The following is a 144,179-nucleotide window of genomic DNA, read 5'->3' on the forward strand; positions in this document are numbered from 1 at the left end:
CGTGATCCTCTCTTCATCCTCTACATTTTGATACAAACTTCATCTCGTTTGGGTAACATTTCTAAAACTCTAGATTTCTTTAAATTCGTGTTTTTGACTTGAAATTGTGTTAGTTAGTGTCTATGGCTCGTGTATAACATGAATATATGTTTGGTTTGCTCGATTTGTTGTTTTTGGAGTAACTAGCATGAACTTGAAATGGGTGTGCTTAATCCTTGATTTTGGATGAGTTAATGTTGTTAGATTGTTAAAGTGCATGTTTTAATTGTGTTACTAGTATCATTAGCCACATTTGGATGTGTAGGTTGATTAAGAAAACTTCAAAAACCCGATTAATGATTTTGTGATGTTTGACTAGGGTTTGATAGTTCTTGACATGAACTTTTGGATGCTTAAATGCCATGGAATGTTAATTGTTAGTGTTTAGTAGTAATGTATGCTTCATTACCTTCAAAACGGCATATCATATGTGTAAATTGGATTCCCGGAACTTAAAATGCATATTGATGAACTTGAGGCTTTGAAATGAGCGTTTATTGATCACATGACGAGAATTCGATTGTTGTAAATGATGTTTTTGTTTGAGGATTTGTGTTTAGTTGTGTTCCTTGTCAAAAGAGCTTTCCAACGGTATAAGATACGTCTTCTAATTGTTTGCGGTTTGCGTTTTGCGTTTGTTTGAAGTTTTGACCAAGACTTGAACCTTGAAAACGACCTGACACCAGACCATGTGTTATGTCGCGGCGCGACACCCCTTGCTGCGGCGCGACATTTGCCTTGTCCAGATTCTGTCCAACTTTTCCATTTTATCAAAAATGTTTGCCATGTTCTAGACCTCCAATTCACATGCAACTTGTTTTAACATGCTTATATATGAATAACTAGCATAGAAAATTTGTCCGAGACCCGACCCGAACGTGTTGACTTTTTCGTTGACTTTGACCAAGTTTGACTTTTAGTCAAACTTAACCAAACTTCTATACAATCATTCTAACATGCTTTTATACTTGTTTCTTGTATGAAACTTGACAACGTGATTCACATGCTATACTTAATCGAGTCGTAACGAGCCATAGGACTAATTGAACACATTTCGCCCGACCTTGTGTCGTAACCGGTTAATTGATACAACTTACTTGTTTAGGTCAAGGCTAAGCAACTTTCATGCACACGTTTACTTGTTGAAGTACCTTTATACTCGTGCACTCGAGGTGAGATCATAGTCCCACTTTTCACTCTTTTGAACTTACTTTTGGGATGAGAAAACATAAACGATTCTTTTGAACTAAGTGAACACAAGAACAGGAAAACAAACATTCTACATACGAGTTTAGAACGAAAATCCTCAATCCGATTATCATTAGTTACATCAGATGGTGTAAGCGAGAACTTATGTTATATGGCCATATGGGTTTGACAAACCCTCATTCAAACGGTTCGCTACCGTTTACGAATGAAATATATTTTCGGGAACAGTGTTGTTCTAGCACTAATTGATGGGGTATTCAACGGACGGAACGTTAAGCTTTGATAATTGGGTGCTCGTGAATATTAACTTTTAGAATGTACTACTATTATTTCAACTTTGCAAATCTTGTGGTTCGACTTACTTTACTTTTACTCACTTACTCAAACCTATGATTTCACCAACGTTTTTGCGTTGACAGATTCTTCTATGTTTTCTCAGGTTTTCACATGGCTATTTGTTACACGCTTCCGCACTCTTTGATTACTTGATTGGAGTCTACCATGCATGCATACGCTAGGGATAGCATTTTTGGATTCAAACTTTTGTCTACTTACTTACGCTATTTATAGCAACTGTGGTTTCAAACTAATTATGTCGCAAGTTATTCATTCATACTTTATAACTTTGTAAACTTAAACTCATTGTCGATCCGTTTGTTAAACTAAACTTTGTACGTTTCAAATGAACGCGACATAATTTTGGTCAAACGAGTCTCATATAGGGACTACGACCACGCAACGGGACCTAAGTTAACGACGCCGTCGATAACGGTTTTGGTCGGGTCGTTACAAGTGGTATCAGAGCGTTGGTTGTAGGGAACTAGGACGTGCATTAGTGTGTCTAACAGAGTCGTTAGGACGCATTAGTGAGTCTAGACTACAACCGGATAGTTAGCATTTGCATTCTGACATACATTTGCTATAGATAGCACTTACTTGACTACTTGTGCATTATACTTGAATCATTCTTAGGCAAACTTTTTAATGGTACCCAACCTTCATCATACGAACTCGTATTCCGCCACTTTTTGGTAACACACGTAAATTCATGATTCATACACGTATGGATGACGACGACTTCATTAGTCACACTTGTTCGGGAACTCTGTCTCCCGGATTGTTATTTGCCACCGTTTCAACTTACTATCGGTTTCCCACTGGTGTTTCTTACTATCTACTTTTTGGTGTTACTACCATCACTACTCTAGGTGAGTATCGTCATCAACATTTATCACTACGGTTGCGTGCTACTCGTTATCATGACTCGTTACTCTTTTCATACCTGGATACCTTATTGTCTGACTCGAACCACATTGACGTGAACAATCATTTATACACTTCCCTCGGAGAACGCTTCTTTATAGTTGCACTAATTCTTTCGATTCAATACGAGTCACGTTAGAGACGTCGTTACACTTTGTTTATTTTAAACTTCACGATTACACGAACTTGAATCTATAGAGTGATGTGGGAATGGAGGTATGAGTTAGCGTAATATAACGACACTCGATCAACGTGGTTATATTACGGTAAGACATACCAAAGTTCTAGTGACGCGTGATGGTGGTTAGACTCGATCAACCTAAACACCACCATGTGCCATGTACATGACTTCATCCTTTCAGGTTTGGACATCCGAAAACTCCGAGAATATTTATAACAACCATATCGGGGACACACCTTCAATTATTGTCAAATTATATTTATGCTTCCGAATGAATTACCGATTCCATTCGACTTCAACCGTATGTCACACGGGTATACTAGCTCGTCCTCACGCAGTCTTATTGACTAACTACAATTTACTCGTTATGCTCGCATCGGGGCGGAAACTTCTCTTGCATCACCCTCGTACTTCCGGTTCAGGAGGTCCTTATTCTAAATTCTCAATGGAGAGCGACTCTTCACGTCATACAAGTATTCGTCGCGAGGGTGGATAGTCCTAACAATCGTTTTCAAAACCCGATAAGAACTTGCCCCGACGAACGTTTTTGGAAACCGATAAATCTTCCGCGACGCGAATTTTTCTTGAGAAACTTGTCCTAGCTAACGTTTTCAATTCCTAGCAAACTTGTTCAATATGCCTTAGGGAAATGTACCCCGTTTCGGATCGAGATCCTCGTTTCACTTCTAGATTTTGGAGTACCTTACAAAAAGCCTCGGGACCGCGTTTAGACATGAATACCGCGTACCATCCACAACCCGACGGACCGAACAAACATGCGATATAAACCTTGGAAACCATAATACAAGTTTGTATTACCAACTTCAAATTTACTTGAGAAAAGTACTTGCCTTTAGTCAAACTCTCTTACTACAATAAAATTTCATTCGAGTTTTAACGTCACTCCTTTTGAAACCACATGTGACCAGAAACGTCATTCTCCTTTGTCGAACCAAGTAAACGATGATCAATTCACCAGGGCCGAGGTTATTCATGAGCAACCGAGAAAATTTATTCATATTCAGGTAAAACCCTACGCGACTCGTAATCACCAAGAGCTACGCCGATGTTAGTCGTAAACATTTCAAATAAACCGCGTCACGTTAAGAGTCGCACCTTGGAAAGGTGCAATCCGTTTCGGGAAACGTAGGAAGCTAAATCCGCTATATTTCGATCCTTTAAATTCTTGGGGTGTTTTGGACCCGTCGCTAGCCGTTTAGACTTTTCCGACTCATTTTGGGTCTCCGTTTATCCTACACTCGATGTATCAACTCAAAAACGTGTTTTGCGAAACGAGAACTTGTTATCTCCTTTGATGAACTCACTATCGACGATAAACCTCACTTCCTAGGAGGACCGATTGAAACCATGAATCATGGAAGCCAAACCTTAAAACAACATATAATCCCGACCGTCAAAATTCGTGGAAATACCCTAGGACGTACTTCTCCCTTATTCGTAGAATTTACAACGCAAGATCTCGAGTAAGATTCAACAACTACTACTTCCAACTAAATTTCGGGACGAAATTTCTTTTGAGGTGTGGATAATGTAACATCCCGCGTTTTTCCGTTAAATTTATTTTTAACACCGTCTTTTTTTTTTAAATAATATCTTTCGCTATTTAAATTCCCAATTTCCGTTGACTAACGTTTATAATATTCTCGTTATTTAATTATAACATCACTCGTCTACTCGAGCGTTTTAAAATATTTCGTTTGGTTAATTCCCGCACCCGACTACAAACATGAGGGACTTAAGTTGACAAGTGGGCAAAGTGGTGACTAGGTCAACTAGTCAACCACTTCACCTCCTCCATTCATTTCCACCAACACCTCTCTCTCTTTCTCTCTATCAAGAACACACACACAAACACCCAATTCAATCATTCATCATCTAAATTCAATCTTGGAAGCTCACAACAAATCCGATTACATTTTCGTGATCCTCTCTTCATCCTCTACATTTTGATACAAACTTCATCTCGTTTGGGTAACATTTCTAAAACTCTAGATTTCTTTAAATTCGTGTTTTTGACTTGAAATTGTGTTAGTTAGTGTCTATGGCTCGTGTATAACATGAATATATGTTTGGTTTGCTCGATTTGTTGTTTTTGGAGTAACTAGCATGAACTTGAAATGGGTGTGCTTAATCCTTGATTTTGGATGAGTTAATGTTGTTAGATTGTTAAAGTGCATGTTTTAATTGTGTTACTAGTATCATTAGCCACATTTGGATGTGTAGGTTGATTAAGAAAACTTCAAAAACCCGATTAATGATTTTGTGATGTTTGACTAGGGTTTGATAGTTCTTGACATGAACTTTTGGATGCTTAAATGCCATGGAATGTTAATTGTTAGTGTTTAGTAGTAATGTATGCTTCATTACCTTCAAAACGGCATATCATATGTGTAAATTGGATTCCCGGAACTTAAAATGCATATTGATGAACTTGAGGCTTTGAAATGAGCGTTTATTGATCACATGACGAGAATTCGATTGTTGTAAATGATGTTTTTGTTTGAGGATTTGTGTTTAGTTGTGTTCCTTGTCAAAAGAGCTTTCCAACGGTATAAGATACGTCTTCTAATTGTTTGCGGTTTGCGTTTTGCGTTTGTTTGAAGTTTTGACCAAGACTTGAACCTTGAAAACGACCTGACACCAGACCATGTGTTATGTCGCGGCGCGACACCCCTTGCCGCGGCGCGACATTTGCCTTGTCCAGATTCTGTCCAACTTTTCCATTTTATCAAAAATGTTTGCCATGTTCTAGACCTCCAATTCACATGCAACTTGTTTTAACATGCTTATATATGAATAACTAGCATAGAAAATTTGTCCGAGACCCGACCCGAACGTGTTGACTTTTTCGTTGACTTTGACCAAGTTTGACTTTTAGTCAAACTTAACCAAACTTCTATACAATCATTCTAACATGCTTTTATACTTGTTTCTTGTATGAAACTTGACAACGTGATTCACATGCTATACTTAATCGAGTCGTAACGAGCCATAGGACTAATTGAACACATTTCGCCCGACCTTGTGTCGTAACCGGTTAATTGATACAACTTACTTGTTTAGGTCAAGGCTAAGCAACTTTCATGCACACGTTTACTTGTTGAAGTACCTTTATACTCGTGCACTCGAGGTGAGATCATAGTCCCACTTTTCACTCTTTTGAACTTACTTTTGGGATGAGAAAACATAAACGATTCTTTTGAACTAAGTGAACACAAGAACAGGAAAACAAACATTCTACATACGAGTTTAGAACGAAAATCCTCAATCCGATTATCATTAGTTACATCAGATGGTGTAAGCGAGAACTTATGTTATATGGCCATATGGGTTTGACAAACCCTCATTCAAACGGTTCGCTACCGTTTACGAATGAAATATATTTTCGGGAACAGTGTTGTTCTAGCACTAATTGATGGGGTATTCAACGGACGGAACGTTAAGCTTTGATAATTGGGTGCTCGTGAATATTAACTTTTAGAATGTACTACTATTATTTCAACTTTGCAAATCTTGTGGTTCGACTTACTTTACTTTTACTCACTTACTCAAACCTATGATTTCACCAACGTTTTTGCGTTGACAGATTCTTCTATGTTTTCTCAGGTTTTCACATGGCTATTTGTTACACGCTTCCGCACTCTTTGATTACTTGATTGGAGTCTACCATGCATGCATACGCTAGGGATAGCATTTTTGGATTCAAACTTTTGTCTACTTACTTACGCTATTTATAGCAACTGTGGTTTCAAACTAATTATGTCGCAAGTTATTCATTCATACTTTATAACTTTGTAAACTTAAACTCATTGTCGATCCGTTTGTTAAACTAAACTTTGTACCTTTCAAATGAACGCGACATAATTTTGGTCAAACGAGTCTCATATAGGGACTACGACCACGCAACGGGACCTAAGTTAACGACGCCGTCGATAACGGTTTTGGTCGGGTCGTTACAGTCCAAGGGGCAGAGCCCCTGGCTGGGATCGATTTAAAGCTTTTTTGTTTGGGTTAATATCGCTTTATTAAAAATGTGTTAAAATTTGATTTAAAGCTTTCAACAACATTAAATGAGATCGTTAACTTAAAGCTTTCAAAAATAACACTTACATGTAACGACTAACGATGACTTAACGACTCAGTTAAAATGAATATACATGTAATGTATTAAGATATATTAGTACACTTTTGAAAGACTTCAAGACATATATCAAAGTAATTCTACTTAGAAAAAAATGCTTACAATTACATTTCCATTCATTTTCATCAACAATTCTACTCGTAGTCATTCAGTATTCGTATTCGTATTATACACAGCTTCTAGACGTACTTACTATGAGTATATACCAATAGGAACTAGCATGGGATTCCACTCTTGATTATGTCATGCATGACTAATCAAATTTAACTTCTACCATGAATTAGTCAACTAACTAGAACTCCTTTTAACCCCACTCACCACTCATCATTCACCACTCACCAATCAATCCATTTCACTTCCAATTCTCTTTCTAATTCTCTCTCAACACCTACACACACTTATGAACGAATTTTTCCAGTAAACTAATCATCATCTTCATCAAAAATTACTTCAAGAATCAAGCTATAATCATCATAGGAAGAACACTTCAAAAATCCTTTCAAGTTTACTAGTTTACTTCCAAGCTTTCTAATCCATTCCAAGTAATCATCTAAGATCAAGAAACCTTTGTTTTTTACAGTAGGTTATCTTTCTTATTCAAGGTAATATTCATATTCAAACTTTGATTCGATTTCTATAACTATAAACTATATTAATTCGAGTAAAAATCTTACTTGAACTTGTTTTTGTGTCATGATCCTACTTCAAGAACTTTCAAGCCATCCAAGATTCTTTGAAGCTATATCATTTATTGTCACTTCCAGTAGGTTTACCTACTAAACTTTAGGTAGTAATGATGTTCATAACATCATTCGATTCATATATATATATAACTATCTTATTCGAAGATTTAAACTTGTAATCACTAGAACATAGTTTAGTATATTCTAAACTTGTTCGCAAACAAAGTTAATCCTTCTAACTTAACTTTTAAAATCAAATAAACACATATTCTATATCTATATGATATGCTAACTTAATGATTTAAAACCTGAAAACACGAAGAACACCGTAAAACCGGATATACGCCGTTGTAGTAAAACCGGGGCCTGTTTTGGTTTGGATAATTAAAAACTATGATAAAATTTGATTTAAAAGCTATTCTTCTGGGAAAATGATTTTTATTATGAACATGAAACTATATCCAAAAACATGGTTAAACTCAAAGTGGAAGTATGTTTTCCAAAATGGTCATCTAGACATCGTTCTTTCGACTGAAATGACTACCTTTACAAAAATAACTTGTAACCTATATTTATGACTATAAACTTATACTTTTTCTGTTTATATTCATAAACTTAAGTTCAATATGAAACCATAGCAACTTGAATCACTCAAAACGGATTTAAAACGAAGAAGTTATGGGTAAAACAAGATTGGATAATTTTGCTTGTTGTAGCTACGTGAAATTTGTAACAAATCTATACAAATCATAACTTAACCAACTTATATTGTATTATACATGTATTCTAACATATATTATGTAATCTTGGGATACCATAGACACGTATACAATGTTTTGACATATCATATCGACCCATCTATATATATTATTTGGAACAACCATAGACACTCTATATGCAGTAATGTTTGAGTTAGCTATACAGGGTTGAGGTTGATTCCAAAATAATATATATACTTTGAGTTGTGATCGAGTCTGAGACTTGTAGACACTGGGTCGTGGATTGATTCAAGATAATATATATATTGATTTATTTCTGTACATCTAACTGTGGACAACTAGTTGTAGGTTACTAACGAGGACTGCTGACTTAATAAACTTAAATCGTTAAAACGTAATAAAAATGTTGTGAATGTATTTTGATCATACTTTGATATATATGTACATATTTGTTATAGGTTCGTGAATCGACCCGTGGCCAAGTCTTATTTTCCGACGAAGTGAAAATCTGTGAAAGTGAGTTATAGTCCCATTTTTACTATCTAATATTTTTGGGATGAGAATACATGCAGTTTTGAAAATGATTTACAAAATAGACACAAGTATTGAAACTATATTCTATGTTGAATCGTTATACCGAATATCGCCCTTGTTGAACTTGGTAGCCTAAGAATTGGTGTTTATTATAATTGCCACCAATTGACGCGAATCCTAAAGATAGATCTATGGGCTTTGACACGCCTCAGTCAGAGAATTTGAACTGCTTTAGTACTTCGATATTTATATATGGGGATATTCTAGATGCATTTGTTAATGTAGGTTACCAGGTGTTCAACCATATGAATGATTTTTATGCAGATTGCATGTTATTGAAAGATAAAATCTCGTGGTCTATTATTACAATTTGATATATAGGTTAAACCTATAACTCACCAACATTTTTGTTGACGTTTAAAGCATGTTTATTCTCAGGTGATTATTAAGAGCTTCCGCTGTTGCATGCTAATTTATGGACAAGAGTTGGAGTCAGCATGCTTGTATAATATTGTTTAAAAACTGCATTCGAAGACATATATTGTTGTGTAATATTATTGTAAACCATTATGTAATGGTCGTGTGAAAACGCTATATTTTAGATTATAATTATTTGACAATCGTCATAATATTTTAAAGGTTATAGTTTGTTTTAAAAATCGAATGCAGTCTTTGAAAAACGTCTCATATAGAGGTCAAAACCTCGCAACGAAATCAATTAATATGGAACGTTTATAATCGATATGAACGGGATATTTCAGTTGGTATCCGAGCGTTGGTCTTAGAGAACCATAAATTTGCATTAGTGTGTCTAACCGAGTTTGTTAGGATGCATTAGTGAGTCTGGACTTCGACCGTGTTTACTTTAAAAACGATTGCTTAATATTTTTGTTGGAAACTATATATTTTTACATGTAAATATTATGTGGTATATTACTAATGTGTTAGTTAATGTGTAATAGATGTCTACTTCCAGTACCAATCTCATCGACTCACCTAATAACAATGAAGAGTCGAATATACTTTGGAAAGATTCACAAATTTTCGAAGAGGAACCGGAAGAAGAGGAACCAGAAGAAGAGGAACCAGAACAAGAGGAACCGGAAGAAGAAGATGTTCCGGAGGAAGAAATAATAATAACTATAGAAAAACGATTAAATAAAAGAAAATCATCAACAAATGATCCAAAGTTAAAAATGGTTTGTGGTGTCTCCGCGAAGGAGGAAAAATATTGGGAAAATTATCAATTTTCTGATGAATCGGATCCCGATGAGGATTCTGATGATGTTATAGAAATTACTCCGACCCAATTTGAAAAAGCAAAAGAAAACAATAAGGAAAAAGGTATCAAAATAGAGAAATCTAATTCCAACCCCAATGAACTTTATGTTAACATGAAATATCCCGATGGGAAATACCGTCAACACCCGTATTTCTTAAGTTTTAACTATAACCCGGGGACATCTAAGCCACCAGGTTTTTCTAAACCATTTATGAAAACAACGGCTCGTATTAGAGGAACAACATATATCCCTATGAAATTAGCGAAACGAACCAAGTCTGAAGAGGAAGAAACAAGTGAGTCGGAATGAAGAGGAGTAATCATGTTGTGTAATATATGTATTGTAGTGTGCTTGTACTTTGATGATATATGTAAAAATTACTTGTATTGTTTGTTAACTATTTTTTTTTACAAATCTAATCCTTGTCTATTTTACAGTATAAAAGACACAATGAACGTTAAGGATAGACAACCGAATATTTTAGAATACCTACCCGGGGAAATGATTGATGAAATCTTCATCGGCACAATTATTTACGGCGAAATTAGTATGTCGAACATTTGAAAGACGTTCCAAGCATGCCTTAGTTTATAAAAGGCTTTCTTTTGGAAGATGGGGTATATCACATTGGGAAGACTTTAAGTTACGCCGTATTTTCTTTAAGGCATTAAATGGGGAAACCCAAGTGCAATTTTACGCTACGGGTTAAGAATCTATTTTGACTTAACATATCCCAACATAGGACTTCGTGCTTTAGAAAGAGCTTCTAACATACAACATAAAGAAGCATGTTATGCTTACGGGTTAGTGATGTTCGCTTCTCACCAAAGTGAGAAAAAGAACATCGGATTACAACTTTTAAATAAAACCTTCTCACAAGTGACGGATTCAGTAGTTGGGGTGAGAAACAAGGTTTTTAGATTATTACGGGGCTGTTGGGCATTACGTAACCCCCATCCTTTTGAAAACATTACTACATGATGTCTTGTCAACGGCCACAACGGTTATGTTCCACAAGATCAAGGATGGGAGATTGTATTAATAAAACCAGAATGCATGACTTGTTTCTGGACTTATGAATTACGTATCTTTATTGCTTTTGCTGAACGACTTACGTATTAACTAGAATTGTCTTCACAATTGCCTTGTATCAAAGATATTGTGTGCTATATTTTATGCTATATGTAAAATAGTGGTATTGTAAATTTGTAAAATATTGTATATAAGTTTGAATGCGAAATATTATTGTAATCAGTTTTTCATATAGAATTGTAGTAGTTGAATTGTATATTAGCTACTAAGTATGAACTTAACGGGTAGGTACTACCCGAATGGAAAATTATAAAACGCTAATATGAAGAAAAAGCTTTTATAAATAAGTTCATATTATGCTACGAAATACTATTGACTACTCTTAATATTCTATATGATTAACTTAATTCTTTTGGCTATTTTTGAAGGAAATGGAACCGACTACTCGTCAGAACTTGAACATGAGCGAGGAAGACTTACGTGTTTTCCTTACTGCGAACATAGCCGCAGTGCAGGCTGCAATGCAAAATAACAACAATAACTCTGGTTCTAGCAGTGGAACTAATTCCACAAGAAATCGTGTAGGATGCTCCTACAAAGAATTCACTGCCTGCAAACCTTTGGAATTCGATGGAACCGAGGGTCCAATCAGATTAAAACGGTGGACTGAAAAGGTTGAATCGGTGTTTGCCATAAGTAAATGTACTGAAGAAGACAAAGTAAAGTACGCTACGCATACCTTCACAGGTACTGCGTTAACATGGTGGAACACCTACCTCGAGCAGGTGGGACAAGATGTTGCTTACGCACTACCGTGGTCAGCATTCAAGCATTTGATGAACGAGCAGTACCATCCCAGAAATGAGGTCAATAAGCTCAAGGTAGAGCTTAGAGGGTTACAAACACAAGGATTTGATATTACCACGTACGAACGATGATTCACAGAGTTGTACCTATTGTGTCCAGGAGCGTTCGAAGATGAAGAAGAGAAAATTGACGCATTTGTAAAAGGGTTACCAGAAAGGATTCAAGAAGATGTGAGTTCACACGAGCCCGCCTCTATACAAAAAGCAAGTCGAATGGCTCATAAACTCATAAATCAGATTGAGGGAAGAATTAAAGAGCAGGCGGTCGAAGAAGCCAACACGAAATAAGTCAAGAGGATGTGGGAAGAAAACAGTGACAAGAGTCACCAACAAAACAACAGTAACTATCGCTTCAACAACCAACACAGCAATCACAACTACAATCGCCCCATTTTTCGCAAAAACAAACGCAACAACAACTATCCTAACAACAACAACCACAATAACCGTCCTAACAACAATAACAATCGCAACAACAACCAAATCAATAACAACAATGCCAACAACAATCAGAACAATAAATGTCTAAGGTGTGGAGGGTATCATCCAGATAAGTTCTGTGTAGTAGTGTGTACCAAGTGTAACAGAACCGGACATAGTGTAATGAAGTGTGATGTCTATGGACCAAAGGCATATAAAAATAACAGAATAAATAATTCCATTATTTGTTACGGATGCGAAAAGCCGGGCCATTTCAGCAAAGCATGCCCTAATCAAGGGAATAATAATGGGCGAGGTCGTGGACGAGTCTTCAACATTAATTCGGCAGAAGCGCAGGAAGACCCGGAGCTTGTTACGGGTACGTTTCTTATTGACAATAAATCTGCTTATGTTTTATTTGATTCGGGTGCGGATAGAAGCTATATGAGTAGATATTTTTGTGCCAAATTAAATTGTCCATTAATGCCTTTGGATAATAAATTTTTACTCGAATTAGCAAACGGTAAACTAATTACTGCATATAAAGTATGTCGGGATAGAGAAATTAAACTAGTTGACGAAACGTTTAAGATTGACTTAATACCAGTCGAGTTAGGGAGTTTTGACATAATAATTGGCATGGACTAGTTGAAAAAGGTGAGAGCAGAGGTCGTTTGTTACAAAAATGCGATTCGCATTATGTGCGAAAAAGGAAAATCTTTAATGGTGTACGGAGAAAAGAACAACGCGAAGTTAAATCTTATTAGTAGTTTGAAGGCGCAAAAACTAATAAGAAAAGGTTGCTATGTCATTCTTGCACATATCGAAGAATTCAAACCTGAAGAAAAGAACATCAGTAATGTTCCCGTCGCAAAAGAATTTCCCGATGTATTTTTGAAAGAATTACCGGGACTACCTCCACACCGATCTGTTAAATTTCAAATAGATCTCGTACCAGGAGCTGCACCAATAGCTCGTGCTCCATACAGACTCACACCCAGTGAAATGAAGGAACTCCAAAGCCAATTACAAGAACTTTTAGAGCATGGTTTTATACGACCAAGCACATCACCGTGGGGAGCTCCTGTTTTGTTGTCAAAAAGAAGGATGGTACATTCAGATTGTGTATCGACTACCGAGAGTTGAACAAACTTACCATCAAGAACCGTTATCCACTACCGAGAATCGACGATTTATTTGATCAACTACAAGGCTCATCGGTTTATTCGAAGATCGATTTACGTTCCGGGTATCATCAAATGCGGGTGAAGGAGGATGATATTTCAAAGACTGCTTTCAGAACGCGTTACGGTCATTACGAGTTTATGGTTATGCTTTTTGGATTGACTAATGCACCAGCTGTGTTCATGGACCTCATGAACCGAGTGTGTGGGCCATATCTTGACAAATTTGTCATTGTTTTCATCGATGACATACTCATTTATTCAAAGAATGATCAAGAGCACGAAGAACATTTGAGAAAAGTGCTAGAATTATTGAAGTAGGAACAACTGTATGCAAAATTTTCAAAGTGTGCATTTTGGTTGGAAGAAGTTCAATTCCTCGGTCACATAGTGAACAAAAAAGGTATTCAAGTAGATCCGGCAAAGATTGAAACCGTTGAAAAGTGGGAAACCCCGAAAACTCCAAAGCATATACGCCAATTTTTAGGACTGGCTGGTTACTACAGAAGGTTCATCCAAGATTTTTCCAAAATAGCAAAACCTTTGACTGCATTAACGCATAAAGGGTAGAAATTTGAATGGAAGGATGAGCAGGAGAAAGCATTTCAATTGTTGAAGAAAAAGTTAACTACGGCACCTATATTGTCATTGCCTGATGTAAGACCCTAAACAGTTTGTACAGAAGTGTAAATATGTTACATAGAGTGCGGGTGAAGTTGTGCAGTTAAACTAAAGTCTGTGAGCGATCTGAGCCTAGTACGCGCTGCGCACACCAAAGGGAGCACGCCGTACACTCCCTACTGTAGCCGGATTCTGCCTTTTTATATCAGATATTTTGATGGGCAATTCGGTAATTTCACTTGTGGACGGATTTAAGGCAGTTTGGTCAGTTTGTGGAGCACCATTACTCCATTTCCAACAACCTTATCATCTTCACTTTAATTTTAGAGAGAGAGTTTGAATTTTTTAGTGAGAAAGCTTAAATCCAAGAGGAAGGAGCTTGTTTCGGGTTAAAGTTCAAGTATTAAAGTTGTTCATATCCTCTCTAGCTATGTTTTGGTTCTAGTGGTATGTTCTAACTTTGATTTCCTTACTTTGATTTTGTGTAAGGGTTAGGGTTTGAGTAAATGATGAACACAAAACCCATATTTGGTGATTTTGGGTGTTCTTGGGTAAAATTGAGTCATAAAGACTAAATGGTAACTAACCTAGGGTTTCAAAGTATTAATTGATGTTAATAAGTCCTAATTGGGTAGTTAATTTCTAGCACACCTAGTTATTTAGCAAATAGGTGTTGTTTGGATTTGAGGATGACTCAAAATGGGTGTGTTAGTTTAAAAATGGTCAAAGTGTTAATAATTGACCTAGTTGGGAAATGTGGGTATGAATTACCCTAATTATGTTTTAGTAATCATTGTTGGACCTTAATCACTAGCTTTTAGTGGTTTATGATGGTCTTGACCTTAAAGAGGCGGTGTTAGTGAAAATGGGGCATTTAATGCAATTAAGTCACTAAATGCACATAAGTGAAGAGTTGGTATTTAGTCCAACTAGTTTGTGTAATTGATTGAGTACTTATTATATTAGGTACTTTGCATTGAAGCTTGTGGAAGTGTAAGACCGTCATCAAATCGTTAAGGTGAGTGGAATAATTATACGTTCATGTATATGGTGTGTTTATTTGTGAATGTTATGGTATGAACCATGTGCCGGTAGTGCCATAACATGTATGTGACGGATATAGGATGTGAACCACGTGCCGGTAGCATCGAGTGTGAACCACGTGCCGGTAGCACTATAAAATGAGGTGTGAACCACGTGCCAGTAGCGTCAAAGTGTGAACCATGTGCCGGTAGCACTATAAAAGAGTGAGACTCAAATGCGTATGGTGTGAACCACGTGTCGGTAGCACCATAGTGTTATGGTTAACCATATTGTGTTGTGATCGTTTAGCATTATATATATATATATATATATATATATATATATATATATATATATATATATATATATATATATATATATATATTGTGTTGAGTATATGCTAATGAGATTTTGTGTCAATGTACGACTTGTTGGAATTTCGGGTATGATGCTATGTGAGTTACATGTTCGTACGAGGTATTTGGTAATTGTGATTGCAAATAGATGGGTTATATATATGTATGTATAATTATTGCATTCACTAAGCATTGCTTACCCTCTCATTGTTTACCATTTTATAGGTTCCGGCGTGAACAAGGGTAAGGGCATTCGTTTGGATTAGAGATCCCGCCTTATTGTTAGGGGACGCTTTTGGACTTGGTAGCTTTTGGAGTTTGACCGAGATTTGGGTAGTTTAACCCCAAACACCATGCTCGGAGTGTCGTTTGGTATTTAAACTTTTTGTGGTCGAAACTCATGATATGTACGAAACATGTATTTTGGGCATCGTGGGCCCCGCTTTGTAAAACTCGTTTTTATGTTTGATTCGTGTTAGTTTTACATATATGAACACGTTGTGAAAAGCGTTTGGTCTAATTATGTCGGGAAGTGCGAGATCTTTTTACGTGTCTAAAACAGTCCGGACAGAACCTGAACTGAGTTGTGCGCGCCGCGCACTACAAGGGGAGCGCGCCGCGCACTCCCCTGTACTGTAGTTTTAAAAAAAAAATTTGGGGACTGTTTTTGGTTGGACGTTTGGGTTGGGTCGTTACAAGTGGTATCAGAGCATGGTCTAAGGGATTTAGGCGACTTGAGATAGGTACCTAGACTTAGACTTATTTGTGTACGCGCTTTATGTGGGACTTGTAGGAGACGGGTCGGACCGGGAGTTGATTAGTGCTTAGGTTTATGTGAATTAACCTTGCACTAATTGTTTTGTGTTGTTTTAGCGATCATCAAGCGAGATAGGCGTTGTACTAGCAAGTTAATGTGACGTGCTCGCGTAACAATGATTAGCTGCCATTGTTACGGGTTCAAATCGTGTCAAACAAGCGATGTACGACGATTGTTGAGCAAGATGGGGTAATGTGGTGTAGATGTATATACATATGTGTTAAGTCCTTTTGTTTTGTGCTTAATTTACTTCGTTTTATAGAATGAAGATGAGAAATGGACACGACACCAATGACGGAAGTACGAGTGAGGATGTCGAACTCACGGTCAAGGTCGAGGCCATCTTTAAAAGGCTAAAAAAGGACTTTCTTGACGATGTTCGAAAGGTTTTCCAAGAGTCGGTTGATGGACAAGTGACCGAAATGATAAATGAACGAATGAAAGCCATAATAGAGGAGGCTTTGGAAGCTAGAAACATTTATCCTCGAGGCGAAGGGGGTGAAGGTAATGGTGGGGGTGGAAGGCGGGACTTCCACTACAAGAATTTCAAGGATACTCAACCTCCGATGTTTAATGGGGTGAGGGATCCATTGAAAAGCACTTGTTGGATTTCCGATATCGAGGGAGCTTTCTGTACCGCGGAATGTCCTCCCGAGAAGAAGACGAGGTATGGGTCTAGCATGTTACGTGAAGAAGGCAAGTTGTGGTGGGACGATAAAATCAATTTATATGATGAAGAGCAATGTATGAGCTTGACATGGGAGGATTTTAAGAAGGAATTTTTCCAAGAATACCGAACTTCTTCCGACCTTGATAGAATCCGGGACGAGTTGCATCATTTGCAACAAGGTTCAATGGACTTGGTTACTCTCAAGTCTACCTTTTTGGCAAAGACTCGTTTTTGCCAGGAATATGTTGGTGACGATCACAAGCTAATGAAAGATTTCTACCGTACCTTGAACGATGAGTTAAAGGGTAAGATTAGTCGGGGAATGGCTAAGACTTTTGAAGAGCTATTCGAGTTAGCCCGGGGTTTTGAACCGGAGGTTCCGAGGAAGAGTGATTTCACTTTTTCAAAGAGAAAGTTTGAAGGTTCGAGCCATTCGAACTTTTCAAATAAAAAGAACAAGAAAGGCTTCGAAAGCTTAAATAGTGTGAAGAAGGTGCTTCCAGGGGTTTCGGGCCCACGTGTTTTAATTGTAAACAAAGGGGACACATGGCCCGTGATTGTACCAATGGCCCGAACAAATTTACTTGCTATAATTGTGGTAAGGAAGGGCACAAGAAGCCGGAATGTCCCGAGTTGAATAATGATCATGTTAAGAAATTGGAGAGAGCGGTGGGCACGACTAGGGGTCGCAACTATTTGATGACGAATGATGAAGCTAAGCAATCCAACGAAGTTGTCTCAGGTACTTTTATGGTTAACTCTAATCCGGCAAGGATTTTATTTGATAGCGGTGTAAATTTGTCGTTTGTGTCCCCAAAATTTGTGCATAAACTTGATAGACCGTTAGCTAAGTTAAGTCGTCCGGTAGAAGTCGAAATAGCGGACGGCAAGACGGTGCTAGTGGTTGATGTGTGTAAGAATTGTGACGTTGTTTTTGGTGCCGAAAACTTTAAAATTGATCTCATCCCTATGTCTTTGGGCGATTTTGATATCGTTGTTGGTATGGATTGGCTCGATTGAAATAGAGCCGATATTGCATGCCATGAGAAATTTATCCGCGTGAAGACCCCAAGTGGGGGAGAGTTAATTATTCACGGCGATAAATGAAGAAGACTTGTGCCGATATGTTCTTTTGCACGGGCTCGTCGTTTTCTTGTTAGTGGTGGCATGGCTTTTCTTACCCATGTTGTTGATACTCGTGATGAGCCACCACCCATTCGTGAAATTCCGGTGGTTAGTGAATTCGAAGTCATTTTTCCGGACGAGTTACCGGGTGTTCCGGTGGAAAGACAAGTTGAATTTCGCATTGAGTTGGTTCCGAGAGCTACTCCCATTGCTAAAACTCCTTATCGTTTAGCACCGAAGGAAATGCAAGAGTTGTTAAATCAAACCCAAGAGTTGCTTGAGAAGGGTTTTATTCGACCGAGTGCTTCGCCATGGGGCGCTCCGGTTTTATTCGTAAAAAAAGAAGGATGGTAGTATGCGAATGTGCATCGATTACCGGGAGTTGAATAAAGTGACGATCAAGAATCGTTATCCATTGCCTCGGATCGACGATTTGTTTGACCAACTCCAAGGTGCAACGTATTTCTCTAAGATTGACCTACGGTCCGGCTATCTCCAAATGCGGGTTCGTGAGGAAGATATTGAGAAAACGGATTTTCGAACGCGTTATGGGCATTTTGAGTTTGTGGTAATGCCTTTTGGTCTTACGAATGCACCGGCGGCATTCATGGATCTTATGAATCGAGTGTGCCAACCTATGTTGGACAAGTCGGTTATTGTGTTCATTGACGACATACTAGTCTACTCGAAAAGTATGAACGAACACGAACGTCACTTGTGGGAAGTATTGAAGACGTTACGAAAGGAGAAGTTGTATGTTAAGTACTCCAAATGTGAATTTTGGCTAAGGGAGGTTCAATTCCTTGGCCACATTGTGAACAAAGACGGTATTCAAGTAGACCCGGGGAAGATAGAGACGGTGAAGAGTTGGAGACAACCGACTACGCCCACGGAGATCCGAAGTTTTCTCGGATTGGCCGGTTATTATCGTTGGTTTATCCAAGACTTTTCTAAGATCGCTTCTTCGTTGACGAAATTGACGAGGAAGAACGCGAGATTTATGTGGGAAAACGAGCAAGAAATTGCTTTTCAATTGTTAAAAGAGAAGTTGTGTCAAGCTCCTGTGTTAGTTTTGCCGGAAGGGGTGGAAGACATGTCGGTTTATTGTGATGCTTCGTTAAATGGGCTCGGGTGTGTTCTTATGCAAAGTGGTAAAGTCATCGCTTATGCCTCTCGACAATTAAAGGAATACGAGACGAGATATCCGACTCATGATCTTGAGTTGGCGGCGGTTGTGCATGCGTTGAAAATTTGGCGCCATTACTTGTATGGTGTCAAGTGTACGATTCATTCGGATCACAAAAGTTTGAAACATCTCTTTAATCAACGAGATTTGAATTATCGTCAACGTAGGTGGATGGATGTGGTAAAACCGTAAAAGACTATGATTGTGAGATACTTTATCATCCGGGCAAGGGGAATGTGGTCGCGGATGCGTTAAGTCGAAAGAGTCATCACCCGGCGTTACGATTGGGATTGTTACGTATGATTATTACTAACGATTTTCTTGAAAAACTTGGTGTGATTCAAATAGAGGCTTACGTTCACAACAAGCATGCAGAACGAATTGTGGGGCAATCGCAGTTCATTACTATGGGTTCACGTAGTTTGTTGTCCTTTCAAAGAAGAGTGTGGGTGCCTAAGATGGGTGATTATCGACAAGTGTTACTTGATGAAGCACATAAGTCAAAATATTCCATTCATCCGGGCGCGACGAAAATGTATCTTGATTTAAGGAAAGATTATTGGTGGCCGGGCATGAAACGTGATGTTGTAAAGTATGTCGAGCAATGCGTCACGTGTTTGCAAGTTAAGGCCGAGCACCAAAAGCCGTATGGTAAGTTACAACCGTTAGAAATCCCGAAATGGAAATGGGAGCACATTACCATGGATTTCATCACAAAGTTACCTAAAACGGCGAGGACCCAATTTGATTCAATTTGGGTTATAGTTGATCGATTGACGAAAAGTGCTTTGTTTCTTCCCATCAAGGAAGCGATATCGTCGGAGACCTTGGCTAAGTTGTTTATCAAGGAAGTAATCTCTCGACATGGAGTTCCTATATCTATTATTTCGGATCGAGATACTCGTTTTACATCTCGGTTTTGGGAAAAGTTTCATGAAGATATGGGTACGCAATTGAAATTGAGCACGGCGTATCATCCTCAAACGGACGGTCAAACCGAACGTACGAACCAAACTTTGGAGGATATGTTACGAGCGTGTATTATTGATTTTGGTGGTAGTTGGTACGAGCATTTACCTTTGGTGGAATTCTCGTACAATAATAGTTATCATACTAGTATCGGGATGCCACCGTATGAGATGCTTTATGGGCGAAGGTGTCGAACCCCGATTTGTTGGGGTGAAGTGGGTCAAAGGGAAATCGGGAGTACCGATTTGGTTTTGGAAACTAATAGCAAGATTGATGTGATTCGAGATCATTTGAAAAAGGCGCAAGATAGACAAAAGTCGTATGCCGACAAGCGTAGACGAACGATCGAATTTCAAGAAGGAGATATGGTGATGCTTAAGGTTTCGCCATGGAAAGGTATTATTCAATTTAGAAAACGGGGAAAGTTAGCTCCTCGGTTTGTTGGGCCATTTAAGGTTTTAGCTCGTGTTGTTGAAGTCGCATATCATTTGGATTTACCCGAAGAGCTTGCGGGGATCCATAATACATTTCATGTTTCCCATCTCCGTAAGTGTCTTGCGGATGATTCATCATGGGTGCCTTTGGACGAGATCGATCTAAACAATAAGTTAGAGTATATAGAGGAGCCGATTTCCATACTCGATGAGAAGGTCAAAAGGTTGAGACATAAAGAGGTTAGGACTTTTAAAGTTCAATGGCGTCATAGTAAAGGTTCCAAGTTTACTTGGGAGCCCGAAGAGTTTGTGTTAGTTTATCTTCCCTCTTGTCATGCGGCTTGGATCGCGAGGACGCGCTCCGATTCAAGTGGGGGAGAGTTGTAGGACCCTAAACAGTTTGTACAGAAGTGTAAATATGTTACATAGAGTGTGAGTGAAGTTGTGCAGTTAAACTGAAGTCTGTGAGCGATCTGAGCCTAGTGCGCGTCGCGCACACCAAAGGGAGCGCGCCGCGCACTCCCTACTTTAGCCGGATTCTGCCTTTTTATATAAGATATTTTGATGGGCAATTCGATAATTTCACTTGTAGACGGATTTAAGGCAGTTTGGTCAGTTTGTGGAGCACCATTACTCCATTTCCAACAACCTTATCATCTTCACTTTAATTTTAGAGAGAGAGTTTGAATTTTTGAGTGAGAAAGCTTAAATCCAAGAGGAAAGAAAGCTTAAATCCAAGAGGAAGGAGCTTGTTTCGGGTTAAAGTTCAAGTATTAAAGTTGTTCATATCCTCTCTAGCTACGTTTTGGTTCTAGTGGTATGTTCTAACTTTGATTTCCTTACGTTAATTTTGTGTAAGGGTTAGGGTTTGAGTAAATAATGAACACAAAACCCATATTTGGTGATTTTGGGTGTTCTTGGGTAAAATTAAGTCATAAAGACTAAATGGTAACTAACCTAGGGTTTCAAAGTATTAATTGATGTTAATAAGTCCTAATTGGGTAGTTAATTTCTAGCACACCTAGTTATTTAGCAAATGGGTGTTGTTTGGATTTGAGGATGACTCAAAATGGGTGTGTTGGTTTAAAAATGGTCAAAGTATTAATAATTGACCTAGTTGGGAAATGTGGGTATGAATTACCATAATTATGTTTTAGTAATCATTGTTGGACCTTAATCACTAGCTTTTAGTGGTTTATGATGGTCTTGACCTTAAAGAGGCGGTGTTAGTGAAAATGGGGCATTTTATGCAATTAAGTCACTAAATGCACATAAGTGAAAAGTTGGTATTTAGTCCAACTAGTTTGTGTGATTGATTGAGTAGTTATTATATTAGGTACTTTGCATTGAAGCTTGTGGAAGTGTAAGACCGTCATCAAATCGTTAAGGTGAGTGGAATAATTATACGTTCATGTATATGGCGTGTTTATTTGTGAATGTTATGGTATGAACCATGTGCCGGTAGTGCCATAACATGTATGTGACGGATATAGGATGTGAACCACGTGACGGTAGCATCGAGTGTGAACCACGTGCCGGTAGCACTATAAAATGAGTCGTGAACCACGTGCCGGTAGCGTCAAAGTGTGAACCATGTGCCGGTAGCACTATAAAAGAGTGAGACTCAAATGCGTATGGTGTGAACCACGTGCCGGTAGCACCATAGCGTTATGGTTAACCATATTGTGTTGTGATCATTTAGCATTATATATATATATATATATATATATATATATTGTGTTGAGTATATGCTAATGAGATTTTGTGTCAATGTACGACTTGTTGGAATTTCGGGTATGATTGACTTGCTATGTGAGTTACATGTTCGTACGAGGTATTTGGTAATTGTGATTGCAAATAGATGGGTTATATATATGTATGTATAATTATTGCATTCACTAAGCATTGCTTACCCTCTCGTTGTTTACCATTTTATAGGTTCCGGCGTGGACAAGGGTAAGGGCATTCGTTTGGATTAGAGATCCCGCCTTATTGTTAGGGGACGCTTTTGGACTTGGTAGCTTTTGGAGTTTGACCGAGATTTGGGTAGTTTAACCCCAAACACCATGCTCGTAGTGTTGTTTGGTATTTAAACTTTTTGTGGTCGAAACTCATGATACGTACGAAACACGTATTTTGGGCATCGTGGGCCCTGCTTTGTAAAACTCGTTTTTATGTTTGATTCGTGTTAGTTTTACATATATGAACATGTTGTGAAAAGCGTTTGGTCTAATTATGTCGGGAAGTGCGAGATCTTTTTACGTGTCAAAAACAGTCCGGACAGAACCTGAACTGAGTTGTGCGCGCCGCGCACTCCCCTGTACTGCAGTTTTAATTTTTTTTTGGGGACTGTTTTTTGTTGGCCGTTTGGGTTGGGTCGTTACACCTGAAGGGAACGATGATTTTTTGATATAATGTGACGCCTCAAAACAAGGCCTCAGTTGTGTGTTAATGCAACGAACGAAGGTAATTGCTTATGCGTCTAGACAATTGAAGATTCACGAGCAGAATTATACGACACACGATTTGGAATTGGGCGCTGTTGTTTTTGCATTAAAGACTTGGAGGCACTACTTATATGGGGTCAAAAGTATTATATATACCGACCACAAAAGTCTCCAACACATATTTAATCAGAAACAACTGAACATGGGGCAGCGTAGGTGGATTGAGTTATTGAATGATTACGATTCCGAGATTCGTTACCACCCGGGGAAGGCGAATGTGGTAGCCGACGCTTTGAGTAGAAAGGACAGAGAACCTATACGGGTAAAAGCTATGAATATAATTATTCGTACTAACCTTACTACTCAAATAAAGGAGGCGCAACAGGGAGTTTTAAAAGAAGGAAATTTGAAGAATGAAATACCCAAAAGATCGGAGAAACATCTTAATATTCGAGAAGATGGAACCCGGTATAGGGATGAAAGAATTTGGGTACCAAAGTTTGAAGATGTAAGAGAAATGGTACTTAGGGAAGCACATAAAACCAGATACTCAATACATCCCGGAGCGGAAAAGATGTACAAAGATCTCAAGAAACACTTTTGGTGGCCGGGTATGAAAGCCGATATTGCTAGATACGTAGGAGAATGTTTGACGTGTTCTAATGTCAAAGCTGAACATCAGAAACCATCAGGTCTACTTCAACAACCCGAAATCCCGGAATGGAAATGGGAAAACATTACCATGGATTTCATTACTAAATTACCAAGGACTGCAACTGGTTATGATACTATTTGGGTAATAGTCGATCGTCTCACCAAGTCATCACACTTTATGCCAATGAGAGAAGATGATAAAATGGAAAAATTGGCACGTTTATACTTGAAGGAAGTGGTCTCCAGACATGGAATACCAGTCTCTATTATCTCTGATAGGGATGACAGATTTGTTTCAAGATTTTAGCAGACATTACAGCAAACATTGGGAACTCGTTTAGACATGAGTACTACCTATCATCCACAAACTGATGGGCAAAGTGAAAGGACGATACAGACCCTTGAAGACATGCTACGAGCATGTGTTATTGATTTCGGAAACAGTTAGGATCGACATCTACCGTTAGCAGAATTTTCCTACAACAACAGTTACCATTCGAGTATTGAGATGGCACCTTTTGAAGCACTTTATGGTAGAAAGTGCAGGTCTCCGATTTGTTGGAGTGAAGTCGAAGATAGACAAATTACGGGTTCAGAGATAATCCAAGAAACTACCGAGAAAATCATTCAAATTCAACAACGATTGAAAACCACCCAAAGTTAACAAAAGAGCTACGCAGATAGTAAAAGAAAAGATATAGAATTTGAAATTGGTGACATGGTCACGCTTAAGGTTTCACCTTGGAAAGGCGTTGTTCGATTTGGTTAACGGGGGAAACTAAATCCAAGGTACATTGGACCATTCAAGATTATAGATCGTGTCGGACTAGTAGCCTACCGACTTGAATTACCTCAAAAACTCGCCGGTGTACATGATACTTTTCACGTATCGAATCTGAAGAAATGCTTAGCCAAAGAAGATCTCACTATTTCTTTAGACGAAATCCAAATCAATGAAAAACTTTAATTCATTGAAGAACCAGTCGAGATAATGGATCGTGAGGTTAAAGGACTTAAGCAAAACAAAATACCAATCGTTAAGGTTCGATGAAATGCTCGTAGAGGAACCGAGTTCACCTGGGAGCATGAAGATCAAATGAAGCTGAAATACCCGCACCTCTTTCCAGAAGATGCGTCAACACCTCCAACTGCTTAAAAATTTCGGGACGAAATTTATTTAACGGGTAGGTACTGTAGTGACCCGAACTTTTCCATGTATATATATATATTAAATGAAGTTGATATTTACATGATTAAATGTTTCCAACATGTTAAGAAATCAAACTTGTTAAGACTTGATTAATTGAAATAGGTTTCATGTAGATAATTGACCACCCAAGTTGACCGGCGATTCACGAACGTTAAAACTTGTAAAAACTATATGATGATATATATATGGAAATGTATATAGCTAACAAGATATTATGAAAATTAAGTATCTCACTAGGTATATTAACAATGAGTTTTATACATAAAATGAGACTATTGAATTATGAAACTCGAAACGATATATATAACGATTATCGTTATAGCAACGCCTTACTAAATACATATGTATCATATTATGATATATTCATTGTTGGTGATTTGTGTCACCAATATGATTTAAGTGTAATGGGATTAATTTGTTAACCAAAATAACCTTGATAAATATCGAACAAGTTTGGGAAAGTATAGAGTGCACACTTGTTTGAACTTATCTTGATTATGACGGGGGTTCGGGGGCAGCGCCCCTGATAGCGGGGTCCAAGGGGTGGCAACCCCTGGCTGGGTCCAAGGGGCAGAGCCCCTGGCTGGGATCGAGTTGCCAGGTCAGCTCAGAAATTTTTTTGTTTGGGTTAATATCACTTTATTAAAAATATGTTAAAATTTGATTTAAAGCTTTCAACAACATTAATTGAGATCGTTAACTTAAAGCTTTCAAAAACAACACTTACATGTAACGACTAACGATGACTTAACGACTCAGTTAAAATGAATATACATGTAGTGTATTAAGATATATTAGTACACTTTTGAAAGACTTCAAGACACATATCAAAGTAATTCTACTTAGCAAAAATGCTTACAATTACATTTCCATTCATTTTCATCAACAATTCTACTCGTAGTCATTCAGTATTCGTATTCGTATTATACACAGCTTCTAGACGTACTTACTATGAGTATATACCAATAGGAACTAGCATGGAATTCCACTCTTGATTATGTCATGCATGACTAATCAAATTTAACTTCTACCATGAACTAGTCAACTAACTAAAACTCCTTTTAACCCCACTCACCACTCATCATTCACCACTCACCAATCAATCCATTTCACTTCCAATTCTCTTTCTAATTCTCTCTCAACACCTACACACACTTATTAACGAATTTTTCCAGTAAACTAATCATCATCTTCATCAAAAATTACTTCAATAATCAATCTATAATCATCATAGGAAGAACACTTCAAGAACACTTCAAAAATCCTTTCAAGTTTACTAGTTTACTTCCAAGCTTTCTAATCCATTCCAAGTAATCATCTAAGATCAAGAAACCTTTGTTATTAATAGTAGGTTATCATTCTTATTCAAGGTAATATTCATATTCAAACTTTGATTCGACTTCTATAACTATAAACTATCTTAATTCGAGTAAAAATCTTACTTGAACTTGTTTTGTGTCATGATCCTAGTTCAAGAACTTTCAAGCCATCCAAGATCCTTTGAAGCTAGATCATTTCTTGTTACTTATAGTAGGTTTACCTACTAAACTTGAGGTAGTAATGATGTTCATAACATCATTCAATTCATATATATATATAACTATCTTATTCAAAGATTTAAACTTGTAATCACTAGAACATAGTTTAGTATATTCTAAACTTGTTCGCAAACAAAGTTAATCCTTCTAACTTAACTTTTAAAATCAAATAAACACATGTTCTATATCTATATGATATGCTAACTTAATGATTTAAAACATGGAAACACGAAGAACACCGTAAAACCGGATATACGCTATCGTAGTAAAACCGGGGCTGTTTTGGTTTGTATAATTAAAAACTATGATAAACTTTAATTTAAAAGCTATTCAACTGGGAAAATAATTTTTATTATGAACATGAAACTATATCCAAAAATCATGGTTAAACTCAAAGTGGAAGTATGTTTTCCAAAATGGTCATCTAGACGTCGTTCTTTCGACTGAAATGACTACCTTTACAAAAATGACTTGTAACCTGTATTTCCGACTATAAACTTATACTTTTTCTGTTTATATTCATAAACTTAAGTTCAATATGAAACCATAGCAACTTGAATCACTCAAAACGGATTTAAAACGAAGAAGTTATGGGTAAAACAAGATTGGATAATTTTGCTTGTTGTAGCTACGTGAAATTTGTAACAAATCTATACAAATCATAACTTAACCAACTTATATTGTATTATACATGTATTCTAACATATATTATGTAATCTTGGGATACCATAGACATGTATACAATGTTTTGACATATCATATCGACCCATCTATATATATTATTTGGAATAACCATAGACACTCTATATGCACTAATGTTTGAGTTAGCTATTCAGGGTTGAGGTTGATTCCAAAATAATATATATACTTTGAGTTGTGATCGAGTCTGAGACTTGTAGACACTGGGTCGTGGATTGATTCAAGATAATATATATATATATATATATATATATATATATATATATATATATACTGTGGACAACTAGTTGTAGGTTACTAACGAGGACTGCTGACTTAATAAACTTAAATTGTTAAAACGTAATAAAAATGTTGTGAATGCATTTTGATCATACTTTGATATATATGTACAAATTTGTTATAGGTTCGTGAATCGACCCGTGGCCAAGTCTTATTTTCCGACGAAGTGAAAATCTGTGAAAGTGAGTTATAGTCCCATTTTTTATATCTAATATTTTTGGGATGAGAATACATGCAGTTTTGAAAATGATTTACAAAATAGACACAAGTATTGAAACTACATTCTATGTTGAATCGTTATACCGGATATCACCCTTGTTGAACTTGGTAGCCTAAGAATTGATGTTTATTATAATTGCCACCAATTGACGCGAATCCTAAAGATAGATCTATGGGCTTTGACACGCCCCAGTCAGAGAATTTGAACTGCTTTAGTACTTCGATATTTATATATGGGGATATTCTAGATGCATTTGTTAATGTCGGTTACCAGGTGTTCAACCATATGAATGATTTTTATGCAGATTGCATGTTATTGAAAGATAAAATCTTGTGGTCTATTATTACAATTTGATATATAGGTTAAACCTATAACTCACCAACATTTTTGTTGACGTTTAAAGCATGTTTATTCTCAGGTGATTATTAAGAGCTTCCGCTGTTGCATGCAAATTTATGGACAAGAGTTGGAGTCAGCATGCTTGTATAATATTGTTTAAAAACTGCATTCGAAGACATATATATTGTTGTGTAATATTATTGTAAACCATTATGTAATGGTCGTGTGAAAACGCTATATTTTAGATTATCATTATTTGATAATCGTCGTAATATTTTAAAGGTTATGGTTTGTTTTAAAAATCGAATGCAGTCTTTGAAAAGCGTCTCATATAGAGGTCAAAACCTCGTAACGAAATCAATTAATATGGAACGTTTATAATCGATATGAACGGGACATTTCAGACGGGGCTTCACGTGACCTAAAATAAGTGATCACAACGTATGAAGGATAGCACAACCATAGTCAGTTTATACTATATCATTTGTGATTTATTTTTGTTATCTTAATGATTAGCTTTGTGATTTAATTCATCTACATCAGCTACCACAACTTTGTTGCGAAACTAATTTGTAAATGTGTGACGCCCCGTACAAAACCATCATGTATGGATCATCAACAACAGGTCCATTACACGGTATAATACTATATGCTGTTTTAAAACAAGTTTTGCATTCATGAAAAGGTAACATTTTTACCAACGTCAAATGTTTTACAAAAGATAACGTGCTTCTACGAATAGAAAGCATTAACATAAGTACGTGACACAAAGGTCATTACAAAGCCATTGTTCAAATGTAACATAAGTTGTGACTGCAAAATAAAAGTTCCATGATTGAGACATCTTTAAACAATGCAGCGGAAGTCTAACACAGCGAGTCTATAACAGCAAGTCTAACAGCGGAAGCAACAACGTCTAAGCACCTGAGAAATAACATGCTTTAAAATGTCAACATGAATGTTGGTGAGCTATAGTTTTTGTAAACAACGATATAATGTAGACCACGAGATTTCGTATTCAAAACAGTATGAAAAGTATATGCTTGTCCGTGGGCACCCGGTAACTAACTTAACGTAAAATAAATATCACCCACTAAAAGTACGATTGGCGAGTGCATATGTTCTCGAAGTATTAAACACCCGTTAAATGCTAGCGCGACTAGCCCGAGTGGGGATGTCAAACCCTATGGATCCATATCTAAGATTCGCGTTCATCGGTTCAAAAACCAATGACTAAACGTTACCATGCTAAGGGGAATCTTTGTGCCGTTATATCACTCACATATATATAAAGTTTAAGTACTTGTGTCTAGTATGTAAAACATAAAAAGCACATGTATTCTCAGTCCCAAAAAAAGTAAAGTAGAAAGGGAGCTATAACTCACAGTGAATGTGCGGCAAAAGTCGATATAAAAAGTATGCAAGTAGTAAGTCGGTTCGAAAGGTCCTCAACCTAAGTCAAAGGTTACTAAGTCAGTAAATTATCCCCAAAAGTTTAAAAGTAAATAAGTTAAGTCTTAAGTATCATCATCATCATCATCATCATTCGTAAAAGATAAAGTAAGTTTTCAACAAGAATAGAGATCGATACAAGAGGGCTGACTTCGGACAGCTGCTATGACCTCTATACAAACTTAAAAGATGCGTGGTCAGTGGTCAAGGCTCCGTATGTGAGTCCTCGTACCGCTGTCAAATTTTCAGATCCTAACTCGATGTCGTTTGACCGTAGTGACGGTTCAAGCGCGAGTAGGTCATAATTTTTAGCACGTCGTTACAAAGGCGTAGTGATTTTCGGAAGGCTATAACTCCTAAACCGTATATCGGATTTAGGCGAGTCTTAAAGGAAAAGTCATCTACTCGAACCGAACTATCTGGAGATCAACTTTCTAGAAGTCCCAGGAGTCTGATCAGACCTCGAAAAATAGAAAACAAGTGTTCCGGTGGGTTTTCTTGGTGTTTGATGCTCATCACGGTTCTCATCCTTGATGCGTATAAGCCTCAAATGTACAACTCTTGATGTTTTAGCATCACTTTGACCAAGTTTCAACCATTAACACACAATGTCAAGACTAAGAATTAATACAACTCACTTAAGAGTTTTAGAAGGATGATGAACCAAGGTTACATCATGTTCTTAGTCTTAACACAAATACAAGTTCTATTCAAGATTAAAGCTACAAACTTTGATTCAAATCAAGCATGACCTTAAGTCACATAACTTAGATCAAACAAAGTAATGAAACCCTAAGCTAGAAAGCTTGGATCCCTTAAATAATTATGAGATTTCAAAGCTAGAAAGCTTGAATCTTTTATATCCTTGAAGATCTTTAAAGCAACAAGCTAGATCTTCAAGTTTCATGAAGATCATAAACACAAGTTTTGATCTTTTAGCAAAAAGAAAGTGATCTTAAGCTATAAAGCTTAGATCCATCAAAGTAATGAAGATCCAAAGCTAGAAAGCTTGAATCTTTTATGTTCTTGAAGATCTTTAAAGCAAAAGGTTAGATCTTCAAGTTTTATGAAGATCATAAACACAAGTTTTGATCTTTTAACAAAAATAAAGAGATCATAAACTAGAAAACTTAGATCCAACAAAGTAATGAAGATTCAAAGCTAGAAAGCTTGAATCTTTCATGTTCTTAAAGGATTCAAATCAAAGTTTGAATCTACAAGATTTAACATGATCAAAAAGCTAAAAAGCTTGATCTTATGATGATGATGATGTCGTGATTAAGAAGAGAAGAAGGAGAAGGAGAAAATTTAAAAACTTACAATTTTAGTGTGAGAAAGACTAGAGAGAAAATTAGAGAGCAAGTGTGTAAAATGAGAATGAAATCAAGTTTGAAATGAAGAATGAAGTGTGATATTTATAGTGGTGGTGGTGGGTTGGCTGACGGCCTAGGGGGACAAGGGGGGATAAACTTTGATTTTTTGCATGGTGGTGGTCTAAAGGTGGTGCTTGTTATTGGGATCCCATGCAACATGTGTAGTAATGGTTAACAAAAATGCTAGTATGTTGGCTCATATTAATGGGTTTTTGTCCTACATCTTAATGGGTCATAAATCCATTAAAGTTGGGCTAATTTAATGGTCCATTAACTATAGTAGGTTGGGTCTAAGTCCAATAAGGTAGAAAGTCTAATAAGACTAACTAGTGTGCATTAGTAAATTACTAAGCGTAATTAAGCAACCAATAAGCCAAGTAATTGTCATTAGAAAATAACAATTAGTTTTACGTAGTAATAATATTCCAATTATGACAAAAGTTAAACGTGTACCAAGTACGTAGCTCGCTTTAAATGACAAGTGACATTAACGGTCATAAAAGCATTCGGGGATCAAGTTAAGTAACTAAGTACTTACTAACAAGTTTTAAAATATAAACGAAAGTAATTAACATGAATAATGATCTCAGAATATAATCTAACACAGTACGCATAAATACGCAGTTTCGTGAAAGTATAGAGCATAAAAATATAAGTCAAAAAAGTCAGGTCGTTACATTACCCACCTGTTAAAGAAAATTTCGTCCCGAAATTTTAAGCTGAGGTAGACGGTAGAGTTGTGAAGAGATGAGGATACTTCTGCTTCATCTGATCCTCTTGCTCCCCAGTAAACTCGGGTCCTTTTTTATCATTCCAATGGACTCGAACAATTGGAATCTTGTTGCGTTTCAAGGTCTTGACCTCACAGTCCATGATCTCAACAGGTTCTTCCACGAAGTGGAGTTTGTCATCAATCGTAAGCTCATCAAGAGGTATGACAAGTTCTGGTTCAGCAAGGCACTTCTTTAGATTCGATACGTGGAAAGTGGGATGAACTGAGCTCAATTGAGTCGGAAGATCCAAACGGTAAGCAACTGATCCAACACGCTCCAAAATTTCAAAAGGACCAATATATCATGGATTTAGCTTCCCACGCTTTCTGAAACGGATTACACCTTTCTAAGGTGCGACTTTCAACATCACGCGGTCACCTACTTGGAATTCGAGATCTTTACGTTTAAGGTCGGCATAGCTCTTCTAACGATCATGGGCCGTCTTGAGCCTTGCTTGGATTTGGACAATCTTCTTGGTTGTTTCATGGACGAGTTCGGGTCCGATGATTTGCTTTTCACCTACTTCGGCCCAACAAATAGGAGAACGAAATTTGCGGCCATATAAAGCTTTGAAAGGTGCGGCATTAATGCTCGAATGGTAACTATTGTTGTAAGAGAATTCTGCCAGAGGCAAATGCTTTTCCCAAGCATTTCCAAAATCAATAACACAAGCTCGTAACATGTCCTCCAAGGTTTGAAAAATGTGTTTGCTTTGTTCGTCGGTTTGCGAGTAATATGTGGTACTCATGTCTAAATGTGTTCCCAAAGCTTCTTGCAAGGAACGCCAAAATCTAGAAGCGAAACGGGCATCTCAGTCTGAAATAATCGATAAGGGTACACCGTGATGAGATACAATTTCCTTTATGTATAGCTGTGCTAGTTTGTCCATCGTATCAGTTTCCTTCATGGCTAGGAAGTGAGCAGATTTGGTAAGACGGTCAATAATAACCCAGATGGTATCATATCCGGCTACCGTCTTTGGTAGTTTCGTAATGAAGTCCATCGTTATTCCTTGCCACTTCCATTGTGGGATTTCGGGTTGCTGAAGTAATCCAGATGGCCTCTGATGTTCGGCTTTGATCTTGGAACAAGTTAAACACTCTCCAATATAAGTAGCAACATCCCTTTTAAGGTTTGGCTACCAATATTGTTCCTTGAGATCGTGGTACATCTTACCAGCTCCTGGATGAATCGAATACCTTGACTTGTGGGCTTCGTCGAGAATAAGGCTCCTTAATTCCCATAACTAGGCACCCAAATTCTTCCGGCGAAATATCGGAGTCCAGTCTCCTTAACCTCGAATCGAGAGACGAGAATGTTCAAACGTTCTTGATAAATATTCTCATCCTTGAGAGCCTCCTCTTGGGCTACACGGATCTGACTATTGAGATTTGTGTGAATGTTGATGTTTAAGGCTTGGACACGAAGAGGTACCATTCTTTCCTTTCGGCTCAAGGCATCGGCTACAACATTTGCCTTACCAGGATGGTAACGAAGTTCACAATCATAATTGTTTAACGTCTCAATCCACTGTCGCTGTCTCATGTTCAACGGCTTCTGATCGAATATGTGTTGGAGGCTTTTGTGGTCGGTGAAGATAGTACTCTTGGTTCCGTAAAGATAATGCCTCCACAATTTGAGTGCAAATACAATGGCCCCAAGCTCGAGATAGTGCGTTATGTAGTTTCGTTCGTGAATCTTCAATTGTCGAGAGGCGTAAGCAATAACCTTCTTTCGTTGCATCAATACGCACCCAAAATCATGTTTCGAGGCATCACAATATACAACAAAATCATCATTGACTTCGGGAAGGGATAAGATAGGTGCGGTGGTTAACTTCTACTTCAGGGTTTGGAATGCCGACTCTTGTTCAGCCACCCAAACGAATTTCTTCCCCTTATGAGTTAATGAATTCAAAGGACGTGCAATCAGAGAGAAACCTTCGATGAATCTACGGTAATAACCGGCGAGGCCTAAAAATTGGCGGATATGAGTAGGAGTAGTGGGGGTTTCCCACTTGCTAATGGCTTCGATTTTTGCGGGATCGACTTTGATACCTTGGCTACTATCAACGTGGCCAAGAAATTGAACTTCCTTCAACTAAAATTCACACTTGGAGAATTTGGCATAGAGTTGCTCTTGTCTCAAGAGTTCAAGCACGAGTCGAGGATGTTGCTCATGTTCTTCTTCGCTTTTGGAATAGATTAAGATATCGTCTATGAACACGATGACAAATTTGTCTAGATACGGCTTGCACACACGGTTCATAAGATCCATAAACATAGTAGGTACATTAGTTAAACCGAATGGCATCACGAGAAACTCATAATGACCATAACGAGTTCGAAACGCAGTCTTAAGGACGTCGCCCTCCTTCACCCTCAACTGGTGATAACCTGATCGCAAATCAATCTTGGAGTAAACGCTGGATCCTTGCAACTGATTGAATAGATCATCAATCCTGGGAAGTGGATATCAGTTCTTGATCGTTAACTTATTCAGTTCACGATAATCGATATACATGCGGAAAGATCCGTCCTTCTTCTTCACGAACAAAACACGAGCGCCCCAAGGCGAAGAGCTTGGTTGAATAAATCCACGGTCTAGCAATTCCTGTAGTTGACTCTGCAACTCTAGCAGTTCGAAAGGTGCGAGTCGATAAGGTGCGCGAGCTACAGGTGCAGCTCCTGGCACTAGATCGATCTGAAACTCCACTAATCGCGGCGGGGGTAATCCCGGCAACTCTTCTGAAAAGACTTCGGGAAATTCGTTCACAATCGATACATCATTCACGCTATTCTCCTTTGTTTCTGACTTCTTCACATGCGTCAAAATAGCAAAACGCCCTTTTCTCATGACCTTTTGTGCCTTTATACAACTAATAAGGTTCAACTTTGAGCTACATCTCTCTCCGTAAACAATTAATGGCTCACCATCTTCGCAAGGTGTATGAAGAATCTTCTCACCACAGATAACTTCTGCCTTTACCTTAGACAGCCAGTCCATTCTGACTATCACATCAAAGCTCCCCAACTTAATAGGTATCAAATCAATCTCAAAATCTACACCAGCTAAGTTTATTATACTTCCACGACAAATTTGATCAGGTTTCTCAAATTTTCTATTAGCTACCTTAACAAGATAATTCTCGTCCAAAGGTACTAATGACCAATCTAACTTAGAGCTAAAATGTCTACACATATAACTCCTATCGACACCAGTATCACATAAAGCAGAAGCTAATAGTTTATTGACAGTGAATGTATCTGTAACCAAGTCAGGATCCTCACGGGCATCTCTGGCATTCAGGTTGAAGATTCTTCCACGTGCAGGCCCGCCATCCTTCTTCTTGTTAGGACATTCATTCTTGAAGTAACCCTGCTGGCCGCATTCAAAGCACTTCCTTGGCGCATTGGGGTTCGCCTTCACAGCTGAAGTGTTGATCTTACAATCCTTGCCGATGTGTCCAGTCCTCTTACACTTCTCACACACTACGTTACAGTACCCAGTATGATGCTTATAGCAACTCCTGTACTGAGGTAGGCTACCTTTGTAGTCAGGGTTAGGGCTTCTCCCCTCATTGCTTCCCCTAAAGTACTCATGCCTCTTAACTGGATTCTGATCACAACCTTTACCCTTGTTTCCATCCCATTTGCGCTTCCCATCACTTGCTCCAGATTCTGATTGCACCTTCTCTGGCTTTTGATGGATAACCTGATCCATCAAGGTGTGCGCCATGCGCATAGCTTCCGGAACATTTGCTGGTTTTGAAGAAGTGACATTTCCTTGAATGTCCTTGGGGAGCCCCCACAGATACCGTTCCATTCGTTTGAACTCAGGGGTAACCATTGTGGGGTACATCAAGGCTGTAGTGACCCAAACTTTTCCATGATAATATATTAAATGAGAATTATATTTACATGATTAAATGTTTCCAACATGTTAAGCAATCAAACTTGTTAAGACTTGATTAATTGAAATGAGTTTTATGTAGACAATTGACCACCTAAATTGACCGGTGATTCACGAACATTAAAACTTGTAAAAATGACATGATGATGATGATGATGATGATATATATATATATATATATATATATATATATATATATATATATATATATATATATATATATATATATATATATATATATATATGATATTAGGATAAGTAAGTATCTCACAAAATATATTAACAAAGAGTTATATGCATAAAATGAGACTACTGAGTTAAAGAAACTCGAAACGATATATATAACGATTATCGTTATAACAACGTTTTAATTAAAATAAATACATATGTATTGTATTAAGATATTAATACATTATGTTAACATGATAAAATGATAATTAAATTTTAAAAACCCGTTCATATCGATTATAAACGAATTACAATAGTTGATTTCATTGCGAGGTATTGACTTCTAAATGGTACATTTTACAGACATTGCATTGGTTTCTAAAAGACAAACTTTCATTACATAGAAAGTTGACAGGCATGCATACCATTTCATAATATATCCAAACTAATAATGACTTAATAGTAAACTTGTTGAATTCAACGACTCGAATGCAACGTCTTTTGAAATATGCCATGAATGACTCCAAGTAATATCTCTAAATGAGCAAATACACAGCGGAAGATTCCTTTAATACCTAAGAATAAACGTGCTTTCAAGTGTCAACCAAAAGGTTGGTGAGTTCATTAGTTTATCATAAACATTCATTTTCTTCACTTTAATAGACCACAGGATTTCGGATATTTAATTGTACACGTAACCCGAGTACAAAATAGTACGCATAACCTGCGGATTAAAAATCATTCATATGATGAACACCTGGTAACCGACATTAACAAATGCATCTATAATATCCCCAAATATACAAGTACACTCATCTGTATATAAAATCGAAGTACTAAAGCATCCGTAACCCGGATGTGATGTGTCAAACTCCATAGATCTATCTTAAGGATTCGCGTCAATTTGGGGGTCTGTTCCCAAATTCTTAGGCTACCAAGCTAAAAGAGTGATATCCGGTATAATAATTCAACCATAGAATGTAGTTTCAAGTACTTGTGTCTATTTCGTTAAACAGTTATAAAAGCAGCGCATGTATTCTCAGTCCCAAAAATATATATAAAAAGGGAGTAATGAAACTCACAATACTGTATTTTGTAGCATTAATGCAAATGACGGCACTGAACAAGTGCTGGGTTAGCCTCGGATTCACTAACCTATATTAATTATATATATTTATATGTTGGTTAATAACTGTCTAACAAATTAGGTCAAGTCATAGTATCTCACAATCCTAATGCTCGAGACTGATATGCAAAAGTTGACAAAAGTCAATTTGACCCAAAATGGCTTCTAAAATTTATACATATTTATTATATAACTTACATATAGTCGTTATATATATATATATATATATATATATATATATATATATATATATATATATATATATATATATATAATATATATATTTATCAGGTTTTATTAGAGTAAATAATACAAGTCATTTATTAATAAAAATTTTATATTAAAAATTATATATGGTAAAAATATACTTCTATATAACTTAAGTAATAAAATTTATAAATCTCACTTAGTATCATAAAAATATAGTGGTATTATTGTAATTATGTTACGTGTGGTAAAAATATCTTTTTATCACATATTTATTTGATAATATTGATAATAATAATAATAATAATAAGGAGTAAAAGTTGCATTATTTTGTAATAATAATAATGATAATAATAATAACGATAATGTTATTAAAAGTATTTTAATATAAATAATAATGGTAATAATAATGATGATATTAATAATACTAATAAAATTGATAGTAACGATAATTTTAAATAAAACGATAGTTTTAAATTCTATACTTTTTGATGATAATATATTCTAATAAAAACAATAATTTTTAATAATAATAGTAATTTTTAATAGTATGATAGTTTTAATAAAAATGCTAAATTTTAAATGATAATTGATAGTATCGATACTTTAATATTAGTAAAAAAATATAATTTATCTTAATAATAATATTTACTATATATAATAATTATCATAATAAGAATAATAATAAGAATATGTTATAAAAATAATTCAATCAAAAATGATAATTTTTAATAACAATAATCCTAATATGATAATAATGATAATATTTTATAATAAAAATGATATTTTTATTAAAAATGATAATTTTAATAAAAGTGCTAATTTTAATATTAATGATACTTTTAATAATAATAATAATGATAAAAATAATAAAATGATAGTTTTTATAAAAATGTTAATTTTTAATGATAACGATAATTTCAGTTATAATATCAATGTTAATAATTATAATAATAATAATAATAATAATAATAATAATAATAATAATAATAATAATAATGATTATTAGATAATAATAATAATAATGACTATAATAACGACAATAACGCTAACGATAACGATAACGATAACGATAATAATAATAATAATCATTTTAACAATAATACTTAAAACTATAGATAATTCAATTGAAGATATCTTTTAATCCGTTAATCGAAATCATACGCTTTCTAAATGAAAAGTTATTAATTTTTCGTCAGCTTTCCAACGACATGCATATCATATACCTTATCCTAGTAGCATATGTATTAAATTTAGGATTCCTCATAAACTATCTAACGACAATATTAAATGTATAAGCATGCATAATCAAATATACTCGAGCACTAGTCAGGGATACACTAATAATATATAAAAGATAAGATATGAGTGCTCACATATCAATATTGAGATTCAATATTGCAGGAAAATACGTAGACGTAACGGAGATGATAAACACTAGTTTGACCTCACTTGCATACCCTCGAACAATACCCATAATCTCCACAGCTATAACCCATAATTTCCCTATCTCTATCCCGCTCAACAAAACCCGTTTTGAATACACTTGGGCAGAACCTCGTCGTAGTATTTTATGTATATACTAATAATAATATTAATGCTACTAATAATAATATTAATCTTAATAATAATAATAATAATAATAATAATAATAAATATATTATTATAAATATATATGGAGAGCAGAGAGATAGTTTGATGAAATGAGAAATGAATTTGGCCAAAAACGTCGAGCTTTATACAACCTGACCTATCCTCACCTTCCATGCGATCGCATGGTATTTAAGGGTGATGCCCATGCGATCGCATGGCACCCTGGTACAGCTGTGATCGACTAACTTTCCTTGCCGACACTCGTTTATATTAATTTATATATAATATATTTAATTTATATAAGTAATTATATATAATATTATATTTACGTGCTTAGTTAAATTATGATCTTAGTTCCAATGATTCGTACGTTGTCACTCGACTTGTATTCTGGTTTCGGTTTTTCGAACGTATATTCGTACGCTTAGAAAACTGGTACTTTACGTTACGCGACGTGTACCTTTAACAATAATTAGACTTAAATCAACTAATAACTATATCACTCGAAGTGTAACTTAATCATTTAAGTGTTTTTTGGTCATTTGCTTCTATAACTCATCGTCTCGTTATATATATAAAAATATTATTTTAAATCGACACGTCTTATAATTAAATTAATATTACATTGTAAAATATATATATTTTCATTTAGAAATATGAATTTGTACGTATAATATGTATTTGAAATATTTAATTAATAATATAATATTTAGTTTTTCCAAGTTAATTATATTTCAAAGTTCATTTAAAAATCGTTAAAAAAAATATTATGACACGTAACGTTTACACTTTAAAACTTAATTTGATATCATTTATTTATGTACTAGCATTTATTTAAAAAAAATCTAGATATCAATCGAATCAAATAATAAATGTTACTATCGTTTACTTAACTAATTTGAAATCATATATATCTTTAATATTTGTAAACACGTTTTAAATACACGTTGCAAGTTATTTATATATTTACTTCTAATAATTAATATCTTATCGTGTATATATTCACATTATGTTATTTAAATAAAACATTTTAATAATCAAATTCTATTGAAATGAAAAGTGTTTCCGTACGTTTGAAAAAAATAATAATTGAATATTATGAAATCCAATTCTCCACTAACCTTTGTCTAACTTTCGTTAATTGACACATTTGTTCGTACTTGTAAATCTCTTTACCATTTTCCGAATGTTATTAAAATAGAAAGATTTCTCAAATCATAGAGGACCTCATAACAGAGACTCGTAATCATACAGTGTATCTGATAAATCAATCATTTGATATTATCTTCTAATTTCATCGGTAAATATATTGAACAAATATGTTCATGTAAAGTTTTATTCATCAAATACTTTGTTAACATTCTCAAGTTATAATATAGATATATATATATATACATATATATAATCATATCCATTTATATAATGGTTCGTGAATCGTTGGAATTTGGTCGAGGTTAAATGAATGAATGAACACAGTCTAAAATTTTTGAAATTCAACTTAACAAACCTTGCTTATCGTATCGGAATAATATAAAGATAAAGTTTAGATTCGGTCAGAAATTTCCGGGTTGTCACATAAATATATCTTTAACTGTATTAACAATGAACTACACGAGTAAGATGAGACTACTAACTTAAGGATTTAGAAACAATATATATATGTAACAATTATCGTTGTAATATCATTTTAACATATATGATATTAAGATATATTAATACACCATGTTATTATGTTAACATAACAATTTAACATCTCATTAAGTACAAAAATAATGGATTAATTACATTTAACAAGATCGTTAACTTATAAGCTTCAAAACAACACATACATGTAACGACTAACGATGACTTAACAACTCAGTTAGAATGTATATACATATAGTGTATTAAGATGTATTAATATACTTTTGGAAGACTTCAAGACCTATATCAAAACACTCATACTTAACAAAAATGGTTACAATTACATTTCCATTCATTTTCATCAACAATTCTACTCGTACTCATTCAGTATTCATACTCGTATTATACACAGCTTCTAGACGTACTTACTATGAGTATATACCAATAGGAACTAGCATGGGATTTCACTCTTGATTATGTCATGCATGACTAATCAAGTTTAACTTCTACCATGAACTAGTCAACTAACTAGAACTCCTTTTAACCCCACTTACCACTCATCATTCACTCCATTTCATTCAAATTTTCTTTCCAATTCTCTCTCAAAAAACACACACACACTCTTCCATGAACGTCTAAACTACTATTTTTCCAGCAAGAAATCATCAAATACAAGTTTTATTATCTATAATCATCATAAAAACAACTACTCAAGAACACTTCGAAAACCCTTTCAAGTTTACTAGTTTACTTCCAAGATTTCTAATCCATTCCAAGTAATCATCCAAGATCAAGAAACCTTTGCTATTTACAGTAGATTATCTCTCTAATTCAAGGTAGTACTCATATTCAAACTTTGATTCAATTTCTATAACTATAACAATCTTAATTCGAGTAGAAATCTTACTTGAACTTATTTTTGTGTCATGATTCCACTTCAAGAAGTTTCAAGCCATCCAAGATCCTTTGAAGCTCTAGATCATTTCTTGTCATTTCCAGTAGGTTTACCTACTATACTTGAGGTAGTGATGATGTTCATAGCATCATTCAATTCATATATATAACTATCTTATTCGAAGAATATAACTTGTAATCACTAGAACATAGTTTAATTAATTTTAAAGTTGTTCGCAAACAAAGTTAATCCTTCTAACTTAACTTTTAAAATCAACTAAACACATGTTTTATATATATATGATATGCTAACTTAATGATTTAAAACCTGGAAACACGAAGAACACCGTAAAACCGGACATACGCCGTCGTAGTAAAACCGGGGGCTGTTTTGGGTTAGATAATTAAAAGCTATAATAAACTTTGATTTAAAAGTGTTTCTTCTAAAAAATGATATTTCTTATGAACATGAAACTATATCCAAAAATCATGGTTAAAATCAAAGTGGAAGTATGTTTTTCAAAATGGTCATCAAGATGTCGTTCTTTCGACTGAAATGACTACCTCTTACAAAAATGACTTATAACCTATAACTCAGACTATAAACCATCAATTTTTCTGTTTATTTTCATAATGTTAAGTTCGATACACAACCATAGCAATTGGATTCACTCAAAACGGATTTTTAACGAAGAAATTATGGGTAAAATAAAATTGGATAAATTTGCTTGTTTTAGCTACGTGAAATTTTGCAACAAATCCATACTAACTATATCTTAACTAACTTTCTTATATTATACATGTCTTGATAGACCATAGACATGTATACAATGTTTTGACATATCATATCGACATCATCTATATATATTATTTGGAATAACCGTAAGTCACTCTATATCGGGGTAATGCTCGAGTTAGCATATAAAGGGTCGAGGTTGATTCTAAAATAATATATATACTTTGAGTTGTGATCGAGTCTGATACATGTATACACTGGGTCGTGGATTGATTCAAAAAAATATATTGATTTATGTATTACTAAATGTGGACTACTAATTGTGGACTACTAACGTTGGACTGCTAACTTAACAACTTAAATCGTTAAAACGTAATAAAATATGATATGAATATATTTCTATCATACTTTGATATATGTGTATATTTGTTATAGGTTCGTGAATCGACCAGTGGCCTAGTGTTATTTTTCGACGAAATGAAAATCTGTGAAAGTGAGTTATAGTCCCATTTTTACTATCTAATATTTCGGGATGAGAATACATGCAGTGAGCAGACCTACACTTTATTATGAAAAATGAAATCTTGTGGTCTATTAATATTACAATTTGATATATAGGTTAAACCTATAACTCACCAACATTTTTTGTTGACGTTTTAAGCATGTTTATTCTCAGGTGATTGTTAAGAGCTTCCGCTGTTGCATGCTAATTAAAGACAAGAATTGGAGTCAGCATGTTTGTATGATATTGTTTAAAAACTGCATTCGGAAAATAAATTGTTGTAAAATATTATTGTAAACCATTATATAATGGTCGTGTGTAAAAGTTGTAGTTTAGATTATCATTGTTTGATAATCTACGTTATGTCTATTAAACCTTTATTGATAGAGTAAAGGTTATGGTTTGTTTTAAAAACGAATGCAGTCTTTGAAAAACGTTTCATATAGAGGTCAAAACCTCGCAACGAAACCAATTAATATGAAATGTTTATAATCTATATGAACGGGACATTTCAGTTGGAACTAATTCCACAAGAAATCGTGTAGGATGCTCCTACAAAGAATTCACTGCCTGTAAACCTCTGGAATTCGATGGAACTGAAGGACCAATCAGATTAAAATGGTGGACCGAGAAAGTCGAATCGGTGTTTGCCATAAGTAAATGTACTGATGAAGACAAAGTAAAGTACGCTACGCATACCTTCATAGGTACTGCGTTAACATGGTGGAACACCTATCTCGAGCAGGTGGGACAAGAGGCTGCTTATGCACTACCGTGGTCAGCATTCAAACACATGATGAATGAGCAGTACTGTCCCAGAAACGAGGTCAATAAACTCAAGGCAGAACTTAGAGGATTACGAACATAAGGATTTGATATTACCACATACGAACGATGATTCACATAGTTGTGCCTATTGTGTCCAAGAGTGTTCGAAGATGAAGAAGAGCAGATCGACGCATTTGTAAAAGGGTTACTAGAAAGAATTTAGGAGGATGTGAGTTCAAACGAGCCCACCTCCATACAAAAGGCAAGTCGAATGGCTCACAAACTCGTAAACCAGATTGAGGGAAGAATTAAAGAGCAGGAGACCGAAGAAACCAACATGAAACAAGTCAAGAGAAAGTGGGAAGAAAACAGTGACAAGGGTCACCAATACAACAACAACAACAACCACCACAATTACAATCGCAATAACAATCATAATAACCGCAACACCAATCGCAACAACAATGGCAATCCCAACAATAACTACAAAAAAGGTCCCAACAACAACAACAACAAATACAAGAACCGTTTCAACAACATTAACAATCCCAACAACAATCTCAATAACAATAATGGCAATAAAAACCAGAAAATTCCATGTCTAATGTGTGAAGGGTATCACCTGGATAGGTTGTGTACGGTAGTATGCACCAAGTGTAACAGAAGCGGTCATGGTGTAACGAAGTATGACACCTATGGACCAATGGCCAATAGGAAGAACAAAACAAATAATTCTATTATTTGTTACGGATGCGGAAAGCTGGGTCATTACAGCAGAGCATGCCCAAACCAAGGGAATAATAATGGGCAAGGCTGTGGAAGAGTCTTCAATATTAATGCGGTTGAAGCGCAGGAAGACCCAGAGCTTGTAACGGGTACGTTTCTCATTGACGATAAACCTGCTTATGTTTTATTTGATTCGGGGGCTGATAGAAGCTATATGAACAGAGATTTTTGTGCTAAATTAAATTGTTCATTAACGCCTTTAGATAATAAGTGTTTACTCGAATTAGCAAACGGTAAACTAGTTAAAGCCGACAATATATGCCGGAACCGAGAAATTAAGCTGGTTGGCGAAACCTTTAAAATTAATTTGATACCAGTAGAATTGGGGAGTTTTGATATAATAATCGGCATGGATTGGATGGTCGAGGTGAAAGCGGAGATCGTTTGTTACAAAAATGCGATACGCATTATGCGCGAGAAGAGAAAACCCTTAATGGTGTACGGAGAAAAGGGCAATGCGAAGTTAAATCTTATTAGTAATTTGAAGGCACCAAAACTAATAAGAAAATGTTGCTATGCCGTTCTAGCATACATCAAGAAAGTTAGTTCCAAAGAAAAGAACATCAATGATGTTCCCGTCGCAAAAGAATTTCCCGATGTATTTGATGTGGTAGCGTGAGGGTACGAAATAGTATTATTTTTACTAGGAAATACTACAAAATATGACACAAGTTTTATTAATTTACGGATGGGATATACCTAAACCTTGCTACAACACTATAGGCAGTGTACCTAATCGTAGAGTAGTGTAGTTTTTAGTAAGTCCGGTTCGTTCCACAGGGAGCTAGTGATTACGTACTATATTTTTATAAAACTATATTTATATAAATATATATATATATATATATAAGTAGTAATATTATTATAAAAGGGGGGTTTTTACCGTTTAATGACCGGTTTGTCGATTTTATATTTTTAAGCGTAAAGATAAATGACAATAATTAAAGTGCGTAAAATAAATAAATGACGATAAATAAAATAACAATAAATAAAATTGCGATAGAATATGAAATAAAAGGATTATGCTTATTTAAACTTCCGTAATCATGATGTTTGACGTTTTGATTTTAATTAATTGTTACTCGGGTTAATTGTCCTTTGTCATGGTTTATTTGATACCTATCTGGTTTTTATCCATAATAGTCCATCGGTCATAAATATAAAGTGCGAGTGTCCTCGTCAAATTACCCTTATACCCGAAGTCAAATATTCCAACTAATTAAGGATTTAAACTGTGACGCAGCTATCACTTCTGTCAACAATTACACCAGTTATCACTGTATGTAATCTACCCCTGTTTTGATTAGATATGAATATTAATTTACCCACTTGATCAGTTTGAATAATCAATTACCCAACCCGAATAATTAATTAAATGATTATAATAGATTCCATATGAACGTCACTAAATAGGACAACCATAATCATTATTAATTATTAGGATAATTAATTTGAAGATAGGTTCGACAGATTCCAATGAGTTGTCACTCAATTAGACAATACCCCCCATCTATTAATAGTCAATAGTCCAATTTCCACAAGTGTCGGTCTTTTGCCCAAACCTTAATTATGGTACAAAGCCCAATTACCCAATTTTAGTAATTAGCCCAACATCATGATTACTTCGTTTTAAATAAGCATAATAATAACTTAGCTACGAGACATTAATATAAAAAGGTTGAACATAACTTACAATGATTAAAAATAGCGTAGCGTTACACGGACAGAATTTCGACTTACACACTCAAACGATCTCTATCATAAATCTTATTATTATCATAATTTAAAATTAAAATTAAGATTATTGTTATATCTTATTACATTAACATTATGATAGAGATTTTTAGATATTGATATTGATAATAGATTTTTAGGATAGAAAAAGGGATGCTTTTAAATTGATCGATAATCATCGCCTTTTATAGGCAAAATATGAAATTGAATTTTCATTTACGACCCCTGAACTATGATAAATTAACAACTTTTTATTATTTAATATTATTCTTATTATGAATTATTTAAATATTATATTTTATTCTTGTGCATAGTTGACTCGTAATTTTTACACCGTTGCGTCGAGCGTTGAGAGTTGACTCATGTCCCGGTTTCAGATTTTCGAACGTCCTTGCGTACTATTTTATATCGTGTACTTTGCGTTTTGTAACTTGTACTCTTGTCATTTTTAGACGTTCTTCATCAATAATTTGAACCTTTTTAATTGTATCTTGTACTTTTGAGCTTTTTGGACCTTTTTGTCTTCAATTTGTCGAATCTGCCTTTTGTCTTCGCACTTATTTAATATAAACGAATATCACTTGAAAATGGAACAATTGCAACTAAAATCTTGTCTTTCTTGGGGGATAATGCTATGAAATATATGTTCCTTTTTAGCCTTATCAATATCCCCACACTTGAGCGTTGCTTGTCCTCAAGCAATATAGTCTTGAAATACTAGAATCACTTCTTTATTCTTCACACTTTGTACATCAGTGATTTTGATATGACGGTATAAACAATGGTAGTAACGATATGGTTTACAGTCCCACATGACTATAAAAATTTAGACCCATTAAGGAAATTGGATCTTTATGAAAACATTTGATCTTTTGAAAATTCATTCTAGCTTTTACCCTAGATAAGTTTTCTGATTTGATCCATCATCGGTGTTGCAAAATATATTTGTGGATCAATATTTTGGCTAAAACTTTTAGGTTCGTGTAATCCACTGCTATCCCGGTATCGGAAAGCACACATCCAATTTACTTGTTCCGTATATTACCTTTCGGTAAACTACCGTCCGGTTGTAAAGGAAAGCGATGAACAAGAAACTGTTAAGGCAATGTCCCGTGACATGCAGATGATTATGGTCTTATTAACGTGTCGGATGCTAGAACTATCCTTGGTAGGAGCGATAGTAAAGATCATCCTATAATTTTTCGGTCTGGCTCAAGGTCCTGTCTCCGACCATGCTATGCAACCACCGTTCTTACGGTTGACACCCGATTTGGTTCAGGTGACCTAATGAATTCCAGGTGAATTTCTTAGGATTTTACGTTCAATGGTAATGAACGCATTGAAAATGGTTTTTCAGAAAACAAATCGGTTTGTATTTTTGATCAAAATATTTTCTCGTTCATGCTCGAGTTTAGATATCATCGAATTCCATGAGTTTGAATTCTCAATCTTTAAGGTCAATCTCTAGGATTGAGTATTATCAGTCTTAAAAGCTGATTTTTAATCTTTAAGGAGATTATCCTTTTCTGGGGATCTGATTCATTAGTCTTATCAAGCTCATTTGCACGGTGCCTCCCCATTGTACGAGATAAATCCTTCTCATGGTTAGGATAAATCTGACCACTTGGCGACCCTGTTTGATGCTGAGGTCCGTGGATTTCCTACTGATTTTAGTGATGACTTTTCTAGATTTTTCGTCAACCTACAGCTGGTCTGGACGACAACTTCATGACCTAAATCAAGAAGCGCGTGTCTTTTTCGGAAGACTTTACTTCCTTTTAATGATGGAATTGATTCATCGTGTAGATCCATCTTTCTTTCAAATGTATTACAGTAAATCGGGTAAAACTGATTAGTATCGTCCAAAGCAAAAGTACCTGCAATAATCTTGTACAAAAATATGTGATATATGTTTTAAATTGAATAACTTGGTACATTCTTCCCACACTTAATTACTTTCTTTGCCTTTTTATTTTCTTCTATTTCATTTTAAATGAATTCAAGCGTTTTAGGGTGTTTCTCAATTTATGTCCTTTTCGAGGTAACGATAATTTCGGTATTATCACCTAGTTTTCATCGTTCATAAATATGTATAAACATGATTTTGAGTTCATTTAATTGAAAATTTTTCAAATTTTCACAAAATTTGGCAAATAAACTAAGTGTAAACCCGAGAGAATTTATAACCCTTCCCCACACTTGAGATCATGCAATGCCCTCATTTGCATGAAATCAGACTATAATTATAAATTCATGAGGGTGATTAGTGTAGAAAAGTAATTAAAAATACCCAGTTTGTAAGCATATTATTTTACATCACATTTGATATTTTGCGCCTTGTCATCAAAATTAGTAGCTTTTTATTGAACTTAATGACAGTCTTTGAAAGTGCGCTGTTTTACCCTGTTGTGTACATAACATAAAATACAAACATATATACATATTTTTGAAGTTTGGTATATAACCCCTACGTTCAAAAATTAATATAATATTTTTTTTTTTTTGCATACTTTAGATCAATAAAATTAAATGATAACAAAATTTGTCGCCCCGCCCTTGGGTAAAGCAATTTCGGCTCAACGACCTAGTCTTTAACTCACGACGAATTTTAGAAATCATTTTTTAAACTTAATGAATTAAAGTAAATTTTGTTTTTAAAAACTTAAATTAAAATGCATATTAATTTCATAAAAAAAACCTACAAAACAAAAATTCAGAATGGAGGGAGAAAACTAGTTCTTTAGTGTCTGCTAGCGGAAAAGACCAATCGGGTTCCATTCTCGGAACTACACGAGAACAGAACAACTAACTCTAGATAGCATTTTCTTTTTAGAACATTTGAATCTCCCCACACTTAGGTAGCCGTGGTGTCAAAATTGTGATTAACTTCATCGTTAATTTCTCTTGGTCCATAATCAACTTGCATATCCGTGACTTTTTCTTTAAGCCATTGGTCGGATTCCTGTGTAATATCCACAATTTCAACTAGTTTCTCCTTTTCTTTAGGTGATAGATTGGATACTAACCGGTTACATAACTTAAAGTTCCCCTTGGTTCTAGCATCGCGAATCCGTTTAATAAGTTTCTTCATTGAACTATTAATAACGGGATCATTTAATTTCGTATCAACAACGGGGTTCTTTGTTATCATGTCATCATTAGGTGTTACTTCATTTTCCCCACACTTAGGCGTTTCATTATTGCTAAGTATTACCGTTGGAGTTGGTAAAAGCACATGGTTCTTACCAATTGTTTTTACTGGTTCAACGGTTTTGGCTGGTGGAGATTTAGACTTTCGAATCATAAAGGTGATCGATTTGTCACCACTTTTAAGTGTCATTCTTCCATTTCCTACATCAAATAACGCCTTGGTGGACGCTAAGAATGGCCGACCTAAAATTAGAGGAATGTTTGGGTCCTCTTCTATGTCAATGACAATAAATTCGACTAGAAAGGTTAAATTGCCTACTTGAACGGGTAGGTTGTCAGCAATTCCAACTGGGTGCTTAATGGTTTGATCAAAGAGTCGAACACTCATATCCGTTGGACTTAACTTACCTACACCTAATATCTTATATAAGGAAAGAGGCATAACACTTACACTTGCACCTAAATCTGCTAGTGCATCATACATGACACAATCACTAAGTAGACAAGGAACAATAAATTCACCCGGATCACCTACCCTAGGTGGAGGTTTTGGTGGAACTGTCTTCACCGGGTTTATATTTACGGCTTTTGTTTCTTGCACTTTCTTATTCTTTTTCTTCTTCTTCTTTCCAGAGGTATCACAATCTTTATTACCTATCACTTGCTCATACTCAACTCCTTTTCTTGGAAACGGGATGGGTGGTTTGTATGGTGCCACCACTGACTTTACATACTCGGGTGGTGGTGGTGTAACTTCTTCATTGTTACTCTCATCTAAAACCTTCCCATCTTCTGGTGCTGGTTTTTCAGAATTCGTTGAAACCATATTAACATTCTCATTCCGAGGATTTACTTCAGTATTACTCGGTAGCTTTCCTTGTTCCCTCTCACTCATCATGCTAGCAAGAGTACCTACGTGTTTTTCTAGATTCAAAATGGAAGCTTGTTGAGTTGACTGATCAAATCTCTCGTTCGTTTGGGTTTGAGTTTCAATAAATTGTGTTTGAGATTCAACTAGCTTGAATACCACGTCTTCCATATTTGACTTTTTCTCTTCGGTTTGTTGTTGTGGTTTATATAAGCCAGGTCTTTGTTGATTGAAAGTGTTGTTTTGAGTTGGTTGGTTATTCGGACCTTGTTGGTTATACCAGTTATTTTCGGGTCCTTTTGGATTGTAAAGAATGTTTTGATTTCAATTGAAGTTTAGCTTTGGCGGTTGATAATTATTTTGATAATTATTTCCAGGCCTTTGGTTCATATAGGAAACATTCTCTCGTTGTTCCAATGTTGGTTCAATGTGACAATCTTTCAATAAGTGTGGTCCACCGCATAGCTCACAACTGATTCGTATTGCGTGAATATCTTTATTCATCTTTTCCATTCGTCTTTCGAAAGCATCTATTTTTGCTGAAACGGAATCAAAGTCATGGCTAGAATCGGCTCTAGCCACTTTAGATGAACGAAAAATATCTTTTTCTTGGTGCCACTCATGCGAGTGGGAGGCTGTGTTATCAATAATTTTGTAAGCTTCAGTTGCGGTTTTCTTCATAATGGAACCACCAGCTGTTATGTCGATGTCTTTTCGTGTAGCAACGTTGACACCTTGGTATAATATTTGTACTATTTGGTAAGTGTCTAAACCGTGTTGAGGACATCCTCTCAACATCCTTCCGAATCTTGTCCACGCCTCATATAATGTTTCATTTGGCTTTTGCGCGAACGTAACAATTTCTCCTTGAAGTCTCACGGCTTTAGATGCCGGAAAGAATCTTTGAAGAAATTTTTCAACTAAGACATCCCATGTGTCAATCGCCCCTTCAGGTAACGATTCTAACCAATCTTTGGCTTCTCCCTTTAAAGTCCAGGGAAACAACATGAGATATATCTGTTCATCCTCCACTTCTCGGATTTTGAATAGTGTACAGATCCTATTAAAGGTACGAAGATGTTCGTTGGGATCTTCTTTTGGCGTACCACTATATTGGCACTGATTAGTTACCATATGTAGGATTTGTCCTTTGATTTCATAATCTGGCGCATTAATGTCTGGCTTAATAATGGCGTGACCTTGGCCCGTGCGTGTGGCTCTCATTCGGTCTTCCATACTTAGAGGTTCCGTTACTTTCATAATTGAATTTGTTGAATACGAATCACTAGAGGATTCTGATTTAATGGTTTGTGGCTCAGGAGGAATAATTAGTGGTTCAAGATCTTGGAATTGTCCTTGAATATGCTCCGGGTTCTTAATTGTGAAGTCGGGTTCAAAAGATGGATTATCGGATATTTGAGTTGGAGTTCTTGTTTGACTAGATGACGATTCTAAAGAAAAATCAACGGCGACAATATTTGCTAGATGTCTTGATCGAGTTATAGGTGGTGAACGTATGAAAGGTGGTGAACGTTTTGCTCGGTGCATTCACTGAATATCCTATTAGTTTTTAAAAAGAAAGAAAAATTACATAAGTTATCCAATTAATAGACTTTTCTGATTTTGCCCACGTTTCGAATAGCCAAAAGATGCAGCAGAGGGGCAGGATTCGTTTGGTCTCAATATAATTGAGTACTGTTTGGCTCCAATAACCCGGTCCACGTACAAATCCAACTATTACTACGAACCAGAAAATTTTGATGTCTATCAATTTAACCACTTAAAATAAATTTTCGTAATTTTAAGAAATTTAGAGAAGAAGTAGAAAAAATTCTAAGTCCTAAAAACTAGAATGGCGAGAAATAAGAAAGAAATAGATTGCGCGTCGAAAAATGTCGAAAAAAAAAGGTCGAAAAATAGGCGTCGAAAAATAAAAATAAGAAAGTAGCGCGAAAAACGGCGTCGCAAAATTCTAAAGCACCTAAATCTTAGTCTAAGGAATAAGCACTTAAGGGATTTTACGGCAAACCTAAAAATTCTAGAAATAAAAATAACTATGGCAAAACTAAACTTAATACTAAAAATTGTAACTAGAGTCTAAAAATCTAAAGGTAATAAAAAAAAAAAAAAATTTAATTTTTTTTTTATATTTCGTTTTTTAAGGATTTTAAAATTTTTTAAAAAAATTTTTTTTTTATATATTTTTTTTAAACTTTTTTTTTAAAAAAAAAAAATTTAAAAAAAAAAAAAACGATTTTTTTTACAAATTTTTTTTTTAAAACTAATTTTTTTCTTAAAAAAACGATTTTTTTACACAAATTTTTTTTTTATAAAAGAAATTAATAATTTTTTTATTATTATTATTTTTTTTCAAAACTTTTTTTTTAACTCGTTTACTATTCATGAATAGTAAATGAAAAGAAATTAATTAATTTACTATTCACATGAAAGCGACATGATAGAAATTATTAATTGCAAGTTACATAATATACCCCTGAAATATTTAATAAATACGACTTTTTAAAACTTTTAAAACTTTTACGATTCAAAATAGTAAAGGAAAAAAATTAATTAATTTACTATTCACATGAAAGCGACATTATAGAAATTATTAATTATAAGTTACATAATATACCCCTGAAATATTTAATAAATACGACTTTTTAAAACTTTTAAAACTTTTACGATTCAAAATAGTAAAGGAAAGAAATTAATTAATTTACTATTCACATGAAAGCGACATTATAGAAATTATTAATTATAAGTTACATAATATACCCCTGAAATATTTAATAAATACGACTTTTTAAAACTTTTAAAACTTTTACGTATCAAATTTGATTCTAAAATATTATTATATTATTATATTTTATTTCAATATTATTATATTATTATATTTATTAAATTATTATATTTAAATTAATATATCTTTAATCAATCAAAAACTAAAAAAAAAAACTTAAATACCCCGTGAAAACACAAAAAGTGTCCCCGAAATTACTTTTTTTTATAACTATATTTTTACAGATATAAATTAAAAATATAGCGTTTTAGCTTTCCCCGGCAGCGGCGCCAAAAACTTGATGTGGTAGCGTGAGGGTACGAAATAGTATTATTTTTACTAGGAAATACTACAAAATATGACACACGTTTTATTAATTTACGGATGGGATATACCTAAACCTTGCTACAACACCATAGGCAGTGTACCTAATCGTAGAGTAGTGTAGTTTTTAGTAAGTCCGGTTCGTTCCACAGGGAGCTAGTGATTACGTACTATATTTTTATAAAACTATATTTATATAAATATATATATATATAAGTAGTAATATTATTATAAAAGGGGGGTTTTTACCGTTTAATGACCGGTTTGTCGATTTTATATTTTTAAGCGTAAAGATAAATGACAATAATTAAAGTTCGTAAAATAAATAAATGACGATAAATAAAATAACAATAAATAAAATTGCGATAGAATATGAAATAAAAGGATTATGCTTATTTAAACTTCCGTAATCATGATGTTTGACGTTTTGATTTTAATTAATTGTTACTCGGGTTAATTGTCCTTTGTCATGGTTTATTTGATACCTATCTGGTTTTTATCCATAATAGTCCATCGGTCATAAATATAAAGTGCGAGTGTCCTCGTCAAATTACCCTTATACCCGAAGTCAAATATTCCAACTAATTAAGGATTTAAACTGTGACGCAGCTATCACTTCTGTCAATAATTACACCAGTTATCACTGTATGTAATCTACCCCTGTTTTGATTAGATATGAATATTAATTTACCCACTTGATCAGTTTGAATAATCAATTACCCAACCCGAATAATTAATTAAATGATTATAATAGATTCCATATGAACGTCACTAAATAGGACAACCATAATCATTATTAATTATTAGGATAATTAATTTGAAGATAGGTTCGACAGATTCCAATGAGTTGTCACTCAATTAGACAATACCCCCCATCTATTAATAGTCAATAGTCCAATTTCCACAAGTGCCGGTCTTTTGCCCAAACCTTAATTATGGTACAAAGCCCAATTACCCAATTTTAGTAATTAGCCCAACATCATGATTACTTCGTTTTAAATAAGCATAATAATAACTTAGCTACGAGACATTAATATAAAAAGGTTGAACATAACTTACAATGATTAAAAATAGCGTAGCGTTACACGGACAGAATTTCGACTTACACACTCAAACGATCTCTATCATAAATCTTATTATTATCATAATTTAAAATTAAAATTAAGATTATTGTTATATCTTATTACATTAACATTATGATAGAGATTTTTAGATATTGATATTGATAATAGATTTTTAGGATAGAAAAAGGGATGCTTTTAAATTGATCGATAATCATCGCCTTTTATAGGCAAAATATGAAATTGAATTTTCATTTACGACCCCTGAACTATGCTAAATTAACAACTTTTTATTATTTAATATTATTCTTATTATGAATTATTTAAATATTATATTTTATTCTTGTGCATAGTTGACTCGTAATTTTTACACCGTTGCGTCGAGCGTTGAGAGTTGACTCATGTCCCGGTTCCAGATTTTCGAACGTCCTTGCGTACTATTTTATATCGTGTACTTTGCGTTTTGTAACTTGTACTCTTGTCATTTTTAGACGTTCTTCATCAATAATTTGAACCTTTTTAATTGTATCTTGTACTTTTGAGCTTTTTGGACCTTTTTGTCTTCAATTTGTCGAATCTGCCTTTTGTCTTCGCACTTATTTAATATAAACGAATATCACTTGAAAATGGAACAATTGCAACTAAAATCTTGTCTTTCTTGGGGGATAATGCTATGAAATATATGTTCCTTTTTAGCCTTATCAGTATTTTCGAAAGAATTACCGGGACTACCTCCACACCGATCTGTTGAATTTCAAATAGATCTTGTACCAAGAGCAGCACCAATAGCTCGTGCTCCATACAGACTCGCACCCAGTGAAATGAAGGAATTACAGAGTCAATTACAAGAACTTTTGGAGCGTGATTTCATTCGACCAAGCACATCACCGTGGGGAGCTCCTGTTTTGTTTGTCAAAAAGAAGGATGGTACATTCAGGTTGTGTATCGACTACCGAGAGTTGAACAAACTTACCATCAAGAACTGTTATCCACTACCGAGAATCGACGACTTATTTGATCAACTACAAGGCTCGTTGGTTTATTCGAAGATCGACTTATGATCCGGGTATCATCATATGCGGGTGAAGGAGGATGATATTCCGAAAACTGCTTTTAGAACGCGTTACAGTCATTATGAGTTTATGGTTATGTCGTTTGGATTGACTAATGCGCCAGCTGTGTTCATGGACCTCATGAACCGAGTGTGTAGACTATATCTTGACAAGTTTGTCATTGTTTTCATCGATGACATACTTATTTACTCAAAGAATGATCAAGAGCACGAAGAACATTTGAGAAAAGTGCTAGAATTGTTGAGGAAGGAAAAACTGTACGCTAAGTTTTCAAAGTGTGCATTTTAGTTGGAAGAAGTTCAATTCCTCGGTCATTTAGTGAACAAAGAAGGTATTCAGGTTGATCTGGCAAAGATTAAAATCGTTGAAAACTGGAAAACCCCGAAAAATCTGAAGCATATACGCCAATTTTTAGGATTGGCTGGTTACTACAGAAGATTCATCCAAGATTTTTCCAAAATAGCAAAACCCTTGACTGCATTAACGCATAAAGGGAAGAAATTTGAATGGAAGGATGAACAAGAGAAAGCGTTTCGATTATTGAAGAAAAAGCTAACTACAGCACCTATATTGTCATTGCCTGAAGGGAATGATGATTTTGTGATTTATTGTGACGCCTCAAAGCAAGGCCTCGGTTGTGTATTAATGCAAGGAACAAAGGTAATTGCTTATGCGTCCAAACAATTGAAGATTCATGAGCAAAATTATACGACTCACGATTTAGTATTGGACGCTGTTGTTTTTGCATTAAAGACGTGGAGGCACTACTTATATGGGGTCAAAAGTATTATATATACTGACCACAAAAGTCTCCAACATATATTTGATCAGAAACAACTGAACATGAGGCAGCGTAGGTGGATTGAGTTGTTGAATGATTACGACTATTAGATTCGTTACCACCCGGGGAAGGCAAATGTGGTAGCCGACACCTTGAGCAGAAAGGATAGGGAACCTATTCGAGTAAAAGCTATGAATATAATTATTCATACTAACCTTACTACTCAAATAAAGGAGGCGCAATAGGGATTTTTGAAAGAAGGGAATTTGAAGAATGAAATACCCAAAGGATCGGAGAAACATCTTAATATTCGGGAAGACGGAACCCGGTATAGGGATGAAAGAATTTGGGTACCAAAGTTTGGAGATGTGAGAAAAATGGTACTTAGAGAAACACATAAAACCAGATATTCAATACATCTCGGAGCGGGAAAGATGTACCGAGATCTCAAGAAACACTTTTGGTGGCCGGGTATGAAAGCTGATATCGCTACATACGTAGGGAATGTTTGACTTGTTCTAAAGTCAAAGCTGAACATCAGAAACCATCAGGTCTACTTCAACAACCTGAAATCCCTGAATGGAAATGGGAAAACATTACCATGGATTTCATTACTAAATTATCAAGAACTGCAAGTAGTTATGATACAATTTGGGTAATAGTCGATCGTCTTACCAAGTCAGCACACTTCCTGCCAATGAGAGAAGATGACAGAATGGAGAAGTTAGCACGACTATACTTGAAGGAAGTCATCTCCAGACATGGAATACCAGTCTCTATTATCTCTGATAGAGATGGCAGATTTGTTTCAATATTTTGGCAGACGTTACAACAAGCATTGGGGACTTGTTTAGACATGAGTACTGCCTATCATCCACAAACTAATGGGCAGAGTGAAAGGACAATATAAACGTTTGAAGACATGCTACGAGCATGTGTTATTGATTTTAGAAACAGTTGGGATCGACATCTACCGTTAGCAGAAATTTACTACAACAACAGTTACCACTCGAGTATTGAGATGGCACCTTTTGAGGCACTTTATGGTAGAAAGTGCAGGTCTTCGATTTGTTGGAGCGAAGTGGGGGATAGACAAATTACGGGTCCAGAAATTATACAAGAAACTACCGAGAAAATCATCCAAATTCAACAACGGTTAAAAACCGCTCAGAATCGGCAAAAGAGCTACGCGGACATTAGAAGAAAAGATTTGGAATTTGAAATCGGTGACATGGTCATGCTTAATGTATCACCTTGGAAAGGCGTTGTTCGTTTTGGAAAACGGGGAAAACTAAACTCGAGATACATTGGGCCATTCAAGATTATTGATCGTGTCGGACCGGTAGCTTATCGACTTGAATTACCGCAACAATTAGCTGGCGTACATAATACCTTTCACGTCTCGAATCTGAAGACATAATTAGCTAAAGAAGATCTCACTATTCCTTTAGACAAATTAAAATCAACAAAAAACTACAATTCGTTGAAGTACCCAACGAAATAATGGATCGTGAGGTTAAAGGACTCAAGAAAAACAAGATACCGATCATTAAACTTCGATGGAATGCTTTTAGAGGATCCGAGTTCACCTGGGAGCATGAAGATTAGATGAAGCTGAAATACCCGCACCTATTTTCAGAGGATGCGTCAACACCTTCAACTGCTTAAAATTTCGGGACGAAATCTATCTAACGGGTAGGTACTGTAGTGACCAGAACTTTTCCATGATGATATATTAAATGAGAATTATATTTACATGATTAAATGTTTCCAACATGTTAAGCAATCAAACTTGTTAAGACTTGATTAATTGAAATGAGTTTTATGTAGACAATTGACCACCTAAATTGACCGGTGATTCACGAACGTTAAAACTTGTAAAAACTACATGATATATATATATATATATATATATATATATATATATATATATATATATATATATATATATATATATATGATATTAAGATATATTAATCCACCATGCTATTATGTTAACATAACAATTTAACATCTCATTAAGTATAAAAACAATGGATTAATTACATTTAACAAGATCGTTAACTTATAAGCTTCAAAACAACACATACATGTAACGACTAACGATGACTTAACGACTCAGTTAAAATGTATATACATATAGTGTATTAAGATGTATTAATATACTTTTGGAAGACTTCAAGATATATATCAAAACACTCATACTTAACAAAAATGGTTACAATTACATTTCCATTCATTTTCATCAACAATTCTGCTCGTACTCATTCAGTATTCGTACTCGTATTATACACAGCTTCTAGACGTACTTACTATGGGCATATATCAATAGGAACTAGCATGGGATTCCACTCTTGATTATGTCATGCATGACTAATCAAGTTTAACTTCTACCACGAACTAGTCAACTAACTAGAACTCCTTTTAACCCCACTCACCACTCACCACTTACCACTCATCATTCACTCCATTTCATTCCAATTTTCTTTCCAATTCTCTCTCAAAACACACACACTCTTCCATGAACGTATAAACTACTATTTTTCTAGCAAGAAATCATCAAATACAAGTTTTGGTTATTATCTATAATCATCATAAAAACAACTACTCAAGAACACTTCGAAAACCCTTTCAAGTTTACTAGTTTACTTCCAAGCTTTCTAATTCATTCCAAGTAATCATCCAAGATCAAGAAACCTTTGATATTTACAGTAGGTTATCTCTCTAATTCAAGGTAGTACTCATATTCGAACTTTGATTCAATTTCTATAACTATAACAATCTTAATTCGAGTAAAAATCTTACTTGAACTTATTTTTGTGTCATGATTCCACTTCAAGAACTTTCAAGCCATCCAAGATTCTTTGAAGCTCTATATCATTTATTGTCATTTCCAGTAGGTTTACCTACTATACTTGAGGTAGTGATGATGTTCATAACGTCATTCAATTCATATATATAACTATCTTATTCGAAGAATATAACTTGTAATCACTAGAACATAGTTTAGTTAATTCTAAACTTATTCGCAAACAAAGTTAATCCTTCTAACTTAACTTTTAAAATCAACTAAACACATGTTTTATATCTATATGATATGCTAACTTAATGATTTAAAACCTGGAAGCACGAAGAACACCGTAAAACCGGACATACGCCGTCGTAGTAAAACCGGGGGCTGTTTTGGGTTAGATAATTAAAAGCTATGATAAACTTTGATTTAAAAGTGTTTCTTATGGGAAAATGATATTTCTTATGAACATGAAACTATATCCAAAAATCATGGTTAAACTCAAAGTGGAAGTATGTTTTTCAAAATGGTCATCAAGATGTCGTTCTTTCGACTGAAATGACTACCTCTTACAAAAATGACTTGTAACCTGTAACTCTGACTATAAACCATAACTTTTCTATTTATTTTCATAAAGTTAAGTTCGATACAAAATCATAGCAATTGGATTCACTCAAAATGGATTTTTAACGAAGAAATTATGTGTAAAACAAAATTGGATAAATTTGCTTGTTTTAGCTACGTGAAATTTTTAACAAATCCATACAAACTATATCTTAACTAACTTTCTTGTATTATTCATGTCTTGATAGACCATAGACACGTATACAATGTTTTAACATATCATATCGACGTCATATATATATATATATATATATATATATATATATATATATATATATATATATATATATATATATATATATATATATATATATATATATATATATATATATATATATATATATATATATATATATATATATATATTATTTGGAATAACCGTAAGTCACTCTATATCGCGGTAATGCTGAGGTTGATTCTAAAATAATATATACTTTGAGTTGTGATCAAGTCTGAGACATGTATACACTGGGTCATTGATTGATTCGAGAAAATATATTGATTTATGTATTACTAACTATGGACTACTAATTGTGGACTACTAACGTTAGACTGCTAACTTAACAACTTAAATCGTTAAAATGTAATAAAATATGATATGAATATATTTCTGTCATACTTTAATATATGTATATATTTGTTATAGGTTCGTGAATCGACCAGTGGCCAAGTATTATTTTCCGATGAAGTGAAAATCTGTGAAAGTGAGTTATAGTCCCATTTTTACTATCTAATATTTCGGGATGAGAATACACGCAGTTTTGAAAGTATTTTACAAAATAGACACAAGTACTTGAACTAAATTCTATGATTGATTTATTATACCGCGTATCCCTTTTTGTTCTAACTTGGTAACCTAAGAATTAGTGAACCAGTCCACTAATTGACGCGAATCCTAAAGATAGATCTATGGGCCTTGACAAATTTGAACTACTTTAGTACTTCGAGGTTTATATGTTTGGGGATATGCTAGATGCATTTTTGTTAATGTCGGTTACTAGGTGATCATCATATGAATGGATTTACAGTAGTGAGCAGACCTGCACTTTATTATGAAAAATGAAATCTTGTGGTCTATTAATATTACAATTTGATATATAGGTTAAACCTATAACTCACCAACATTTTTTGTTGACGTTTTAAGCATGTTTATTATCAGGTAATTGTTAAGAGCTTCCGCTGTTGCATGCTAATTAAAGACAAGAATTGGAGTCAGCATGCTTGTATGATATTGTTTAAAAACTGCATTAGGAAAATAAATTGTTGTAAAATATTGTTGTAAACCATTATATAATGGTCGTGTGTAAAAGTTGTAGTTTAGATTATCATTGTTTGATAATCTACGTTATTTCTATTAAACCTTTATCGATAGAGTAAAGGTTATGGTTTATTTTAAAAATGAATGCAGTCTTTGAAAAATGTCTCATATAGAGGTCAAAACCTCGCAACGAAACCAATTAATATGAAACGTTTATAATCTATATGAACGGGACCTTTCAAAGGCTAACTCCAAGTACCTTCGGTTATAGCCATCAAGGTTAGTTCCTACGACTTTCAGTTCCAAAAACTCCGCTTCCATTTTCTGAATTTCGGTTCTGGGGCAGTATTCCTCGATCATAGCCCTCTTAAACTCCCCCTAGGGTGTTGCATAAGCTTCGTCAATTCCCTGAGCCTGGGCGAATGTATTCCACCAAGTCAAAGCACCATCCAACAGTGTGCAGGATACGAACATGGTCTTATTCACTTCGGAGCAGTTACTCACACGGAACACAGATTCCAACTTTTCAAACCATCTCGTCAGCCCAACTGGCCCTCCCGTTCCACTGAAATTGTGGGGCTTGCAACTCTGAAATTCCTTATACGTACACCCATTCTGAATGTTCTGGTTAGCCGGTGGAGCTTGTGGTTTGGCATTCGCCATAGCTGCGGCTACTCGTGCAATGGGTGTTCCACTTGGACCTCTTCCGTTTGCCATCGATCTTCCAAACAAAAAATTCGACTTAAGTCAAAATCCATTAATCATTAATCAATAACATCATAGTACGGGGTAATCAACATGGAAACAACACAATACATGTAAACTAAGCATGACAAACTAGTAGCAGATAGCACAAAAACCAACATGTAATAAATTAAATAAAACGCCGTAGAATAATTCAAACAACATTAATTCCATTCATAATAAGAAAAGTTGCATACAACTTCATAAGGTTTCGTACAACACATGAATGAAAAACATGAAACTACTAACGGAAATACGTAATGAAATATAATACAAAAGTCCTATGGTGAGGGTGGATAAATGATGTTCATCATGTAGGACACCTGGTCCTCGAGCTCAGTCACCCGAGCACGTAAGGCATGCACTTCCCTCGTCAGCTCAGTGCAGATGGTCCAGATGGTGCAGATGTAGCACTAGAAGTAGATGGTACAGTGCGGGCAGCCTTACGAATAAATGGATCAGCAGGATACGGCACAACCCGCTTACGGGCTGTGACCCTAACCAACTGTCCATGTGCGTTCACGAACGGCTTACCTCCATTAACCCCTGGAATAACGGTACCATCGTAGCGGTACCGCTTCTTCGACGGGGTAGAGGGTGGTGGTACAGGTTCCTCCTCGGAATCCTCCTCAGATTCATCCTCGGGATCATCCTCGCTGGTGTCATCGTATGATGATCCGTCTTAATCGTCTGAAGGTAGTGCAGATACATCACGGGCGGGAGAAAGCGTCTGGCCAGTGGTCATGGCCCGGTATCTGCCAGGTGGAATCGGCACGACTCATCCGTCAGCGGTGCGTCTTACCCAATGTCCACGCTCATTACGAAAGGGACTGCTCCCGTTTCCCTCAGGGATCACAGTACCATCGAAATGATGCTGTGGCCCCGGGAGTCTAGGGCAGGGTGGAGCTGGGATCTCTTCGTGTGACGACCCGGAAATTTCCGACCAAATTTGAACTTAATCTTTATATAATTCCGACTTGATAAGCAATGAATTTTAATAAATCTTGAACCTCCTAAAAGAGTTTTAAACAAGCTTTTGGTCACCCTTTTATTCCAACGATTCACGAACGTCATAACTTGATTTAGTTGTTTAATTGTTTAATTATTGTGTATATATATGGATTTATATATATTTAACTTGAAAATATGATAATTAAATATCTCATTAAGTATATTAACAAAGTATTATATATATATTTTCATACTACTAATTTAAAGAGTTTTCAAACAATATATATATTACTATTTAAACGATGTAATTAACTTATGTTAAAATGTATTTACATATAATGTATTATGAGTGTAAATACATCTTTACAAGTATTGAATACACTTTATAATATACCAATACATATAAAGGATAGCTATACTCGTATTTCCGTTCAATTTCCTCAAAGAATTCTACTCGCATTCATACGGTATTTTTACCCGTATTATACACAGCTTCTAGAAGTATTTACTATTGGTATATACCAATAAAAATCTGCAATTATTTGTGTAGTATGTCATCCATGACCTAATCAATTTAATATGTCATGCATGACTTAATACAATTTAACTTATCTTAGATATTTTCACTAAAAGCCAAAATTATAAGCTTATAAATAAGGACCATTTTAACTCATTTTTACTCCACATTTTCTTAAACTAAAAACACACACTTGAATGCTCTCATATCATACTTTAATCTCAGCAACTTTTCTCTTCATAATCAAGGTAAAATACTTCTCAAAATCCTTGTTCAATTTCTTGTATAGTTGCTATCTTATTATACTTATAAAACTTGTAAAAACTAGAACTTGTTTTGGTGAACACCAAGCTTCTTTGAAAAACTAATCTAATCTTTCTAACTTAACTCTAATAACACTTATTTATATGTATTATGATGTTATATTAAGTTAATATAAGAACTTATAACTTGTACATATGAAGAACACCTTGAAACTTAACATATATCCTTTAATCTCCATTCGGTAAAAAGAGGGCTGTTTTGGGTTGGGAATTAAAAATCTATCTTAGACTTTGAGTTCGAGCCTAAGACTTTGGGAATATGTTAATATATGTAAATAAGACTTCCAGTAGTTTTTTCATGATTTTAGACAAAGTGGAAGTATATTTTATCAAAAATCATATATTGGGTGGATGCCGGAATTTTTTCAAATCTGTCCACCGACACAAAAAGAGGGTAAAGCTCTAAAAATTACAATTTGGGATAAACTTTTCGAATTGGTTTTGTAAAATTTACTTCTTAATGAATCCATAGCAATTTGATTCACTTTAAACGGAGTTGTAATGAATATTTTGCGAGCAAAACAAAATCTGCTAAAATTAACATTGTATGGACTAAATTTATATTGTAAAAATTATATTAACTATATCCTTGCTAACTTTTCCTATATCCTATATATATTTGGACATGTTATCATTAGTATAACAAAATATTATAATCTTAGTTAATTCCGAGATTGTATATATATATATATAATAATCTTGGTACATTCCATGACAATAAGTATACAATACGTTTTGATAAATCCTAAGACAATAAGTATACAATACGTTTTGATAAATTCTAAGACAATACGTATACAATACGTCTCTGGGTTGATGAAAAGACAATACGTATACAATACGTCGTAGGGTAATTCTATGATTATATATATATATATATATATATATATATATATATATATATATATATATATATATATATATATATATATATATATATATATATATATATATATATATATATCGATTATTGGACTGTTGGACATTTCGGACTATTTTGGACTACTAACAAAGGACTACTAACATAAAAATGTTAAAAATTAATATATAAGTATTCTATGAACTTGTTTTATTCACATATCATATTATTATCTGAATCATTATTATTGTTATAGGTTCGTGAATCCAAGGACGACGGCCATATTTTTAATAAGCCGAAAACTTATTATTAATATACTTTTACTACCGTGAGTACATAGTCCCATTTTTAAACTCTACAAATATTTTGGGATGAGAATACATGCATTTTATGTTTTACGCCATAGACACAAGTACTTAAAATATATTCTACGTTGAGTTGTACCACCTTGCATATCTTCCCTAATAGCTTGGTAACTAATATTTACATGTTGTAAGAACATGTAAGAGCGAATCCTATTGATAGATCTATCGAGTTTGACAACCCCAACCGGGCTAGTCGCTCTAGTATCGTAAACGGTTGCATAGTACTTCGTTTTTACTACACTTGGTACAGTGTAGGGAGATTTCATAATAAAGGGAATATGCTACATTAATTGTTAAGTATGGTTACCGAAGAGCTCAACAACTTATAGAATACTTTTATACACTTGCGAGTGTACATATATTTATAACTATGAAATCTTGTGGTCTATATTTATATCTATGATAAACCTATATATCTCACCAACCTTTGTGTTGACTGTTTACGCATGTTTATTCTCAGGTCCTTAAAAAAGTCTTCCGCTGTTGCATTATCTGAGCAAGCTGTGCATGGAGTCTCATACTTTTATTTAAATAAAGTGTTGCATTCAATAAAATCTTTGTCATGTATTATATTCGACTGTTACGTCACGTGTGTAGTATTTGGAAACCGATGTATTTTGGGGATTATTTCTTAAATAATCGCCCACTTGTTTAAAACATGCAATGTGTATAATAATGATGTGCTTTTTATGAAATGAATGCAATATTTTCTAAAACGTATCATATAGAGGTCAAATACCTCGCTATGGGACCAATGAGAACGTACTGCATTTATAGTAATATGGACGGGTCGTTTCAGTTGGCATCAGAGCGGTGGTCTTAGTGAACCAGGTCTTGCATTAGTGTGTCTAACTGATAGTTGTTAGGATGCATTAGTGAGTCTGGACTTCGGCCATGTCTACATGTCAAAAGTTTTGCTTATCATTTCTTGTCAGAAATTACTTACTTATCATTCTTAGTCTAGGCACATCTTACTGCATTGATTGCATGAATGGTGTATAGACAAAATTCATATCTTAGTATATCTGCTAAATCATATCTTAGCATTTCTGTTACTGTATACTTTGCCTGACATATTCCGTAAATTCCTTCGTAATCTACGAAATCTTTTGTTCTATATATATAGATATTCTATGTAATTAGAATACCATCCGATAGTTGGAAATCATTACATATAAAAAAAAATCCTTTATTCGATCTTACCAAATGGAAACATCCATTAGTTCAAGTCCCTCGGATTTCGATATGGAGTTTCACTTGAGCTCCGAAACCAGTGTGACTGGAATGGATCAACCAATTAGCAATCATCTGTTCCGGATGAATTGGGGATGGGTTCGCAGTCTACTTAATCATTGGAGACAAGAAGAAGGTGATCCCTTCCATCCACCACATTTCCCTCTTGGCGAAGAACCAGAAGCACTTACCGGTGAATGAAATGTCCCGTTCATATTGATTATAAACGTTCCATATTAATTGATTTCGTCGCGAGGTTTTGACCTCTATATGAGACGTTTTTCAAAGACTGCATTCATTTTTAAAACAACCATAACCTTTATTTTATCGATAAAGGTTTAAAAACATTACGTAGATTATCAAATAATGATAATCCAAAATATACCGTTTACACACGACCATTACATAATGGTTTACAATAAGAATATATTACATCAAAAATAAGTTTTTTGAATGCAGTTTTTACATAATATCATACAAGCATGAACTCCAAATCTTGTCCTTATTTTAGTATGCAACAGCGGAAGCTCTTAATAATCACCTGAGAATAAACATGCTTAAAACGTCAACAAAAATGTTGGTGAGTTATAGGTTTAACCTATATATTATCAAATCATAATAATAGACCACAAGATTTCATATTTCAATATACATCCCATACATAGAGATAAAAATCATTCATATGGTGAACACCTGGTAACCGACATTAACAAGATGCATATATAAGAATATCCCCATCATTCCGGGACACCCTTCGGATATGATATAAATTTCGAAGTACTAAAGCATTCGGTACTTTGGATAGGGTTTATTAGGCCCAATAGATCTATCTTTAGGATTCGCGTCAATTAGGGTGTCTGTTCCCTAATTCTTAGATTACCAGACTTAATAAAAAGGGGCATATTTGATTTCGATAATTCAACCATAGAATGTAGTTTCACGTACTTGTGTCTATTTTGTAAATCATTTATAAAACCTGCATGTATTCTCATCCCAAAAATATTAGATTTTAAAAGTGGGACTATAACTCACTTTCACAGATTTTTATTTCGTCGGGAAGCAAGACTTGGCCACTGGTTGATTCACGAACCTATAATAAATATGTACATATATATCAAAGTATGTTCAAAATATATTTACAACATTTTTAATATGTTTTACTGTTTTAAGTTTATTAAGTCAGCTGTCCTTGTTAGTAACCTACAACTAGTTGTCCATAATTAGATGTACAGAAATAAATCGATATATATTATCTTGAATCAATCCACGACCCAGTGTATACACGTCTCAGGCTAGATCACAACTCAAACTATATATATTTTTGGAATCAACCACAACCCTGTATAGGTAACTCCAACATTACTGCATATAGAGTGTCTATGGTTGTTCCAAATAATATATATAGATGGGTCGATATGATATGTCAAAACATTTGCATACGTGTATATGGTATCCCAAGATTACATAATATATTAGAATACATGTATAATACAATATAAGTTAGCTAGGATATGATTAATATAGATTTGTTACCAATTTTCACGTAGCTACAACAAGCAAAAATAACCAATCTTGTTTTACCCATAACTTCTTCATTTTAAATCCGTTTTATGTGAATCAAATTGCTATGGTTTCATATTGAACTTAACTTTATGAATCTATACAGAAAAAGTATAAGTTTATAGTCTGAATCACAGGTTACAAGTCATTTTTGTAAAGGTAGTCATTTCAGTCGAAAGAACGACGTCTAGATGACCATTTTGGAAAACATACTTCCACTTTGAGTTTAACCATGATTTTTGGATATAGTTTCATGTTCATAAGAAAAATAATTTTCCCAGAAGAACAACTTTTAAATCAAAGTTTATCATAGTTTTTAATTATCCATACCAAAACAGCCCCCGGTTTCACTACGACGGCGTATATCCGATTTTATGGTGTTCATCGTGTTTCCAGGTTTTAAATCATTAAGTTAGCATATCATATAGATATAGAACATGTGTTTAGTTGATTTTAAAAGTCAAGTTAGAAGGATTAACTTTTGTTTGCGAACAAGTTTAGAATTAACTAAACTATGTTCTAGTGATTACAAGTTTAAACCTTCGAATAAGATAGCTTTATATGTATGAATCGAATGATGTTATGAACATCATTACTACCTCAAGTTTTCTGGATAAAACCAATGGAAATGAGAAAAATGGATCTAGCTTCAAAGGATCCTTGGATGGCTTGAAAGTTCTTGAAACAGAATCATGATACGAAAACAGTTCAAGTAAGATTTTCACTCGAAATAAGATTGTTATAGTTGTAGAAATTGAATCAAAGTTTGAATATGAATATTATATTGAATTAGAAAGATAACCTACTATAAATAACAAAGGTTCCTTGATCTTATATGATTACTTGGAATGGATTTGAAAGCTTGGAAGTAGACTTGCAAACTTGGAAGTATTCTTGATTTTTATGAATCTATACTTATTGAATTTATGAAGAACACTTAGAACTTGAAGATAGAACTTGAGAGAGATCAGTAGATGAATAAATTTGAAGAATGAAAGTGTTTGTAGGTGTTTTGGTCGTTGGTATATGGATTAGATATAAATGATGTGTAATTTTGTTTTCATGTAAATAAGTCATGAATGATTACTCATATTTTTGTAATTTTATGAGATATTTCATGCTAGTTGCCAAATGATGGTTCCCACATGTGTTAGGTGACTCACATGGGCTGCTAAGAGCTGATCATTAGAGTGTATATACCAATAGTACATACATCTAAAAGTTGTATATTGTACGAGTACGAATACTGGCGCATACGAGTAGAATTGTTGATGAAACTGAACGAGGATGTAATTGTAAGCATTTTTGTTAAGTAGAAGTATTTTGATATGTGTCTTGAAGTCTTTCAAAAGTGTAAGAATACATATCAAAACACAACATGTATATACATTCTAATGGAGTCGTTAAGTCTTCGTTAGTCGTTACATGTAAGTGTTGTTTTGAAACCTTTAAGTTAACGATCTCAATTAATGTTGTTAACCCAATGTTTATTATATCAAATTAGATGTTAAATTATTATATTATCATGATATTATGATGTATGAATATCTATTAATATGATATATACATTAAAATATCGTTACAATGATAATCGTTACATATAAGTCTCGTTTCGTAATTCTTGGGTTAGTAGTCTTGTTTTTACATATGTAGTTCATTGTTAACACACTTAATGATATATTTAAATATCATTTTATCATGTTAAATATAGTGTATCAATATCTTAATATGATACATATGTATTTAGTAGACGTTATCATAACGATAATCGTTATATATATCATTTCGAGTTTCTTAACTTAGTAATCTCATTTCTTATGTATATCACACATTGTTAATATACTTAGTGCGATACTTACTCATCATAATCTTATGTCAACCATATATATATGTCTATATATATACCACAACATGTAGTTTTTACAATTTTGTAACGTTCGTGAATCGCCGGTCAACATGGGTGATCAATTGTCTATATGAAACTTATTTCATTTAATCAAGTCTTAACAAGTTTGATTGCTTATCACGTTGGAAACATTTAGTCATGTAAATATCAATCTCAATTAATATATATAAACATGGAAACGTTCGGGTCACTACAGTACCTACCCGTTAAATAAATTTCTTCCCAAAATTTTAAGCTGTTGAAGGTGTTGACGAATCTTCTGGAAATAGATGCGGGTATTTCTTCTTCATCTGATCTTCACGCTCCCAGGTTAACTCGGGTCCTCTACGAGCATTCCATCGAACCTTAACAATCGGTATCTTGTTTTGCTTAAGTCTCTTAACCTCACGATCCATTATTTCGACGGGTTCTTCAATGAATTGAAGTTTTTCATTGATTTGGATTTCGTCCAACGGAATAGTGAGATCTTCTTTAGCAAAACATTTCTTCAAATTCGAGACGTAGAAAGTGTTATGTACAGCCGCGAGTTGTTGAGGTAGCTCCAGTTGGTAAGTTACTGGTCCGACACGATCTATAATCTTGAATGGTCCAATGTACCTTGGATTTAGTTTCCCCCATTTACCAAATCGAACAACGCCTTTCCAAGGTGAAACCATAAGCATGACCATTTCTCCAATTTCAAACTCTATATCTTTTCTTTTACTGTCCGCGTAGCTCTTTTGTCGACTCTGGGCGGTTTTCAATCGTTGTTGAATTTGGATGATTTTCTCGATAGTTTCTTGTATTATCTCCGGACCCGTAATCTGTCTATCCCCCATTTCATTCCAACAAATCGGAGACCTGCACTTTCTACCATAAAGTGCCTCAAACGGCCCCATCTCAATACTAGAATGATAACTGTTGTTGTAGGAAAATTCTGCTAACGGTAGGTGTCGATCCCAACTGTTTCCGAAATCAATAACACATGCTCGTAGCATGTCTTCAAGCGTTTGTATCACCCTTTCGCTCTGCCCATCAGTTTGTGGATGATAGGCAGTACTCATGTCTAGACGAGTTCCTAATGCTTGCTGTAATGTCTGCCAGAATCTTGAAATAAATCTGCCATCCCTATCAGAGATAATAGAGATTGGTATTCCATGTCTGGAGACGACTTCCTTCAAATACAGTCGTGCTAACTCCTCTATCTTGTCATCTTCTCTTATTGGCAGGAAGTGTGCTGATTTGGTGAGACGATCAACTATTACCCAAATAGTATCAAAACCACTTGCAGTCCTTAGCAATTTAGTGATGAAATCCATGGTAATGTTTTCCCATTTCCATTCCAGGATTTTGGGTTGTTGAAGTAGACCTGATGGTTTCTGATGCTCCGCTTTGACCTTAGAACACGTCAAACATTCCCCTACGTATTTAGCAACATCGGCTTTCATACCTGGCCACCAAAATTGTTTCTTGAGATCCTTGTACATCTTCCCCGTTCCAGGATGTATTGAGTATCTGGTTTTATGAGCTTCTCTAAGTACCATTTCTCTCATATCTCCAAATTTTGGTACCCAAATTCTTTCAGCCCTATACCTGGTTCCATCTTCCCGAATATTAAGATGCTTCTCCGATCCTTTGGGTATTTCATCCTTTAAATTTCCCTCTTTTAAAACTCCTTGTTGCGCCTCCTTTATTTGAGTAGTAAGGTTAGTGTGAATCATTATATTCATAGCTTTTACTCGAATGGGTTCTCTGTCCTTTCTGCTCAAGGCGTCGGCTACCACATTTGCCTTCCCCAAATCTCAAAGTCGTAATCATTCAACACTTCAATCCACCTACGCTGCCTCATATTCAGTTGTTTCTGATTAAATATGTGTTGAAGACTTTTGTGGTCGGTATATATAATACTTTTGACCCCATATAAGTAGTGCCTCCAAGTATTTAATGCAAAAACAACCGCGCCTAATTCCAAATCATGTGTCGTATAATTCTGTTCGTGAATCTTCAATTGTCTAGACGCATAAGCAATTACTTTTGTTCGTTGCATTAATACACAACCGAGACCTTGCTTTGAGGCGTCACAATATATCACAAAATCATCATTCCCTTCAGGTAATGACAATATAGGTGCCGTAGTTAACTTTTTCTTTAACAATTGAAACGCTTTCTCTTGCTCATCTTTCCATTCAAATTTCTTCCCTTTATGCGTTAATGCAGTTAAGGGTTTTGCTATTCTGGAAAAGTCTTGGATGAACCTTCTGTAGTAACCAGCTAGTCCTAAAAACTGGCGTATATGCTTCGGAGTTTTTGGAGTTTCCCACTTTTCAACGGTTTCGATCTTTGCCGGGTCCACCTGGATACCTTCTTTATTCACTATGTGACCGAGGAATTGAACTTCTTCCAACCAAAATGCACACTTTGAAAACTTAGCGTACAGTTTTTCTTTCCTCAATACTTCTAGCACTTTTCTCAAATGTTCTTCGTGCTCTTGATCATTCTTTGAGTAAATAAGTATGTCATCGATGAAAACAATGACAAACTTGTCAAGATATGGCCCACACACTCGGTTCATAAGGTCCATGAACACAGCTGGTGCGTTAGTCAATCCAAATGGCATAACCATAAACTCGTAATGACCATAACGCGTCTTAAAAGAAGTTTTTGGAATATCATCCTCCTTTACTCGCATTTGATGATATCCAGAACGTAAATCGATCTTCGAATAAACAGACGAGCCTTGTAGTTGATCAAATAAGTCATCGATTCTCGGTAGTGGATAATGGTTTTTGATGGTAAGTTTATTCAACTCTCTGTAGTCAATACACAACCTAAATGTACCATCCTTCTTCTTGACAAACAAAACAGGAGCTCCCCATGGTGATGTGCTTGGTCGAATGAAACCACGTTCTAATAGTTCTTGCAGTTGGCTTTGCAGTTCTTTCATCTCGCTGGGTGCGAGTCTGTAAGGAGCACGAGCTATTGGTGCAGCTCCTGGTACAAGATCTATTTGAAATTCAACAGATCGATGTGGAGGTAGTCCCGGTAATTCTTTCGGAAATACATCGGGAAATTCTTTTGTGACGGGAACATCATTGATGCTCTTTTCTTCAGTTTGTACTTTCTCGACGTGTGCTAGAACAGCATAGCAACCTTTTCTTATTAGTTTTTGTGCCTTCAAATTACTAATAAGATGTAGCTTCATGTTGCCCTTTTCTCCGTAAACCATTAAGGGTTCTCCTTCTTCTCGTACAATGCGAATTGCTTTTTTGTAACATACGATCTCTGCTTTCATCTCCTTCAGCTAGTCCATGCCAACTATTACATCAAAACTCCCTAACTCTACTGGTATCAAATCAATCTTAAATATTTCGCTGCCCAGTTTAATTTCTCGATTCCGGCATATATAATCTGCTGAAATTAATTTACCGTTTGCTAATTCGAGTAAAAATTTACTATCCAACGGCGTCAATGGACAACTTAATTTAGCACAAAAATCTCTACTCATATAGCTTCTATCCGCACCCGAATCAAATAAAACGTAAGTAGATTTATTGTCAATAAGAAACGTACCCGTAACAAGCTCCGAGTCTTCCTGTGCCTCTGTCGCATTAATATTGAAAACTCTTCCGCGGCCTTGTCCATTCGTGTTCTCCTGGTTCGGGCAATTTCTAATAATGTGGCCCGGTTTTCCACATTTATAACAAACTACATTGGCATAACTTGCTCCGACACTACTTTCTCCGCCATTACTCGTTCCGACACCATTTGTTCCTGTCGTTCTGTTAACCCCTGGTCCGTAGACCTCACACTTCGCCGCGCTATGACCATTTCTATTACACTTGTTGCAAAATTTGGTGCAAAACCCCGAGTGATACTTTTCACACCTTTGGCATAGCTGCTTCTGATTGTTGTTGTTGTTGCGGTTGTTATTGTTGTTGGGATGATTGTTGTTGTAGTTGTAGTTGTTGTTGTTGTTGTTGTTGTGCCGTTTGTTGTAGTTGCGATTGATGTTGCAATTGTTGGGATAGTTGTTGTTGTTTTGGTGACTTTTATCACCATTTTCCTCCCACTTTCTTTTGACTAACTTCACGTTGGCCTCTTCGGCCGCCTGTTCTTTAATTCTTCCCTCAATCTGGTTCACTAGTTTGTGAGCCATTCTACATGCCTTTTGTATGGAGGCAGTTATATCTTCTTGGATTCTCTCTGGTAACCCTTTCACAAACGCGTCGATCTTCTCTTCCTCATCTTCGAACGCTCTCGGACACAATAGGCACAATTCTGTGAATCGTCTTTCATACGAAGTAATATCGAATCCCTGTGTTCGTAACCTTCTAAGTTCTGACTTGAGCTTATTGACCTCGGTTCTGGGACGGTACTTCTCGTTCATCAAGTGCTTGAATGCTGACCATGGTTGTGCGTAAGCAGCATCTTGTCCCACTCGCTCTAGATAGGTATTCTACTATGTTAACGCAATACCTGTGAAGGTATGTGTAGCGTACTTCACTTTGTCTCCTTCAGCACACTTACTTATGGCAAACACCGATTCAACTTTTTCGGTCCACCGTTTCAATCCGATTGGTCCTTCGGTCCCATCAAATTCTGAAGGTTTGCAGGCAGTGAATTCCTTGTAGGGGCATCCTACACGATTTCTTGCGCCGTTAGCTGTATTGCTAGATTCAGAGTTATTGTTGGTATGTAGCGCGGCCTGTACTGCGGCTATGTTTGAAGCAAGAAAGGCACGAAATTCCTCTTCGCTCATATTCAAGGTATGTCGAGTAGTCGGTGCCATTTCCTTCAAAATAGTCAAATGAAACAAGTTAATCATACAGAATATTAAGAGTAGTCAATAGTATCTCGTAGCATAATATGAACTCATTTATAAAAGTTTTTCTTCATATTAGCATTTTATAAGTTTAAATTCGGGTACTACCTACCCGTTAAGTTCATACTTAGTAGCTAATATACAATTCAACTACTACAATTCCATATGAAAAACTGATTATAATAATATATCACATACAAATATTCTTCAAACTTACAACTTCACTATATTACATATAACATGAAATATAGTACACTATGATATAGGACAGTTTTGAAGATAAATCTAGTTAATACGCAAGTTGTTCAGCAAAGGAAATAAAGACACGTAATTCATAAGTCCAGAAACAAGTCATGCATTCTGGTTTTACTAAGACGACCTCCCATCCTTGGTCTTGTGGAAAATAACCGTTATGACCATTAGCTAGGCAGCATGTTGTAATGTCGTCAAAAGGACGAGGGTTTCGTAATGTCCAACAGCCCCGTAATAATCTAAAAACCTTGTTTCTCACCCCAACTACTGAATCCGTCACTTGTGGGAAAGTTTTATTTAAAAGCTGCAATCCGATGTTCTTTTTCTCACTTTGGTAAGAAGCGAACATCACTAACCCGTATGCATAACATGCTTCTTTATGTTGCATGTTAGAAGCTCTTTCTAATTCACGAAATCCTATGTTGGGATATGTTGAGTCAAAATAGGTTCTTAACCCGTAGCGTAAAATTGCATTTGGGTTCCTCGCATTTAACGCTTTAAAGAAAACACGGCATAACTTACGGTCTCCCCAATATGATATACCCCACCTATCAAAGGAAAGCCTTTTATAAACTAAGGCATTTCTGGAAAGTCTTTCAAATGTTTGACAAGTTAATTTCGCCATAACTAAATGTGCTGATGAATTCTGACCGACTCTAGACAAGATTTCCTCAATCATATCCTCTGGTAGGTCTTATAAAATATTCGGTTATCTACCCTTAACGTCTATTTTGTTTTTATACTGTAAAATAGATAAGGATTAGATTCGTAAAAGATAATTAACAAACAATACAAGCAATTTTTACATAGAACATAAAAGTACAAGCACACTACAATACATATAATACACAACATGATTACAACCTTCTAATCTGAATCACTGGTTTCTTCTTCTTCGGACTTGGTTTGTTTTCCTAATTTTCTAGGAATATATGGTATTCCTCTAATACGAGCCGTCGTTTTCCATAATGGTTTAGAAAAACCTGGTGGTTTAGAGGTTCCCGGGTCATTGTTACATTTTAGGAGATACGGATGTTGTCGATACATATAAAGTTCATCAGGGTTGGAATCGGGTTTCTCTATTTTTATACCTTTTCCCTTATTATTTTCTTTTGCTTTATTAAATTGGGTCGAGGTAATTTCTATAACATCATCGGAATCCTCATCGGCCGATTCATCGGAAAATTGGTAATCTTCCCAATATTTTGCTTCCTCGGCGGAAACACCATTGACCATTATTAACTTTGGTCCGTTGGTTGAGGATTTTTTTTTATTTAATCGATTTACTATAGGTATCAATATTTATTCCTCCGGAAACTCTTCTTCTTCTGGTTCCTCTTCTTCCGATTCATCCTCTTCTGGTTATTCTTCTTCCAGTTCCTCCTCTTCCGGTTCCTCCTCTTCCGGTTCCTCTTCGGGAATTTGTGAATCTTCCCAAAATATATTCGACTCTTCATTATTATTAGGTGAATCAATGAGATTTGTACTAGAGGTAGACATCTATCACACAATATCAAACACGTTAAGAGATTAATATATCACATAATATTTACATGTTAATAATATATAGTTTCCAACAAAAATGTTAAGCAATCATTTTTAAAGAAAACATGGTCGAAGTCCAGACTCACTAATGCATCCTAACAAACTCGATAACACTAATGCATCCTAACAAACTCGATAAGACACACTAATGCAAATTTTCTGGTTCTCTAAGACCAACGCTCGGATACCAACTGAAATGTCCCGTTCATATTGATTATAAACGTTCCATATTAATTGATTTCGTCGCGAGGTTTTGACCTCTATATGAGACATTTTTTCAAAGACTGCATTCATTTTTAAAACAACCATAACCTTTATTTTATCGATAAAGGTTTAAAAGCATTACGTAGATTATCAAATAATGATAATCTAAAATATACCGTTTACACACGACCATTACATAATGGTTTACAATAAGAATATATTACATCAAAAATAAGTTTCTTGAATGCAGTTTTTACATAATATCACACAAGCATGGACTCCAAATCTTGTTCTTATTTTAGTATGCAACAGCGGAAGCTCTTAATAATTACCTGAGAATAAACATGCTTAAAACGTCAACAAAAATGTTGGTGAGTTATAGGTTTAACCTATATATTATCAAATCATAATAATAGACCACAAGATTTCATATTTCAATATACATCCCATACATAGAGATAAAAATCATTCATATGGTGAACACCTGGTAACCGACATTAACAAGATGCATATATAAGAATATCCCCATCATTCCGGGACACCCTTCGGATATGATATAAATTTCAAAGTACTAAAGCATCCGGTACTTTGGATGGGGTTTGTTAGGCCCAATAGCTCTATCTTTAGGATTCGCGTCAATTAGGGTGTCTGTTCCCTAATTCTTAGATTACCAGACTTAATAAAAAGGGGCATATTCGATTTCGATAATTCAACCATAGAATGTAGTTTCACGTACTTGTGTCTATTTTGTAAATCATTTATAAAACCTGCATGTATTCTCATCCCAAAAATATTAGATTTTAAAAGTGGGACTATAACTCACTTTCACATATTTTTATTTCGTCGGGAAGTAAGACTTGGCCACTGGTCGATTCACGAACCTATAATAAATATGTACATATATATCAAAGTATGTTCAAAATATATTTACAACATTTTTAATACGTTTTACTGTTTTAAGTTTATTAAGTCAGCTGTCCTTGTTAGTAACCTACAACTAGTTGTCCATAATTAGATGTACAGAAATAAATCGATATATATTATCTTGAATCAATCCACGACCCAGTGTATACACGTCTCAGGCTAGATCACAACTCAAACTATATATATTTTTGGAATCAACCACAACCCTGTATAGGTAACCCCAACATTACTGCATATAGAGTGTCTATGGTTGTTCCAAATAATATATATAGATGGGTCGATATGATATGTCAAAACATTTGCATACGTGTCTATGGTATCCCAAGATTACATAATATATTAGAATACATGTATAATACAATATAAGTTAGCTAGGATATGATTAATATAGATTTGTTACCAATTTTCACGTAGCTACAACAAGCAAAAATAACCAATCTTGTTTTACCCATAACTTCTTCATTTTAAATCTGTTTTGAGTGAATCAAATTGCTATGGTTTCATATTGAACTTAACTTTATGAATCTATACAGAAAAAATATAAGTTTATAGCCAGAATCACAGGTTACAAGTCATTTTTGTAAAGGTAGTCATTTCAGTCGAAAGAACGACGTCTAGATGACCATTTTGGAAAACATACTTCCACTTTGAGTTTAACCATGATTTTTGGATATAGTTTCATGTTCATAAGAAAAATCATTTTCCCAGAAGAACAACTTTTAAATCAAATTTTATCTTAGTTTTTAATTATCCAAACCAAAACAGCCCCCGATTTCACTACGACGGCGTATATCCGATTTTATGGTGTTCATCGTGTTTCCAGGTTTTAAATCATTAAGTTAGCATATCATATAGATATAGAACATTTGTGTTTAGTTGATTTTAAAAGTCAATTTAGAAGGATTAACTTTTGTTTGCGAACAAGTTTAGAATTAACTAAACTATGTTCTAGTGATTACAAGTTTAAACCTTCGAATAAGATAGCTTTATATGTATGAATTGAATGATGTTATGAACATCATTACTACCTCAAGTTTTCTGGATAAAACCACTGGAAATAATAAAAATGGATCTAGCTTCAAAGGATCCTTGGATGGCTTGAAAGTTCTTGAAACAGAATCATGACACGAAAACAGTTCAAGTAAGATTTTCACTCGAAATAAGATTGTTATAGTTGTAGAAATTGAATCAAAGTTTGAATATGAATATTACCTTGAATTAGAAAGATAACCTACTGTAAATAACAAAGGTTCCTTGATCTTAGATGATTACTTGGAATGGATTTGAAAGCTTGGAAGTAGACTTGCAAACTTGGAAGTATTCTTGATTTTTATGAAACTATACTTATGGAATTTTTGAAGAACACTTAAAACTTGAAGATAGAACTTGAGAGAGATCAGTAGATGAAGAAAATTGAAGAATGAAAGTGTTTTTAGGTGTTTTTGGTCGTTGGTATGTGGATTAGATATAAAGGATGTGTAATTTTTTTTTTCATGTAAATAAGTCATGAATGATTACTCATATTTTTGTAATTTTATGAGATATTTCATGCTAGTTGCCAAATGATGGTTCGCACATGTGTTAGTTGACTCACATGGGCTGCTAAGAGCTGATCATTGGAGTGTATATACCAATAGTACATACATCTAAAAGCTGTGTATTGTACGAGTACGAATACGGGTGCATACGAGTAGAATTGTTGATGAAACTGAACGAGGATGCAATTGTAAGCATTTTTGTTAAGTAGAAGTATTTTGATATGTGTCTTGAAGTCTTTCAAAAGTTTAAGAATGCATATCAAAACACAACATGTATATACATTCTAATGGAGTCGTTAAGTCTTCGTTAGTCGTTACATGTAAGTGTTGTTTTGAAACCTTTAAGTTAACGATCTCAATTAATGTTGTTAACCCAATGTTTATTATATCAAATGAGATGTTAAATTATTATATTATCATGATATTATGATGTATGAATATCTCTTAATATGATATATACATTAAAATATCGTTACAACGATAATCGTTACATATAAGTCTCGTTTCGTAATTCTTGGGTTAGTAGTCTTGCTTTTACATATGTAGTTCATTGTTAACACACTTAATGATATATTTAAATATCATTTTATCATGTTAAATATAGTGTATCAATATCTTAATATGCTACATATGTATTTAGTAGACGTTATCATAACGATAATCGTTATATATATCATTTCGAGTTTCTTAACTTAGTAATCTCATTTCTTATGTATATCACACATTGTTAATATACTTAGTGTGATACTTACTCATCATAATCTTATGTCAACCATATATATATATGTCTATATATATACCATAACATGTAGTTTTTACAATTTTGTAACGTTCGTGAATCGCCGGTCAACATGGGGGATCAATTGTCTATATGAAACTTATTTCATTTAATCAAGTCTAAACAAGTTTGATTGCTTAAAACGTTGGAAATATTTAGTCATGTAAATATCAATCTCAATTAATATATATAAACATGGAAAAGTTCGGGTCACTACAGCGAACCTGTCCGAAACACCATTTTCTCTCTCATTTCCAGAGTATCTCGTCACGATTATATACCATCTCAAATTCTAGATTTATTCATCCGCTCGTCCGAACCGACAATCATCCCGGTGTAATAAAAGAAGTCAACGAGCTTCACACTCTGGTAGTGGCTTTGGAAAATAAGGTGCAAAGGTTACAAGCACCAGCAACATCACCGGCATCAATAGTACCACCATCAGCAACATCAACAGTACCATTACCACCATCAACAACAACATCCACATCTCACACCTCAACGTCACAATCTATACCTCGAGCATCAACGTCATACACACCGTAGATACCAAGGAGTACCAACAACAATAACCGATGAAGTATTGATTCATAACTTCATTGGAGAAACATTCTGCGGTGATTATGTAATCTCTAAAGTCTTAGAGATTATCTATTCCAGCCTTAACCATAAATCAGATGAGTGGACCGAAATGATAGAAGGAAGAGTAGAAAACCTGACAAGAATGGTGCGTGGTTTACAAGCTAGACTTGTTATACAAGCACCACCGGTAGTACCACCAGCATCACCATCAGTATCACCAACACCGGCAAAACCTGTAGCACTACAAGCTCCGCCAATTCCATAATCATCAACATCATCACAAATCAACAACGCGTATATTGTATCAACGAGTTATGAAGTATTCACTCATTCCCCCTGAAGAAATTATATGTATATTATATATATATATATATATATATATATATATATATATATATATATATATATATATATATATATATATATATATATATATATATATATATTGAGATCAAAATATATCTTTCCATACTAAGCTATTATGTATGAATTAAATAAGGGTAGATACTACTCGGTTAAATTCATATTACTAATATGCTATGATGTACATCCTTCCTTAACAACTTAACCATCGTTAACTACGACCTCTGTTTCAACTCCATGAATTCCGTTTCATAATAAACTAAGTGTATTATTCAATTACATGTTTGATTTTACACTTAGATATACTTGAAGTTTTCTAGAAAACATCATTAATATCTTACGAAGTTCGCAAGAATTCACAAGCATCAACATCTGTCACCAAGGAATGTCAATAAGAATAAATAATAAAGTATTGATTACATTAGTGAAATACTCCGCGAAGATTATGTAATCTCTATTGTTTTAGAAATTATTCATTTCTAATTCCAGCCGAAAATCAAATGAGCTTAATTTAATATTAACTCATTAAATTTGTATTACATCTGAAGAAAATATACATATATTTTCATAAAGACTGTAATAAAAATTCTCCTGTACCAAAATATTACTTGTGAAATTTTTAACGGGTAGGTAATACCCGAGAGATATATAAATTCACAATTAATATATTACATTCTTCGAATCTGATTCAGCAATCATCAACTATACTCACTACTTTCACAACGATATACATTCTTTCATAGAAATCAAAACAACCGTTTTCATCCAAATTCAATTTCATATTCTAATTTTGACATATCAGAATCTAAGTCAATACTCAATGGGAGACATCACTCTTAAATCTCTACATCATTCAAAGCTATACTTTGACTTCAAAACTGTGCTAAAATGTCACACCCCCAAATAGGGCCTGGGGTATTTGTGACTAATTACATCAAATCACAGTTGTATAAATGAGAACGACTCTAAATGAGTCGTTATATTGAGTTTTACAGCGGAAGATAAATAGATTACATTGTATTTAATAATGAACGCATCAAATGTCTTTAATTGATATGATATGTAATGAAGACTCCAAGCATAGCAAGCAATCATCATCAAATTAGCAAATGCAAGTCCTTCAAATTATCCATGAATGACTCGTTGAAATGTTGCTTTCAATTAGCAAATACACAGCGGAAGCATTATGTAAGACCTGAGAATAAACATGCTAAAGAGTGTCAACCAAAAGGTTGGTGAATTCATAGGTTTATCATAAATAATAATTTCAATAATAGTGTTAGACCACAAGATTTAATAAAGTTGATATAGAAATATCAATATAAAGTGTTGATTGATATAGAAATACCAATCTAAAAGTAATGCCGAATTTGTAATATCGCGACTAAACAAAAGTTACCCCGTGACACTTGTTATTCGTGTCGTTGAATCATTATTATGTAGTCAAAGACCAACGGTCAACTGACTAGAGACGTCACTCTCAGTAGCGCTACTCACAATAACTAAGTTTGCATCTTATACCTCAGCAATTAACGATATTACGGCAGGGATTTAGCATGACAAAGCATGTATATAGCATAAAAGTTTGAGTGCTTGTGTCTAAACGTAAAACAGTTATAAAAGTTGCGCATGTATTTTCAGCCCAAAAATATATATAAAAAGGGAGCTATGAAAACTCACAATACTGTATTTCGTATTTCGTAGAAATTACGCATATGATGGCACTGAACAAGTGCATAGTTGTCCTCAGATTCACGAACCTATATCAATTATTTATATATTAACACGTATATTGAACATATAATGTTAATCAAACTAGTTTATGTACAATATATTACTTATATATATGTATGTTCTATGTATATGTATTTGTTTGATAAAACGATTTTAATAATGATAACAAATAAAGAGTAGTATTACTTTGTAATAACAATAATAATACTAGTAGTGAAAATGATAATAATCATAATAAGGTTTAAAAATAACAATAATAATAATATAGTTTTGATGATGGCAAAACGTTAATTTTTGTAACAATGACAATAACGATAGTAATAATAATAATTTCAATAAAGATGGTAATTTTTGATAAAAATGATAAGATAAAATGATACTTTTAATTATAACCATATTTTTAATATTAATGTTAATAATAACTTTAATATTAGTAATAATAATAATATCAATAATTAATAATACTAAAAATAATAATATTAATAATGATAATATTAATAAACTTTGAATGATGATACTTGTAATAATAATGATAGTAACAATAATAATACTAATACTAAATAACAACAATAATAATAATAATAAAAATAATAATAAAAATAATAAAAGTATACTACCTTTAAAACAAGCTCCAAAAAAAAAGAAACGACCACGCCCGGGCTCGAACCCGTGACCTCACGCTCACCCGCAAATGCCCTTAACCATTACGCTATTTCAATTTTCCTGAATTAATCTATTCCTAAATTCACTTAACTCCTGTTTCTGTTACCTCCTTCTTCAAATAAAAATTCGAACAGGAATCAATATCAAAACCAAGCTTTTAACTAATTTAGTTTTAGGAGTTGAAATTGATACATAACGATTTTATAATAATTATAAATTATTAATCACGAAAAGAAGAGAAAAGAAAAAAAAATAAAAAATGAAAAAAAAAATAAGAACACAGCTACTGCTGTTCGTGGTTTTTTTTTTTTAAAAAAAGAAATTTTGATTTTGCTTTTGAGAACGTTTTAGGCTACAATTTCAACATGAAAGAGGTTGCAAATGTTACTTAGAAACCTTTCAAATCAACAATTGAACTTGAAACTTTAAATCGAACTCGAATTTAATGATGAACAAATATTTGACTTTTTGAATTCGAAACTTTGACTTCAAAATTAAGAATCGTTAAAACGAATTGGAAGCTCAACTTTTGTAGTTAGTTTACTTAGAGGATTCCTAACTACATGGCATTTAAGGATTTTGAAAAACAATACGAAATCAGGCTCTTCAAAAAAATGAACACTAACAGAGTTACGTGCTATTTTTCTTATTTTTTTCTGTTTAAATTCAGTTAAATAAAAGCTGTGAAAGGTAATGGAAGTTGATAAATGATAATGTGAAGTCGACTGGTACCCTTTAATACTGGATTGGATCGAGTTTTACATCAAAAGGTCGGCAGAAACAAATTAAAAACCAGTAGGAATAAATAAAAAAATATAATCAGATGAATAAATATAAATAAACAAAATAAAGCTGGATCTCTATGGATTTAAAATTTAAAAGCAGATCACATAAGTCAAAAACAAAACCAGTAGATGAATAAAATATGTATCACGATTTGGAAAAGAAAAAAAATCACGACCTAATACACTAATACAGTCTGTTTTATAATTAAATTTTTTTATTTTAATAGTAAATTGATAATAATAATATTAATAATAAATATTAATCATGATAATTATAATAATAATCATCAAGTTTAATAATGATGTTAATAATAATATGTTATTATTAATAATAATAACAATAATAATTTTAATAAAAATTTTAAATTATAATTATTAATAATGATAACTATAAAATGTTAATAATAATAATATTAGTAACAATAATAATAATACTAATAATAATAATAATAATATTAGTAATGATAGTATTTAAATGATGATACTAATAATAGTGTTGTTAATGATATATATTATGTTAATGATATTACTAATAATATTAATCATAATAAATGATAAATAATAATAATAATAATTTTGTTAATAATAATAATATTGTTTTTGACAACAATGATAATGATAATTGTAAATGATAATGATAATATTGTTAAATATTATATTAATAATAATAATATTAATATAATAAATTATTATAAATGTATTATTATTTACAAATAATTGTTCGTGAATCGTCAAAAACATTCAAAGTTAAATTTAAATTTAGTCAGAAATTTTTGGGTTGTCACAGTATCCCCCTGTTAATAGAAATTTCGTCCCGAAATTTAGTTGTTGCCATCAGTCGGCGTTGTTTGTAAATAGGTGAGGATATTTTCGTTTTATTTGGTCTTCACGTTCCCTGGTATGCTCGGGGCCTTGCGTTAATTCCAACGGATAGTATATTATTTTGTTTCAAGCGTTTAAATCATATGAACCATGATTTCTATAGGTTCTTCTATAAAGTGCATTTTGTTATTAATGTGGAGGTAATTCAAAGGAATAACAAGAGTGTCATTTGACTAGGTTATCCTCAAAGGGATGATGGTGTTATACAAGCATTTCAGTAAACTGAACACATGAAATGTGTTATGAATGGTATTGAGCTCATTTAAAACCTTGAGCGTTTATGCCACAATATTAGGGCAAACAAAACAGAGAGTAGTTCATGAAAATCATAGTCATGAAGTTTGATAGAGATCGTCATTCTTTACAACAAGAATGATGAATATGAGTTGAAAAATAAAGTTTTATCACTATTGAGTAATATGGATAAAACGATTCGATTATAGGAAGCGTATAAACGAAGCTATTGTAAAGGAGTGAATGAAAAAATTAAATGTTCGCATTAACTTTTGACGTAGTCACGATTGATTTCCGGAATTCAAGGGATTAAAGGAAATCTTTGTAATCTATAAGATTTGATTCTCCGGTATTTATGAAATTTTGAGATTTCCTTGATTAAATGCGGTGATTTGCCTCGATTGCTGTGTTTGGAATTTTGCTATAAATTAGCTTCTTTCATTTCATTATCTTCACCACTTCTATACTTTCTTCCTCAATTCAAACTTCCAAAAGATTAAGAAAATGCTTAATCCAGTTTTGATCCTGGTTATTATATTGACCATATATGCAGTCATTCTTCTTTTTCTTTTACCGCCAGAGGAATCTGTTTACTTCTACTATGCTCTTGGGGTTTTAGTGTTTTTAATTATCCCGTGTCTTTATATTGCTATATGCATTGATATACACGGTTTGTAATTTCGGAGTCGTTATCGGGCTTTATATTTTCCCTTATATGTCGGAGCTTTATACTTTTGTTTCTTCTTCCCGACTTCAAGTCAAGCGAGTAATGGTCCAGAATTCGTAGGTATGAAGTTTCGAATGATCATAATGTTCTAAGTAGAAAGGAACATAATATCATGATTTGATTTGTCAAATTACCAGAATATCCGAAAACGACAGAATCATCAAGAAAAATATTTTCTTGATATGTTTAGAGGTTAAATAGTATGTAAGAGTCGTGTAACATGGCAAATGATGATTATAAAGTCTATGAATCATCATCTTCCATTAAAAACTTAGCATGACTTACTGTAATATAATCACGTTGGCCTGACATCATTATATTATACTAACTCATGCTTCAATTCCCAACACTACTTCAAATCGTTCAAAATTTAAACTTGTATGTTACAGAAATATAGAAACTAAAACAGTTTCCTTTATTATGTAACACAGAAAGTGCGAAGTGATAAATAATTTCGGACAAGAATAGTTATGAAGGTATCTTCAGAAATATAGAGGATATTTATGATGATATTTTAGAATTTGTAAGTTCGAAAGTTGATGAAGAAATATTTTCTGCAAGCTTTTAACATGACTTCGGAGCAAGATATTCTCTAAAGATTTCACCGGATCCAGAATTTCCTGGATTCTTTGAATATAGGATTTAGCCCTTGTGTTTGTCCTTGGTCTTCTCCATGGTTAGCTCAATCCGTTTTTCAGTTCCAAATTTTCTTTTGAGCTTTTCCAACGTACCATTCTTTATTATCAAACTGTTGGCCCTTAAGACCATCTACAATTTTGCTGTTTCCTCTGCATTTAATGCAGCCATATTTGAGTCATCGGTTATCAATCCGAGATGGTTTCAAGAAATTTCATTTTTAGATGATTAAACTCTGATTGTGATCGTCAAGATTCAAAGGATGTTTTCAAGAATTTTGAGTTTGAAGTGTTTAAGCGTAAGATGCATTCATCAATGGATCTAATGGTTGACGAATAGGCGTTGTTGATTTCAAAAGTAATGAATGATAATTTCAGTGGTTTGATGTGATAATTCATCATAGAATACGAATGATTATAATTCATGAATTTAGTGATCTTTAGGAAGATAACACTTGCTAAAGCTTTACTTAAATTCCAATATGTCAAAATCAGAATATGTAATTGAATTTGTATGAAAATGGTTGTTCTTTAGTGAACGGATACATAGGTGGATGTAAGTAGTATAGTTATTGATTATTGAATCAGAACTGGAGAATGTATAATGTAACATACTAATGTGAGATATAAATATTTCTCGGGCATTACCTACCCGTTAAAATATTTTCACAATTAGCAGTTTGTACAAAAGAATTACAATCTTTATGAAGATATACGTTCATATATGTATTCTTCAGATATAATATAGATTTTAATGAGTTAATATAATATTAAACTCATTTGATTTGCGGTGAAACGAGAATAAATAATCTCCAAAACCTTAGAGATTTCATAATTGTCGCGAAATATTTCACTAATAAAGTTATGAATCAATGCTTCGTTGTTCATTGTTATTGATATACCTTGGTATATTATGTTGGTGCTCGTGAAATCCTTGTGAAATTCGCAAGGCACGAATGATGTTTTCTAAAAAGTTTCGAGTACATCGGAAATGAAAGTATACAATCAATCATGTATTTGAGTAATACACTTGGTTTATTATGAAATGGAGTTTATTGTGTTGAAGCGGTGATTAACGATTGTTAAGTCATTAACGAGGGATATACATCATAGCATATTAGTGATATGAATTAACCAAGTAGTACATACTAGTTTAGATTCACACGTAATAGCTTAGTACTAAAATATATATTATTGTTCCAAATCATATATATATATATATATATATATATATATATAATTCTTCAGGAAGAATGAGTCAATACATCTTAACTCATTATTACTAATATTCCTTGGTATCTATGGGGCGTATGATGTTGATATCCGAGGTATCGAGTGTGATGTTGAGGTTTGCGATGTGGTTGTTGTTGTTGGTGAAGCTGATGCTGTTGGTGGTGATGCTGATGGTACTGGTTATGATGCTGGTGCTGCTGCTGGTGTTCGTAGGTTTCGCACCATATTCTCCAGAGCCACCACTCGAGCGCGAAGCTCGTTGACTTCTTCTATTATTTCGGGATGATTGGCGGTTCAGACAAGTGGATGTATAAGATCTAGAATTTTAGATATTATATATTTGTGACTGGATATCCTGGAAATGAGGGTGAAAATAGTGTTCCGAACGGGTTTGCCGGTAAGTGCTTCAGGTTCTTCACCAAGAGGTGAATTCGGTTGGTGGAAGGGATTACCTTCTTCTTGTCTCCATTGATTAAGTTTATTACAAACCCATCCCCAATTCATCCAAAATAGATGATGGCTGATTGGTTCGTTTGTTCCGGTTACGCTGCCATTGGAGCTCGAGGAATCAGTTGAGAAATCCATATTATGTGATTTGAATTAGGGTTTGATATGAGATTAGTGTTGAATACTGGATGATATATTCATATCCTTGAATATGTATATGTAGCAAAAAGATTTCCGTAACTTACGGAGGAAATTTAGAAAAAGTGTTAGACAAAATCTATTGAGATAGATATGATAAGATATAATAAGATATGATGTGTCTATACTCCAATAATGGCAGTATGACGTGTCGAGATCATAAAATAATAAATATGTAATCTGATAATCTTTCGATTAAAGACTTTTAATTTGTGTACTGTGATAACCCAATGACATTTTCCGGTTCACAAACCGATGAATAAGGGCATAAGGCATATAGGTACGTGATATAACATGGAGTTATATACGTTTGAGTATGAATAGTAACAAATATAGGAGTTTCAAAATTCATGGATAATATTTCATGTAATACATATGTAATACACAAACCATGATAGATGACTTAGGAATGTCAAGAATTTCAGAAATCATAGTGTCGCATTCAGAAGCGGTGGCATAATTGGATAATACTTAGGGGAATTAGCAGAGTTCTTAGATTGGCTCGGCATTCTAAGATAAGTAAAGTTCCTAAAGTATAGTGTAGCAATTTAACAATTAAAGGCAACAATTAAAGGCACTATAGTCAAGGAAAGTTGTAGTCCTACATTGCTAAGGTACCTAATTGTATAAGGCACACTTAAAATGCAATCCTGGTTCTCTACAACAGTACTGCTCTGATACCAATCTGTCACACCTCCAAATAGGGCCTGGGGTATTTGAAAGGACCCGTTCATATACATTATAAACGATTCACAATAGTTGATTACATCGCGAGATATTTGACCTCTATATGATACGTTTTACAAACATTGCATTCGTTTTTAAAAGACAAACTTTCTTTACATCTAAAATTGATGGCATGCATACCATTTCATATTACATCCAACTATAATTGACTTAATATTAATCTTGATGAACTCAACGACTCGAATGCAACGTCTTTCAAAGTATGTCATGAATGACTCCAAATAATATCCTTAAAATGAGCTAATGCACAGCGGAAGATTTCTTTAATACCTGAGAATAAACATGCTTTAAAGTGTCAACCAAAAGGTTGGTGAGTTCATTAGTTTATCATAATCAATCATTTTCGTAATAGTAATAGACCACAAGATTTCTGTTTATAAATATATGTACACTCGCAAGTGTATAAAAGTATTCTATAAGTTGTAGGCACCCGGTAACAAGCCTTAACGCTCATGTTTTACCCTCTGAAGTACACCAGATCAGGTGTGTTTAATATAACCTCGAAGTACTAAAGCATCCCATAGTCAGGATGGGGTTTGTCAGGCCCAATAGATCTATCTTTAGGATTCGCGCCTACCGTACATAGACAAGTAGCTTAATGTTACCAAGCTAAGGGTATATTTCTGGTTTAAACCCACGTAGAATTAGTTTTAGTACTTGTGTCTATTTCGTAAAACATTTATAAAACAGCGCATGTATTCTCAGCCCAAAAATATATATTGCAAAAGCAATTAAAAAGGGAGCAAATGAAACTCACAATACTGTATTTCGTAGCAATTATGTATATGACGGCACTGAACAAGTGCAGGGTTTGTCTCGGATTCACGAACGTATCAATATTGTGATTCAATATTGCAGGAAAGTACGTAGACGCAACGAAAATGATAAACGTTAGGTTGACCTCACGAGCAATACCCTCAAACAATACCCATAACCTCCATAGCTATAACCCATAATTTCCTTAGCTCTATCCCGTTTGAAAACTTATTTTGAAATCGTCTGAATATAACTCTGTCGTAGTATTTTATGTATACTAATAATATCTTGAAATAATACTAAGTAAATATATATATGTAATTCGATTGAGAGAGTTTAGAGAAATATATTTTCAAGTTTCTATGAAATAATGAAACCTATTGAATTCTATTTATAATAGATTTTTGAATTATTAAAGTGAATTATTAAAGTATGAATTATTAAAGTGAATTATTAAAGTATGAATTATTAAAGTGAATTATTAAAGTTAAAGTAAAGTAAAAGTAAAGTAAAGGTAAAGTTAAAGTATGGTAAAAGTATAAAAACTATGTATGTATAATACGCGTATATATATAATATTAATTTAAATCGTTATATATATTTAATGAAATAAAATATAAATATCGTTATATTTATTATACTGGTTAAGTAATGAGTTGTCAAAAGTGATTCTAGATATTTATAAAAGTTATATACATTTTAATAATAAAGTTCTTTTTAAACTGAAAACGTTTTTGTACGTTTGAAAATAGATTAATAGAATATTATGAAAACCAATTCTCCACTAGCTTTTGTCTAACTTTCGTAAATGACACTTTTTATTTATATTTATAAATAGCTTTATAAATTATTCCGAATATCGTTAAGAGGAATAGATTTTCTCAAATCATAGTGGACCTCTCAACAGAGACTTGTAATCATAATTCAAAGTTTCTGATAATTCAATCATTTAATATATTTTTTTAATTTCGCCGAAAATCATATTGAAACAAATACGTTCGTATAAAGTATTATACGTTTAATACTTTATTAATATTCTCAAGTTATAATATATATATACATATACATATCTATTTATATATAACGGTTCGTGAATCGTCGGAAGTTGGTCGAGGTTATAATGAATGTATGAACACAGTTTAAAATTTTGAGATTTAACTTAACAAACTTTGCTTATCGTGTCGGAATAATATAAAGATTAAAGTTTAAATTTGGTCGAAAATTTTCGGGTCGTCACAGTACCTACCCGTTAAAGAAATTTCGTCCCCGAAATTTGATAGAGGTCGTCATGACTAACAATGAGAATGTTATTATAACGATTATAGAGTTTTATCATGTTCAAGAAGAATGGATAAAATAATTCGATTACTCGAAGCGTGTGAGTGAAGTTATCATAAATGAATGAAATAAGATCATAGTGATTCGTCGTATCTTTTGACGTCATCACGATTAATCTCCGAAAAGAAAATCTTTGTAATCTATATTGGATTTGATTATTCGGCGATTAAGGAAATTATGATCCTCTTCAAATTAATGCGATAATCCATTTTGATTTCTCTGTCGGATATTTCACTATAAATCCACCTCATTTGTTTTCTTACAACTCACACCTTCTCAACTCATATTTTAAAGTATTTGTCAATATGCTTCATCCAGTGCTGATTCTTGATATACTCCTCACTTTCATATCTGTCGCTCTTCTTTTTCATCTGCCTCCGGAAGAATCTATTTACTTCTACTATACTCTTGGTTTTATAGTGTTTTTAGTTCTCCCGTGTCTTTATATTGCTATATGCATTGATATATACGGTTTGTGATTTCTGGGTTGTTGTTGGGTTTTATATCTTCCCTTATATTTCAAAGTCCTGGCTTCTTCTATAATCATTGTCATCCACAGTTAATGCTCTCTTCTATTTGCTATGATTTATACTCCCATTTCTAGTTCGGAGCTTTGTCCTTTCGTTTCTTTTTCTTGCGATTAAGCACCGCTTGTAATGGTCCAGAATTCGCAGATATAAATTTCGGAATGAACATTGTTAATGTTCTAGGAAGGAAATTGTAATGACACGATCTTGACTTGTCAAATTACCAGAATACCTCGGAAAAGGCCGAATCATCAAGAAATATTTTCTTGATATTTAGAGATCAAAGAGAATACAAGAGTCGTGTAACATAGCACATGATGATGTTATGATCTGTGAATCATCATGTTCCATTTAGAAACTCAGCATGAATTACTGTAATATAATCACGTTGATCAAGTGTCATTATATTATACTAACTCATGCTTCAGCTCCCAACACTTCTTCAAGAATATTCTTATTTTAAACTCGAATGTTTCAGAATTTAGAAACTAAAATAGTTTCTTTTATGATATAATACAGATAGCGTGAAGAGGTAAATGATTTCAGATAAGAATAATTATAAAAATATCTTCAGAAGTATGGATGATATTTATAATGAAAGATACGATGATATCTTAGAATGTCTAATATCATAGGATGATGAAGGATATTGTCCGCAGGGGTTTAGAGTCAGGAGCAAGGTATTCGTTAATGACTTCAGCAAGTACTGAATCATTTAGATTCTTTGAAGGCAGGTTTAGTCTTTATGATTTGTCCACAGCCTCCTTCATGGTCTGCTCAATCCGTTTTCCAGTTTCAAACCTTCTCTTTTTCTCAGCTTTACCACCATACTATTCTTTATCATCAAACTTTTGACTGTTAAAGTCGTTTACAGTTTTTGCTGCTTCATCAGCATTTTTCCAATTTCGGAGAACTAGTTCATAGTTTGGGATGTTTTTCAGAAAATTCACATTCGAAGTATGTAAGTCTAGGAGATAGACGTTATATGTATACATATAACTTTTGACGTAAAATTGTTGCGAAATTCAAAATACTGATTGCTAATTCCCAGTAGTTGGTGTGACAATTATTGTTGTGGGATGTAGGTAAGTACATGATGGGGTTTTAATGAATAAGTATAGTGGCTTTTCGGAGAGGCTTAAGTCGAAGGTTAATGAAGTTGTTGATAAGTTTACTGCTAATGTGGCGAGATATGAAAGGTTCCCGGTAACAATGATGAAGGGGTAATTGTTATAATAAGGTTTATTCGTATAAACAAATGAAGGTGATTTGTTAAAGCTATGACAAAACTGTCTATTTTGGAAAGAGATTGAAACATTATATTTGGTAATAAATATCAAAGGATCTGACACGGATACGTGTTAAACTATAACTTTTGTTTCGAGAGCTTTTCAGGTGCATGACAGTGGGTAATGTGTGGTTGGATCATCATCTCGCATGTCTTTAAGAATTTCGAAGTGTTTGAACACATATTGTAATTGTTAATATACATATGATGTTCTAAGATTTTGAATGATACAAATATTTTTGTGAGTTCCATGAATAGAAATGAGGTTCTAGGACAGTTTTGAAGTCAAAGTATAGTTTTGAAAGATGTAGAAATCTAAGAGTGATGATTTCAGTTATATCTTGAATCGAATTCTGAGATTTCAAAATCAGAATATGTAATTAGATTTTGAATGAGTATGGTTGTTTTGATTTCTATAAAAGAATGTATATTGTTGTGAAAGTAGGGAGTATAATGGATGATTTGCTGAATCAGATTCGAAGAATGTAATATATTAATTGTGAATTTATATATCTCTCGGGTGTTACCTACCCGTTAAAAAAAATTTCACAATTAATATTTTGTACAACAGAATTTTATTACAGTCTTTATGAAAATATATATGTGCATATTTTCTTCAGATGTAACATAGATTTAATGAGTTAATATTAAATTAAACTCATTTGATTTACGGTTGAAACTAGAACTGAATAATCCCTAAAGACTTTAGAAATTACATAACTTTTACGGAGTATTTATTCAATAAAATTGAAATTATGAATTAATACTTCGTTATTTGTTGGTGTTTGTAACCCTTGCACCATATTCTCTAAAGCCACTACTCGAGCGCGAAGCGCGTTGACTTCTTCTATTACACCGGGGTGATTGTCGGTTCGGACGAGCGGATAAATAAAATCTAGAATTTGGTGTAGTATATAATCATGACGAGAAACTCTGAAAATGAGAGAGAAAATGGTGTTTCGGACCGGTTCGCCGGTAAGTGCTTCAGGTTCATCGCCAAGAGGGCAATGTGGTAGATGGAAGGGATCACCTTCTTCTTGTCTCCAATTATTGAGGAGGCTACGAACCTATCCCCAATTCATCCAGAATAGATGATGGCTAATTGGTTGATCCATTCCGGTCACACTGCTTTCGGAGCTTGAGTGGGATTCCATATCGGAATTCGAGGGACTTGAACTAATGACGAATTCCATTTCGTTCGATTGAATAAAGGATTTTCCGATATGAAATGATTTTTCAGCTATCGGGTGGTATTCTAATTACATAGAATATCTATATATATAGCGCAAAAGATTTCGTAGATTACGGAGGAATTTACGGGATATGTCAGGCAAAGTTTACAGTAACAGATACGCTAAGATATGAATTTTGCCTATACACTATTCATGCAATCAATGCAGTAAGACGTGTCTAGACTAAGAATGATAAGCAGGCAATTTTCGACAAAAATGATAAGCAAAACTTTTGACATGCAGACACGGTCGAAGTCCAGGCTCACTAATGCATCCTAACGACTATCAGTTAGACACACTAATGCAAACCTGGTTCGCTACGACCACCGCTCTGATACCAACTGAAAGGACCCGTTCATATACATTATAAATGATTCACAATAGTTGATTACATCGCGAGATATTTGACCTCTATATGATACGTTTTACAAACATTGCATTCATTTTTAAAAGACAAACTTTCTTTACATCTAAAATTGATGGCATGCATACCATTTCATATTACATCCAACTATAATTGACTTAATATTAATCTTGATGAACTCAACGACTCGAATGCAACGTCTTTCAAAGTATGTCATGAATGACTCCAAATAATATCCTTAAAATGAGCTAATGCACAGCGGAAGATTTCTTTAATACCTGAGAATAAACATGCTTTAAAGTGTCAACCAAAAGGTTGGTGAGTTCATTAGTTTATCATAATCAATCATTTCCTTAATAGTAATAGACCACAAGATTTCTGTTTATAAATATATGTACACTTGCAAGTGTATAAAAGTATTCTATAAGTTGTAGGCACCCGGTAACAAGCCTTAACGCTCATGTTTTACCCTCTGAAGTACACCAGATCAGGTGTGTTTAATATAACCTCGAAGTACTAAAGCATCCCATAGTCAGGATGGGGTTTGTCAGGCCCAATAGATCTATCTTTAGGATTCGCACCTACCGTACATAGACAAGTAGCTTAATGTTACCAAGCTAAGGGTATATTTCTGGTTTAAACCCACGTAGAATTAGTTTTAGTACTTGTGTCTATTTCGTAAAACATTTATAAAACAGCGCATGTATTCTCAGCCCAAAAATATATATTGCAAAAGCAATTAAAAAGGGAGCAAATGAAACTCACAATACTGTATTTCGTAGCAATTATGTATATGACAGCACTGAACAAGTGCAGGGTTTGTCTCGGATTCACGAACGTATCAATATTGTGATTCAATATTGCAGGAAAGTACGTAGACGCAACGAAAATGATAAACGTTAGGTTGACCTCACGAGCAATACCCTCGAACAATACCCATAACCTCCATAGCTATAACCCATAATTTCCTTAGCTCTATCCCGTTTGAAAACTTATTTTGAAATCGTCTGAATATAACTCTGTCGTAGTATTTTATGTATACTAATAATATCTTGAAATAATACTAAGTAAATATATATATGTAATTCGATTGAGAGAGTTTAGAGAAATATATTTTCAAGTTTCTATGAAATAATGAAACCTATTGAATTCTATTTATAATAGATTTTTGAATTATTAAAGTGAATTATTAAAGTATGAATTATTAAAGTGAATTATTAAAGTATGAATTATTAAAGTGAATTATTAAAGTTAAAGTAAAGTAAAAGTAAAGTAAAGGTAAAGTTAAAGTATAGTAAAAGTATAAAAACTATGTATGTATAATACGCGTATATATATAATATTAATTTAAATCGTTATATATATTTAATGAAATAAAATATAAATATCATTATATTTATTATACTGGTTAAGTAATGAGTTGTCAAAAGTGATTCTAGATATTTATAAAAGTTATATACATTTTAATAATAAAGTTCTTTTTAAACTGAAAACATTTTTGTACGTTTGAAAATAGATTAATAGAATATTATGAAAACCAATTCTCCACTATCTTTTGTCTAACTTTCGTAAATGACACTTTTTATTTATATTTATAAATAGCTTTATAAATTATTCCGAATATCGTTAAGAGGAATAGATTTTCTCAAATCATAGTGGACCTCTCAACAGAGACTTGTAATCATAATTCAAAGTTTCTGATAATTCAATCATTTAATATATTTTTTTAATTTCGCCGAAAATCATATTGAAACAAATACGTTCGTATAAAGTATTATACGTTTAATACTTTATTAATATTCTCAAGTTATAATATATATATACATATACATATCTATTTATATATAACGGTTCGTGAATCGTCGGAAGTTGGTCGAGGTTATAATGAATGTATGAACACAGTTTAAAATTTTGAGATTTAACTTAACAAACTTTGCTTATCGTGTCAGAATAATATAAAGATTAAAGTTTAAATTTGGTCAGAAATTTTCGGGTCGTCACAGTATTTGTGACTAATTACATCAAATCACAGTCGTATAAACGAGAATGACTCTAAATGAGTCGTTATATTGAGTTTTGCAGCGGAAGATAAATAGATTACATTGTATTTAATAAACAACGCATCAAATGTCTTTAATTGATATGATATGTAATGAAAACTCCAAGCATAGTAAGCAATCATCATCAAATTAGCAAAATCAAGTCCTTCAAATTATCCATGAATGTCTAGTTGAAATGTTGCTTTCAATTAGCCAATACACAGCGGAAGCATTATGTAAGACCTGAGAATAAACATGCTAAAGAGTGTCAACCAAAAGGTTGGTGAGTTCATATGTTTATCATAAATAATGATTTCAATAATAGTGTTAGACCACAAGATTTAATAAAGTTGATATAGAAATATCAATATAAAGTGTTGATTGATATAGAAATACCAATCTAAAAGTAATGCCGAATTTGTAATATCGCGACTAAACAAAAGTTACCCCGTGACACTTGTTATTCGTGTCGTTGAATCATTATTATGTAATCAAAGACCAACGGTCAACTGACTAGAGACGTCACTCTCAGTAGCGCTACTTACAATAACTAAGTTTGCATCTTATACCTCAGCAATTAACGATATTACGGCAGGGATTTAGCATGACAAAGCATGTATATAGCATAAAAGTTTGAGTACTTGTGTCTAAACGTAAAACAGTTATAAAAGTTGCGCATGTATTCTCAGCCCAAAAATATATATAAAAAGGGAGCTATGAAAACTCACGATACTGTATTTCGTATTTCGTAGAAATTACGCATATGATGGCACTGAACAAGTGCAGAGTTGTCCTCGGATTCACGAACCTATATCAATTATTTATATATTAACACGTATATTGAACATATAATGTTAATCAAACTAGTTTGTGTACAATATATTACTTATATATATGTATGTTCTATGTATATGTATTTGTTTGATAAAACGATTTTAATAATGATAACAAATAAAGAGTAGTATTATTTTGTAATAACAATAATAATACTAGTAGTGAAAATGATAATAATCATAATAAGGTTTAAAAATAACAATAATAATAATATAGTTTTGATGATAGCAAAACGTTAATTTTTGTAACAATGACAATAACGATAGTAATAATAATAATTTCAATAAAGATGGTAATTTTTGATAAAAATGATAAGATAAAATGATACTTTTAATTATAACCATATTTTTAATATTAATGTTAATAATAACTTTAATATTAGTAATAATAATAATATCAATAATTAAAAATACTAAAAATAATAATATTAATAATGATAATATTAATAAACTCTGAATGATGATACTTGTAATAATAATGATAGTAACAATAATAATACTAATACTAAATAACAACAATAATAATAATAATAAAAATAATAAAAGTATACTACCTTTAAAACAAGCTCCAAAAAAAAAAAACGACCACGCCCGGGCTCGAACCCGTGACCTCACGCTCACCCGCAAATGCCCTTAACCATCACGCTATTTCAATTTTCCTGAATTAATCTATTCCTAAATTCACTTAACTCCTGTTTCTGTTACCTCCTTCTTCAAATAAAAATTCGAACAGGAATCAATATCAAAACCAAGCTTTTAACTAATTTAGTTTTAGGAGTTGAAATTGATACATAACGATTTTATAATAATTATAAATTATTAATCATGAAAAGAAGAGAAAAGAAAAAAAAATAAAAAATGAAAATAAAATAAGAACACAGCTACTGCAGCTGTTCGTGGTTTTTTTTTTAAAAAAAAAGAAATTTTGCTTTTACTTTTGAGAACGTTTTAGGCTACAATTTCAACATGAAAGAGGTTGCAAATGATACTTAGAAACCTTTCAAATCAACAATTGAACTTGAAACTTTAAATCGAACTCGAATTTATTGATGAACAAATATTTGACTTTTTGAATTCGAAATTTTGACTTCGAAATTAAGAATCGTTAAAACGAATTGGAAGCTCAACTTTTGCAGTTAGTTTACTTAGAGGATTCCAAATACATGGCATTTAAGGATTTTGAAAAATAATACGAAATCAGGCTCTTCAAAAAAATGAACACTAACAGAGTTACGTGCTATTTTTCTTATTTTTTCTGTTTAAATTCAGTTAAATAAAAGTTGTGAAAGGTAATGGAAGTTGATAAATGATAATGTGAAGTCGACTTGTACCCTTTAATACTGGATTGGATCGAGTTTTACATCAAATGGTCGACAGAAACAAATTAAAAACCAGTAGGAATAAATAAAAAAATATAATCAGATGAATAAATATAAATAAACAAAATAAAGCTGGATCTCTATGGATTTAAAATTTAAAAGCAGATCACATAAGTCAAAAACAAAACCAGTAGATGAATAAAATATGTATCACGATTTAGAAAAGAAAAAAAATCACGACCTAATACACTAATACAGTCTGTTTTATAATTTAATTTTTTTATTTTAATAGTAAATTGATAATAATAATAAATATTAATCATGATAATTATAATAATAATCATCAAGTTTAATAATGATGTTAATAATAATATGTTATTATTAATAATAATAAATAATAATAACAATAATAATTTTAATAAAAATTTTAAATTATCATTATTAATAATGATAACTATAAAATGTTAATAATAATAATATTAGTAACAATAATAATAATACTAATAATAATAATAATAATAATAATAATAATAATAATAATAATAATAATAATAGTAATGATAGTATTTAAATGATGATACTAATAATAGTGTTGTTAATGATATATATTATGTTAATGATATTACTAATCATATTAATCATAATAAATGATAAATAATAATATTAATAATTTTGTTAATAATAATAATAATAATATTAATAATAATATTGTTTTTGACAACACTGATAATGATAATTGTAAATGATAATGATAATATTGTTAAATATTATATTAATAATAATAATATTAATATAATAAATGAGTACTAATCTATTATTATTTACAAATAATTGTTCGTGAATCGTCGAAAACTTCCAAAGTTAAATTTAAATTTAGTAGGAAATTTTCGGGTTGTCACATAAAACATCAATTCTATTCATTAAACCCATAAAATAATTTTTGTGTTATCCAAAAATTCATTGCAATCTAAATTCAAACCCTTCATGATTCTTGAAAACACCTCAATTAAGAAACAATCGAGATGATGATCCAACCACATGTTATCCACAATCATGCATCTGGAAAACTCCCGGAACCTAAATAGAAGTTTAACACAAATCCGTGAGCCATTAGCGTTGTTGTTGCCGAAAATAACCTTGCATTCCTTTTCAAAGTAGCCAGTTTTGTCACGGCTCCAGCAAGTCAACTTCGAATTTTCAGACGGATTAGCCGTATTATAACCTCAATATATACGTTGTCCTTTCGCCATCGTTACCGGAGCACCTTTTATATTCCAATATATTATCAGCATATATACCAGCAACTTCGGCTTTAGTCTCTCTGAAAAATATCTATATTATTCATGAAACCCCATCATGTACTCACCTACATCCTGTAACAATAATTGCCATACCAATTACCGGGAATCATCAATCATTAATCTCGAATCTCGCAGCATTTGCACTTCAATTATTTGTATACATATAATGTGTAACTCCTAGAAATTTTGATCTTCAATTCTAAATTTCTGAAAAGCACCCAGTCTACGAATCAATACCCTGAATTTTGAAAAAGTTGAATGAAGCAGCATAAACTGTAGACAACCGTAACAGTCAAAAGTTTGATGATAAAGAATAGTGTGTTGGCAAAGCTCAAAAAAGAGAAGGTTTGGAATTGGAAAATGGATTGAGCAAATCATGAAGGAGGCTGTGGACAAATCACAAAGACTAAATCTGCCTTCAAAGAATCCAAATGATTCAGTTTCTGCCAAAGTCTTTAACGAATACCTTGCTCCTTACTCTCAACTCTTGCGGGCAATATTCTTCATCATCCTCTTATCTTAAATATTCTAAGATATCATGGTATCTTCCATTATAAATATCCTTCATATTTCTGAAGATATTTTCATAACCAATCTTATCTGAAATCATTTATTCCTTCGCGTTATCTGTATCACATCATAAAGAAAACTGTTTTAGTTTCTAAATATCTGAAACCTCTGAGTGTAAAGTATGAACGTTTTTGAAGTAATGTTGGGAACTGAAGCATGAGTTAGTATAATATAATGACACTTGATCAACGTGATTATATTACAGTAAGTCATGCTGAGTTTTTAAATGGAATGTTATGATTCACAGATCATAACGTCATTATGTGCCATGTTACACGACTCTTGCATTCTATTTAACCTCTAAAAAATATCAAGAAAATATTTTCTTGATGATTCGGTCTTTTCCGGATATTCTGGTAATTTGACAAATCAAATCGTGCTACTACCTTTCCTTTCTACTTTGTATATTATGATAATTCGAAACTCCATACCTACGAATTCTGGACCATTACTTGCGAAAAGAAAACAAAAGCATGAAGCTCCGAAATAAAAAGGGGGTATAAATCGAAGCAAACAGAAAAGACCATTAACCGTAGATGTCAATGATTATGGAAAAACAGGAGCAGGGACTCCAAAAAATAAGGAAAGATATAAGGCCCAATGACAATACATAAATTACAAACCGTGTATATCAATATGTATTACAATAAAAAGACACGGGAGAACTAAAAACACTATAAAACCAAGAGTATAGTAGAAGTGAATAGATTCTTCCAGCGGCAGATGAAAAAGAAGAATGACGGATATAAAATTTAGGAGTACATCATGGATTAGAACTGGATGGAGCATACTGGCGAATGTTTTGGAAGTATGAATTAAGGAAGAAAGTATGGAAGATGAGAGATGTGGAAATAAGGAAACGAAGGGGGTGTTAATTTATAGCGATATATCAGACATAGCAATCGAGGCAGATTACGCACCTAATCAAAGAAAATTCTAATTTCCTTAATCGCCGAAGAATCAAATCTTATATAGATTACAAATATTTTCTTTAATCCGGAGATCGATGACGTCAAAAGATAAGACGAATCCCTATTTTCTCATTTCACCCTTTTACGATAGCTTCACTCATACGTTTCGAGTAATCGAATTATTTTATTCATATTTCTCAATCATGATAAAACCCTATGAATCAACTTATATTCATCATAATAACATTCTTATTGTTAGCCATGATGACCTCGATCAAATTTCGGGACGAAATTTCTTTAACGGGTAGGTACTGTGACGACCCGAAAATTTCCGACCAAATTTAAACTTAATCTTTATATAATTCCTACTTGATAAGCAATGAATTTTAATAAATCTTGAACCTCCGAAAAGAGTTTTACACCAGCTTTTGGTCACCCTTTTATTCCGACGATTCATGAACGTCATAACTTAATTTAATTGTTTAATTGTTTAATTATTGTGCATATATATGGATTTATATATATTTAACTTGAAAATATGATAATTAAATATCTCATTAAGTATATTAACAAAGTATTATATATATATTTTCATACTACTAATTTAAAGAGTTTTCAAATAATATATATTACTATTTAAATGACGTAATTAACTTATGTTAAAATGTATTTACATATAATGTATTACGAGTGTAAATACATCCTTACAAGTATTGAATACACTTTATAATATACCAATACATATAAAGGATAGATATACTCGTATTTCCGTTCAATTTCCTCAAAGAATTCTACTCGCATTCATACGGTATTTTTACCCGTATTATACACAGCTTCTAGAAGTATTTACTATTGGTATATACTAATAGAAATCTGCAATTATTTGTGTAATATGTCATCCATGACCTAATCAACTGAATACGTCATGCATGACTTAATACAATTTAACTTATCTTAGATATTTTCACTAAAATCTAAAATTATAAGCTTATAAATAAGGACCATTTTAACTCATTTTTACTCCACATTTTTTTAAACTAAAAATAAACATTTGAATGCTCTCATATCATACTTTAATCTCAGAAAATTTCCTCTTCATAATCAAGGTAAAATACTTCTCAAAATTCTTGTTAAATTCCTTGTATAGTTGCTATCATATTATACTTATAAAACTTGTAAAAACTAGAACTTGTTTTGGTAAACACCAAGCTTGTTTGAAAAACTAATCTAATCTTTCTAACTTAACTCTAATAATACTTATTTATATGTATTATGATGTTATATTAAGTTAATATAAGAACTTATAACTTGTACATATGAAGAACACCTTGAAACTTAACATATATCCTTTAATCTCTATTCGGTAAAAAGCGGGCTGTTTTGGGTTGGGAATTAAAAATCTATCTTAGACTTTGAGTTACAGGCTAAGACTTTGGAAATATTTTAATATATGTAAATAAGACTATCAATATTTGTTTCATGATTTTAGACAAAGTGGAAGTATTTTATCAAAAATCATATATTGGGTGGATGCCGGGATTTTTCCAAATCTGTCCACCGACACAAAAAGAGGGTAAAGCTCTAAAAATTACAACTTTGGATGAACTTTTCGAATTGGTTTTGTGAAATTTACTTCTTAATGAATCCATATCAATTTGATTCACTTTAAACGGAGTTGTAACGAATATTTGACGAGCAAAACAAAATATGCTAAAATTAACGTTGTATGGACGAAATTTATATTATAAAAACTATATTAACCATATCCTTGCTAACTTTTCCTATATCCTATATATATTTGGACATGTTATCATTAGTATAACAAAATATTATAATCTTAGTTAATTCCGAGATTGTATATATATATATAATAATCTTGGTACATTCCATGACAATAAGTATACAATACGTTTTGATAAATCCTAAGACAATAAGTATACAATACGTTTTGATAAATTCTAAGACAATACATATACAATACATCTCTGAGTTGATGCAAATACAATACGTATACCATACGTCGTGGGGTAATTCTAAGATTATATATATATATATATATATATATATATATATATATATATATATATATATATATATATATATATATATATATATATATATATATATATATATATATATATATATATATATCGATTATTGGACTGCTGGACATTTCGGACTATTTTGGACTACTAACAAAGGACTACTAACATAAAAATGTTAAAAATTAATATATAAGTATTCTATGAACTTGTTTTATTCACATGTCGTATTATTATCTGAATCATTATTATTGTTATAGGTTCGTGAATCCAAGGACGAAGGCCATATTTTTAATAAGCTGAAAACTTGTTATTAATATACTTTTACTACCGTGAGTATATAGTCCCATTTTTAAACTCTACAAATATTTTGGGATGAGAATACATGCATTTTATGTTTTATGCCATAGACACAAGTACTTAAAATATATTCTACGTTGAGTTGTACCACCTTGCATATCTTCCCTAATAGCTTGGTAACTAATATTTACATGTTGTAAGAACATGTAAGTACGAATCCTATTGATAGATCTATCGGGTTTGACAACCCCAACCGGGATAGTCGCTCTAGTATCGTAAACGGTTGCATAATACTTCGTTTTTTCTACACTTGGTACAGTGTAGGGAGATTTCATAATAAAGGGAATATGCTACATTAATTGTTAAGTATGGTTACCGAAGCGCTCAACAACTTATAGAATACTTTTATACACTTGCGAGTGTACATATATTTATAACTATGAAATCTTGTGGTCTATATTTATATCGATGATAAACCTATATATCTCACCAACCTTTGTGTTGACTGTTTACGCATGTTTATTCTCAGGTCCTTAAGAAAGTCTTCCGCTGTTGCATTATCTGAGCAAGTTGTGCATGGAGTCTCATACTTTTATTTAAATAAAGTGTTGCATTCAATAAAACCTTTGTCATGTATCATATTCGACTGTTACATCACGTGTGTAGTATTTGGAAACCGATGTATTTTGGGGATTATTTCTTAAATAATCGCCCACTTGTTTAAAACATGCATTATGTATAATAATGATGTGCTTTTTATGAAACGAATGCAATATTTTCTAAAACGTATCATATAGAGGTCAAATACCTCGCTATGGGACCAATGAGAATGTACTGTGTTTATAGTAATATGGATGGGTCGTTTCACTTCGGGATCCTCGTCTCTGTCTGAGATGTTCATTAGGTCCGGCGCGTGTCTACTATCCCCAGAAGATGAATCGCCAGAGTCGCCAGAGGGTAACGGTGAGTCAGAAACAATAGTCGGTGAAGTAGCGGACGTATCTGAATCACTCTCGAAGTCAATGGTCATGGGCGGCATGTCCGACATCTGAACAAGGAAAAATAACTTTTTCCAATACAGTAAGACATATAGCAAGCACGTAATCGGACATAATAACTCTACAGCCTAGATCATCTATAGCAGTACATAGCATGACAATAATAATAGTATCATGCCGAAGTAACATGCAATCAAAAGCAGATAATAGCATGCATTAGCATACAGCAAGTTCATATAGCAGTAAAAGTAAGCAGTAGCATGCAGCAGTTCCGCAGAAACAAGTAAATGAGCAAGTTGTAGATTAGTCCTATTAGTGAATCCTACTCGACTCGGTCAAGACGCACTAATGCAACCTAATTCCCTACAACCAATGCTCTGATACTAAATGTGACACCCCGTACAAAACCATCATGTACAGATCATCAACAACAGGTCCATTACACGGTATAATACTATATGCTGTTTTAAAACAAGCTTTGCATTCATGAAAAGGTAACGTTTTTACCAACGTCAAATGTTTTACAAAAGATAACGTGCTTCTACGAATAGAAAGCATTAACATAAGTACGTGACACAAAGGTCATTACAAAGCCATTGTTCAAATGTAACATAAGTTGTGAATGCAAAATAAAAGTTCCATGATTGAGACATCTCTAAAAAATACAGCGGAAGTCTAACACAACAAGTCTATAACAGTAAGTCTAACAGCAGAAGCAACAACGTCTAAGCACCTGAGAAATAACATGCTTTAAAATGTCAACACGAATGTTGGTGAGGTATAGTTTTTGTAAACAACGATATAATGTAGACCACGAGATTTCGTATTCAAAACAGTATGAAAAGTATATGCATGTCCGTGGGCACCCGGTAACTAACTTAACGTAAAATAAATATCACCTCCTAAAAGTACACTTGGCGAGTGCGTATGTTCTCGAAGTATTAAACACCCGTTAAAGGCTAGCGCGACTAGCCCTAGTGGGAATGTAAAACCCAATGGATCCATATCTAAGATTCGCGTTCACCGGTTCAAAAACCAATGACTAAACGTTACCGTGCTAAGGAGAATCTTTTTGCCGTTATATCACCCACACATATATAAAGTTTAAGTACTCGTGTCTAGTATGTAAAACATAAAAAGCGCATGTATTCTCAGTCCCAAAAATAGTAAAGTAGAAAGGGAGCTATAACTCACAGCGAATGTGCGGTAAAAGTCGATATGAAAAGTATGCAAGTAGTAAGTCAGTCCGAAAGGTCCACAACCTAAATCAAAGGTTACTAAGTAAGTAAATTGTCCCTAAAAGTTTAAAAGTAAATAAGGTAAGTCTTAAGTATCATCATCATCATCATCATTCGTAAAAGATAAAGTAAGTTTTCAACAAGAATAGAGATCAAAACAAAAGAGCTGATTTCGGATAGCTGCTACGACCTCTATACAAACTAAAAAGACGCGTGGTCAGTGGCCAAGGCTCCGTATGTGAGTCCTCGTACCGCTGTCAAATTTTCAGATCCTAACTCGATGTCATTTGATCGTGGCGACGGTTCAAGCGCGAGTAGGTCATAATTTTTAGCACGTCGTTACAAAGGCGTAGTGATTTTCGGAAGGCTATAAATCCTAAAGTGTATATCGGATTTAGGCGAGTCTTAAACGAAAAGTCATCTACTCGAAACGAAATATCTAGAAATCTACTTTCCAGAAGTCCCAGGAGTCCGATTAGACCTAGAAAAACAGAAAACAAGTGCTCCGGTGGGTTTCTTGGTGCTTGATGCTCATCACGGTTCTCATCCTTGATGCGTATAAGCCTCAATTGTACAACTCTTGATGTTTTAGCATCACTTTGACTAAGTTTCAACCATTAACACACAATGTCAAGACTAAGAAGAAATACAACTCACTTAAGAGTTTTAGAAGGATGATGAACCAAGGTTACATCATGTTCTCAGTCTTAACACAAATACAAGTTCTATTCAAGATTAATGCTACAAACTTTGATTCAAATCAAGCAAGACCTTAAGTCACATAACTTAGATCAAACAAAGTAATGAAACCCCAAGCTAGAAAGCTTGGATCCCTTAACAATAATTATGAGATTTCAAAGCTAGAAAGCTTGAATCTTTTATGTGTTGAAGATCTTTAAAGCAACAAGCTAGATCTTCAAGTTTCAAGAAGATCATAAACACAAGTTTTGATCTTTTAGAAAAAAAAAAGTGATCTTAAGCTATAAAGCTTAGATCCATCAAAGTAATGAAGATCCAAAGCTAGAAAGCTTGAATCTTTTATGTTCTTGAAGATCTTTAAAGCAAAAGGTTAGATCTTCAAGTTTCATGAAGATCATAAATACAAGTTTTGATCTTTTAACAAAAATAAAGAGATCATAAGCTAGAAAACTTAGATCCAACAAAGTAATGAAGATTCAAAGCTAGAAAGCTTGAATCTTTCATGTTCTTGAAGAATTCAAATCAAAGTTTGAATATACAAGATTTAACAAGATCAAAAAGTTAAAAAGCATGATCTTATGATGATGATGATGATGTCGTGATTAAGAAGAGAAGAAGGAGAAGGAGAAAATTTAAAAATTTACAATTTTAGTGTGAGAAATACTAGAGAGAAAATTAGAGAGCAAGTGTATGTAAAATGAGAATGAAATCAAGTTTGAAATGAAGAATGAAGTGTGATATTTATAGTGGTAGTGGTGGTTGTAGTGACCCGAACTTTTCCATGTTTATATATATTAATTGAGATTGATATTTACATGATTAAATGTTTCCAACATGTTAAGCAATCAAACTTGTTAAGACTTGATTAATTGAAATATGTTTCATATAGACAATTGACCACCCAAGTTGACCGGTGATTCACGAACGTTAAAACTTGTAAAAACTATATGATTACATATATATGGATATATATATAGTTAACATGAAACTATGATAAGTAAACATATCATTAAGTATATTAACAATGAACTACATATGTAAAAACAAGACTACTAACTTAATGATTTTTAAACGAGACATATATGTAACGATTATCGTTGTAAAGACATTTAATGTATATATATATATCATATTAAGAGATATTCATACATGATAATATCATGATAATATAATAATTTAAAATCTCATTTGATATTATAAACATTGGGTTAACAACATTTAACAAGATCGTTAACCTAAAGGTTTCAAAACAACACTTACATGTAACGACTAACGATGACTTAACGACTCAGTTAAAATGTATATACATGTAGTGTTTTAGTATGTATTTATACACTTTTGAAACACTTCAATACACTTATCAAAATACTTTTACTTAACAAAAATGCTTACAATTACATCCTCGTTCAGTTTCATCAACAATTCTACTCGTATGCACCCGTATTCGTACTCGTACAATACACAGCTTTTAGATGTATGTACTATTGGTATATACACTCCAATGATCAGCTCTTAGCAGCCCATGTGAGTCACCTAACACATGTGGGAACCATCATTTGGCAACTAGCATGAAATATCTCATAAAATTACAAAAATATGAGTAATCATTCATGACTTATTTACATGAAAACAAAATTACATATCCTTTATATCTAATCCATACACCAACGACCAAAAATACCTACAAACACTTTCATTCTTCAATTTTCTTCATCTAATTGATCTCTCTCAAGTTCTATCTTCAAGTTCTAAGTGTTCTTCATATATTCTACAAGTTCTAGTTACATAAAATCAATAATACTTTCAAGTTTGCTAGCTCAATTCCAAACTTGTAAAGTGATCATCCAACCTCAAGAAATCTTTGTTTCTTACAGTAGTTTATCATTCTAATACAAGGTAATAATCATATTCAAACTTTGGTTCAATTTCTATAACTATAACAATCTTATTTCAAGTGATGATCTTACTTGAACTTGTTTTCGTGTCATAATTCTGCTTCAAGAACTTCGAGCCATCCAAGGATCCGTTGAAGCTAGATCCATTTTTCTCTTTTCCAGTAGGTTTATCCAAGGAACTTAAGGTAGTAATGATGTTCATAACATCATTCAATTCATACATATAAAGCTATCTTATTCGAAGGTTTAAACTTGTAATCACTAGAACATAGTTTAGTTAATTCTAAATTTGTTCGCAAACAAAAGTTAATCCTTCTAACTTGACTTTTAAAATCAACTAAACACATGTTCTATATCTATATGATATGCTAACTTAATGATTTAAAACCTGGAAACACGAAAAACACCGTAAAACCGGATTTACGCCGTCGTAGTAACACCGCGGGCTGTTTTGGGTTAGTTAATTAAAAACTATGATAAACTTTGATTTAAAAGTTGTTATTCTGAGAAAATGATTTTTATTATGAACATGAAACTATATCCAAAAATTATGGTTAAACTCAAAGTGGAAGTATGTTTTCTAAAATGGTCATCTAGACATCGTTCTTTCGACTGAAATGACTACCTTTACAAAAACGACTTGTAACTTATTTTTCCGACTATAAACCTATACTTTTTCTGTTTGGATTCATAAAATAGAGTTCAATATGAAACCATATCAATTTGATTCACTCAAAACGGATTTAAAATGAAGAAGTTATGGGTAAAACAAGATTGGATAATTTTTCTCATTTTAGCTACGTGAAAATTGGTAACAAATCTATTCCAACCATAACTTAATCAACTTGTATTGTATATTATGTAATCTTGAGATACCATAGACACGTATACAATGTTTCGACCTATCATGTCGACACATCTATATATATTTCGGAACAACCATAGACACTCTATATGTGAATGTTGGAGTTAGCTATACAGGGTTGAGGTTGATTCCAAAATATATATAGTTTGAGTTGTGATCAATACTGAGATACGTATACACTGGGTCGTGGATTGATTCAAGATAATATTTATCGATTTATTTCTGTACATCTAACTGTGGACAACTAGTTATAGGTTACTAACGAGGACAGCTGACTTAATAAACTTAAAACATCAAAATATATTAAAAGTGTTGTAAATATATTTTGAACATACTTTGATATATATGTATATATTGTTATAGGTTCGTGAATCAACCAGTGGCCAAGTCTTACTTCCCGACGAAGTAAAAATCTGTGAAAGTGAGTTATAGTCCCACTTTTAAAATCTAATATTTTTGGGATGAGAATACATGCAGGTTTTATAAATGATTTACAAAATAGACACAAGTACGTGAAACTACATTCTATGGTTGAATTATCGAAATCGAATATGCCCCTTTTTTATTAAGTCTGGTAATCTAAGAATTAGGGAACAGACACCCTAATTGACGCGAATCCTAAAGATAGATCTATTGGGCCTAACAAACCCCATCCAAAGTACCGGATGCTTTAGTACTTTGAAATTTTTATCATATCCGAAGGGTGTCCCGGAATGATGGGGATTCTTATATATGCATCTTGTTAATGTCGGTTACCAGGTGTTCACCATATGAATGATTTTTATCTCTATGTATGGGATGTGTATTGAAATATGAAATCTTGTGGTCTATTATTATGATTTGATATATATAGGTTAAACCTATAACTCACCAACATTTTTGTTGACGTTTTAAGCATGTTTATTCTCAGGTGATTATTAAGAGCTTCCGCTGTTGCATACTTAAATAAGGACGAGATTTGGAGTCCATGCTTGTATGATATTGTGTAAAAACTGCATTCAAGAAACTTATTTTGTTGTAACATATTTGTATTGTAAACCATTATGTAATGGTCGTGTGTAAACAGGATATTTTAGATTATCATTATTTGATAATCTACGTAAAGCTTTTTAAAACCTTTATCTATGAAATAAAGGTTATGGTTTGTTTTAAAAATGAATGCAGTCTTTGAAAAATGTCTCATATAGAGGTCAAAACCTCGCAACGAAATCAATTAATATGGAACGTTTTTAATCAATAAGAACGGGACATTTCAGTTGGTATCCGAGCGTTGGTCTTTGAGAACCAGAATTTTGCATTTGTGTGTCTTATCTAGTTTGTTAGGATGCATTAGTGAGTCTGGACTTCGACCGTGTTTACTTGAAAAATGATTGCTTAACAAATTTTGTTGGAAACTATATATTTTTAACATGTGAATATTATGTGATATATTAATCTCTTAACGCGTTTGATATTATGTGATAGATGTCTACCTCTAGAACAAGTCCCATTGACTCACCTAATAATAATGAAGAGTCAAATGTAAATTGGAATGATTCATGGACTGATTCACAAGTTCCCGAAGAGTCGGAACCGGAAGAAGAATCGGAACCGGAAGAAGAATCGGAACCGGATGAAGAAATAGAACCGGTGGGGGAAATAATAAAACGGTTAAGTAAAAGAAAATCCTCAACCAATCGACCAAGGTTAATTATGGTCAATGGTGTTTCCGCCAAGGAAGCAAAATATTGGGAGGATTACCAATTCTCCGATGAATCGGATTCCGACGAGAATTCCGATGATGTTATAGAAATTACCCCAACTGAATTTAAAAAGGCAAAAGAAAATAATAAGGGAAAGGGCATAAAAAATAGAGAAATCTAATTCCAACCCCGATGAACTTTATCTGTATCGTCAACCCCCGAAGTCCTTAAGTTGTAATAATGACCCGGGAACCTCTAAACCACCAGTTTCCTTCATTCAACCACGTATTGAAAAACACAAAATCTTTAACGGTTAACTCAGATTCACACAACCGGCACAACTTCATAGCAGCAGAATTCCAGTTAGAACATTAGCATCATAATAGTAACAATGAAGAAGGAAAAAAATTGATTAAAAATACCGAGAAGGCCCAAACCAATGTGGATAACGACAGCTCGTATTAGGGGAACATCATATATCCCTAGAAACTTGGCAAAACGAACCAAAACCGAAGAAGAAGAAACAAGCGAGTCGGAATAAGATAGTTGTATTCGTGTGGTGTAATATAAGTAATATAGTGTGCTTATGCTTTATGATATATGTAAAAATTGCTTGTATTAATAAGTATTTTTTTTATGAATCTAACTCTTGTCTATTTTACAGTATAAAAACACAAAATGGATAGACAACCCAATATTTTAAGAGACCTACCCGGAGACATGATTGATGAAATCTTGTCTAGAGTTGGTCAGAATTCTTCGGCACAACTATTTAAGGCGAGATCAGTTTGTAAGACATTCGAAGAACGTTCCAAGAATGCCTTGGTTTATAAAAGGCTTTCGTTCGAAAGATGGGGGATATCACATTGGGAAATCCATAAGTTACGATGTGTTTACTTTGATGCATATATTACGGGGAACCCAAATGCTATTTTACGCAATGGGTTAAGAAATTATTTTGACTCAATATATCCGAATATTGGACTTCGTGATTTAGAAAAAGCGGCTAACATGCAACATAAAGAAGCATGTTATGCTTACGGATTAGTAATGTTCGCTTCTCACCAAAGTGAGAACAAGAACATCGGGCTACAACTATTAAACAAAACGTTCCCACAAGTGACAGAGTCGGTAATTGGGGTAAGAAATGAGGTTTTTAGATTGTTACGGGACTGTTGGACATTACGTAACCCTCGTCCCTTTGACGACGTTACAACACGCTGTCTTATCAACGGCCATAACGGTTATGTTCCACAAGACCAAGGATGGGAAGTAATCCTAGTAAAACCAGAATGCATGACTTGTTTTTGGACGTATGAATTACGTGTCTTTATTGCCTTTGCTGAACGACTTGTGTACTAGCTAGAATTATCTTCACAACCATCTTGTATCAAATTTATTGTGTGCTATATTTCATGCTATATGTAAAATAAGCGGTATTGTAAGTTTGTAAAATATTGTGTAAAAGTTTGAACGCGAAATATTATTATAATCAGTTTTTCATATAGAATTGTAGTAGTTGAATTGTATATTAGCTACTAAGTATGAACTTAATGGGTAGGTACTACCCGAATTTAAATTTATAAAATGCTAATATGAAGAAAAAGCTTTTATAAATGAGTTCATATTATGCTACGAAATACTATTAACTACTCTTAATATTCTGTATGATTAACTTGTTCCATTTGACTATTTTGAAGGAAATGGCACCGACTACTCGACACACCGTGAATATGAATGAAGAGGAATTCCGTACTTTTCTAGCTTCAAACATAGCCGCAGTACAGGCTGCGCTACATACCAACAATAACCTTGGATCTAGCAGTACATGAAATCGTGTAGGATGCACCTACAAAGAATTCACTGCCTGCAAATCTTTGGAATTTGATGGAACCGAAGGACCGATTGGATTGAAACGGTAGACCGAGAAGGTCGAATCGGTGTTTGCCATAAGTAAGTGTACTGAAGAGGACAAAGTGAAGTACGCTACGCATACCTTCACAGGTTCTGCGTTAACATGGTGGAATACCTATCTAGAGCAAGTGGGACAAGACGATGCGTACGCACTACCGTGGTCAGTATTCAAGCACTTGATGAACGAGAAGTACCGTCCCAGAACCGAGGTCAATAAGCTCAAGACAGAACTTAGAGGGTTACGAACCCAAGGATTTGATATTACCACGTACGAAAGACGATTCACAGAATTGTGCCTATTGTGTCCGGGAGCATTCGAAGATGAGAAAGAGAAGATCGACGCGTTTGTGAAAGGATTACCGGAAAGAATCCAAGAAGATATAAGTTCACACAAGCCCTCCTCCATACAACAGGCATGTAGAATGGCTCACAAACTAGTGAACCAGATTGAAGAAAGAATTAAAGAACAGACTGCTAAAGAGGCCAATGTGAAGCAAGTCAAAAGAAAGTGGGAGGAAAACGGTGATAAGAATCACCAATACAACAACAACAGCAATTACAACAATAATCGCAACAATTATCCCAACAATCGCAACATCAATCGCAACTACAACAAACGGCCCAACAACAGCAACAACAACAACAACAACAACAACAACAGCAACTACAACAATCATCCTAATAACAATAATAACCGCAACAACAACAACAACAATCAGAAGCAGCTATGCCAAAGGTGTGAAAAGAATCACTCGGGGTTCTGCACCAAATTTTGCAACAAGTGTAAAAGAAATGGTCATAGCGCGGCGAAGTGTGAGGTCTATGGACCAGGGGTTAATAGAACGAAAGGAACAAATGGTGTCGGAACGAGTAATGGCGGAGCAAGTAGTGTCGGAGCAAGTTATGCCAATGTAGTTTGTTATAAATGTGGAAAACCGGGCCACATTATTAGAAATTGCCCGAACCAGGAGAACACGAATGGACAAGGCCGCGGAAGAGTTTTCAATATTAATGTGGCAGAGGCACAGGAAGACCCGGAGCTTGTTACGGGTACGTTTCTTATTGACAATAAATCTGCTTACGTTTTATTTGATTCGGGTGCGGATAGAAGCTATATGAGTAGAGATTTTTGTGCTAAATTAAGTTGTCCATTGACGCCTTTGGATAGTAAATTTTTACTCGAATTAGCAAATGGTAAATTAATTTCAGCAGATAATATATGTCAGAATCGAGAAATTAAACTGGTTAGCGAAACATTTAAGATTGATTTGATACCAGTAGAGTTAGGGAGTTTTGATGTGATAATCGGTATGGACTGGTTGAAAGAAGTGAAAGCAGAGATCGTTTGTTACAAAAATGCAATTCGCATTATACGAGAAAAAGGAAAACCCTTAATGGTGTACGGAGAAAACGGCAACACGAAGCTACATCTTATTAGTAATTTGAAGGCACAAAAACTAATAAGAAAAGGTTGCTATGCTGTTCTAGCACACGTCAAGAAAGTACAAACTGAAGAAAAGAGCATCAATGATGTTCCCATTGCAAAAGAATTTCCCGATGTATTTCCGAAAGAATTACCGGGATTACCCCCACATCGATCCGTTGAATTTCAAATAGATCTTGTACCAGGAGCTGCACCAATAGCTCGTACTCCTTACAGACTCGCACCCAGCGAGATGAAAGAACTACAAAGCCAATTACAAGAACTTTTAGAGCATGGTTTCATTCGACCAAGCACATCACCGTGGGGAGCTCCTGTTTTGTTTGTCAAGAAGAAAGATGGTACATTCAGGTTGTGTATCGACTACCGAGAGTTGAACAAACTTACCATCAAGAACCGCTACCCACTACCGAGAATCGACGACTTATTTGATCAACTACAAGGCTCGTCTGTTTATTCAAAGATTGACTTACGTTCCGGGTATCATCAAATGCGGGTGAAAGAAGATGATATTCCAAAGACTGCTTTCAAAACACGTTACGGTCATTAAGAGTTTATGGTCATGCCGTTTGGTTTAACTAATGCACCAGCTGTGTTCATGGACCTTATGAACCGAGTGTGTGGACCATACCTTGACAAGTTTGTCATTGTTTTCATTGATGACATACTTATTTACTCAAAGAATGACCAAGAACACGGTGAACATTTGAGAAAGGTGTTAGAAGTATTGAGGAAGGAAAAATTGTACGCTAAGTTTTCAAAGTGTGCATTTTGGTTGGAAGAAGTTCAATTCCTCGGTCACATAGTGAACAAAGAAGGTATTAAGGTAGATCCGGTAAAGATAGAAACTGTTGAAAAGTGGGAAACCCCGAAAACTCCGAAACACATACGCCAGTTTTTAGGACTAGCTGGTTACTACAGAAGGTTCATCCAAGACTTTTCCAGAATAGCAAAACCCTTGACTGCATTAACGCATAAAGGGAAGAAATTTGAATGGAATGATGAACAAGAGAAAGCGTTTCAGTTATTGAAGAAAAAGCTAACTACAGCACCTATATTGTCATTGCCTGAAGGGAATGATGATTTTGTGATTTATTGTGACGCATCAAAGCAAGGTCTCGGTTGTGTATTAATGCAATGAACGAAGGTGATTGCTTATGCGTCTAGACAATTGAAGATTCACGAACAAAATTATACGACGCATGATTTGGAATTAGGCGCGGTTGTTTTTGCATTAAAGACTTGGAGGCACTACTTATATGGGGTCAAAAGTATTATATATACCGACCACAAAAGTCTTCATCACATATTTAATCAGAAACAACTGAATATGAGGCAGCATAGGTGGATTGAATTATTGAATGATTACGACTTTGAGATTCGTTACCACCCGGGGAAGGCAAATGTGGTAGTCGATGCCTTGAGCAGGAAGGACAGAGAACCCATTCGAGTAAAATCTATGAATATAATGATTCATAATAACATTACTACTCAAATAAAGGAGGCGCAACAAGGAGTTTTAAAAGAGGGAAATTTAAAGGATGAAATACCCAAAGGATCGGAGAAGCATCTTAATATTCGGGAAGACGGAACTCGGTATAGGGCTGAAAGGATTTGGGTACCAAAATTTGGAGATATGAGAGAAATGGTACTTAGAGAAGCTCATAAAACCAGATACTCAATACATCCTGGAACGGGGAAGATGTACAAGGATCTCAAGAAACATTTTTGGTGGCCGGGTATGAAAGCCGATGTTGCTAAATACGTAGGAGAATGTTTGACGTGTTCTAAGGTCAAAGCTGAGCATCAGAAACCATCAGGTCTACTTCAACAACCCAAAATCCCGGAATGGAAATGGGAAAACATTACCATGGATTTCATCACTAAATTGCCAAGGACTGCAAGTGGTTTTGATACTATTTGGGTAATAGTTGATCGTCTCACCAAATCAACACACTTCATACCAATAAGAGAAGATGACAAGATGGAGAAGTTAGCACGACTGTATTTGAAGGAAGTCGTCTCCAGACATGGAATACCAATCTCTATTATCTCTGATAGGGATGGCAGATTTATTTCAAGATTCTGGCAGACATTACAGCAAGCATTAGGAACTCGTCTAGACATGAGTACTGCCTATCATCCACAAACTGATGGGCAGAGCGAAAGGACGATACAAACTCTTGAAGACATGCTACGAGCATGTGTTATTGATTTCGGAAACAGTTGGGATCGACATCTACCATTAGCAGAATTTTCCTACAACAACAGCTACCATTCAAGCATTGAGATGGCGCCGTTTGAAGCACTTTATGGTAGAAAGTGCAGGTCTCCGATTTGTTGGAGTGAAGTGGGGGATAGACAGATTACGGGTCCGGAGATTATACAAGAAACTACCGAGAAGATCATCCAAATTCAACAACGGTTGAAAACCGCCCAAAGTCGACAAAAGAGCTACGCTGACATTAAAAGAAAAGATATAGAATTTGAAATTGGAGAGATGGTCATGCTTAAAGTTGCACCTTGGAAAGGCGTTGTTCGATTTGGTAAACGAGGGAAATTAAATCCAAGGTATATTGGACCATTCAAGATTATTGATCGTGTGGGACCAGTAGCTTACCGACTTGAGTTACCTCAACAACTCGCGGCTGTACATAACACTTTCCACGTCTCGAATTTGAAGAAATGTTTTGCTAAAGAAGATCTCACTATTCCGTTAGATGAAATCCAAATCAACGAAAAACTTCAATTCATCAAAGAACCCGTCGAAATAATGGATCGTGAGGTTAAAAGACTTAAGCAAAACAAGATACCAATTGTTAAGGTTCGATGGAATGCTCGTAGAGGACCCGAGTTCACCTGGGAGCATGAAGATCAGATGAAGAAGAAGTACCCGCATCTATTTCCAGAAGATTCGTCAACACCTTCAACAGCTTAAAATTTCGGGACGAAATTTATTTAACGGGTAGGTACTGTAGTGACCCGAACTTTTCCATGTTTATATATATTAATTGAGATTGATATTTACATGATTAAACGTTTCCAACATGTTAAGCAATCAAACTTGTTAAGACTTGATTAATTGAAATATGTTTCATATAGACAATTGACCACCCAAGTTGACCGGTGATTCACGAACGTTAAAACTTGTAAAAACTATATGATTACATATATATGGATATATATATAGTTAACATGAAACTATGATAAGTAAACATATCATTAAGTATATTAACAATGAACTACATATGTAAAAACAAGACTACTAACTTAATGATTTTTAAACGAGACATATATGTAACGATTATCGTTGTAAAGACATTTAATGTATATATATATCATATTAAGAGATATTCATACATGATAATATCATGATAATATAATAATTTAAAATCTCATTTGATATTATAAACATTGGGTTAACAACATTTAACAAGATCGTTAACCTAAAGGTTTCAAAACAACACTTACATGTAACGACTAACGATGACTTAACGACTCAGTTAAAATGTATATACATGTAGTGTTTTAATATGTATTTATACACTTTTGAAACACTTCAATACACTTATCAAAATACTTCTACTTAACAAAAATGCTTACAATTACATCCTCGTTCAGTTTCATCAACAATTCTACTCGTATGCACCCGTATTCGTACTCGTACAATACACAGCTTTTAGATGTATGTACTATTGGTATATACACTCCAATGATCAGCTCTTAGCAGCCCATGTGAGTCACCTAACACATGTGGGAACCATCATTTGGCAACTAGCATGAAATATCTCATAAAATTACAAAAATATGAGTAATCATTCATGACTTATTTACATGAAAACAAAATTACATATCCTTTATATCTAATCCATACACCAATGACCAAAAACACCTACAAACACTTTCATTCTTCAATTTTCTTCATCTAATTGATCTCTCTCAAGTTCTATCTTCATGTTCTAAGTGTTCTTCATATATTCTACAAGTTCTAGTTACATAAAATCAAGAATACTTTCAAGTTTGCTAGCTCAATTCCAAACTTGTAAAGTGATCATCCAACCTCAAGAAATCTTTGTTTATTACAGTAGGTTATCATTCTAATACAAGGTAATAATCATATTCAAACTTTGGTTCAATTTCTATAACTATAACAATCTTATTTCAAGTGATGATCTTACTTGAACTTGTTTTCGTGTCATAATTCTGCTTCAAGAACTTCGAGCCATCCAAGGATCCGTTGAAGCTAGATCCATTTTTATCTTTTCCAGTAGGTTTATCCAAGGAACTTAAGGTAGTAATGATGCTCATAACATCATTCAATTCATACATATAAAGCTATCTTATTCGAAGGTTTAAACTTGTAATCACTAGAACATAGTTTAGTTAATTCTAAACTTGTTCGCAAACAAAAGTTAATCCTTCTAACTTGACTTTTAAAATCAACTAAACACATGTTCTATATCTATATGATATGCTAACTTAACGATTTAAAACCTGGAAACACGAAAAACACCGTAAAACCGGATTTACGCCGTCATAGTAACACCGCGGGCTGTTTTAGGTTAGTTAATTAAAAACTATGATAAACTTTGATTTAAAAGTTGTTATTCTGAGAAAATGATTTTTATTATGAACATGAAACTATATCCAAAAATTATGGTTAAACTCAAAGTGGAAGTATGTTTTCTAAAATGGTCATCTAGACGTCGTTCTTTCGACTGAAATGACTACCTTTACAAAAATGACTTGTAACTTATTTTTCCGACTATAAACCTATACTTTTTCTGTTTGGATTCATAAAATAGAGTTCAATATGAAACCATAGCAATTTGATTCACTCAAAACGGATTTAAAATGAAGAAGTTATGGGTAAAACAAGATTGGATAATTTTTCTCATTTTAGCTACGTGAAAATTGGTAACAAATCTATTCCAACCATAACTTAATCAACTTGTATTGTATATTATGTAATCTTGAGATACCATAGACACGTATACAATGTTTCAACCTATCATGTCGACACATCTATATATATTTCGGAACAACCATAGACACTCTATATGTGAATGTTGGAGTTAGCTATACAGGGTTGAGGTTGATTCCAAAATATATATAGTTTGAGTTGTGATCAATACTGAGATACGTATACACTGGGTCGTGGATTGATTCAAGATAATATTTATCGATTTATTTCTGTACATCTAACTGTGGACAACTAGTTGTAGGTTACTAACGAGGACAGCTGACTTAATAAACTTAAAACATCAAAATATATTAAAAGTGTTGTAAATATATTTTGAACATACTTTGATATATATGTATATATTGTTATAGGTTCGTGAATCAACCAGTGGCCAAGTCTTACTTCCCGACGAAGTAAAAAATCTGTGAAAGTGAGTTATAGTCCCACTTTTAAAATCTAATATTTTTGGGATGAGAATACATGCAGGTTTTATAAATGATTTACAAAATAGACACAAGTACGTGAAACTACATTCTATGGTTGAATTATCGAAATCGAATATGCCCCTTTTTTATTAAGTCTGGTAATCTAAGAATTAGGGAACAGACACCCTAATTGACGCGAATCCTAAAGATAGATCTATTGGGCCTAACAAACCCCATCCAAAGTACCGGATGCTTTAGTACTTCGAAATTTATATCAGATCCGAAGGGTGTCCCGGAATGATGGGGATATTCTTATATATGCATCTTGTTAATGTCGGTTACCAGGTGTTCACCATATGAATGATTTTTATCTCTATGTATGGGATGTGTATTGAAATATGAAATCTTGTGGTCTATTATTATGATTTGATATATATAGGTTAAACCTATAACTCGCCAACATTTTTGTTGACGTTTTAAGCATGTTTATTCTCAGGTGATTATTAAGAGCTTCCGCTGTCGCATACTTAAATAAGGACAAGATTTGGAGTCCATGCTTGTATGATATTGTGTAAAAACTGCATTCAAGAAACTTATTTTGTTGTAACATATTTGTATTGTAAACCATTATGTAATGGTCGTGTGTAAACAGGATATTTTAGATTATCATTATTTGATAATCTACGTAAAGCTTTTTAAAACCTTTATCTATGAAATAAAGGTTATGGTTTGTTTTAAAAATGAATGCAGTCTTTGAAAAATGTCTCATATAGAGGTCAAAACCTCGCAACGAAATCAATTAATATGGAACGTTTTTAATCAATAAGAACGGGACATTTCAGTGGTGGGTTGGCCGACGGCCTAGGGGGGACAGGGGGGACAAACCTTGCTTTTTGCATGGTGGTAGTCTAAAGGTGGTGCTTGTTGTTGGGATCCCATGCAACATGTGTAGTAATGGTTAACAAAAATGCTAGTATGTTGGCTCATATTAATGGATTTTTGTCCTACATCTTAATGGGTCATAAATCCATTAAAGTTGGGCTAATTTAATGGTCCATTAACTAGAGTAGGGTGGGTCTAAGTCCAATAAGGTAGAAAGTCCAATAACACTATCTAGTGTGCATTAGTAAATTACTAAGCGTAATTAAGCAACCAATAAGCCAAGTAATTGTCATTAGAAAATAACAATTAGTTTTACGTAGTCATAATATTCCAATTATGATAAAAGTTAAACGTGTACCAAGTACGTAGCTCGCTTTAAACGACAAGTGACACTAACGGTCATAAAAGCATTCGGGGATCAAGTTAAGTAACTAAGTACTTACTAACACGTTTTAAAATATAAACGAAAGTAATTAACATGAATAATGATCCCAGAATATAATCTAACACAGTTCGCACAAATAAGCAGTTTCGTGAAAGTATAGAGCACAAAAATATAAGTTGAAAAAGTTAGGTCGTTACAAAACGTCATCAACTATGTTCATATTTCCTAATTTCATATCACTATGGTTGGTTAAAACCCACAGCGTTGCGCGAGCCCCAAACTAGCGTAAAGCCCGTAAAATTTGTTGGTCTTTTAAAATCAAGTTAGATTAAGATCTCTACTTATAACAAATGTGTGTGACAAAAGATTCAATTTGCAAAAATAAGGTTTTGAGTAAAAATGAATAAATAGACAAATAAAACAATGTAAGTCACATTTAAACAAAGATATTTTAAGTAAATTCATATAAATGAATATAAAACTATAAGTCACATTTAAACAAACATATTTTAAATCACATTTAAATATTAATTAATGAGATTTATATAAGTAAAATCACATTTAAAACTTGATCCATTTTTTTTACAACAGTAAGTTGGGGATCACCCAGGGGACTTAACCACCCACGCGATCATCTACCACAGTTGCTATATCCGCCCCCCAACTGCGTGCCCCAAAGGAAACCGGCATTAATCTCATACGGGGCATGGACGGTAAAAACTCCCCTCCCCTTTACCCCCCCCCCCAACGCGATGTGAAAAAGGTGTCATGGGTGGTACTTCATGGCAGAGATGAAATTGTGGGTTAATATGTAGCCAACGGTGGTCGAACTCTTGACCTCCCCTAAAAGTGGCATACCACCAACAACTACACCACATAACAACTTCTAAAACTTAATCCATTTATATGAATTTATTAAATAATACATACAAGCAAAGATATTTTAAGTCATTGTTAGTAAATAAAGATTTGAAAGTCAAACATTAACTATTAAATTGAGACGGAAGGAGTACTCATTACATATATTATCGATTACAATATTATTATTTTTCTTATTTTTTTAACGATGGTTAGGATGCGGGTTCGAACGCGATGTCAAAACTTACCCACCAGATTATTTTCATGGACGAACATTACAGTCTTACCGCCACTCGGGAGTAAATTACACGATGAATTTATACGGGCGGCGCGTATGGTAAAAACTCATCGCGGTAAGGTTCAAACGCTAGACATTACAAAACTCCGAGACCCATGAATAAGAGTTATCCTTATAATTTATAGACATGCATTTCTCATAACCACTCATCAACTTTTGATAAAATTAAATGGTTATTAAATTACGAAACCCTATTAGATTAACTTGCTTTTTCGACTTTTTGCAAAGGATACAGTTTTCGAATTTAGGTTTCTTCTTTAATTTCAACTCCCGTTAAACTGATCATCAATGAAGAGTATTATGTTTTCTATTTTAGTAACTATACTAGGAAGGTTTAAGTTGTGCTAAAGCACAACCCTCCCCCGATTAACACAGTACTTTTTAGATTAGCCTCAAATATAAATGTAGTTTCGTTAGGTAAAAATACATAACCAAATTTAATAAACTTGTTAAAGATTAATTAATTACTTTTCAAAAAGTTGTGTATTTCAGCAAGGCTGTGACTAACTAAATCGTGATACGTGTCAAAAGCAAACTTAACATGCATTTGGTTATATAAACTAATAACTAAAAAAATAAGGGCTAAGCCCATAATAACCATATCATATAATAGGTTCTAAAAGTCTAAAATATAATAAAACACAAAGGATAAAAATGGACCGTAAAACACAAAAGATGAACAAGGAATATATGTTTTCGCCAATAGTTTGTATACACGTGTCAATCATACACCTTGCTACAGGAAAAAAGACCTTCCCCTTATATAATATAGATATACCGTATTACTAGTGAAATGACCCGTGAAACTACGGGTGTGTTTAAACGAAATAGTTTAATGATATGTTTTAAGTATTAAGTGAAAATAAATGCTAAAGTTATTTAGTTTAATGACCCGTGGAACAACATAGTCCGACTAAGAAACTCGTCAGCTGAACATTTTATCAAACATATGCATATTAAATAATCCACATCCAATCATAAGAGATAATATTGATTGTCAATTTAAACTTAAAATTTTGAATTGGTTTTCTTCTACTTAGCTTTTATAATTTCTCGTACTCAATTCAAAATAATTAATTAAAATAAATCAAAATTATTTAATTTTAATTATTAAAATAATTATTAATACGATTTAATAATTATATTTAATTAATAAGATTTAATTTTAATTCAAAATTATTTAGATTAATGACATCACCCACCATGCTTAGATTTTTTTCTTTTTCTTTTTTATTTTCTCTTAACAAATGAATTAGCCTAATAATGACATCATCATTGTAGAATTTTAATATTAACTATAGATTTTATATTTTATCAACTACTATTAACTATATTATAAACATATTATTTATTATTTATATTTATTGTATTTCATCACTAGAATAAATTCGGAATATTTATGATTATATATATTAGTTATAGCATCTTAATTGTAGTTTAAACTGAATTCTACTATATAACTAGTGGGCAATGCCCGTGCGTTGCACGGCTTGCTTCGAATTTTAATATTTTAAAATTTATGTATCGAATCGTTAGTGAGCAAGAGTTGGCAACCATCAAAAAAGATAAAAACAACTATCAAAGAAATGGCACTCATATATACATATATACATATATTAATAAAACTACACACAAATCAAATGTACATCTTTAAGTGAATTCTAAACAATTATCAAAGAAGATAAAAATTACGTAAAATAAGATAAAAATTCATTCCACACCAATTACATCTTAATGAAATATATATATATATATTATATATATATATATATATATATATATATATATATATATATATATATATATATATATATATATATATATATATATATATATATATATATATATATATATATATATATATATATATATATATATATATATATATATATATATATATATATATATATATATATATATATATATGCTAATGTGATGGATGGATGTTTGACATTGAAAGAACAATCATTCATGATGACGATGATAATGAATAACTAACGTCTATAAAACTCTATTAATTACTTCAATTGCAAAGTATGACTAACTTTGAAATTAAAAATGAGTATTTCACAAATGAAAATGGGTATTTATAGATAATAATGTATCAAAGTAGTTAGCTATTTAATATAAGAAAATGAAAAGATTAAAACTAATATATTTATTATAAGAAAAATGAAAGGCTTGAAGCTTGAAACTTGAAACTTATCTATTTATTATAGGAAAAATGAAAGGTTAAAAGTTAGATATTTAATAAATAAAAAATAAAAGAAACTAATTAACTTAATAAACATTTAACAAATTTAATTTATGTCATAGATAATACTATTATTTCATTATTTAAATTTTCATTATGCTAATAGCTTAATGATGAAAGATGATCAACTATAATAGTCACCTATACTAATTCTTTAGTTTTAGGATTATATCTACTTCATTGCCCAATTATAAACGGTAATATACTATGAATGTTGATAAGTCTATCTTTAAGTCTATATATTTAAATATATTTATTAAAATTGGTAGATTAGTTTTAAAACTTTTTAACTATGATAATATAAATTAATCTATAAGTCTATAAATTTATTACCAGTATGGGTAGATTTTATTTTTTAACTTTTTTACTATGATGATAAATGCAAGAGGTAATTCATACTTATGAAAATCAAGAGCTAAGCTATTCATAAATGATACGTATTTAATAATTTAATAATCATTATATTCATAAATAATTCATAATTTTTTACTTTACTATTTTATATTATTTTTATTTAGTTAATTTTATTTATTACAACATACTTAATTTCTAGGACTCAAAATATATAGATATATATATATATATATATATATATATATATATATATATATATATATATATATATATATATATATATATATATATATATATATATATATATATATATATATATATATATATATATATATAATAAAATTATAAACTTTTACCATTTGTTAAGTAGTTATATAGAGTAAAAAAATAATAGTAATTGAGTTGGGTTAATGAGCATATTTATGACACTTGAAGTCAATATATATATATATATATATATATATATATATATATATATATATATATATATATAGAGAGAGAGAGAGAGAGAGAGAGATAATAAAATTATAAACTTTTACCATGTTGTTAAGTAGTTATATTGAGTAAAAAATTAATAGTAATTGAGTTGGGTTAATGAGCATATTTATGGTATTTGGAGTATATATATATATATATATATATATATATATATATATATATATATATATATATATATATATATATATATATATAGACTCCAAATACCATAAATATGCTCATTAAATATATATATATATATACATATATATATATATATGTATATATACATACATACATATTTATAGGCTAAAAAAATAACTTACCTTACTTAGAAAATGAAAGGTTTATATATTTATTGATTATTAATTACTTAAAATTTATTTATGACATTTTTATTTAATATGATTTTTATTTTATTTTTTTACATTTTTACCATAATAATTTTAACCTTTTTTATCAGTCTATTAAATTACGTGGATAAATTTTATTAAATTAAACATATTTAATACACCATACTTATGATTCTAGGACTCAGTTACTATAGATATATAGATAGATAGATGTTTGAGATTCAGAGTCTACAATTGATGAGTTTAAAGGCTTTAAGGGTCGTAAAGTTAAGTTGTAGTTTTTTTCTTTGTCCGCAATTAATCATTCTATCTACGTTATTTTGAATCCCGTGGATTTTAAGAGACTGCACGTTTTACTTGAGTTAGTTTGGCTCCCTTATTTATAGTGTTCAAGCTTTGCTACTTCCTAGATGTACCATCACGACTTCACATATACAATATTTAATTTCTTAATCACAGCCCTAGCCCCTAAGTGAAATACTTAGACAAATCCTTATTACTATTATTATAATTATTATTATTATTATTATTACAGTTACAACAACAACAAAACTCAATACCACATAAGTAATGTATGAGGAAGGTGAGATGTAGAAAATCTTTCTCCTATTCGAAAATAAAGATAAGTCATTTCTTCACCCAGAGTAAAAAACACTCTCAAAAGTAGAGAAAGTCATCCCTTTCTCTATTCGACGGATAGAGAAATTGCTTTCGAGTGAACCACCGGCCAATATGTAGGAAATTTTTTAAAAAAAATTAAATAAAATTAAAAATAAAATTGAGACGCCATGAAAATGGTAAAATCAAATTTCCATGGGTTTTAAATCATGCCTGAAATTTAATTTAGGCTCTAAAAGTCAATCAAGTCGCCAATAAATCGATGCTTGTTGTCGACTCAATAACTAGAGTCAGGATTAAATATAAATATAAATATAAATATAATTTTATTATTATTATTATTATTATTATTATTATTATTATTCTAAATCTAAATTTAATTTAAATTAAAAAAATATAAATATTTTAGATTCCAGGTTTTCGCCTTGCTGCGCCTGCCCCTCGTGATCGTTTAAGGAACGGGTCCCCGTAATGCGGTTTGGGTTTCCGTCCGAAAGCACTTGTGCGCGTGAAAAATGATCCGGTACGTGAGTTATTCCCCATCAGTGATTCAAAATATGTGTCATCTTTAAAAATTAATAAATAAATAAATAAATATGCTAAAATTTCGTGGCACGATTGATTATCAAAAAAGAATGTTGTTACCGTTGTATTTTCATTTTTGTCCCTACAAAGTTTTTATTCACTTATTTGCCACATATTGTGGAGTTTTTGAAATAATTCTTCAATTTTTCGTCTTATTCAAATTGACTTCGATGTGATTTTCTAACTAGAAAATCAGTAAATCTATATCTATCTAAATATTGACTCCAAAATTATTAAATATGCTCATTAACTCAATAAAATTTACCTTGGTTCAAAGTCTGCAATTGATGAGTTTAAAGGCTTTAAGGGTCGTAAAGTTAAGTGGTAGTTTTTTTCTTTGTATGCAATTAATCATTCTATCTACGTTATTTTGAATTTCGTGGATTTTAAGAGACTGCACGTTTTACTTGAGTTAGTTTGGCTCCCTCATTGATAGTGTTCAAGCTTCGCTACTTCGTAGATGTACCATCACGACACCACATATACAATATTTAATTTCTTAATCACAGCCCTAGGCCCTAAGTGCTATACATAGACAAATCCTTATTACTATTATTATAATAATTATTATTATTACAATTACAACAACAACAAAACTCAATACCACATAAGTAATGTATGAGGTAGGTGAGATGTAGACAATCTTTCCCCTATCCGAAAATAAATATAATTCATTTCTTCACCCAGAGTAAAAACACTCTCAAAAGTAGAGAAAGTCATCCCTTTCTCTATTCGACAGATAGAGAGATTGCTTTTGACTGAACCTCCGGCCAATATTAGGAAATTTTTTTAAAAAAATTAAATAAAATTAAAAATAAAATTGAGGCGCCATGAAAATGGTAAAATCAAATTTCCATGGGTTTTAAATTATGTTTGAAATTTAATCTAGGCTCTAAAACTCAGTCAAGTCGTCAATAAATCGACGCTTATTGTTGACTCAATAATTAGAGTCAGGATTAAATATAAATCTAAATTTATTATTATTATTATTATTATTATTATTATTATTATTATTATTATTATTATTATTATTATTATTATTATTATTATTATTATTATTATTATTATTATTATTATTTTTCTAAATCTAAATTTAATTTAAATTAAAAATAATTAAATATTTTAGATACCAGGTTTTCGCCTCGCTCCGCCTGCCCCTCGTGATCGTTTAAGGAACGGGTCCCCGTAATGCGATTCGAATTTTAGTCCGAAAGCACGTGTGTGCGTGAAAAATGATCTGGTACGTGAGTTATTCCCCATCAGTGATTCAAAATATTTGTTGTCTTTAAAAAATTAATAAATAAATAAATATGCTAAAATTTCGTGGCACGATTGATTATCAGAAAAGAATGTTGTTATCGTTGTATTTTCATTTTTGTCCCTACAATAGTTTTTATTCACTTATTTGCCACATATTGTTGAGTTTTTAAAATAAATCTTCAATTTTTCGTCTTACCCAAATTGACTTTTTTCTAACTTGAAAATCAATAAATCTATATCTATCTAAATATTGACTCCAAAATTATTAAATATGCTCATTAACTCAATAAAATTTACCTTGGTCTTTTATTAAGCGGGTAAAAAGTTAAAAAAATTATAATGGTAAAAAGTAAAAATAAAAATCAAAATCATATTTAATAAAAATGCCATTATTAATATTTAACTAATTAATGATTCATAAATAGATAAACCTTTCATCTTTTAAGTAAAATCAGTTACTCCTTTTTGTAGCCTATAAATATCTCACATCCATTCCATTTTTCCATATCAATCATACAAAAGAGCACACCATATTAGTAACAATATATTACTAATGTTATATTTTTGAGTTTATATATATATATATATATATATATATATATATATATATATATATATATATATATATATTATTAAATATAGTGCGTATATGTTTGTTTGTTTTTGTAGCTATCAAAGAAACATCACTTCAAAATATTGTAAAGCGTAGACAAGTCAAGAAGAAACGTGGTTTCCTCTATGTGGGATCGATTCGTCCAAAGATTCCCTAGAAAGTTGTGGGCGTTGAGCCGTAAGGTTCGTTGGATTGTGTGACTGCGAGTAGTCAGGTGACGTGTGACACCGGGAGTAGACCCCATAAGGGTCGAGTGTTGAGTCTCGGTGGTAGTGATGGGAGTTGCATAACACTGCATCAGGTGCCTCCTCATACCTGCTAGTGAAATGCTTCACTCTGATGGTGTGGTTACTTTGTACTTGGGTATTAGCGAGAAACCCGAGGATACTTCTGTGGTTTATTGTGAAGTTTAGCGGGCATTAGTGAGTTGACTGGTTTGAAACGTCGAGGTTCGAGTACCTTGTAGTAAGTCCACGAAGAATTGTTGCGTATGACCAACGTCAAGACCGGTCATGCGTGTTGTGGAATGTCGAAATCCCGCAAGATGTTATCATCTTAGTGGTGAAAGTATGAGGTTAAAACCCTAAGTGGGGGAGTATGTACCCGGAGGGTACAGAATTGCCTCGGTTTGGTAGGCGTGTTCAAGCGGTTGTTGGAATTCGTCCCGTTTGATGAGCGAGCTTGGGACGTAGAGTGTTGATTTTGATTGTCTCATGTAGAGATATGTTAGTGTAGAGCACGTTCGAGAGCGAGTTCTCTAGAGTATTGAGGACTTGTACGCGCGAGAAGTGACAAGATCATCCTTAATGGACGATCGAAACGATGTTCACGGAGAAATGGTGGACGGGTTGTGAGTCGTGCAAGGTTGCGTGTCGGTTGGAGTTACCGAAGAGCTTGTGAGAAATTCCATCACCGTGTGCGTGGTGTGGATGACTCAAATTAGTTGACGGTTGGTGATGATACTCTAAGTTGCAAATTAGAGCGTGCCAAAGAATCATGGAAAATAGTTGGGCGTTTGGGACGTTGCGTGGCGAGAAAGTGTGACCGATAGGATGCAAGGGTGGCATCAAGGAGGTGTAGAGCTGTGTGAGAACTCGAAAAGTTGAGGAAGGCGTACCTTCCTTGTCCGTGATGAGGTTTAGATCGTGAGGACGTGATCCAGTTTAAGTGGGGGAGAGTTGTAACATCCCAAAATCTGTCTCAGACCCAAGCCACGCCGTGGGCCTTCAAGCCGCGCCGCGGTCTATAACTTAAGCTGATGGTTGGTTCTTTTAAAAGGATCGACATGGTTTTTCAGCTTTAAGCCGCGCCGCGAGCCGTGGAGCCGCTCCACGACCTATAACTGCAGCTGATGCTGAACATCATTTTTTAAATGGGGTTAAATGAGGGGCAAAAATGGTATTTCGCATATGGACGGGATTTTGGCCTTAAATCTGATTCCAACCTTATCCCAAACTCATTTTCTCCCATTTTCTTCTCATCCAATCCCATCAAACCCTAGAGAGAGAGAGGTTCTAGAGAGAGAATTGAGGATTTGGAGAAGAAGAAGATTGATTCGGGTCGGGTCACAAGAGTTAAAGTCGTTTACCTCGTTCACGGCTATGTTGTGGTAGTGTTAGTAAGTTCTTAATCCGAATTTCATTGTTTGATTTGATATTCAAAGTTAGGGTTTGAACTTGATTTGTTGAAGAAACCCATTTAAACTCATAAAGTGAGTTTATTGGTGCAAGTAATCGGGTTTAAAATTATTGTTGGTGGGTTTTGGGTTGGTGAACGAATTGGCCATGTTTAGGGCTTGTAAATGGTGTATAATCACTAGTGTTAGTGATTATAGAAGTGTTAGAAACCATTTTGGGTGTATTTAGTTGACTAATTTTGAAATGGGTCAAAATTAGGGTTTAGGTGTCATTTTGGGTAAGATAAGTGTTTAACACTTATGTTTTGGTTTAATTGGTGTATTAGGACCATTCTCACTTGTGTTAGTGATTAGTGGTTAGTTTGGGCACGGTTTGTACTCGGAAGTGCAATTGGGTCGAAATTGCACTAAGTGTCAATTTGGGTTGGTTTGTAATCTACCCTAATTGTGTTGTTTGTTATGTGATAAATGGAATATGTACTTTCCATTGGCGGGTTGCAGATTATTCGGTTGCATTCATCAACACGATAAGATGAGTGTAAATATATTATATGTGTATGTATGCATAGGATGAGTGCGGGTGGAGTAGAGTGATCCTTGGGCGTTCGGGTTCACTTTACACGTGTATGAGATGATGGACTCTATGAGTTTTGGGTCCTTGAGGCACGTTTGTGTGTTTTGGGTTACCACCCTTGGGGTAATGAATTTCGGGTGATACGAATTCACGTTGACTAGTAGATCAACCCCGTGATGTTGTTGAGGTGATGTGGGTATTGATTCGCGTGTAGTTCGGCTTCACTAGTGAATCTCGTGTAGTTCGGATTCACGATATCGCGTGTAGTTCGGGCGTTCCCATTGTTGTTGTGTTGCGGCCTAGGGTAGTGATTCTCGTGTAGTTCGGCTTCACTAGTGAATCTCGTGTAGTTCGGATTCACAATGTCGCGTGTAGTTTAGACATCCCTATTGTCGTTGAGGTGAAGGTAGTGAATCGCGTGTAGTTTCAGATTCATTTAGGCACGTGTAGTTCGGCCAACCTTCATGTGTTTAGGGTTAAGGGGTTAACCTTGTTGTATCGGTTATATATTGTATATGCGTATATATACATTTTGTATGTTGTAGCTAATTTTGCGGATTTTGGCTTGGTGGTACGTTACGTTTAGCTTTGATTAGTTATCTTAATTGGAATCATTCATGGCATATTTCGAAAGACGTTGCATTCGATTCATTGAGTTCATCAAGATTATTATTAAGTCAATTATAGTTGGATAGTGGATATTATGAAATGGTATGCATGCCGTCAACTGTCGATGTAATGAAAGTTTGTCTTTTAAAAACGAATGCAATGTTTGTAAAATGTATCATATAGAGGTCAAGTACCTCGCGATGTAACTAAATGTAATGTATTCGTCCAGATGGATTAGGTTGGGTCGTTATAGAATCTATGTTACATCTGAAGAAAATATACACATGTATATTTTCATAAAGACTGTAATAAAATTCTTTTGTACAAAATATTAATTGTGATTTTTTTTTAACGGGTAGGTATGTAACGACCCGCACTTTTTCGATCATTCTATACTTATAAGATTAATATTTACATAAATTAAACCTTACCAACATGATAAGCAATCCAAATTGTCGAGACTTATGTTTTTCGAAAAGAGATTTACACAACGTTTGACCGTCTAGTTTGACCGATGATATCACGAACTATACAATATATGATAATTATACGTTTGTATATATATATGTATATATACATGTTTAACATGATTTAAGGATATTTTAATACCTCATTTTGTATTAATAACAATAAGTTATAAGTATATTTTGAAACTACTAACTTAAGTTTTCAAAACGATAACCATACGTAACGTTATTTGACTTAAATACTTATGACATATAATGTTTATACATATATCGTATAAGTAATGTATTTAATCATTTTTAAGGACTTAAATACATAAAACCATATAAGTATATTCACAAAAGATAGCTATATTTGAATCCTCGTTCCGTTTTCACAAGATTTCTATACGTATACTTAGGGTATATGTACCCGTATAAATACGCAGTTTCTAGAAGTTTTACTATTGAAAAATACCAATTATTAGACTTCAATTATATGATCTTAGCAGCCTTTGATTAGTCAATACATGTGGGATCATATATGAGGACTTTTGAGCTAAAAATCAAAAAAATAAAGTCTATATATACATATACATATATACGCCTATATACACATATGCACACTTTCATAACAATTTTCTTTCAAGTTAAATGATCTTCTAAACTCTCTTATCTTCAACCTTCAAGTGTTCTTCAAGGTCCTCATAAGTTTTTAGCTTCAAAACATCACTTAATCATCATAAGAAAACCCTTACAAAAATACTTCAAGAAAACCTTCCAAGAACACCAACTTACTTCCAATCTTTCATCCACTTCCATCACCCTTTTGGTTCTAGGTTCTTACTCCTCTTTTACAGCAACCTTGTCCAAGGAATTTTAGGTAGAATCTATGTTCATAACCTTATTCGATTCATATATATATAGCTATCTTATTTTGTGGTATAAAATTTTAACAACAAGAACATAGTTTGAATGTTTTCAAACTTGTTTGCAAACTAAATAGATCCTTCTAACTTAACTTTTAAAATACTCCAAGACCTGTAATATAACTTAAATATATGCTAATTTAACAAGGTATAACTTGGTTTTTCAAAGATTATCTTAAAAACTGTTTTTACGACGTCGGAGTGCCACCGGGGACTGTTTTGGGTTGGATAATTAAAAACTATCTTAAACTTTGAATTGGAGGTTTATGTTCTGGAAAAATGATTTTTACTATGGATATGATAACACATAAAAATTCCATGATTTAATTCAAAGTATAAGTATTTTTAGAAAAATAATCATTTAAGGTTGTTTACATAAAGGAAAATGTTTAACTTCATAAGTTTCACTAAAGTTTCACCTATGCCGTGTGATTTTGAATACAAACCAAGGTATTTTCAGTTCATAGTCTTAAAGAGGGACTCGATCCAAGGAGATGGCAAGTTGAATCAACGAAAACGGATTTGTAATGAAGAAACTATGACCGAAACAAAATTGGTTATCCAAGACTTGTTTAACTTCGGGATTAATTGGGAAAAATTAAATAAAATCACATCTTTCTAAGATAACATGATATTTTATATAATTCAATTTTATATGGTTCAGGATCACCCGTAAACAACACGAGAAGATTAATCATAAGATCCCATGATTGTACGCAACACGTCATTTGACAACACCGGTACTTTATGTACGCAACACGTCATTTGACAACACCGGTACCGTGGGTCAAGATTAATCTCGACCAATACATATACGATGGGGTTTTATTTATTTCGTTGGGGGTTTTATTTATTTCATTGCGGGTATATTAAACATCTAAAAATGAACCATTAAAATTGAATTACTAACAACGAACTGCTAGCTACGGACTAAGGAATTATTCAAAGTATTAAAAGTATAAAAAGTATATATATGTGACGTTTGTTTAAAAAGAAAAGGTATTGATATATTATATATGGATAGGTTCGTGATATCAACCGGAGACCAAGTCAAATTATATATATATATATCTTCAAGACGAAAGTGAGTATATAGTCCCACTTTTAAACTCTAAATATTTCGGGATGAGAATACATGTATTTTATGTTTTACAATATGGACACAAGTAACTGAAAAATATATTCTACGTTGAGTTGTACCACTGGCATACTTCCCTGTAGCTTAGTAACTAATATTTACAGCGGTATTGTAAACGCGAATCCTGTTGATAGATCTATCGGGCCTGACAACCCCAACCGGACTGGACGACCAGTATTCAACGGTTGCACAGTACTTCGTTTCGTGACTACACTTGGTACAGTGTAGTAAGATTTCATATTAAAGGGAATATGCGACGTGATTAATTGTTAAGTATAGTTACCAAGTGCTCAACCACTTAGAATATTTTTATTAAACTGTTTATATACGAAATCTTGTGGTCTATATATATATTGCTGCCGGCACTAAACCTATATCTCACCAACTTTATGTTGACCTTTTAAAACATGTCTATTCTCAGGTGATTTCTAAAAGCTTCCGCTGCATTATGTTGAATTTGAGCAGGATCTTGCGTCCGCATATTTGTGTCAAAAATAAGACTGCATATCCAAGAACTTGTGTTGTAAAATATGCTAGAAATCGTGTTGTTATCATCATTTGTAAAGTTTGTAAGTCGAAGATTATCGCTAAACGATAATCATCTTTATTTCGTCCAAAGCTTGTATCAAAAATAAGAATCATGGTTTGTAATGTATAATATATGCAGTTTTTCTTTTAAAAATGTCGCATATAGAGGTCAATACCTCGCAATGAAATCATACGTTATCTAACACGTTCTTACAGTTAAGGACGGGTTATGACATGTGGTATCAGAGCGGTGGTCTTAGCGAACCAGGTTTGCATTAGTGTGTCTAACTGATAAGTCGTTAGGATACATTAGTAAGTCTGGACTTTGACCGGGTCTGATTTAAAAACCATTGCTTATCATTGTTGGTTAAAATTTATATGTAAATATTATGTAGTACTAATGGGTTAGTTGTTGTGTGATAGATGTCGGGCTCAAAACTTGTTATCACATTCAGCGACTCCGAACCAGAATCTTCAGATGGTGTTCCAGTCATTAACCTATCCGATGACGAAAATAATATCTTTGGGGAAGACTCACAAATTCCGGATGAACCGACTATAGAGAACCCGGAAATTGAACCCGAGGAGGAAAGTGAACCCGAGGAGGAAAGTGAACCCGAGGAAGAAATACAGGAAATTACAAAAGAAGAGTTCGAACTAGGAAAGAAACTAAAGGCTAATGAATTAGAAAATTCAAATCCTGAGTTTAATAAGGATGATGTGGCACCAACTCCACTAGACACTATCACCCCTATTCCCGTTATTCCTATTCGTTCTATCCCGGCATCCAGTTCTTTAGTCCCACAGCCAAAATATAGGCAGACAGCCAGGATAAGCGTTAAGCGATTCTTTGAACCTAAACGTCCTAGAAAATAGACCAAACGATGCGCTGCCGTATTAAACCATGGGATCATATAATGTTTTGTATAATATTATTAGTGTGGTTTGCTTAATGTTCGATGTAAGATAAGCATATGTAAAATAGTGAAGTGTGAAATGCAATAATTTTCCATGGTTAAGTATTATTTAGATGGTAGTAATTGATTCTGTACTAAGCTATTAAGTATGGACATTAACGGGTAGGTACTACCCTAGATATAATTATAAAACGCTAATAAGAAGAAAAGGCTTTTATAATAATACCTGGTTCATATTATTAATAAGCTATAAAGTACTGTAAATATACACTACATCTATAATATTCCATGTGAATAATTATTTTCTTTTCATTCTTATAGAAGAATATGGCGCGATTGAACCGAATGACGGAACAAGAAATCCAGGAACTCATCAATCAGCGAGTGAACGACAGAATGTTATGGGTCGAGGCTGCAAGAGGTGCTGCAGTTAACCCAAATCCTCGTGTAGGGTGCACTTACAAAACTTTTCAAGCTTGCAAGCCCTCATCATTCAGTGGAACAGAAGGACCGATCGGTTTAACCCGGTGGATAGAAAAGATGGAGACTGTGTTTAAAATCAGTGGTTGTGTTGAAAAGTACATGACCAAGTATGCATCGTGCACTTTACAAGATAGTGCACTCACGTGGTGGAAAAATTATGTGAAGGCTGTAGGAGGAGATGTAGCTTATGATACTCCATGGGAAGAATTCAAAATAATGTTAATCAACGAGTATTGTCCAAGGAACGAGGTTAGAAAGTTGGAAGATGAATTACGAAGCCTGAAGGTTGTTGGTACTGAAATCACCAACTACAATCAGCGATTCATGGAATTAGTTTTGCTATGTCCTGAATTGGTTCCAACCGAAGAACGGAAGATTGAAATGTACAAAGATGGTTTGCCCAAAAAGGTCAAGGCAAATGTTACAGCATCGAAACCTAAGACAATTCATGAAGCTATAACCATGGCAAACGAGCTAATGGATCAGGTCATCATGGATAAGAAAGCATCCAATACTGATGTGAAGGTATCAGGTAACAAAAGAAAGTGGAATGGAAATTATGATCGAGGTAACCAACAACAATCTTTTAAGAAACAAGAAACCACGCAAGGTGCAGGTAGTGGTTCAAGCTTTGGTTACAAAGGACAAAATCCTTTATGCAACCGTTGTCACAAACATCACTTTGGTTACTGTAGTGTGTTATGCACCAAGTGTAATCGACAGGGTCATCTTGCTGAAGATTGTAGGGCTCTCGTTACAAATACAAATGGTACCAAGACTCCTGCCACCAATGCAAATAGAACTGCTTTGGCTACCGTTACTTGTTTTGGGTGTGGAAAACAAGGTCACTATAAGAGTCAGTGCTCGAATTCAGAGAAGAATGTCAGACCTGCACGTGGGAGAGCATTTGTTATTAATGCTAGAGAGGCACGCGAAGATCCGGAGCTTGTTACGGGTACGTTTACCATTAATAACTTATCCGCATTTATTATATTTGATACTGGTGCTGATAGAAGTTACGTGTGTAGAGACTTTCACGCTAAATTGAATTGTTCATCATTACCTCTAGATGCTAAGTACATGATTGAGTTAGCTAATGGTAAACTAATTAAAGCCGATAAAATTTGCCGTGATTGTAAAATAAATTTAGCCGGAGAAACATTTAAGATTGATTTGATACCCGTAGAATTAGGAAGTTTTGATGTAATAATCGGCATGGACTGGATGTCCAAAATAGGAGCTGAAGTTGTGTGCGCCAAGAAGGAAATTCGCATTCCTCGTAAGGATAAAAAGCCAGTAATGATTTATGGAGAGAAGGGTAACTCAAAGCTAAAACTCATTAGTTATTTGAAAGCTCAAAAGTACTTGAAGAAAGGGTTCTATGCTATCTTAGCACATGTTAATAAAGTCGAAAAGAAAGAAAAAGAGAAGTGCATCAATGACGTGCCTGTGGCAAGAGATTTTCCTGAAGTATTTCCGGACGAGTTGCCGGGATTACCTCCATTTAGATCTGTAGAATTTCAAATAGATCTTGTACCAGGAGCTGCACCGGTTGCCCGTGCTCCATATAGACTTGCACCGTCCGAGTTAAAAGAACTTCAGAGTCAGTTAAAAGAATTACTGGATCGTGGATTCATACGACCAAGTACTTCACCGTGGGGAGCTCCAATTTTATTCGTCAAGAAGAAAGACGGATCTTTCCGAATGTGTATAGATTATCGTGAATTAAATAAGTTAACTATCAAGAATCGGTATCCACTACCGAGAATTGACGACTTATTTGATCAACTCCAAGGATCATGTGTTTATTCGAAAATCGACCTAAGATCGGGTTATCATCAATTACGTGTCAAAGAAGAAGATATACCGAAAACTGCTTTTCGGACACGTTACGGTCATTACGAATTTTTGGTCATGCCGTTTGGATTGACGAATGCGCCAGCTGTATTCATGGACCTCATGAATCGAGTTTGTAGTCCATATTTAGATAAGTTTGTTATTGTTTTCATTGATGACATTCTTATCTATTCCAAGAGTGTGCAAGAGCATGAGCAGCATTTAAGTTTAATATTAGAGTTGTTAAGAAAAGAACAGCTATATGCTAAATTTTCTAAATGTGCTTTCTGGTTGAAAGAAGTGCAATTTCTTGGCCACGTTGTTAGTAGCAAAGGAATTCAGGTTGATCCAGCAAAAATTGAAGCCATTGAAAAATGGGAGACTCCTAAGACAGCAATGCAGATACGCCAATTTTTGGGTTTAGCCGGTTATTATAGAAGGTTTATTCAAGATTTTTCCCGAATAGCTAAGCCGTTGACAGCGTTAACACAAAAAGGGAAGAAATATGAATGGACTTCTGAGCAGGAGAGTGCATTTCAATTACTAAAGAAGAAGTTAACTACGGCGCCTATTTTATCGTTACCAGAAGGGAACGATGATTTTGAAATATATTGTGACGCTTCGCGACAAGGTTTTGGTTGCGTTCTTATGCAACGGAAGAAAGTTATTGCATACGCATCCCGACAATTAAAGATTCACGAGCGGAATTATACGACGCATGATCTAGAACTGGGAGCAGTCGTGTTTGCATTGAAGATATGGAGACACTACTTGTATGGGGTTAAATGCACTGTGTTTACTGATCATAAAAGCCTTCAACATATTTTTGATCAGAAACAGTTGAACATGAGGCAACGTAGGTGGGTCGAGTTAATAAATGACTATGATTGTGAAATTCGTTATCATCCCGGGAAAGCGAACGTAGTGGCCGATGCTCTAAGCAGAAAGGAACGAGAACCAATCCGAGTTCGAGCAATGAACATAAAAATTCGCATGAATCTCAACTCACAAATCAAAGAAGTTCAACAAGAAGCACTCAATAAAGAAAACATAAGAAATGAAATAATGAAGAAGTATGAGAAGCAACTCGTTATACGGGAAGACGGAATTCGATATTTTGCAAATCGTATTTGGGTACCGAAGTTGGGTGGATTAAGGAAGTTGATATTGAATGAGGCACATAAGACAAGATACTCGATACATCCTGGAGTTGGAAAGATGTATCAAGATCTTAAGACACGTTATTGGTGGCCTAATTTAAAGACAGACGTAGCAACATATGTTGGGGAGTGTTTAACTTGTTCCAAGGTCAAAGCAGAACACCAAAAGCCGTCAGGGTTACTTCAACAACCAGAAATCCCAGAATGGAAATGGGATGGTATTACCATGGATTTCATCACGAAGTTACCAAAGACTGCCTGGGGTTACGACACCATTTGGGTGATTGTTGATCGTCTCACCAAGTCTGCACATTTCTTGCCTATAAAGGAAACGGATAGAATGAAGAAACTATTACGATTGTATATAAAGGAAGTTGTTTCAAGGCATGGAATACCTATTTCCATTATATCTGATCGTGATAGTAGATTTACCTCAAAGTTCTGGCAAGCACTACAGGAGGCACTAGGAACTCGTTTAGATATGAGTACCGCATATCATCCGCAAACGGACGGGCAGAGTGAAAGAACAATTCAGACTCTTGAAGATATGCTCAGGGCATGTGTGATCGATTTTGGAAACGGATGGGATAAGTATTTACCGTTAGCAGAATTCTCGTATAATAATAGTTATCATGCGAGCATTGGAGCTGCGCCATTCGAAGCATTGTATGGAAGGAAGTGTAGATCTCCTATCTGTTGGAATGAAGTAGGAGATCGACAATTAACTGGTCCCGAGATCATACACGAAACGACTGAGAAGATAGTACAAATCAAGGAGAGATTGAAAACAGCCCGTAGTCGCCAAAAGAGCTACACCGATGTCCGAAGGAAACCATTAGAGTTTCAGGTCGGGGACATGGTTATGTTAAAGGTGTCACCTTGGAAAGGTGTAATACATTTCGGCAAAAGGGGTAAGCTGAACCCAAGATATGTAGGCCCGTTCAAGATTATTGAACGCATTGGACCGGTAGCTTATCGACTTGAGTTATCGCAACAACTCGCCGGGGTACATAATACCTTTCACGTCTCAAACCTTAAGAAGTGTCTTGCAAAGGAAGACCTCACTATTCCTCTTGAAGAAATCCATATCGACGAGAAACTACAATTCGTCGAAGAACCAATCGAAATCATGGACCGTGAAGTTAAACAGCTTAAACAGAGCAACATACCGATTGTTAAGGTTCGTTGGAATGCTAGAAGAGGTCCCGAGTTTACTTGGGAACGAGAGGATCAGATGAAACAAAAGTATCCACACTTGTTTCTCGATGACGCAAAATACGTACAATTTTAAAATTTCGAGACGAAATTTATTTAACGGGGAGGTAATGTAACGACCCGCACTTTTTCGATCATTCTATACTTATAAGATTAATATTTACATAAATTAAACCTTACCAACATGATAAGCAATCCAAATTGTCGAGACTTATGTTTTTCGAAAAGAGATTTACACAACGTTTGACCGTCTAGTTTGACCGATGATATCACGAACTATACAATATATGATAATTATACGTTTGTATATATATATGTATATATACATGTTTAACATGATTTAAGGATGTTTTAATACCTCATTTTGTATTAATAACAATAAGTTATAAGTATATTTTGAAACTACTAACTTAAGTTTTCAAAACGATAACCATACGTAACGTTATTTGACTTAAATACTTATGACATATAATGTTTATACATATATCGTATAAGTAATGTATTTAATCATTTTTAAGGACTTAAATACATAAAACCATATAAGTATGTTCACAAAAGATAGCTATATTTGAATCCTCGTTCCGTTTTCACAAGATTTCTATATGTATACTTAGGGTATATGTACCCGTATAAATACGCAGTTTCTAGAAGTTTTACTATTGAAAAATACCAATTATTAGACTTCAATTATATGATCTTAGCAGCCTTTGATTAGTCAATACATGTGGGATCATATATGAGGACTTTTGAGCTAAAAATCAAAAAAATAAAGTCTATATATACATATACATATATACGCCTATATACACATATGCACACTTTCATAACAATTTTCTTTCAAGTTAAATGATCTTCTAAACTCTCTTATCTTCAACCTTCAAGTGTTCTTCAAGGTCCTCATAAGTTTTTAGCTTCAAAACATCACTTAATCATCATAAGAAAACCCTTACAAAAATACTTCAAGAAAACCTTCCAAGAACACCAACTTACTTCCAATCTTTCATCCACTTCCATCACCCTTTTGCTTCTAGGTTCTTACTCCTCTTTTACAGCAACCTTGTCCAAGGAATTTGAGGTAGAATCTATGTTCATAACCTTATTCGATTCATATATATATAGCTATCTTATTTTGTGGTATAAAATTTTAACAACAAGAACATAGTTTGAATGTTTTCAAACTTGTTTGCAAACTAAATAGATCCTTCTAACTTAACTTTTAAAATACTCCAAGACCTGTAATATAACTTAAATATATGCTAATTTAACAAGGTATAACTTAGTTTTTCAAAGATTATCTTAAAAACTGTTTTCACGACGTCGGAGTGCCACCGGGGACTGTTTTGGGTTGGATAATTAAAAACTATCTTAAACTTTGAATTGGAGGTTTATGTTCTGGAAAAATGATTTTTACTATGGATATGATAACACATAAAAATTCCATGATTTAATTCAAAGTATAAGTATTTTTAGAAAAATAATCATTTAAGGTTGTTTACATAAAGGAAAATGTTTAACTTCATAAGTTTCACTAAAGTTTCACCTATGCCGTGTGATTTTGAATACAAACCAAGGTATTTTCAGTTCATAGTCTTAAAGAGGGACTCGATCCAAGGAGATGGCAAGTTGAATCAACGAAAACGGATTTGTAACGAAGAAACTATGACCGAAACAAAATTGGTTATCCAAGACTTGTTTAACTTCGGGATTAATTGGGAAAAATTAAATAAAATCACATCTTTCTAAGATAACATGATATTTTATATAATTCAATTTTATATGGTTCAGGATCACCCGTAAACAACACGAGAAGATTAATCATAAGATCCCATGATTGTACGCAACACGTCATTTGACAACACCGGTACTTTATGTACGCAACACGTCATTTGACAACACCGGTACCGTGGGTCAAGATTAATCTCGACCAATACATATACGATGGGGTTTTATTTATTTCGTTGGGGGTTTTATTTATTTCATTGCGGGTATATTAAACATCTAAAAATGAACCATTAAAATTGAATTACTAACAACGAACTGCTAACTACGGACTAAGGAATTATTCAAAGTATTAAAAGTATAACAAGTATATATATGTGACGTTTGTTTAAAAAGAAAAGGTATTGATATATTATATATGGATAGGTTCGTGATATCAACCGGAGACCAAGTCAAATTATATATATATATCTTCAAGACGAAAGTGAGTATATAGTCCCACTTTTAAACTCTAAATATTTCGGGATGAGAATACATGTATTTTATGTTTTACAATATGGACACAAGTAACTGAAAAATATATTCTACGTTGAGTTGTACCACTGGCATACTTCCCTGTAGCTTGGTAACTAATATTTACAGCGGTATTGTAAACGTGAATCCTGTTGATAGATCTATCGGGCCTGACAACCCCAACCGGACTGGACGACCAGTATTCAACGGTTGCACAGTACTTCGTTTCGTGACTACACTTGGTACAGTGTAGTAAGATTTCATATTAAAGGGAATATGCGACGTGATTAATTGTTAAGTATGGTTACCAAGTGCTCAACCACTTAGAATATTTTTATTAAACTGTTTATATACGAAATCTTGTGGTCTATATATATATTGCTGCCGGCACTAAACCTATATCTCACCAACTTTATGTTGACCTTTTAAAACATGTCTATTCTCAGGTGATTTCTAAAAGCTTCCGCTGCATTATGTTGAATTTGAGCAGGATCTTGCGTACGCATATTTGTGTCAAAAATAAGACTGCATATCCAAGAACTTGTGTTGTAAAATATGCTAGAAATCGTGTTGTTATCATCATTTGTAAAGTTTGTAAGTCGAAGATTATCGCTAAACGATAATCATCTTTATTTCGTCCAAAGCTTGTATCAAAAATAAGAATCATGGTTTGTAATGTATAATATATGCAGTTTTTCTTTTAAAAATGTCGCATATAGAGGTCAATACCTCGCAATGAAATCATACGTTATCTAACACGTTCTTACGGTTAAGGACGGGTTATGACAAGGTAATACCCGAGAGATATATAAATTCACAATTAATATGTTACATTCTTCGAAACCGATTCAGCAAATCATCCATTGTACTCCCTACTTTCATAACAATATATGTTCTTTTATAGAAATCAAAACAACCATACTCATTCAAAAATCTAATTACATATTCTGATTTTGAAATCTCAGAATTCAACTCGAGGTATAACCAAAATCATTACTCTTAGATCCTTTGACTTCAAAACTGTGCTAGACCATCATATATATATTAACGATTACAATTTGTGTTCAAACCTTTCGAAATTCCTGAAGACACTTCAAATAATGAACAATCGAGATGATGATCCAACCACATGTTAACCACAGTTATGTACCTGAAAAACTCTTGAAACCAAAGTCATAGTTTAACACGTATCTGTGTCAGACTCTTTGGCATTTATTAGCTAAAATGACTTTTCAACTCCTCTCCAAAGTAGTCAGTTTTGTCATGGCTCCAGCAAGTCATCTTCGACTTTTCAGAAGAAACAGCCTTATTATAACCTCGATATATACGTTGCCTTTCGCCATCGTTACCGAGGAACCATTTATATTTCACCACATTAGCAATAAACTTACCAACAACTTCACTGATCTTTGACTTTCCGAAAAATCATTATATTTATCGAAACCCCATCATTTACTCATCCGTATCTTGTAACAAGAATTGTCATGCCAATTACTGAGATTCAGCAATTAGTATTTTGAAATCTCACAGCATGTCTACGCCAACAATTATATGTGTACATATAATGTTTAACTCCTAGACTTACATATTTCGAATGTGAAGTTTTTGAAAAACACCCTAAACTGCGAACTAGTTCTCAAAATTTTGAAAAATGATGATGAAGTAGCAAAAACTATAAAACGACCTTAACAGTAAAAAGTTTGATGATAAAGAATAGTGTGTTGACAAAGCTCAGAAAAAGAGAAGGTTTGGAACTGAAAAACGGATTGAGCAAAGTATGAAGGAGGCTGTGGACAAATCACAAAGACTAAACCTGCCTTCAAAGAATCCAAATGATTCAGTTTCTGCTGAAGTCATTAACGAATACCTTGCTCCTGACTCTAAACCCTTGCGGACAATATTCTTCATCATCCTCTGATATTAGAAATTCTAAGATATCATCGTATCTTTCATTATAAATATCCTCCATATTTCTGAAGATATTTCCATAATTATTCTTATCTGAAATCATTTACCTCTTCGCGCTATCTGTATTACATCATAAAAGAAACTATTTTAGTTTCTAAATTTTGAAACCTTCGAGTTTAAAATAAGAATATTTTTGAAGTAGTGTTGGGAACTGAAGCATAAATTAGTATAATATAATGACACTTGATCAACGTGATTATATTACAGTAAGTCATGCTGAGTTTCTAAATGGGACATGACGATTCACAGACCATACCATCATCATGTGCCATGTTACACGACTCTTGTATTATATTTAATCTCTAAAAATATCAAGAAAATATTTTCTTGATGATTCGGTTTTTTCCAGGATATTCTGGTAATTTGACAAATCAAGATCGTGC

This window comes from Rutidosis leptorrhynchoides, chromosome 1 (assembly GCF_046630445.1).
Source record: "Rutidosis leptorrhynchoides isolate AG116_Rl617_1_P2 chromosome 1, CSIRO_AGI_Rlap_v1, whole genome shotgun sequence".
Classification (NCBI taxonomy): Eukaryota; Viridiplantae; Streptophyta; class Magnoliopsida; order Asterales; family Asteraceae; genus Rutidosis; species Rutidosis leptorrhynchoides.